Source organism: Seriola lalandi, unplaced genomic scaffold, assembly GCF_002814215.2.
Source record: "Seriola lalandi dorsalis isolate HSWRI2012SDOR001 ecotype SW California unplaced genomic scaffold, Sedor1 jcf7180002054566, whole genome shotgun sequence".
Lineage (NCBI taxonomy): Eukaryota > Metazoa > Chordata > Actinopteri > Carangiformes > Carangidae > Seriola > Seriola lalandi.
In genome coordinates, this window is record NW_019525119.1 from 985,841 (window position 1) to 1,130,019 (window position 144,179).

A 144,179-nucleotide genomic window follows, 5' to 3' on the forward strand; every position below is an offset into this window, starting at 1 on the left:
CTCATAACTAATATGAAAGAGTGAGGAGAGATAATAGGTTTGATAAAAACTGTGAATCCAGGTATTTTGTCGACTGGGAATTAAACAGAGAATTAAAATCAAACTGACGAGTATCCAACCCCATGCAATCACAAGTTGTAATTAACGCTCCTTACAGCAGCTTGATTCCTTCTTTTATATTGTGTATTGTTTTTACAGTGAATGCATTTTTTGTGTTCTACAAGTCTCATGATGTAGGTCACCCACAAAGCCCTCACAATTTAAAGCCACATCTCCTGCAGGCGACAATAAATATTTCAGGGAGGTTGTATTAGTTAAGTGACATGGTCACAATGAGAGAAGCTTGCAGTCTGAATTAAAGATGTACTCTGTACAAATGCTGTGGCTGCATTAGATTAGCCACAACCTGTAATCTGTCACTTAGCTGCAGCATGCCTTGCTGTTTGAACTGATGTAAACTGCTGCTGTCTGGGCACAGAGCTGGGGAGTGTAATGGGGATTCATTGATCCACTGGTCTTTAGCTGATTGAGTTAGATAATTAAAAAGCCTCTTGTATCAGTTCCATTAAGGATTGTTTGTGTTGCTTGTTTCTTCTTGCTTTTGTTCTTGAACAGCAGAACATAGAGCTCCAGAGAGCTGCAGGAAAACAAACCTGTCTTTTTTGGTAATTTATTGAATGCATTATTTATCTAAATTGATTGTAAGATCACTGATGATTTTGTGAGCTGGATGTAGCACAGACTGATTTGCAGTTCTAATCTAGATTACATGAATATATATTTCACAATATCATCATGCAGCATGTGGAAGAGTGAAAAAGTGGCTGTGTAAATCTGAATATTAAGCAGCATGTGTGATCCCAGCAAATCACACATGTCCCTCCAAACAGGAACTGGAGTGACTGTGCTGTCCTGAAGCGTGCAGGCCGAGGTCTGCTTTGTACCTCCTCCAACAGGCCAACTGTCCTCTGCTGTCACTGGAAGCCGCGCCAGGCTTCCTCAGAAATGGCTATGATGTCTGCGGCAATGCTGAAAATAGCCATGCTGAGCTCATTAGCAGATTAGGTGTTGCAATGAATCTGTGTGGTTAGAGCTCCACAGCCTGATATTGTTCCTCCAGGACGGCAATTACAGCTGATTGACGTGTTGGCACATGGGGATGGAGGGGTGGAGCTCACAGCTCGTGCCTCTGGAGGGACTCTGCGTGAAGGGCAAAGTAATCTTCTCTACATAACATACAGTCCCTAAACAACACTATCCATGTTGCTATCATGAAGTGAGGGATCTGTAGTTGTGATGTAAATCATACTTTACTTTGCATCAACAGAAATAAGTACTGACACGCTTATCCTGGGCTCTAGATGCTGCCTAAATTACATGTACACCACAGTTTGGTTGTTGACTCTGTGGCTTGATGTCAAGTTTAGATCCCTTGGCTCAAAGTCATCAGCACGTTCTGCATTTTCTTACATACCTGGACAAAGTGGCACCTCCCAGAGGGATTTATTTGTTGTGATTTCTCCCCTTTTGATGAAGGATGCTTTGCCCTCTATGGGCTTCTCATCATGGCTGCAAATCAAATAAGTGTGCCCTTATAAATAGATGCTGTATGTGATTCCAAATGGCACCCCCACACCTCCATTTGAAAGAGAATCATTGTGAGTTGCCAGTGACTGACTGACCCCCGTCTTTTAAATTATACAGCTTGATCTCTGCTTGTCTAAACTGCATATTTCGAAGGAAATGAACCTAATTTCACAACATCAATAGTACATCAGCAGTGGCAAGAGAATATTTGATTCTTTACAGAATGTAGCAAACTGGCAACTGGTATAGAGGCCTCTGATCAGACGCTTTTCATATGGGTCGAATCAGAAAATATAAGCACGGTTTGAAACATGCTGACAGTCATGAACTTTGTATGATGTGCGTGTTTTAAGATCAGGGCCCAGGACATGGTGAAAGCAGGGTGGGTGGTGGTGGGTTGGAAGGGCTGCCTATGTAAATAATAGAGTAAAAGCAAAAAAGAAGAAAAGAGTCAACGATATAATGATATTCACTCACTAGATATACCCATGCCAGACTTCTAGTAAAAACCCAGGATTTATAGTGTCATCTGCCACAAATCAGCTGATTGTCAACCTCTGTCCATAGTGTAAGAAATGAAAGTTCAAATATCACACAATACAACACAAAATCCAAATCCAAATGAAACACTCAGGATAAAGTTCCCCTTTGATTGACCTTTTTTTGTTGTTGTAGGGGTTTTAATCAACCATCCACAGAATTACTTCTCATCTTGACATTCAACAAATATTTAAACATAAGAGTGAAGGGCATGACCTTCACAAATATGAAAGACTACTCTACTAGTCCAACAAACCTAGTCCCTCTGGGCTCCAGTGACCATAAATGTCTGCTTTGGAGCCCAAATTGTACTTCTTAGTCCAAACAAAGGGTCTGTGAAAAGCAGCAGATGAAATGTCACTTAATGACCCATGAGAGAATGAAGGAGCGCGCATGGCCATTACTGACTGGTCTGCTGTTTATGTGTCCAAAGACACAAAATTATATGATAGAAACAGTAAATCACTTATACAAACAGCTACTTAAAACGTGTAAAAAGTAAATAAACATTTATTAAATGATTAATATCACACTATAATGTAGTTGTAGGCAGAATAGTGGTTTATTCATGTATTTATAAACAAGTGTAATGCCTCCTGTGGGCAGCCATATCTGTATGAACAGATAATGAATGACATTATAGTAAAAATACAGTAGGAATAATATAATGTGTCTTCATAGGAGAAATTAAAATAGAAATAATACTGTACATTAATAAGCACTTCAGATATTGAAACTACATTGTAGTGTGTTGTAAACCATTTGTGTAATGTCTATATACTGCTGATAAGTGCTAAATAGGGGGATTTAAAGTAAGTTGGCGTTTGGTCACAATAGATAAGCCATTGATGACAGAGAAAACAAAAGGATTTAGAATGAATTTGGAAAAAACTAGAAATGTGTCCAAATACTCGGTCAGGACGCAGAGGAAAAGTGTTGCCAAAAAAGAAATGCAAGAGCTTAAGAACAAAGGAATGTTGGGCTTTGACTAACAAGGTCCCAGGGCAAGAAATATTAACAAATGAAAAGATACTAATTGAAGGATTTGAGGAGAAAAATGTTACTGATGCACTAAAAAACTTCTTTGCCAAAGCATGATTTTTGGGGGAAAAAGTAAATGTTTTGCTGACTATAAATGATCAGTATTTTTTTTTTCTTTTTTTTTATATGTCAGCCCAGCACAGCAGCGACACTGGATCAAAAAAAAAAATGGTGTATCACCAAAATGAAATCGCACCAAAGTGCAATGGAAACATGCAGCAAATCACGTCTTCCACATAGTTTTTCATCATTTGAGTCTCAGTTGAGCCTCTTCTTCTACGATGGTTTAACGGCACTGGACTGAAAAACTAGCATCACCAACTATTTTGCCCAACTCCTATTATTCACATTCCAATGTATTCCATCAGTAGTGGATTGAAAAGTGCATTATTTCATTTATTTTCTTCCCATTATCTGGAAAGCCAGTTAAAAATAAGTTGTGATAAGTTGTGATAAACTTTATTCCATAGCCAAATATTGTAGAACAAATGACTGTAAAAATAAGAAATTGCTCTTTGAATAGCTTTAACGTGAAACATTTGGTCCAACACTTTGGGCAGCCATGTTGGATTCTGCATCCATTGTTGCAGTTAAAGCATACAAAGACTTCACGTCCTAACACTCCTGGCTCGACATGTTTTTAACTGATATAGTTAGTGAGAATATTGGTCTGTAATTTAACTATTTTATATATTTCTTAATGTTTTATTTTTGTGTCTTGTCAAATACATTTTAATTTTTCTTTTCTGTCTCGTCAAGCTATACTCTCTATGAAAGTCCTTGATTTAAAATTCTGCTTAGATTCAGTGCAGGGAGCCGGCATGAATGAATACATTTAAAGTCAGTTTTCTGATCTGGAGACTGCCATTTGAATATACTCTATACACCAATCTTAGAGTGGAGAGTGTTTGAATATGAATAAATAAAACCATGCATATATTTAGCATGATTGGAGATAACATTTATATGTTGCTAATGCTAAGTGCTGATTGGCTTATCACAGCCAGAGTGAGTCAGAGCAACATGCAGACAGTTGGTTTTACATTTACTGAACTGTGTGGATTGAAATTATTTCTACGCAAATTATACAACATTTGTGGAATCATTAGGATTTAAATACAACTTTGTTATAACACTGTTTATTAATTAGTGCATACAGTAACTCATCCAAAATGAGGATTTTAACATCATGTACTTTCTTCTCATATTATCTGACACAACAGTACAGCAGATGGATTCCTAGGCTTCTAAAATGCTGTTCTTTTTTGCTTCCAGACATATGGGACACCAGCAGGAACAAATGCTGCTTTCTTAGCTGAAAAAAAATAAAAAAGACCTCACTTTCTCTGTAAATTCAAGTTAGCCACAGATCCAATGACAGAGAAATGCTGCAGTAAAAGCTGGTGTGTGAAAATAAAAGGGCAGCAGGAAGTATATTTCAGGGTTTGGTATTTAACACTGCCAACCTACAGTATATTTTGCAGAATATTGTTTAAAAATCGGTTTGCTGATGCTGACATTATTATTTAATTTTAAATTATGAAAAAATGTTGGTTATACCAAATAGTGCATGTATGATAACTGAATTCTTCACTGCTCATTAGTGTTCCCATGCATATTGGAAAACTTGACACACCTTGATAATTGTACAATTGTACATCTTGAAAATGAGAGAACGGTTAAATGTCCTGCAAAATTATGTTATCCCTAAGGTTAAAAAGAACAAAAAAAAATCAGAATAATTTCCATGTTTCTTGTTTTATTTCTCTGAGAATGAACTGTACGTCTGTACTTGTAAAATACTCCAAAGACCCAAAGGTTCTGAGCTCCTGAGTGCACACCATTCATTGGTTGGCTGCTTGGTGAAGGTGTGAGACAGGAGAGTAGGCCTCTGTGTGTATGGGTGTGAAGTAGTGTGGAAAAGGTGAATATTATCCAAAAATAAAAGTAAAAATTTTCTCCTGTGATTGTTTGAAAAGTTTGTGTACTCTGCATTCAATTCCTCTTCATTATTATTTTGAAAGTCCATTCATCACTGTGCTGCAAAACTGTGTCAACTATGCTGCAGTGTATTCTAGAGAGTCAATGCTTTGCTTTTATCACACTGTTAGCACACCTTACACAAAGGCAGAGCATGTATGTGGGTGCAGAGCAGACGTACTTTTCAACTGATTTGATTACCGATTATTGCATATTTATATGATCAAGATTTATCTTCATGAGCGTGGATTAATAACAATTAACAACAATCTCTTCATATTAGTAACATTTATTACTTTCCTCTCTACATTACAACCTCTTCGTAGAATGAGAAAAACTATGAAACATTCAGGTCAAATCACCATGTAATTTACCTTTTGTATGTGATTATGTTTCATACTCATAAACTACCCTTATACCCCTCCCTCCTCTTACCTATCATAGCCGGCTATCATACCAGAGTTGCAGATTAAGGCTGACAATGTCACAACACATTTTTCTTTCAAAGGGCATTATTTGACCCCCTGTTGTCAAGGAGTGCAAAGGTTTCCACAGCAGCCATTAATAAAACATCAAGTCTTCCTTTTATACCACATTTCACCTTAAATGATCACAGCTCTATGAAAAATATAATAAGGTGAATAATAAAGACTCGTTAGTGGGTGGTAGTAACTTGTAGTCAGTGGGAACATGAATCTGGCCTCTTATGTAATGCCTGTGTAAAATAATACGTGCCATTGTCTTTGCTTTTCTTTTTATAGGTTGTCACTCGGTTACAAAGGGACGACGGAGAGTTAGGAAACGACATGTTCCGAATTAGGAACCAGCATCACAGCATAGTAAGTAGGCCTACATAAGTGCTGCAGCCCACTGACACATCGGGACAGCCTGTTGTACAACACACACACAGCAGCCAGGTCAGGGAGGGTTGTGTTATCTGACGTCACCAGCTCACATCAAACGTGTCATACAGACAGAAGAAGCAGTCAGGGTATGGTAACTGCGAGCTGGGGAGAGAATGTGGTGATATTGCTGCTTTTCTGGAGATCTATTGTTGTATAGAATATTATTCTTATTCTGCATTAAAATAATTAATGTTTGTTTAAAAAAAAGCCACATTTGATGTATTTCAGACAATCAATAGGTAGCAGAGGTCTGAGGCCACTTTCCCATTCAAGTGAATTGGAAAATAGATGTATACTGTAGGCTATATGTTTATAGATATAAACAAAGATACTGTATATATCTATAGTTATGGCTATAGATTAGGCAAGTATTTTGACAGATATTGCGATATGACTCACGATTTCAGTTGGAATTTTCATTTTTGAATTTCATTTTCACTGAAGAAAAAAAATATAGAAATGACGATGATGATGTGATTTCTCTTGGGTCTTGCACCAAACTAGCATGTTCCTTACATCTATTATTTGTAGGCTGGATCATCTCTGTAGCACCACAATGCTTCATTTATGGTCTGTTGTCACACATATTACCTTTATCAAAGAAACTGCAGCTCCTGCAATTTGGATATTGCCCTTGGCCATATAGCAATTAATTGCTAAGCCGTACTATAGATATAATATAGATAAATGTGTGTGTCTGTGTGTGTATTTGTGTAAATATACATATGATTATTCGGTATAATGAACTAAAATTGTCTGTTTCTGAAAACAAAATGGCCTCGCAGTGTATGAACATTTTCAATATAGTCAATACTAGATATTATATTTAGTGTATATTTTCATCGAGCTCCTTTTATTTACTCCTGTGGTTTAATTTAGCATTTTCCTAAAGGAGAGATACTCTATGTGAAGAGACTACATGCAAACCTCAATTTATTGAAAACATGATGAAATATCTTCAAATTGGAGTAAAATGGAGTTAAAGTGTTACATTATGTGTTGGCTACATTATGATAAATACGCTCTCACTTTGTTATGTTAAAAGCCTGGGCCTGACATGCAGAATAGCCATAATCCACTCTGCGCTGTTCCACATTTCTTTATTTGACTTTTATTGATGTACATTTTGTATGGCATCCTACTTAAGCTCGAATATGCCTTGGTCTTGGCCTTTATCATTTGATAAATGTTTTTCCTCTGAGTGCACGTCAAGTCCCCTTACAAGAATTCCATGGCTTTTACCAAAAGCCATTGCACCAGGAAGTAATCTAATAATGAATACAACAACAGTTTACACACTGCCTGCCTTTGTACCCGTAATATAAACAATGGAACTGCAAGCATCCAGACCTCCTCTAATGGAGTACCGGAGCAAACACATTCATTTAATCACAAGCCTTTCTTTCAAAGCAAACTGGCCAAGCAGCAGAGGATGAGAGGCTAATGACCCATGAGCAATAAGCAAGTGTTAGATTGAATGTACTCAAGAACGACGACTACAAAAGGAAAAAAAAAAAAAAAAAGCTTTTACGAAATAGCGTATCAATATTTTAAAGCATAACCTCTATGGCATCCCCCTCTAACTGGATTAGCTGTGTGATGTGTTCTGACAGTATGTTGTTAGTGATACTCCATTTGCTTTGTCTGTCATCTGATTTTCCCTTGGTAATCCACAGAGCACCGTTATATTTCATAATTTGTTTTGCTATCAGGGCTGATTTGTAAATGTGCAAATTCTAATTAGCTATAGCTACTGTTTCTAATTTATTAAATATTAAATGATTCCTGTGGTGGAGTCTTTCTTCACATCCCCCAGATGAAAGTTTGTGGTATGCAAATTCATTTGCCTTTTAGATGTCAGCAGTTTTATAAATGTCCCATTTTGCGAGTGAAACCATTTTCCCCCCTTGTTGTTTGTCTGTCCCTGGTCCTCCTTAAGTTGATATTTATTCATCTCCAGTTGTGTTTGGGTTTTCAACAGAAGTTTCAGGCTCCTGTAACACTGTTCTGTTTAACTTCATTACTGTTGTCTTAAGAATCTGCTTTGGTCAGTTACAAGAAAGGATGCTTTGCATACTTTCTGAAGTTAACTTGGAGGTTTGGACTCAGACATGTTTGTTGTCCTTGCATATTAATCCATATTGTTTTTCAGTCTACAAACCAGGGCTTTGTTTCATGATAATGATTGATGTTACAAGTTAGGAGCATTTCTAAGAACACACGTTTACACATGTTTTCTAAAACAGCATTTAACAGCAAACGCACAAGTATACCTTTAAAATCTTTTTAACATTGGATCTCTGTGGTGCTGGAGAGAATTCAAAATCCACTTAAACATGGTATATTTAACTGTCTGTAAGCCCTACCACAGTATTTATTAAAAATACATAAATTCCAGAGACTAAATGTTGTAAAAGACTTTAAGAACTGTTTTCTATTTGGAATAATTCAGTATAAAAATGAAGGTTTATGTGCAGTAAACACACAGATTTTACACTTAAGCAGAAATTAAAACTAAAATCAAGGCGTGGCAGTCACTGTATGTTTTATTTGCATGATATGGACCAATTTGGCGTGGACGTCACGATTTACGTCAGTGCAGTTGCGAGGGCGTTGTGGCGGCAGAAAAGATCAGAAGAGGTTCAATGCTCTTTGACGTTGATTCTCCAAGTCTCTGAACTCCACTGGAGGGATGAACACCATTCTTCCTGAAGATATTCCCCCGTTTGGTATTTTGATGATGATGGTGGAGATCGGTCCAAAATCCTCCATAGTTGTTAAACTGGGCTGAGATTCGGTGACTGCGAAGGCCATTACATATGATTCGCATCATTTTCCTGCTCATCAAACCATTCAGTGACCCCCTCGTACCCCTGCGGATGGGGGGTATTGTCGCCCTGTTTCCCTGCTCATTTATTCAGGTTTTCCCTTTAATTCGTCACCCGCGTGCACATGTCTTTGTATTCACTCCTCTCGCTTCGTTCATAACTGTTTTCCCGCCGCGCTCTCTCGGTTTTATGTGATCTGAAATGTTTTTGAATGCCACTTGTATTCAACTGCCAGACATTTATTGAACACCCACTTATCCCGAGAGAACTTCACACTAATTAAGTTTTAAGAAACACATCCATCAAGCTATTGAGGCAGTTAATTTACTATTGCAGTGTGAATCTGACTCTCTCCACAGGATGATGCACATGTTTTCACACCACATTGTGCTGGGCTCCACAAACGCTGGATTGAAGGTTACAAAAATAGGATATCCTTATTGTCCTTATGGTTTATAAGCAGTACACTCAGAATAATGTTAGATTATATAAAATGAGTAAACATTGAATATACTCTTCAGTGTAGCCTATAGCATATAGTGGATTTAATTCAAATAAAGAGAACAAACTCTCCTTGTCCGTTCCAACAAAAATACATGACATAGACCTAAAATATAGCCACAGTAGTTAGCAACCGAGCCAAAATTTTACAAGTCATTACCTCAATTTCTGCCATTCCTAACAACACCTCCCTTTATTTTAGCTCCTCTGTGTCTCTGTTCTGCCTTCCCCTTTGCATAATAAACCTCCACCCAATTTGTCATGAAATCCCTCATTTGCTGGATACTCAGAAAGGCAGATTATGCTTATTTTTCATTTGGACAGTGGGAGATGGAGCCAGGTGTTTGGCAGCAGCAGAGTGTTCAGGTGTAACTGTGCCGGTGACGGAACATGACGAGCAGCCGCAGATGAAGGATGAGGCGTGGAGGATTTTGGGAAGAGGGGCACCCACGACCTGCTCCCTCAAGAATACCCCCGCTGATTGAGAGGAGGTAAAAACTTTCTTTTTGAATCACTTCTTGCTAGAATCAGCTCCTATTTCTTAATTAGCCAGTTAAAGCCATATTGGACATACAGCTGTTATTCTGGAAGGAAGGAGGAATTATTCTGCTTTGCTCAACAAGATTAATTCACGCGTCTTCAGTCAGTAATGGTCTGATCCATAACAAGTCCATTAGATCAGTTGGTTTTGGCTGTAGTCATATTAATAGTGAATATTGGCATAAAAGCTGTTGGGTTCAGGGTTTTCATGAGCGTCATTTCTGTTATTAGGGCCTGATTACAGAGCGTACTTACGAAAACAGTATATAATAGACCTCCTCTTTCATAGTGATCTACTTTGTGTGTTACTATAATCAGGTGACCTAGTTCATCTACTCAAGCCACTGATTGGAAAACCAACTAAACCACTCACTTACACACATCTATAGAGCTAACCTTTTCTACCATGTACCAGTGATACAATACAATAAACACAATTAGTGTGAGTTTCATCCCACATCACATTTGCTATAATCAGTGGGCAGAGAAGTGATAATTTAATACATAACTTGAACTCATTGTCCTTCATTTGGCCAGAATAGGTCAGTTTTTGACCATTCGTGGAGGTGCAGAGCGAGGCTTAGACTAGTGAGTCACTGTATTGTTTGAATCTCACCGTCGACTAGCTTGTGCACCCGAATGAGGTGATGTCATGAGCAGTCGGTGGCGGTAATGAGCCATGAGGGGCGATGGGTAGCAATGCAGTCAAAGAGGAGAGGAAGGCCACAAGCTGTTATGGATGGTGGAGATTTCAAAACAAAGGCCCTTCAGGACACATGGAGTGCATTTTGGTGAGAAACTTATTTAGAATGAAAATTCCAAGTTGCCTGTAAGTTATTATTTCACTTATGTAAAATAATCCCCGTTAATACTTTGAAGACAACTAAAGAATATTTTAAAGCTAGAATCATTAAGCTTTCAGTAATTCTCGATTTAGCGACACCTGTGGTTACTGCTGGTAATGACAAACACATTTTAATAACACAGATCGTAAACCGGCTTTATACTCTGTCCGAAGTGCTTGTTTGTTGGCTAGTTTCAGAAACCCCCTCCCCCGACATCATTCCGAAGCTCATTATCCGACATTTGCACGCACTTCACGTTGTGATTGGTTGGCTGTGTGGAGGTGAGAGAGGTGCATTGTATTTCTCTCTAACTCTCTTTTTCACTGTTTGAGGCACTTTTCATGTGAACAACCAACTGCAACGCTAAGAATGATTTCCTGGAGAGACGTGTGTCGTTATCCCGAATTTATTAAGATACCCCCCTTCTCTACGAGGGCTAGCTTTTCACTCTGCCTCTGAGAGTGGCCATTCGGATGAATACAACAACTTGTCTTGTGCACCGGTTCTGACCATAAACGGTCTCTTAGTTCTGTTCAAAATGGGACATGTAGTGACCACAGAGGGCAGCAAACCCCTGGAGCAGCTACTCAGAAATGCAGCAGATGAGGAGCAATTAATGTATTTGTACAAAATACACCAAAGCCATAGGCAGAGAGGATTCATTGTGTCCTATTGTTTTTAATAAAGAAGACTAGAGAGTCAACAGTTTTATCCGTCTGCATCACCTCTGGTACGTGCGTGCACTCATTGTTTATCTGTGAATCCCTTGTGTGGGAGGACGCATTTTGAATCCTGCACAGGAAAGATAGACTACACCAGTAACAAGAAAAAACACTATACAGAGAGAGGCAGTTACAAAATTCGGATACACTGAATGGTATTGCTGTACAATATTTTCAAGAATGGTGTTTGATATCATGAAAATCAGAAAAGCATCTGTGTGTTGAGGCTGTTTATCTGATGAGATATGAGGTTGTTTTTGTGTTGGCTGACCTCTGATGAAGGTTCGACCTATTCCCTGTTTTAGGTTTGAATTAAACGTGCTGATTTTGCTCTCAGCTGTGGCGTTAAAGGGGCTATTTGTACGTTTTCTCTGCCGCTGAACCAGGATGTCCTCTGAGCAGCGCTACATCTTCCAGGCAGAGTGGAGGCTACAGTGAGACGATATCAGAAAGTGACGAAACTGGCCGGGGCTAGCTGGTTAGCATGCTAACTTCAGTAGAAAAGACATGATAGAGACGAGAGTTAACGTTGGCGTTGTTTTCCACTGCTTGAGACAGCATGTGGCGAGTAAAGGAATAAAGTTTGATGTTGAACTCAAGGTTTTTTCTAGACTGGTAAGTGAACAGCTGTTAATGCTAATACGAGCTATGTAGCAATTGCAAAACTTACAAATAGCTCCAAGATTGAAGCTCATTCTGCATGAGTGCTACTTATGCACACTTGGATTAAATTTACATTATCTATGTCCCAAAATATTACTTGTTTTTATCCGCTTTAAATATCAGAGCAACCTTTTTGGTTGACCATGTACCCCTGAAAGAACAACTGCGGTTTCTTGCTGTAACAGACACCCAAATGGGAGTAGTCTGAAGCATCTTTATATTTCCTGCTGTGTTTGACATCCAAATCCCTGAGTTTGACTTTTCTCACAAGTTAATTTTGTGGCAAAACTGTAGCCATGCCTGCAAGCCAGCTCATCTTAGCACACAGCCCCTATCATGTAAGCCCCTGAATTGAAATATCCTCTGCTTGAAATATTGACTTTAATATCTCATTTGAAAAATTCATGTAACCTTTTGATGTTAAATCCATACTCAATTTTGCAGAATGTCATAGGAATATGCAGAAAGGGGATAGGAGGCATTATTATGTTTTTTCCTGCAGAGAAATTACATTTTATGGTTGTAACACCAACCTCCCCTGTGTTCTTTTTAGTCCATGAGGGGAAAAGGACGGGGCCATTAAGGCAAAATGAAAAGAGCTATTGATTGGGCTCTTATGCCTTTTCTATTTGCCTCATTTCCTAAATGCATGATAATAAGGGCTCAGCCACTGAAACTAACAATACTCCTTAATGAATCGAACTCTAAAGAATTAGCCTAAGTTTGCATAATGATTCACAGATGTTTCCATCAATGGATGATATGCATTTGGTTTGTTGTTTTGTAGATTCATGTTCCATTTATCAAATACACACTCATCGCCTTATACCATCATGATGCAATCAAGACTTTATTTGATGATTTCTGTTTCGAGAATTGTTTGGTGTGCTATCAGAGATGTCTGGGGTGGCATTTTTAAAAGCTTTGACATTAGAATAATACTACAGTTGATGTATTGAGCTAATAATAGTTAAATAGGGAACAATGGGTTATAACGAGAGAAAAACATGCTTTTAGCTAATGGAGGTGCTCTTTTGATGGAGATATGGGCACAAAGAGGCAGAAATGGGAAAAAAAACCATTGTAAAATCTACTGTTTACCAATAGAGACGAGTGCCTTGAAAATGTGCAAATTGCTTACTCCATGTGGTCGAAAAAAGGTAGGTGTCATGTTGCCATGACAGCAGCCCATGGCATACAGACAGTTAAAGTGTTACTGCAGTTAAAATAAGTGTAATGACAGATGTTTTTTGCCTCACTTTCATCAATCATTTCCTGACTGCAAAGTTGCATGCAGACTCATAAGAACAATGCATTTCATACTATATGAAGGGATTTCCCATTTTTGGCCACAGTGGGTGTAGTTTTTGTGCTCATATTGTTTGCGTAATAACAGCTAAAATTTATATCACAAAGTGCAGTATTTTAAATATTGTACATCATTTTTGCCCTCATGAATTCAATAGAATGCAACTTGAAAGAAATTGACATTTTAGAACGGCCTCAGTTTTATTTCTATATTGTTTTTGCCATTATTCTTCTCAGTTATAGCTTCATATGCACATTTTAACTCACATTTTCTCTCACTTTTCATCCCAGCGCAGAAGAAATACTGGATGTAGACATTTTTTTTCCCTAAACTCCCAAGGCACAGCAAAACTTTTCAAGTACAGCACGTATGGCCATTTAGTGTTGAACCAGGAAGTTGGTCTCCAAAATTTAAAGGATGTTTTCAAAGGACAGATTGAGTAATTTGAACTTTTTGTTTTTTGTCATGCCTCTGGTTGAACTGATTAGATTTTGGTTGTCAAAGCAAAAAGGTCAAAAGGAAAAAAATGCCTTTTCATATAACATACTGTATCTCTATCGATGTGGCATTTCTACCACTTACACCGCCCACTCTTTTCTCGAGTTCACGCACATATGTGGATGCTACCCTGTCCCTGTGCCCCTGATGCCCATTTCTGCTGACCGTGGTATTGCATATTGACAGTGGTGGGAGTGCAGACGTAAGAACCAACAGAGGAGAAAGAAGCCAGTGAGTTGATGTAACAATATTAAAACATTGCACATTTGTTATGGCTTGTGAAATACATCAGGATTCCTTTAAGGCCGAAAGGATACACACAAACCATTTGGTGAGCGACGCTGAAATCAAACAAAACCCTGTTTGTTTACAATGAATAGTCCACAGGGTAACTTAAATTATCTCTCATAAGTTAATCCTGACCTAATTATAATTCTAGTTGTTTTATTTAAAGTATTTACCCAGTTACTTGGACAGATATTTGCACCTTATATTCTTTAGTATGATGAGCTTGCCCGTGTTTGTCCTACTTTATGTTGCTGATAAACTCGGCTGCAACAGAAGCATGTCAAATTGCCAAAAGTCTCCTTATCAGCGATGCTTGCTGATACACTGATGCTAGGTGAGTTATTTCCCTCTGGACAAATTATATATTGTGTCCAAGCAGCATATCTGAACATGAAAGCAAACAAGGTTGGCTCACAGCCCTCACTCCTTTGATCCAAAATACAGTAACACTGTTAAGTAAGATGTTAACTGTAGTATCTTTACTCCACAGAATTGTATCGTCTAATTTGCTTTGGCTGTTTGGTTTTGCATTACCTCAGGCTACGTATTTGCATAATGAGCATTTGCAGTTGGAGCAGCGCATTGTCGAGCCAAATGCACAGAGGTGAGGCTGAGATGGCTTCTTGAAATCGGTTTTGAAAATGTTTTTTGCAGGCACTTGCTCTTCCAGAAAGAGAACTACAATGCTTTCATGGCCTTTATAACCAAATGAAAGTCTTAAAACTGCAGTACTGGTCGATACAAGTATGGAAATGATACCCTTTTTTTTTTTTTTTTTTTTCCAGCATTAAATCTCTAGACAGTACATCACTGTAATCAGATACTCGTACACCAGCATACTAAAAACAAGAGTGTCGTTCATGACCATTCATGTCTCCCTAACCCCTCTTTTAGCTGCTATTATCACATGTTTGGTATTTTTTTTATTTTTTCTTCCAAGCAGCTTCATTGCCTCCTCATCATGAGTGAAAATGATAGTCCTTTGTGATGTTGTAATCTCTGCGTGTGGCACTCATAGTCTTTCTAAGCCAGTGACAAATCCATGGCCACCAGTGTCACCCCTGGTGAGACACCCAGAGGGAAGTCATTGAACTCTGAAAGCAGTGTGCCTGTGGTTAAGCACATGGTCCGTTATAAGTGAAATTGATCACTGTGATGGTCTAGAGACAACAGTAGTCATTTTGGGAGAACCAGTGCCAGCTGTATCGCGGGCCCATTACATTTCTTTGCCTGCTACAGCAGCTTCGTATCAGGACAGTTTACCCTGCTGCTCTCTTTCGCTGTCTCAGCTTAACTCCATCCTCTATCCGGGGACAGTCACCTGCAGAGGGGCAGATGGTCTCATTTCTCCCACTGGGACTGTCTCACTCACGTACAGAAGTGTTGCAGTGCTTTTACTTTGCAACGCTTTCCCTCGAAGTATAATGTTGTCAACTCTTGTTATAGAATTAATGTTGTTAACAACTTTAAGGCTATTTGCATTTTGAATTTAGATGTGTGTTGAGAACCTCTTTTATCATCGGTACATTTCAAATGAAAATGGACCAAGAGCTGGACCAATCAGTGAGATGGCTGACCTACTTTGTCAGGCCTGTAGAAAGTAGGTTGTTGGTCAACTCAGCTACTGTTGAAGATGTGTCGCATCTGTTACACCAACAACACAAGTTGCAAGTGCTACTCTTGCACCTTCCTCCCCAGAATTATCTGTCACTCTGGGGACTGAACCCACCTTCTGGTTAAAGGTGTTTTTCCCCAGCCTTATGTTTCCCAGCTACAAGGAAGCTCTCTTGTCTTTTAATTTCATGTCTGCACTGCAATTGGGAATATTTTAGCATATGCTTGTGGTCACCTTGATGAGCAAATGAGTTAAAGTGTTGAGGTTTGCAATGGCTGGAAGAGACTTTCTTCCACTGCGATCTTACAAATATTTATCACTATAAGCAGTAGTACTGGCCCTGATTACATAAGATAAGCTGATTATGTAGTTATAATTGATAGTCATGATGACTGGTCACTATGTGTTGGTGTTTGTGCTTTTTTAATGTGTATATACCATCAAGTGCACAGTGGAGACACATTAATTTTACACTCTTATGCAGGACTTTCATATCTACTTCTTATCGAGTATCAGAAATTTTTTATGATCCAGCAAAACCTTTCCCACTTTGACAGCTCGATTTTATTCCATCAGATGTCTTTTATGAGGTTCAATAAATCATGACAGATCAGTACAGTTTCTCATCATATGGATTTATTGTTCTGTAACAATCTTATAATCTCACATATAATTAATCAAATGTATAATATACATTTATAGGTGGGTGAAATGTTATGTTTTTAAATCAGCTTCCAGGCCGCCATAGTAAAAGTCTGCAAAGTTAGTGATCATTGCTGAAGAATGTAAATAATAACCTGCATTATTGTACATGAAGCTAATGCTACAGCTAGTCGAAGGCGGTCAGTGGTGTCAGTGGGTGTGTGTTCCTAGCTTTGAGAAATTTATAGTAAGCTTTGTAAATAGAGACTTTTGACTTGTGTTCACTGTAGCCAGCAACAGTAGCTGGACGTTAAGAGACAAAAACTGAAATGGAAGCAACAAATAATGGTCGATAGGACACTGCTTCCCCAACCAATTCAAATTTATACATACAATAGGTTCAATTACTTATCTGGATACTTAGAGTAAATGTTAAATATAGTCCTCACACCCACAATGACGCAATTTTTTTCCTTCGCTTATCTTATCGTGACAGTATTTGACTGGAAAGACAATAGCGTGTCCAGTTTCATGGAAACATCTCAAAGACTGTACGTGATTGGTCTAAAATGGCTTAACCGTCACTGCACTGGTTTTTGAATGAATATTTGGCTTTTCCTCTTCATACAGACTTATAAATAATAATAATGATAATAATAATAATAATAATAATATTATTATTATTATTATTATTATTATTATTATTATTATTATTACTAAAAATATGTTGTAGGATCCCAAAAAAAACCTATTCTCAGTTAATATACTTTCATACTCTGCTGCTGCCCTTCTCTCCTTGTAATCACTAATTACTCACTTTTACAAATGCAACTGCTCATGCTGATGTATGGTATTATTTTCCTGCATACACAGTGGCCGATTTGCCTTGCATGTCCTACATCTCAACTCCTCATTAATATTGCATGATCTTGTTAGTGTCTTCTACCTCTTCTTTACCCCTCAACACCCCGGCTGCAGGAGCTGGAGGGTATATCTGAAAGCCAACTTGCATCTCCTGCTTTTAGCAGACTTGCAGACATGGGATAGGCTCAAATCTATCCAAGGATTATCCTCCACTGTCTCCCTTCCAAAAAAATTATTATATGGAAGTGTCAAAAGAAATGAGATTAGTTGCCTCTTCTTTCCTCTCTGCAGTGGAAAATACGTTTTATGTGTGATTTTCACCCAAATAAGCCAAGGGTACAGATGAGTAGGACTGACTGTTATGAATGAGGACCGTTCAACATTAAGGCATTGACAGAAGGAGGAGCAAGTGCAGGTTTCAAAAAGTATTTGAATAAATCACTATCAACTGTGTTGCGGGCCTAACACTCCAATCACTTGACCCTGTGTTACCTCCATCACTCTAGATTGGAAGCATTTCTTTAAAAAAAAAAAAAAACATTTTCAGTGGCTGTTAATCTGCACGTCCATATGTGGAGCTTCGCCCCTCATTACAGTGGGCAGTCAGGGCAGCAGCATCTATATGCCGTGGTAATGAAGACCCCAAAGAGGCCAGGGGAAAAGGCTTCAGTGGAGTGGGAGGAGAGGAAAAACAGGTGCAGTGCTTGGGAAAGAAGGTCAATACTGGAAGTGGAATAATGAAAAGAAGCAATGTCAGGGTTATTAATTAAAAATGCATCTGCAGAACTTCACAACTTCCCCTTTTCAAAAAAAAAATTATTATTAAAAAAAAAAGCTGTAATTATGCCTCTTAGGTATATTGTAAATTCTCTGAACATTAGTATGCATCTGTGTGAGTGCGTATGTGTGTTGTGTCTAAGCTCGACTTGCATAACTCAGAAGGGTGCATTGGCTAAACAGCAATCAATGTATAGCCAGTAAACTGACATCATTTGTATTACTCAAAGTAAGACTAATCTGAAAACTATAATCTGAGTGTAGCTGTCAGCATTAGGTGCAGACTGACTACAGTTGGCAGTTGATAGTGTAGTAGCTCTAGATTGCTGTGCCTCTTATTTGACAAATTAGTTTCTAAAACATTGTACCACCAACAGCCAGGATATATTGGCCCAGCTGCTTCAGATATTAAGCAGCTGGGCCACTGTCGTCTTTTTTGAGTCACCTGAATTAAGAACTGTGCAATCCATTCAAATTTAAGGTTATTATATGTGCAATGGATTTATGTTAAAAGTCAGAAAATATAAAGCTAGTTTGAGGTGTATCAGCTGACTTTTGATTTCTCTGCAACATTTGTAAAAGGAATTTAATAGGAGTGCATCCTTTCACAATCATGGCCTGATGGCTGTATTCAGAGAAGCCGTGATCTAATTCACATTGGAAACCTAAAGAATCTATAGTAGTGCAGTTGTGGTTGTTGCAGCATAATGTGCCACACTGTATACAGGATAGAGGAAATATGGCAGGTTTAATAGTTATAATTGAGTGAGTGCACCTACAATGGAATATAATGAAATGTCATCAACCTAAGAAGAAAAATTTGGCAGAAAACAGAATGGCAAAATGGCAGCAAAACGTTATAGCAGAAAATGAATTTTAAAGAAATAACAGCAGTAATAACTGTAATATGTGACATTGCTTGCTAGTAGTTGCTGTAAATCAGTCCATCAGATTTAGTTTTCAGCCCAAATCTTCAGCTGAGCTTGTTTTAAATGTTAAAACTAAAACTGTGTCTGAGCTATGAGTGTTGAAACTGTAAACACCTGAACATTTTCCAGCATCAGCTGGCAGAAGTTGACTGGGTTGCAAAGTTTCAACTGTAAAGGAGCAATGGATGCCTTCATTTTCTGCCAAGTCCCATTAAACACAACACTATTACTCATATTCTTAAGCATTACAGCAATTGTGAAACTATTATCATCATATTGTTTATATATTCATTTAAATTGTGGACTTGGATTTTACAGTTCAATATTTGCTTTTCTGGATTAAATGTAACCGTAAGGAAAGTTAATAGGAGTGTAGTTTTGTAACAGTCACAGATGGTCAATAATTTATTTGTGGCAGAAAAATATTAATTTTGTTGAAAGCAGCTTTGTGCTCAGTAACTGCACCTGCTCCTGATGCAGCTAAAGGCAGCTATCACAGAGACAATGGAAGCTGTTGCCAGGAGCAGTTAACTTAATGTTTTCCTCAACAATTGGAAAAAATAAACTAATCTAAGAGTTCTTATCCATAAGTTGAATTACAAAAACACGTACAGCTACTTTGATATCTTGCCACCATTTTTCTGTCACTGTTTTTCATGGATATAAAGCTGTGACAAAAGCTGTCCGCAGACAGACGTTTTTCTGCCAAAGTCCTCAAAACCACCTCTGTGGCGGCTCCTGCTACAGTCGGTGTCACCCGGACCACATTTTGTCATGATGACAGACACAAATCCAAACAACACCGGCCACACGCTGTTGCTGCTGGTGATTTAACTGTATGTCACGGACGTATAACTGAGCCATTAGTATCAGCCACAACTTACTGTTTTTGTAAGGTGAGTGCGAGTCCAGACAGTGAGAGACCTGAACAGATGCAGAGGCCATCCGCATCTGAGGTTTCATTCTAGCAGGAAGCAGAACAAAGAGCTTTTGTTTCAGATTGAAGAACCATTCATCAGAAAAGCTGTTTTCATTGGATCAAGGTGTAAAATGTGAGACTGCCCCCATTAACTGCTGGTAATTGCAAGTGTAGGTCTGCACAAACATCTTTAAAACAACTCATTTGGTGACTGCGATGTGAGGTTAGCAATCAAATCTGTTCCGGATAATGTTTCAAAATGACTCTGAAAGCACAATAATTCCTCTTTAGCTTTGAGTGCATGATTCAAATGATATGGTAAATCCACTGAAGGACGGCACACCAAACAAGGTATTACCTTTTCTATGAGTGTGTGTTTAAATGTGTGTGTGTGTGGTGGGGGATTTCTGAGAACTCTTTGGAGATTGAATTTTGTTAATTGCCATCATCCATCAAGCATAACATTCATAAATGGAATAGCCATTGGACATTTAAGATAATGCTCAACCAGTATGATGGATCACAGCGTTCGTGCTCGTGTTCAATCTGGTTAATGTCTGAGATAATAATTTAGCTTTAATCAGTCTTATTTTGTATATTTGAAATCACCACTACCTCCTGAGGCACTCAAGAGGTTCTTGCCGTCCGCAACTAATAAAGAAACAATTTAAAGCACACATAACGTAACTGCTAAAATGCATTATCTCTACTTAGATATTTGTTGTAGCAGTTGCATTTACATATTTTATGGTGCAGTATTTAACAGTAGTTAAAAAAGAAGAAGATGTATTTATCTTTTAATATGAGGCTTTAACAGATCAGCTGGGATATCGGTCTGGTGTCATCTTAGGTATGATAATCTTAAAAAAAAAAATAAGATGGGAACAAAAATGCAGTACGGGTTCCACGAGTTAGTAAAAGTAACTAGTAGTATATTTACTCACATTTCTGAGGTACTTAATTTTATGCTATTTTATAGCACTTCACACTATAAAATGGTACATAAGCATATGGCATGGGTAAAATGAGCTCCTCCGCAGTCATCCCAGCCAGTTACATTAAAATATTGCTATGTTGCTTACGCCCGTATTTACAGCAATTACCATTCAAATTTACTACTTTATACTTTAAGAGGGTAATCAGCTTAATCAAGTGGGTATAATTAGCTCCACCACAGTCGGCTGCGTACATGTGAATGCATTTGTAATAACAATCTAATAGTAAATATGTAATGTAACATTTTGCCTGCATAGTGAGAACTTTTACTTTTGTAATTCTATTAAAAACAATCCCCTCCACACGTGTTTTAAGACATCGGAACTAGAAGTGTTAGATTTGTTGTATAAGTGTCACACTTTTTTCCTATGTATTTTTACTTTTTCTTTTTGTTTTGAGTTGTAATTTTTTATACTTGCAATTACATCCTGTGTCGGCAGGTACTGATTTGTGTTCTTGGTACACACCTGTGCGTACAGGCCTGTTAAGAACACTGAAGCTGGACATTATGCAGTGGAGAAGACGCGTCAGTGGTGTGACTCTCTGTGTTGTGCTGAACCGAAAGGAGACATGTTATTAACCCATGTTGTATTTGTTTTAAGATAACGTTCACACTTGTTGCATATTGGACCGTGATTGGCTGTAGTTTTGATGTCACAATGATTTTTACTTAAACGTCTTAAACCGAGAAACTTTCCTCCGTCAGCGAATTAATCTGAAAACAGTCATTTTAGTTTCAAAGCGGCAAGTAACAAACATTTAGTAAAAGGGGAAAAAAACAAAAGTTGATAACAAAAAAATAAGCTAACAATGGGTAATTGATCAAAAGTAAAATAAACAGTCTGAAATAAAATCCAGTATTCACTAAATAATGTTCGGTGTGTATTAAATGGACTTCCCACCATCATAGTCTTTGTTTTAGAGTTTGGTTTGTACGTTATATATTAAAACTTCAGTAATGGAATACACAATCCATCAAAGCTCACACGGCACAAAGATCTATCATTCTTATCTTTGCCTCTATTCTCATCTGTATCCTGATTGTCCAATTTACTGTTTTGTGATGGGGAACTTAACATACTGCACACGGTACATGTAACGGGAGAGGGGGAGGGGGGGTCAGAGGTTATATCATACGTACACCACCACTCATCTCTGACTTTCAGAAAACATAAGTGTCAATGTCGATAAATGACAAGCAGGTGGAGCTGTGAGCAAAGTTAAGCTCCATTAGCGTTACATTTTGATTTTTTTTTTTTTTTTCACAAAGAGACAGACATGTGTTGGTGCTTTCTTTCCTGAAAAGGTTCCTCATAGATAGATAGGGCTTATTATTACTGCAGCCTGCTTCCACACAGTTAGGTCTATGTAACATCAAGATAATGCCTCTCTGCACTTACTCCATATCTGGCATAACTAGAGGCTAGCAGTCTCATTTTAATTGATGTTACTTCCACATCTCTGCTTCTTCCTGTGCATTCTGACGTTACTGCTGGTTGGTGCTGTAAGTGACAGCGAGGAGAGGCGCTTCTAATCTGGAGGTGGCAAATAATCAGAATAATTTGGGCACTGTGTGTGTGTGTGTGTGTGTTTGTGTGGGGTGATGGCCTGTATGTACCACTTGTCATTTTTTCAATTACTCGAGCTGTGGTTAAATGTTCATTTTCAGCAGTCAGCCCGGAGCAAAAACTACTGAGCCCCATTAGGTTTTACCCACAGCCTCACACTCATTAGTTTTCTCCGGTCAGATGAGAGTGAGGATGGAGAAGCCTTGCCGGCCTTTCTAAAGAGGTCAGGGTGGAGTCTAGTGCTCTGTACAGCCACAGTAGAGATTGTTAAGGGGTTTACAGCCAGTGTCTTACAATAGGAAGATTGTTGTGAAGACCTGAGTGACCTTTTTAAGGCAAATCAGCACACGGTCCAAATTGACCTTATCTCTTTTTCCCTCTCTGAGTCTCTCTGCCTTCTTCTCACATGTGTAGGAACCTACTGACCCATGAGAGAAGTTGATAAACATGACAGCACAGAACTAGGCATTATGGGTGCGTTTACATCAAGATTCCAGGAAAAGTATCAGAACTGTACATTCTCCCCACCGCTTACATAGGTACAGCGACTCTTGTTTCTCTTGCATCTAGCGTGATGCTTTCGGAAGCAGTACAGGCATCATTACCCGACGTCCTCTGTTTCCATTGACCTGAGGGATCCCGTCTTGATTTTGTGCCGCTAAAGCTCTGCCAGCTAAATGGAGGTTACAGCGAGATGGCATCCATTATTGAGGTATTCAATTCAAATGTCACCCGTTTCCACTTGGCGCTGTTTTCTCTTCCCTAATGTTTGCTCGGGGCATGGGGGAGGGAGGGATGAGGAGGATGAGGAGGTGGGTGGGGGGGAGTGCGAGGGACACCAGTTTTTGTGCCTTGTTGTCTCAGCACTGGGAGGGACTTTTTCAGCAGACATTAGCAGGGACGGATGCAAGGTGACACCGTTGTAAGTCTCACCACTTCACCTTGCACTCTGACACGTGGACGTTCTCTCGCACTCTCTCTGCATGGTGAGTATCCTCCCGAGCACAAGCCTCTAAAACAAGGCTGATTGTAACTATTCATCATCCAGCCTCCACTTAATTGGACCAAAAGTAGATTGTGGTGGGGGGGGGGGGGCACAAGCCTCTCAGGTGGGTGTGGACAGAATACAGTTCAGACGAGAGCTGAAAATACTTCAGGTTCTCACATGGTATAAACCCACTTTCTCTCTAAGTGCAGGTTACTTATTTGGCCACTACAGACTGAGCTCTCATTACCCAGTTACCCTCCTGTCAATGTAATTCAGTCCTATCATCCCTCAACCCAGTTGAAATTAACAGGTAATTTGTAAATGTCACTTTGGGTTAGGCACCTCATTTTCTTCCTTTTCCAACAATCCAACACCCACCAGCTAATTTTTCTTGTCTTTTGAATAAGATTTTCATTCACAAATAGAGTTATGGTCCACTAAATAAATGAGAGTAATTGATTAGGGGAAAAAATGTGACTTACCGAAACCTATTAGAGTCAATCAGTGACACACTACCCAAGATTTCTTTAGTTACCGTAATGCTGCATGTCTGCTGAAATTCTAAAGATGTCCGTCTGACAAGTGAAACGATTTGTAACGAGGTGGTAAAAGTAATATATGAAGTATTGACATTTTTTCACACACAATCGCCCGCCCACACAAACACTTTCAGCATCTATGAGGTCAGGGACACGGACACTTAAAGGTTACAGTACTGTAGAAATCTGCTCTTGTGCTGTCAAAAGCCAGCCAATGACTTTGTGATGGGCAAGTTTATTTTAATAGCACAGTTCATACACAAATACAATTTAACATGCTTAAATAATGCATTCAAAACGTTACACATGGAAACACACCATAAACATTCAAAAGCAAATGAATATGTTGCATGTATGCAAATAAATAATTTACAAAAATTTTTCTTGGTTGGAAGCAGTAACTTAGTTAAGCATTTTTTGGTTGCCTGGCAACTGCTCAGAGCAGCAACTAGGTGATGAACATAGTGGAGCACTTAACAACTAAAGAGAAAGATATTTTTCCTCCATGACCAAAACAAAGCTAAAAGGACAAGACACACGACTCCTGATGAAAGGTAATGTTGCTCTGTATCTGCTGGATGCATCAATAAGCAACAAACAAGTGTGTGTGTGCACCGACAGTTCAGACTGACTGATGATCACATTCAGACAGTAACAGTTTGCAAACAGCTTCTTACACATTCTGAGCTATTGTGGGAGACACTGGGTAACGCAACTGAACAACAAATTTGAAGATTGTAGTGACAGTTTTCTACGCACTGTTGTCTTAGTCTTACTTAAACCTAATAAATTATAGGATTATTCTTTATTTTTAGTTTTCAACTCCTGAATGATAAGATTTTCAGTGTGGCTACTCAGTGTAGCTACGCTGCAGCGAGGCTACTGTAACTGGAAGATTGCTAGATTCTGTAGAGGATGAGCACATGGGGCACGTTTTTGGGTTTTTCACAAGATCTTCTACAGAAACATCAGTAAATGGTTTCTGCTCTGACACATTTATGTCTGTAGGTTTTTATGTCTGTGTGTTTTTACCATGTCGACGTTTCCAAACGGAGGCTCTCTGATCATTACAGTAACAATTTCACCTGTGGTGGCATTTGGGCTCCATGATATTGACAAAATCAGATATCGCCACCCTGATTCCATTAGCGTGACGATGTTTTTGGAGACGGCTATTAGTGCTTTCCTCAGATATTAAAGGTTTTGGAAATGATCATCAGGAACGTTGATATGATGACCAAGAAGGTAGAGGGATTCATGTTTCGTTTCACTCAGCTAGAGGAATCTAATAAGGAAAATTGTTCCATTAACTGTAATGCAGCCGTTAGGACCATGAAAACATAACATTTAGGCTACATCACAATATTGCAACAACCAAAATCCCAGATAATATCTACTCTCATTTGAGGATATTATATTATAGTGATACATCGCTCAGCTCCAGGTGGCACAAGCACAAAATTTGTTGTTAGCAATAACTCAATTCAGACAAAGCATCATTGTCTTTCATACATAATGTATTAGTTATCAAGGGATCCAAATTTCTTTTGAGGGAATTTGCATAGAAAAGCATGCAAATGGAGAATGAATGAGAATTACTTCAGTCTTATCTTTTTTATGTTTTTTAGTTTTTGGACTTCAAATGCGTTTCTCATATAGTTGCCTCTGAGCTGTTACATGACCATCACTCAAAATAGCAGTCAAGCTAATTCCCCAATCAGTCAGTGCACCGGCTAAGTGGAATTCAAGACTGATTTCACCATGTGATACCCGTGTGTCTCCAGCCTAAAAGCCTCTGTGTGATTGATAAATACGAGAATTGAGGAGACATTTCGACTGGGAAAAGGCCTCTCTCATTAAAAATATGGTGTTTGTAATGAAGAGGAAATAGAATTAGCACTGAGAGGGATGACGGGGAGCAAATTGCTGTAAATATTGTAAAGACTGATTGGCAGCCTCCTCCTCCAGCCAGAGCAGAAAGTCATTATGTGGGTTTTGGATATAGGTTCCCCATGACCGCATATTTATTATCTATCTAAATAGAATCACTTACCTCTGATGCTGCCTCTGATAGCCAGTCACCACAAATATCAGTTCCCTCGGTGCCTCTGCCGGCAATTTTACATAAGGCCAAATGATTATGCGCACAACCAGACAGAGCAGCATTTTGCTGTTAACTTGATTCTTGTTCTCCTATGAGAAATAAACCTTTGTGGGGAGATTTCTTTCCTTTTTAAGAGTGTAAATTCAACGCTTTTGGACATGCTCCATTGTGGAAAATGAAGTCCATAGTACAAAGTGAGAATGTTTTTTTAAAAAAAAAGAAAAAAAAAAAAAAGAAAATGCCTCCTTGTATTACCATGACTGCAATGTGGCTATAAGCTTTCTCTATGATCCCATATCTTTATTCACTGTAGCCTATTTGTCAGTATGGTGCAGTTCAGCTGTGTCTTTTCTGTGCAACCATTGTTCAAGCATTAAGAGTTATGGCAATAAATATATGTATTACAACTGGGGATGCGGCACAATGCCTATTCATGAAGGCAACATATGCAGCACTTAAAAGCATGTATGCACATAGGTATTGGCCCATTTGTCAAGCCAGGAGAGCTAATTATCTCATACTGTGCGATATTGTTTTCAAGCCATGCATTTCATTTCGCAACATTAAAACATACGTGGTGGAGGCAGCAGAAATGGTTTCCATGAGTATGAATGCATTAGAAAATTTTGGGAGGGGATGTTGTATTAGAACTCCACAGGGATATCAGCATGCTACACCTCTTTTGGTTTGTCATTCATCTTCCTCCGTGAGGGCGGAGAAAGAACCAGTGGGTAGTGACGCCTTCAGCCAACTTGGCAGGTTAATGGAGGTAATTTGATTTCATACATAATGGCTGCCCATGCCACGCAGGGCTTAATTGCGCTCGGTGTCTGGGCGTCATTTCGCGGTACCAGCCGAAGCCGTGCATTTCCTGAAGGTTGTGCGGAGGCAAACAAGTTCCTGATTCAAGTGAGATGGAACCGATAGCTCTGTTTCATCTGCTAATAGTTTATCTTATTTCCCAGGCAGCTGTGAGCTCTGCTGTCACAGTGTGGCGGCGGCAGCTCGGTTTTAGTGAATCAAGCAAGTTCATTACTCCATTGCAAACAAACACCATAGTAGGCCTTATAGTCCTGGGATGACTCTAAAGGAACATGCTGGTGTTAACACTGTCCTATTTGTTACACCTCGATTTGATTTTATCCATGTGGAATCAGCTTTTGTGTGTCTCTGCTGTTGTTGTTTGGAGCGTTCAGTCATCTGAGGCTGTGTCTCAGAGCAGTTTGACTTAACGCTGATGAATAATATACCGTTTAGACTTTCTGTTTATGTAGGCCTACATTATGTGGTGAGGTCATCTTAAAACTTTGCATGTGTCCGTCTCGGGAGATGTTCAGAATCTGCTACTGAGAAATGCTGAAGCTGCCAGTTTGTACCTGTTCAGACTGACCAAAAAAAAAAAAGTATGAAGGCGATTGTTAATTTTATATATCAGTCATTTACAGTTCAGTCTGCTGTAGTTTCAATTCATGACTTTATGTGGATATGGAAAACCACATTGGTCAATATTGGTTACTAGTATAAATACACACAGAATATAAAATACAACCACTAGAATGTGAAATAATACATACAATTTTTAAAACAGCTAATTTTTTCTGACATAATTAATCCTGTCAGTTTTTATTTCAGATTTTTGGTTGCCAAAGCATGTTTTATATACTATTTTACCAACTAATCTCAGCATAAAGACATGCTTGTGACATTGATGCTTTCTGGCACCTGGCTTTTATTAGGTTGTGTAAAAAGAGTAAAATGAAATAAAATAATAATAAAAAAAAAAATCTCATCAGAATCTAATTAAATCCCAAAATAATGATAAGTTGGATGGAGATGGAAAATTAATTTGAGGTTTTTTTTCCTCACCCGATTATTGGATCCTAATCAGCATTGGGGTTCAAGCCGGGTTTCGTAAGACCTCTTCATTTGATCATTATCTACAAAGCCGTTGTAGCTATTATAGGCCATATTCCTTTACTCTGCCATACAATCTAAATGGATCTAGTTTCAAAGCCTCAAGGACAGTCTGGGATGAACTCAGCGAGACTGCACTTTCCTGCTTATCTTCATCTACAGGGAAGTCTGTAAACATCATAATGCAAAGATCAAAATAACGTTGTGTTGCACAGGTTACAAATAAAACTGTAGCTGTTCATACTGAAGAAATTCAAAGTAACAAAATAAAAGTATTGGACAAAAAAAAAAAAAACTGTCAGACAGTCTCCTAAACTAGTGTTTGAGACATCCAGCTGTTAATATTACTGTTTTACTTTGACTGTGGAGGAAATCATCTTTTAATACTATCATTTCATTATTTGCAGCGTCTTCATGGATACACAGTAGTTAAGAACAGCCTTGTTAGTTTGAGGTTGTCAGAGCTGCTTTTCAATGACGCCAGGATTGTCTGGTTGGGGGTCAAATGTCAATGGGCCCATAAGTACTTCTCCACTGGGTCACTGCTCCATCCAAGGGCAACAATAAACTGTGAAGCTGTACAGCCTCTGAATGCTAGAAAATATTAAATTGATGTGGCAGGTTACATCCACCAGAACAGCGTCTCTGACGTTCAAACAACTTCAAAGACCTTGAAACTTCATCTGTGCCGAAATAAACAAACCAATTTACTGTAGCTCACGTTTAATGATGATAGCTACATTACTGGGGATAGCTTTGTAATCTTTGAACATCATTATATTCAAACGTGGAAATTATCTGTAGTGATGATTGCTTATCTAGTTTTCCACCCGTGTTAATAGTGACGTCTTCTCTTGTACAGGAAATAAGCTGAAATTGAGTATATCTATTACTGAAGTACAGATATTATGAACCACAGCTTTGTTGTTAGGAGCTTTATATAGTCTATTCTGAAACAGTTTAAAGAGCCCTCAGAGAGAGAGATTTTAAAGTGCTGTTGTTATTTTGGGTTAACAGTGAGACAATGTGTTTTGTTGGCAGTGGCAGAGTTGGTGCTGCATGAAGGTTTGTGCCAGCAAACAGAGTTTAGAGCCAAAGCCAGACGTATGTACAGATGCATGCAACCTTTGATCCTCATCAGCCAGGCTCACAATCACCTATCTGAGAGTTTGCATTGGCTCAGTGTCCTCTTAGTTTATAACAATGTTCACTGAATGCCAGGCATTAAATAGAAAGCCGCCGGACTGAGTGGATAGAGTGGATAAACACTGCTGCAGATTATCATAATATCTAAAAGCCTGGTTCTTCCTCACCTCACTACCTACCTTTACTAGTGGCTGCACAATTAGCAATCACAACCCCTCACTTAGTATGTCTGTGCCAGCCCCAAACAAAGCCATGTTTCTTTCTTGCACATTTGTTATATTTGTTTTTTGGCATTCATTCACATTATACATGTAGGTGTTAAGCTGTTGACTATATTCAGTCCAATCTACACTGAGCAAAATAGCAGAATAAACCTATATTTTTTAACCTTAGTTCCATGACATCAGGACTGTACCAATAAAACAAAACAATGGGTTAACCTTATTTTATTTTCAGGTATGGTATGTCACTGTCAGAAAAGGAAATAAGTTAAATAAAAAGAGAAGAGCTAAACATTAAGCGTCTCTTTATAAATTCATAATAATGAATTTCATACGATGCATTGAAGTCAATGGAACAAAAGTACAAACAATTAGCCCAGTTCACTTTTTCAACATCTAATGTTAAAATGATAAAGTGACAGGCAGGAAATAATAAATGAATGTGATCAAAAATAAATGTGACAGAGGCGTTGTAATGGGCTGCAGCACATCTCTGATGACAGCAGCAGCTAACACTGCCACGCTGCTGTTATTCCCTGTTTGCCGGAGCCAAGCAAAGTTGAAGTGTAATGGCACTGAGTGTTGAGTGGTTTGTTGGAATGAATACTTTCCTTTCAGTTGAATATCAACAACCTGAATGTAAGGCCTGATGGAAACGGCCACGTCCTTGACCCGTAATCAGCATAATATTCCTCATGTGTTTGAACGTTTCTTTTCTTTGTATATACAAAAATCTTTTATGGTCCTTCTTGATTCTTTTCCGCGCTGTGTTGGACTCTGACAGTATTTCCATCTTGTTTGCTGAATTTGGGACGATCCAGCTCAGCTTGGCATTACCTGTGAATATTTGTATCCAGCAGCAGGCCGCTGGCCCGTCTGGACTTCACGTCATGCTGGGTAGCATGTGGGAAATTTCTCTGCTCTTCTCTTCTGTTTAGATCTGTGTAATCAAAGACAACGTTAGAGCCAACGCAGATGGATGAATCAGACCAGTCAGCTCAGATCGGCTAATATTATTGTGAAGTGCTAGCATACGATGCATTCGTCTGTTTTGTTTGTACAGTACGTGTCTGTATAATGGACGACTTCCGTTAGTTAGTATATTCCAACTGTTCCTCCTGAATCTGAATTTGATTCCTTTGCCTTTGTGCCAGCGCACTGTGACTGGGTAATCACGTCAGGCCGACTGTTTTTCAAATATAGAAACTTTCCTTTTATAAGGTCAACATTCATGGTTGTTTGGCTCCATAATCTACCATAAAGCCAAAGCCAAAGTCCACTTCTGAAAATGGCTCATTAAGATTTTGATCAATCTTGTGCTTTCGGTGAGACAGACTTAGGAAATGCCATCAGAAAATTGCATTTCCCAATGACATTAGGCGCCCAGTTGACCATCCAATTCCATGTGTTTCTATTGAGATGTTAAGATCTGATATCATTTGGGTCAGAAAACCAGCTTTTTTCTCTAAGTGAGGCAATTAAATTTCCTTGATGGTCTCTGAGAGCACTTAGCTTAAGAGAATACACTTCTAAATCAAAAAGCTTTCAATCATCTAAAATCATATTTGGGAGAAATGTGCCCCCGAGTGTAGCGTCACATGTAATGCTGTTGAGCATGTGACAGACCCGTGCTGAGATAAGCGATGTTGGGAAAGGTTATTGTGCATGTCTCTGTGAGCTGTGCATTGGCTGAGACATGTTGTTTTGGCGGAGTTATTGTGTAACTTCATATCAATGACAGGACGGGGACAAGAGAGCTTAACCTGAACTGAGACAGGATGCATCAAACGACACAAATGAAAAGAAAAATATTAATGGACTGCTGAATTTATTACATTTTTTTTTTCTTCTCTCACATCAAATATGACAGTTGCTGTATTAGATTAACAATGAATAACTGCACGTTTTAAACAATCATCTAATCAGCAGTTCAAGACTCATCATGTAAGGAGGCAAATAATGGCCGTAAAGATTCGGGGTTTCATTCTAGCGACTCGAGCCAAACTTCTTACCCAAGAAAACTGAAATTGACCAACTAATCTGCACAAACAAATTCTTTAAACTGACTTGAATTTTTAAATGCTAGTTGAGCTTATTGAGAGCATAGATTTTGAGTCCATGTTTGGTCTTTTTCAGATGATAGATGCGTGTCACTTTTACATGAGAAAATGCTGTGAGGATGAGAAGTGACTGAGTTTGATTTGATTTTGATATAATGTTTGTGTGGAATATGTACACAGACACATTCCACACAAACATTATGGCGACCTTTTGGCAGCAAGAGCTCCTCTGTTTGTTGTATTTGCACAAACAGCATGAAAACGTCAAAACAGTGTGTGCTTAACAAGAACAGGACAAAGGATGCTTGTCTGGCTACGCATGAGCAGTTGGTCCAGAATAAAGGTTCTGGGCTGTGCACAGACGTCTGCACAGCGTCTGCATGACTCGGCCTTAATACAGCAACATGCAGTGACCACAGTGGGGGAAATATTACTCAGTTAATATGTTAGTCCTGTTTGTAACGTCAATTGCGTGGGTAGCTGATGATAAGCTCCTTGATCTTGGGAGGACTGCTGTAGATAGCAATCTAATGCTAATTAGCTAGGCATGCTAATGTTAGCAGTTTGCGTTAAAGCAGGCAACACACTACAGGTGCTTGGATCATATGACTGCACATCACTGGATAGGCCACCCATTCAGATGTCAATTCCATGTTCTGACTTTTAGTGTTTTAATTTAAGCAAGTTAATATGAACAACTTGAATTCTTTAGATCTTAATTAAACTTATTGAATTCTATTAATTTTAGTACATTTTATTAGCTATTAGATTGCTTAAAAGATTTATTTTTTTCTGGCCATTTTTTGCTTCCTTATCTCTATAGTCTTGGTCGTATTTATCTTTTTTGTGACAATGTTAAAATTTATATTTAATGAATATAACAGATAAACAGCTTTAGTCACTGAAGGTGAGAAAAAGCAAGGAGGCCATCTGGCAAGTCTGAAATAAATGACTTCATTCTCTAACTACCTGTTCACTGGTTTACCATCCTGCTCTATCTTACGACAGCTAATTAGGCAGGTTTTATACCCAGGTTTACTTAACTCTGTCATGCAAGGATAAATTACCATTTTGCACTTCTCACTTAATCATTCTAATTACCACAGGCAATTTATCAGGCTGTCTTCAGGGTAAGAATAATTGGAAAGATTATTAGATGAGAGTTTTTCTGTATATATCAGGATATACAGCTTTTATGTCAGAATATGTTCTAAATTTTGAGGAGATTCTGAGGGGAACATAAGAAAATGAATTTTTACAACCATATAATACACATTATAGTCAATGACTTCATAGTCAAATGTGTCAGATGCAACCATTTTACAGTCATTCACAGGGTCTATCCTCCTTTACAGAGATCACAGCAGTAGACAGAAGGCTCGCTGTTACGCAGGTTTACACATTTTAATGCTTGTGTGCATTGGGAATGTGTTTGGGGGGGGGGGGTGGCCCTTTGCTGACTTTGTCCTGACATTCATTCCCACACTATATCAGCAGTGAAAGAGGGATGCATCAGACACCCCCTCCACACAGATCAAAGAGGGGTGTGCCGTGCTGCTGTGGGCTTACTTGAGAGACTACCGACATGAAAATACCACATCCCAGTCCTCAGTGGGGGGCCAGTCTGTAATTGTGTCTTGTCAGACCTCCAAAGTCCCTCTCACAGCTTCGTACCTGACATTTTCCTCCAATGAATTTATTTTTCATTCTTTGGTATTTTGGCAGTGGTGCCACTTGTGACCAAATTTAGCTCTTTTTTCCCACCGTGTGCACTGCGAGCCAATGATAAAAGTGTGTGAATATTGCACTTTTGTATGAGAATGAATGTTAACCCCATCAGGAAAAAGGTCATATCCAGCAAATGATGAACAGCCAAGTGCACCAGTGTTGTAAGGGTTCATAATTCATTGGTTTATATGAAAACATTTACCATGAATAGAGGCTGCCGTGGAACTCTGAACACTTGAATATAAGAGAGAACAGCCATATCACTGATCCGTCTACATAATCAAATTTGCCATGAAGCCGTTTAATGTGATGAACCAAAACTAAGAGTGACATCTATGTGGCATTTCACAGTAAAAGTCACTACTGCAGATACTTGCTTCGATTGCATCATATAGGGTAAAATATGACACAATTATATAATCGCCCACATTAATGTAAGCGGCTAACTGCTTATGGTTTTACTGCATTTTTTACCAAACACGCCCGAAATGTTTAAGTAGTGAATTGGTTTAAACAGGTTTTCACCAGGATTTATTTATGTCCACCCACCCAGAAGTAAAACGACACCGTTGAGTTTGCAGTAAACAAGGTCCTCTGTCAGTAAATTGTAATTGTATTTTGGTATGATAAAGAACCATGTAAATCATTCCTGCATATTCCCTCCAGTCTTTCAAATTACAAGTAGTTTTTTTTTTTTTTTTGTTAAATGCCCAATTATTATTCAGTAATGCATTTTTAAAAGTCATGGTTGGGTTTTGACTTAAACAGCAAGGTAGCAGAATGCAAAGCAAATTTTTGCTGCTGTGTGATTGCATACAAAGGCAACATGAGTGTAAAAGCAGAAAAGAGTTTGCACATATCTCTTTCTAATTTTTAAAATTCTAATTAATGAAAGTTGCACAGAGACGGGGGAAAAAGTGACAGGGTCTGAAAGAAAATAACAGAACAAACTTTTCCTGGTAAGTTTTGAGATTAGCTGAGCTGCTCACTTACAGTAAACATCTATACAGTAGGTACATTGGAAAATGGCGCCGTGCAATGATTAGCTGCTTCTTTTCACCTTCCAGTCAGGAGCTCCACTAGGAGGGCGAGACAGACTCATGCCATCCCCCATTCAGTTCCACCCTTCACTTTTCTGGCACCCCGACCAGCCGAGGAGAGTGTTTGCAGGCTTCCCACCAGCAAACACTGCTGATTGTGTTTATTAGAACGAGTGCAGTGCCTGTTCAAAATGTACCTGTCGGTAGGGGCTGATTGCTTGGCCTGCGTTAATCCACCTTCCAGCTTCCTTGAGAGCATCATCCAAACCAACTTCACACTCGACACTGCTCTTCTTTGACTCCTGAGAAATACACCCGGCAGTGTGTTTGTGGTCAGTCAGTCTTGTTTGTTCCTGCTGGTGTAGGCAGCTCCACTCCACTCAGATAGTGTCTGGCTGGTGGCGTAGAAACTGCTGGTAGAATTGAAGCTTGCATTTCTTTAAACCCGGGCGTGTGTGCTCTCCCGTGCAGAGTAGTTCCGGCTTTTTCTTTATGTTAGTAAAAGTGATGTTGAAAGCTTTTTTTCAAGAACCAAAAAAAAAAACACTGGAGTGGACGAGTGTTTGTTGAGAAAGTGGAAGTCCAGACAGACAGAGATTCCTCCGTTAATCCTGTAGTTAGATGCACGATCAAGCTGAAAGTGCTGCAAAATGTGTGTTTTCAATTGAAACAGCTGTTGTGTTATATATATATTTTGAAGCTGTTTGCTCCCTGGCTGACACGTTCATGACACATCTGCACCAATTGATATTAACTTACTCATCAACAGACTATTTCATCATAATCACTCAGTCACAAAATAAACATGCGCGCTGTACCAGACTATACTAAACCTCATTCAACAGGATAGATGTTTCTCCAACATCCATCCTCTCCTGTTTCGACTTCTCCAGGATTCATCTGCCAAGAAAATTTGATTTTACTTGACCAGAAACTTTGCATTTCCACATCATTTTGTAGACCATTATCATTACAGTATTCATAAAGAAGACAACTTGTAGGTTGTTGTTTTCCACAGTACACTCAGACATTAGCAAGAGGGAAAGTGAAACAAACGTGCTAACTGATGAAGTGAGCGCTATGTCCTGAAGTAATCCTTGAAATCTTTGTGAGTGTTCGTACTGAGCACCATACAAAATAACACCAGTAAAACAAGGGTTATAGTGATTTTTTTTTTTTTTTTTTCATCTTCCAACTGACGTTTGACAATTTAACAACATCACTTCACTCTCATTCTTGTCTCAAAATAAAAACAGTTAGCATTGTTGTTGAGTTGTTTTTGAGCTCACAGTGTGAGACGGCTGTTATTCTTGGCCGTTTTGGCAGATTCTCTCCCTGGGTCACACTATATAAACTCGTTTTCACTTATTAATTTTTATTTCCTCTGTGGCAACAAAACGCATTACGTGAGTCTTCATGAAACTAGAACTGGGCTCACAACACACTTCTAGGGCTGACTAACTCTGAAAGACTGACTATATCCAGCCTTGAAAACACTTGCTAGCCCAGCAACATTAAGGATAAAGACAACCCATAATGCTTGTACTCTCTCCATTCATAAAGAATATCTGACATAATGAACACGTAATTGTCTCATCCTCAAATATAATTTCCAGAAGAAGTGTAGTCTTATATTCGAGCAAAACGGTATCCTTTCTCTCTTCCCTTTTGATCGTTCATTTGGCTAAGGCGGTGTGTACTGCACCAAAGTCTTGTAATGGAAGGGAAAATCCTGGCTTTGAAATAAGGCCCTACAAATTCAAGTAGTACGGAGTGCTCAATTTAGTCAGTCCAGTCTCATCTCTATCCATCTTTTACTGTGCAGCAATAAAAATAATAATATAAAAAGTAATAAAATAGCAGTAACTAAATACATAAATAGAAATTAATGTATCTAACTGTATAAACACAATGATAAGTTCAGCAAAAACACATACTGTGGGGTTGTTCCAGGCTGTTCAGTGCTGCGGCTCTTGCTTACTGTAGTGCTGCTCCTTGAAATCTCCCCGCGCTAACATGCAGTATGTTACTGAGAGGACTGAAGATTAGCATATGACATGACAGATTACATTAAATCATGTCTGCGCCGTACTTTATGACATTAGCCTCTTAGCCCAGGCACATAGATGCATGCAAATGCTCCCCCAAACCCTCTTATTTAAATCTGCTGCATGACATGGCACCTTTGATATGATTATTAGTCATCTAAGCGACTTGACTTCACCCTCATCAGATATGGGATGTCAGCGAAGGTGAGAAATGACGGCCACTTTGAACATGAACCTTGACAAGCTGCGGAGAAACACTGAAAAGCAGGCGTCTGACTGAAAATGTTATTTAACAAAGGATGTCCATGCAGGGAGGTTTATCTAGATGATTTCCTCGGAAAAAAAGGTTTGAAAGTATCACTGTCTCCTCAGATATGATAAAGGAGGAAGGTTGTTGAGAATGTGGTTGTTCTTTTCATGCTGTCCAACTCATTAGTAACAGAAGTCAGTCTGTCTCAGTCAGAACTGCTGCCCAGATGGCTCCCCAATCTGCCCCATGTAAGGAGTGAATCATCATAATCACACATAATCTGCTTTTTAACACATGCCTTTTGCTTCAATTTTAAAAAATTATACACTACAGTAATACATAAATCAAGCTCTTCCCTTTTTTAGATCCTGAAGTGACACCGAGATTGTGAGTTATCACGCAGTCTAAAAAGCAGTCAGCGTTCTTGATATTTAAACCACATTCCCATTGTCAGTCACATCCAGTGTTTGCATATTGTGATACCCAGTCTCCTGCTCTTTGGGGAGGTAGGGATTGTAGATACTTCTCTCCAATTATTCCCAGTGTCATTGGAGAAGCCCCCAACACCACTCGAGTGTCTTGTCTGTGCTCCGTGGTCTTTAATCTTAATTATAAAGCTATCATTACAGCATGAACCCTGGGCTGCCAACAGTGGAGCCCTGGGCTCATCTGCTCCGAATCAATCAAACTAAGTTCTGCACTGGAGGACTTTTTCTCTTTTTTCAATCAGGTCATTTTGATTCTCCCTTATCTCATTTTCATAATTATGCTTGTCCCTTCTCTAATGGAGTGAAAATGCTCTACCTTCAGAAGCTTTACATGGTCAAGTCTGAATATTTAAACCTTGAACATCTGACCTTCCTTTAGAACTTTGTGACAGTGAATAATCCAAAAGATCTGAATTTGTTCCCTGCGGTGCTTGTTAACAAAGGCTTGTTAATAGAAGAGGATGAGACAAGAACAAAATAACTTCAGCAGTTTATTGTTTATGAGAAGGTGTTAGATATGGAGTTATGTGTCTGCGAAACGCCCTCATTCGCACTCAAATTGTCAGCTTCTGCTGTAAATCAAAGCAGTAAAATTGGATGACAGAGAGAAAGTTGGCAGCAGTCAATGACAAATTCTCCCTATCTCAAACGCAGCTGACATCTTAAAGCTGTGATCAAGTGGAATAATCAAAGGCGTTCAGTATGTGAAGTACAGAATGTGTCTGTGATGGGTGATATTAGGTTTGTATAAAGTCAAACTGAAATTTAAAAAAATCAGCATATACTATATTCTTTAGACTTTATTTATTTAAATTTCATCTCTTTTTCTGCAGTGATAGCGCCCCCTACCTTCTAGTTCTCCGTGGGTCGTGAATTTGTGATTACGAATGACGGAATTTGTAACACGACAACAATCTCTACGACAACAAGACTGTCCTCCTGTTAAAAACGAGCCCACAGGTCGTTTGTGCAGCAGCTTATTAAGACCCACAGTTACGTTTGGTTGTGAGGCGACATCTAGTGGTCGTAGTCATTATTACAGGAGCAAAGGGAAAAGTCCTCGTCAGGAGGAGGTTGTGGTGGATGGATGCGTCAGCAAAATGCAGAAATATCACACCGGAGGGCAGTGTTCGATCTCCATGTGAACGTAGCAGTTTATGTTGTTTCTGTTATCCATGATTGTTCGACAAAGTGAACCACGTTGTTATTATCGTAACCATGACAACAAAGATTGTCTAATGTCTAGGAACTTTTTTAGCCCAAATCACGATTTTTCTTTCCTAAACCTAACCTGGTAGTTTTTGTGCCTAAATCTAACCAAGCCATGACTGATATTATAGTAACTATGGTGACAAAGGTAGGTACACCGCTCTCGGTACAGTCAGCGTGTTTATTATTGTAACCAGGACAACTGAGGTCTGATACGCCTGCCGCTGCAGGGGTGCTATTTCAGGAGGCACTCCTATGTGTCGTATCATGTCGTATGTGATGTAGGATGCTGAGCTCAGAGGATTATTCACTGCTGTTAACGATTGAGTGCAGGTAAAACTTTGAAAGCAATTTCAAATTCAAGCTAGCCTCTATCTTAAAACCAAGCTGTCTCCAGTAAGTTTGATGTTAACCTAGCTAGTTTAAATAACAGGCTTCCACTTTCTCTGTGCTGAGTTAAATATGCTACACTAAGTAGTTACCCAACCTCATTAGCTTCTACTTTGCAGGTTAGATACAAACTTAAGATCGTGGCTTGTTGAGAAAGGAGAAAAGGCATAGTGCATCAGTGTTTATACAGTATGACATGCTCCAGTTAAATGCACCGTGAAAGTCAAGAGTGTGTCTCTTAGAGAAATGCCAGCTCTCAAATGTCAGTCAGCTGCCGCCGAGAGAAACGTCCACGCAGAGGCCTGAAGCTTCAAAACCGTTTCCACAAACATGTTCAGAAACGCTTTGTCCTCTTTTGAAAAGCTGAAGTATCTACACAGTAGCTTCAGTGTCATGACATTTTCTGTTTCCTCTCACGGAAACTGAGTATGTTTATAAGTATGTTTCTCAGAGACTTAAAAGATAAACAATGGTTTATTCTGTTGTGAAAGTAGCGTCAGACTGCGTGAAATCTAGTACATTTTGAATTCATTGTAAACATTAAGAGTGGGATAATTTTTTCATTTTCAAAATGTAATGCACATAATTCTGTATCAGCAGCTTGCTTCAGCAAATTAATTTTGAAATAAAATCCTAAATTAAAGTGCCAAGTATTGGCTTCAATTTGAGCAGGTTTTCACCAATACAGAAAGAACTGTGAGAGGATTTTACATTTTAACACATAGTGTCCGAAGTTTAGGTTTTCAAAAGTAAGATACACATGAAGTTGAAATAAAATCATAATTTTTTTATATTTTTTTGTAAATTTCTTTGCGGTCAATGACTGCCTGAAGTCTTTGACCAAGAGACATCAGCAGGCACTTTGTATCTTCCCTGGTGATGAATTGATGAATTCTTAATTTTTTTTTTGTTAACTCATCGATATGATCCTTAAAATTTGTCTAAATATGTTGGTTTATTTTTTAAGTTTCTACCAGTTGAAGTACCTCTAACCTTATATTACTCCTTATTTGAGTCTCATATTACTGTAATATAATATGGTGCAATGCTTTTCCTACTCATATTGAGAAACTACAGATTTTACAGAAGAAAGTCATACGTGGTAAATCATGGTGCAAAGTAAATGCTCCCACTGACCCTCATTTCTGAATGTATTTGTACATGCAGTGTCTGGGCCCCTTTTTCAGCACCCTGATAAGCCTCTGGAGCTTATCATGGTGTCGCATATTCACCCATTCCTGTTACGTTTTTGATGATTTTACTTGTAAGTATAATAAATGATGCTCTCTCAGGTCTTAGCTGCAGCCACCTTCAGCTGTTGCTTGCTGTGGGGTCTCTCTGCCTTTAGTCTTGTCTACACCAAGTCGAAGATATTCCACCTGTTCGCATACCCAGGCCATACCAGCACCATGTTTGACAGATGAGGTGGTGGCTTTGGATCATGAGCTGTTCCCTTTTTCCTTCACCCTTTCTTCTCTCCTTCATTTTGTTTCATCAGCCCATGAGAACTCCAGAACTTTCTTTTTGTGTGTTTTTGTGCACTGCTACCAGGCCTTTCCGTTTTTGTGGTTTGCACCTTGTGGTGAAACCTCTGAGGTTTTCGATCGTGACGTCTTGATTGTTGACATAGGAAACGTGTACACCTACATCCTGGAAAGCATTGTTGACTTGCTGTGCGGTCATGCAAATCGTTTTTTTAGAAAGTACTCAACTGTTGATTTTGACAAACCAACAACTTTCGATATCTCTTGGATAGATTTTGACTTTTTTGTGCCTCATTATTATCTTCTTCCCTTACATGTTCACTTTGTTACTCCTCTTATTAACAGACAGCTCCCACTCAGTCAAAAAGCCAAATCTCAGTCCTCTATGAGCCACATGTGAGCTCATTTGTGCACAAACTAACGCTAAAACAACACACAGCGGCCCGAGAAACATCCAGTCGCCGAGCGTCCAATTACTTTTCAACCATAGCAATTTTGGCACTCTGTGGTAAAAGGTTGTATCTCCCTCATATTTCTGTCTATATTGATGTAAACCTTCTCAAGTTTAGGTTAAGACTCATCACTTTAAGGTAGTATTCATTATTAATTATTTTATTTGAGATAGAATATGTTAAAGCACAGAGTATGAGGAAGAAGAAATGTGGAACTGTACAAATACCTACAGTCTGGACTGTAGAGCTACAGTTTAATAGATAGTCTGTGAACTTGTGAACTTCGAGTGGAGGGACTCAAATGAAATCCTACACAAAGAAAACCTGTCAGTCACATCATTCATCATTAAAGGCGATGAAACAGATCAAAGAGCAATTTCAACTGAGCTTTTCAACTTTGAACAGGCGCTGCAGGTATGGTATTGCTTCCCACTGTCCATGCCACCTAGTCATAGCACAAAGGGAGAGAGGAGCCTGACAAGTGAGCGTATGACAGAAGATTATGTTGAGTTCAAAGGTCACATTTTTTCAATGCGTAAAACCTTCAAAATACCTTTTATTGCTGTCTGAGAGAAAGCGAACGCTCTAGTTTAATGCCGTAGATCGGAGGTCCTCATTGCTTTTAAAATATGCAAAGAAGTACATGCTAACATTAACCACTGCCTACATTATTTATCCTCCTGAAAAGTGTTTTATCAGCACTAAGCCTGCTTTACTTTATTTTTGAATATTCAAATTAGGGCGGAACTGAAATATCGACCGTGCAAAAAGGGCTCTTTTTTTTTTTTACATTTGGTTTTAAAATTAAGCTCACAATTCTCATATGTTTGGTTAAAGATGGTTTGTTTTATTGTAAATTCTGTAGAGCTGCAATTTTTAAAGGAATTGCCGAAGGCTTAGCTATCTACAATGATCAATATTTTTTCCATGTGGCTCGCATGCAGTCAGGAGGTGATGAGTGTTCAGCTTCTGCTCTGAATGAATCCAGTGACATGTTCAGTTTTGACTGAAGCTTTTGAACATAAGCTCAAACTAATGTCGACTGACAAAATAAAACGCATTTTATTTCTTGTTTTAGCATCATAATATAAAGATGGTAATATAATAATGTGAATTCCAAAATTACTGTGTGATGCAAGGGGCGCGTCACTGTATTTCTTAAGTTTAGTTCCACTTTGAGCAATTACTTCAGACTGTTTGTTAGACCTGTGAGTGAACTCGTAATAAATGTACTAACAGCAGTGTATCATGATGTTTGAAAAAAAACATGTTTATCACAGTAACACCATAAGGTCACAAACTAACAGATTAATCTCTCTCAAGTCACTTTGTGTCCATTTCTTAGTTTTTGCTGGTTGATACTTTCCCTGATGTGGACGTTATTTACATGGCAGGAGGTTTTAGAGGGAGAGGGAAAAGCTTTTACTGTGGTTTACATTGGCCATGTATCATTGGTCTTACTAAAAACCAAAGAGCTGTTCCTCGCTTTTTAGCACCCCCTCCCACCCCCAGCTCTTTATTCCCTAACACCCATCACAAATTTGGTCTGGTATGTGACTGCTAATTTATCCTTTCAATGTATGATATCCTGTCATCTCCTCATTTGTCCCTGAGTGTTTCTAATCTGAGATAATCCCAGTCAAATCCTTTGATTGTGTGTTTGGACCTGATCCATCTCTGAAGAAGCAATTTAATGGGCTTCATGGCACTTGGTGTAAAGTCATTTATCTAGTGGATTGGATGTGAATGCTTGTTTTAATAAGTGCTCTTCATGAATAGTAGGAGACGTGCCATTTAATTAGGCAGAGTATAGACCTATTCCATCCACACAACTTCTCCAAGATTTTTTTTTTTTTATTATTATTTGGAGCTGAGTGCTTTGATAGAGACGGTTTGGACCTTCAGATTTTACATCTGTATAAAGGAAAAACCTGCAAATTCACATGGTTTAAAAAGAGTAGTTATAGGACTATGTAACCAACACACACACTGACAATGATATAAACATTTCCCTCATACAAAAATCTGAAACTTTGATACATTTCATTTATTGATAACAAAGCAAAGCGGAGCAATTTTTGAACAAATTTATGACAGCCCTATAGAAAGAGACAAAAATAGACACAGCAGGGTCGGATTAGGCAGCTAAACAAACCAACTGCTATTGTTTTGGTACCAAATGCTAGATAGACAGGTACGTAGTTCACAGTGATAACTTGAAATTCATAGATATTTTTGAACCAGCAGGTTTCATTTCACCGAGAGATAAATAAAAGCTGGCTTCTCCTAGGACGCCAAGGACTGTCAATTTTACTGGCTGAAGTGACAGCTGTCGTGGGCAGATATGATGAGCTATAATTAGCTCGTGTTAGCTAATGACCTACAGCTAATATAAAAAAAAATTCAAAAAAGCATTTCACTGTAAAGTACATTGTAACTTTGCTCTTGAAAGTGCTGTGGTGTATAGACAAAGTACAGGATTGAGCACTGCTTATTTTTGGTTGATTTATTTATATAAATTGATTGATTGCAGGTCGTAAAAGTCGTTTTTTTTGCCCTAGTTGTGAGACAGAGGACAGGTCTGACAGAAACATAGACTAGTAGGGAATCAAATAAATGCCACAAGTGTTGCTGGGGAACTTTCAATCAATATTTGTGCTCGAATGATGTGCAGAAAGATGTGTGGGGGGAAATTCCAAAATCTGTTAGTCATTTCCCAGTAGTGAGCGAGCATGATGGTTTGTTGCAACACATCGTTGTTTTTAGGAAAGTAGTGTTTTCCGTCACATGCTACCTCTTCAGCTTTAAACCATTTTTCATGTTACTGAAATTTAAAAAACTCTTCCTCTGTGGTGTGTTGTGATAGTCACTTTCTCACCCACAACATCTATTTTTAGACAGTCTTGATGAAGTATACACGAAAGCTCACTGCCAAGCTTCTCTTGTTTTTTTTGTTTTTTTCACTGTTTGGCTTCCTGCTCTGACGTGCCCCAGAGTGCAGCTGTGATTGGCTGCTCACTTTCACAACTTCCGCACAAACAGAAACAGAGAGAGATCAGCTGACAGAGAATACAGTAATAGGAAACGCAGATAGAATACAGAAAGTTGTGCATTTCAGTTTTGACAGGTTAATTTGTCTCTAAATGTTTGTGTAACTCGTGCGAGAGAAAACAGAGGAATGTGAACAGGAAGTGAAGGAAACTGCTGGTATCTGGAAGCACTCAGTAGTGTGTGGAAGAAGTCGTCTCTCAGCCACAGCAAAAGAGTGAAACATGAGCAGTGAGTACCAACCACTGTCTTCAACAGAATCATGCAGAAGTTTATTCATAGGTAAGTATGTTGTCCTAGAGACTTGCTATTTCACGATGCTGTAAATCACACGTTGGAATCGATTTGTTCATATGTGAATAGTAGAAATTTTTTTCTTATCTGGACATGTTCACTGTCTCTGGCACCCAGATGTTACCGCACTGAGACCAGGGCCTGCAACTGCCAAACGTCTTCCACTCCCTCCAGGGAGTTGTGTTGAAAGTTACTGCGACTGAAACCATTCCTACCTCAGAGTAGACCTTTGAGAGTTGTTTACAAATCCTACACTGAGTCTCAGCAGGAGAAGGATTACTCCTGGGAGGGAGAGGATCGTTGCTGTTTTACAACATACTGTAAAAGTTTACCTGTCATAAAACAATCGAATCATATCACACTGCAGTTCAATGCAAAGGTTTGAAAAGAAGTAAATGCAACCATTGCAGAAAGCAGACATTAAAAAACAAAACAATTAGCCTTTATGCAAATAAATGAAAGAAAATAAACAGTAAATATTAACAGTAATTGTGGCATGTACAAAAGTTTACTAAATACCAAAGGTGGCATATCTTTGAATTTTAAATATGCTTAGTGTTATACCTATCCTGGTCTCTAATACACTCAGATACCTGTTAATTCTCAGTACCACGTTTTAACCATTTAATAAACTGCTCAGTAACTAGTTTGAATCTTGTAATCTTATATTTAACAATAAGCCATTTGCATTGTAAGCTGTAAGTAAACATGCACATACATTATAGTATGTACAATTTAAAACAGCAGGTAACTAAGCTCAGTCCTCACGTTGTTCTATAATATCTGTAATAGTGCTTCATGTAAGACATAATGTGCAGTATTGCATGCGCAGCAGTGATGTTGCAGACCCTCTGTGGGCTGTGGAGCCTCTCTCCGTGGAGTACACAGCGTCTTGTCTTCCAGTCCCGCTCTCACTGACACTTGTTAAAGGGCCACTCCACTGATTTTACCCATCGAGTTCAGTTGACTTGTCACAGAGAGCAATCCCCCGCCTGTGAAAACACTAAAGTCTATGTAATATCTTCTGTGGCTCCTGAGGGAGATCTGAAAAGGTCTGAATAAAATAACCCTGGTGATGTCATGATGATGTAATTTTTGAGTTATATTAAGGGAAATGAAAAGATCTTGTGTAATTGGAGCTTTACCCAAACCAGTTCCTAACAGTCTGGTTATCTCCGCCTCTGCTGCTTTGATTTTGACCATTGACGTTTTTTGAAATCTGTCTCCTGATGTCCCCCGACTGTATGGAGGCGAAATGCTAAATTGATGGACAGCTCCTTTAACTTATGTGCTGCCACAGCTGGGGGAAATATTAGTTATCTCCGTGTTGCCCCCATGTCTTGGGGAAATACACTGTAAAAATATGAACATGTCTCTCAAATATTACAGATAGTGGTTTTCAGTAAATAACCGATCATTTGCATGAATGTGGCTTGTGGAAATGAAGGAATCTGTGCATTATCTGATGCCCTATATGAGCTGTCAAAGTTTGATTCATGTCTGTTTTAACTGTGGTCGACACAAACCCAAATCATCACTGTTGCAAAGGGTATTGTCCCCTATCCATTACGGTTGCCAAGACCTCAGTTTTTGTGGAGAGAATGTTCTCTTCTAAGTCTTAGTCACAAAAACTGATGATTTCTTTTTGTTTTGTCTAAACTATCTTTTAATAACCTGCAGAGTTTTGGACACACAGGATCAGCCTGTGTTCTGTATTCTGAGACACTTGATAAATATGGGGCCAGACACAGGAGGTAAACCGTTGTCCTTTTATTTGTTTTTCCCTCTTTGTTTCATATCAGTTAAAAGATCAAGAGAAATGTTGTGGATGAAGAGAAACTTGTTTTTATGCTTTGAGAGAGTTTTGGGTCAGGGAAAAGGTGCGCCTCAGCACCGGGCAGATGTCTCTAATATCCAGTGATATCAGTCCTCATCATCTCTGTCATCTCATTTTGTGACTTGGTTATAAACAGAGAAATAAAAGGCGAATTATAGTGTACAACACTAATCCCTGCTTCCATCTAGAGGTGCTCTAGGCCTGTGCTTGGAAGTCGTGACGGCCGTGGTGTTAGTTTACCAGTCCCCCAACCCCCACCCAGCCCCACCCCCCATTGTAGCCAGATGGCTGTCACACAGGCGGTTCCTCGCCCAGACCATGGTTTCCCATCATTCTTTTGTTAATGAGGTCGTTAGCAATGCAACAGACAATTAAATTATCCCAATCTGGCATTTTCCCTCATTGGCATACTGTATAAAATACTGTACAGTGTTTCAAACTCATCAAATAGCATTGCTCAGTTTGACTGCTTCTGTTGAGATGATGGCTTCTACCCTTTTATCATTTTGTTCCTTATTATCTGCGGCAGTGGTACTGTGCAGCAGTGAAAGTGAAAGCCATTTTCAGACAGTCAAGTAGTATAAACAGAGCTCTTGACAGAGTTGGTGTTGGTATTCTCCTCTGTGATAGCGGGAGATCAGTGTCTCCAACTGACAAACTTTGTTTTAGTACATCGTCACCCTGTATGGAAACAACACAGCCCGGAGCTGCTGCTGCACAGAGGAAGTTTTGTTAGCTGTTAAATCGTGTAGAGAGGGTGACTTCAGCCAGTTAGTCGAGCGCTCACCTTCATGTGAAACGCTGCCGAACACTGACACCGCTGACAGTTAATTATGGGAGTCACAGATCATGCAGACTTGTCAGCTTGGCTACGATTGACATGCCGCATGTTTACATCTCTGTTGTAATGTTGTTTTCTAGTTATTTTCACAGCAGCGGTGCAGCCGTTATTTAGCTCCAGAAGTGCCTTGGGGCTTGCCATAATGACCGTAAAAGCAGTACAGATTCGGAGGAATGAAATGTTAAAAATGACTTTTGGGTATAATTGGTGAAGCTGCCATCACAGTGACTTTGGAAATATTTTCGGTCAGGCTGTTGAAACACACAGACAGCCTGTTAGCTAGACTGTCATAGTCTATAGGTATGTCTCCGCATGGCTTCATTATTTTCCTCAAACTCCTCCACACACACAAAGTTATTTTGACAATGAGTGAAAACCAACTAAATCTGATATATTGTTAGACAGGCAGACGGAAAAGCAAGCAAACATAGAAATTTTGACACACACTAGTATAAGGGGAGTGCCTCACTTGAATGATTTCCATTTCTAGGCCAGGTGGTTGGGGGCAGTAACAGGGTGGTAAAGCAAATGGCAGCCAGACAGCACACATTTATCTGAAAATTCCTGATTTTTAACTTCACCAAAATGAGTGTCGAGAAAAAAAAGTTCATCTGGTGTCTCTGTTTTACAGCTTGTCTCAGAGATATTAATGCAAGCAGAGATATATGCCTGGTCAGTAATAAAATCTGCTTACACAGATTCTGATGGGTTACATTAAAAACCAAACCCTCTGATTAAAAGATTTTTCAGCTCAAGATAGATTTACACCTGAAGCAATGCGTTTCAACGAGAACCCCCAAAGAGACGGGAGCTTCTGAGGCAGCAGTTTATCCCCCACTCAGGCGAGTGCACGCATGACAGCTAGCCCTCACTGTGTTTTTATGGGATGAAACCAACAGAATCTGGCTCCCAGCTACTGTCCAATATTTAGCGTCAAAGCTCCAGTTTGGGCATCATCACTGAGGATATTGGTGAAGTTTGCTGAGATGCTGGTTGCAGCACAGTGGAACACAATTAAAGGATCTCGTGGCTAACCCCAGCCTTCGGCTAGCAGCTAGCACATGATGTTTTCCACTGTTTAGCTTTTATGCCCACTCCTACTTGAACCAGGACAGATCATTTTTACTGTTTGACTGACTTAAGTTCAAAGCAGCTGTGGTAAGTTTTGATGCTACCATAACAATGGCCGAGTCCCATTCCACCCTCCCACTCCGTGATGGAGAGTAACTCTCTGCAGAGTCGCACTCGCAGCTGTGGAGGGTCTCTAAATTAAGGGGGCAGGTACAAATACACCAGCAAGCTTTCCGACGTCCTCACCGTTTTCCAACGGCAACAGGAAATTCACCGTTACCCAAAATATTTCAGAAAGGATATTATAAGTATAATTAAATATATATTTATCCAAAACAAGATCTTATACACAGCATCAACAGATATGTAGGTGTACGGGGAATGAAAATGAAAAACTACTCATATATACTAGTAATAAAAACTCTGACTGAATTTCTATTTTGTTAAACATTTTTGTTTGCCATCTTAATCTAATTATATCCTTGTTTTTTTTCCATAGTTCCTGAAATTATAATCAAGTCAAATAAATAAAAGAGAAACATACATCATATTCTTGGATAAACAATGGCATGTTTGTTCCAAATTAGAACGTAACCTCTAATTTCATCCAAAAAAAAAAAAATAGTCCATGAAATGTCTGTTTGAGGTGAGGCAACTAATGACTTATCCTTTGAAAGTAACTGCGTGGAACACTTGCATTTCCTGCGCCCCGGACTCTAAAGAGATGCTGCACTTCTCTACGAGTGTGGTTTGTAAGCCTGCATCGATGCGGACTCGTTGTTGGAGCGCTTTATAACCCACTCCCACTTAAGGGTAATTGGTTTGGAATGACACTTAATCTGGCGGAGCCTCCACACGAGCACGTGAACGGAGTGAGAGTGGGTGGGTGGGTTGGTGGAGGGGCCAGATTGGAATTGGGCCAATGTGTTGTCGTTAACAATTAACGACTCCTGATCCTTCTTTTCACCCTAGTGCCAAAACACAATTTTACATCAAGTTAGGCTTAACACATTTTACAAAATCCTGTTTGGATTGTATGTGCTAATTATAGAGAAATGTTGAAATATCCAACAAAAAAAAAATGGTGGAAAATGAAGACATTAAAATGGTCATGTTAGCGTGAGTAACATATCTACGTGTTAGACTGATGACATGCCAAGAAAGTATCCTGCCTGTGGCCCAATGCATACTGGGAAGGCATGATGGTATGTGGCACTTGAAGCTACACTATTTAATATTTTTGACAAAAACAGAGTTAAAGGCGAGTGAATATGGCGGATATTCTCCAGGTAGCCAACCGAATGCTAACATCGCTAATCGTGTTGACAGGCAACTGTTTGGTAATGTGTTACCTTAGCAACAGCCCGCTGTGCTGCCCTCATAGTGGTTGGAAAACAATCTATTAATGCAGCTTTAATGTTTTGTTGTTTTCTTACTACTACTACAAATTCTCACGTCACATATTATAGCTCGTCTTTATCATAATTCAAATTCTTTCTGTTTCATTTACGTGGTCACAGGTCTGTCATCAGAAAATGATGCCATCGGAGATCACTGGAGAGTAGTAGTAGTTTGTTACATGCCTTTTGGATATGAAACTACTCAATGGAAGTTGTAGTCCAGTATTGTATCTTTGTGCTGCTATCACTGAACAACTAAGCATCGTAGTAAAGTCAAACTTAAACCGCAGTCCACAAATGCACATTTAAATGACAGAGTCAGATGCTTTCCACTAAAATAGCCAAACGCTCCAGATTATAAAAGCCATAAAACAGATTGGCCCATTTATGATTGCTATGTGGATGACACAGGAGGACAGCGTTTACTTTATCACCTCTTTGAGTCATAATAGATGTATTTTTCTTTATTGCATTTATCTTACCAAGAACAATTCAAAATTACAATGTAAGCCATCAGGTGATTTGATAAAGGTTTGCCAATTTATTCTTCAGACAGTTCCTAATTGCTTCATTTCATGATTTCTGAGATCTCTGCTGAACAAAATACATAATTTTGCTCTGAAGTAACAAAATGACACACGACATTGGACACAACTCAAATAATGGCAGGGTTATCAACAGAAACATACCAAGTAATGAACATGATTCAGTCAGGCAATAATAATAACTGAATAGATCCTGAATTTTATTTCACATTATCAGTCTCACATCATCTGCACTGTTGTATTTATTGTCTTGTCAAGAATGTCAACCTGTGACAATTACATTTAAAGCCCAGATTCACTTTGCCACGCTCCCACTGGGAACAAAATAAAAGTCTAATGCTCGAGGGAGCTGTGCCGTGTGGGTTGAACGCTGTAATAGGAAATAACTTATATTCTTCCTCTAAAGAAAATACAATGATACTACAATAAATTCTGAGTCAGTTAACTATTACCTCACTGACAACAAATCTTAATGTGACTCTCTGGGCTTAGCCTTTGATGTGATGTGAAATCAGCACTAAACCATTTCTAACCTCTATCTTCTCCTCTTCTTCTGCAGAGACACCGGAGTGCTTTATATGCAGGGATGTTGAACTTAAAGCCAATGACCCACTGAGGAATTTCTGCGACTGCAAGAATTTACTTGCCCATCACGTGTGTCTATCCACATGGATCCAGAGGGTAAGAAAGACTTTCCATGTAGGGAACCTTGATATTTTGAATTTATAGCGTTTTGTTTCCTCATCAGCAATTTGTCAAAATGTGAAGGGGGGGGGGATGTCTGTGTTGGATTTCGAACGGTGAATAAATGTGTTTGCCATGTGATCGTTCCTTATTGAGACAAAACGTTGCTGTTTGCCTCAAGGTATTGAGCTACCTTTCAAATGGCAATACCAATTAGTCTTAATGAGGGTTGCTAGCAGTGATAACACGTCATCGTTACACAGTTGAAACACAGAGGCTGAAACTGTGAGAAGTGCCTCGTGGTGGACTGGCGGGAATCCAGAAAGCTATCATGCACCCGACACCTGTCAATGTACTGCAGAATAACTCATTAACATCTGTAAGATCACTAATACAGTTCTCTCAGTTCATGAAATGTATGTTTCAGTGGGAGTTATGGATTTCTGTATGTGCCGTCATGGTGCTTATTGCTGCTCATGCTAATTACTCTTCCACCATTAATTCACAGCAACTGCTGCTGCTGCCATAATAGTAAAAATATATAATCACTCCTGTATACACAAGTATTTTCCCCAGAAATAAAAAGCAGAAGCCAAAAGTAAAGGAGGAGGTGTGTTCATATGGAAATGTAAATTAAACTGCAGATTTTATTTGTCACATAACAAACTTCCTCCGTACGGACAGACGATACATGAATGCACTTTTCTTTTTTACATAATGTAATCACTGTTCAGCTGCCTTAAAGGGCATCATAACAGTCACATTATGATACTACAAGCAATGGCTGTAAGCACTGAGTATCATATCATATGATTTGCCAAAAGTTAAAGCTGCACTAACTAATTGTTGTCTACGAATGACGAATCAAACGACTGTGTGACGTGAAAAGAGTCACTACCTTTATACCTTTACTCTTTTCCTGTCGGCCTTGTTTAAGCCACAGCTAAGAGGTGTTTTGGAGGCTGACAGAGTTAATGACCAGCTGGTGAATATAGTGAAGTATTTAGCAGCTAAAGAGCAGGACATTTCCCTCAGGAGTTGGTTGAGACCAAAACAAAGTTAAAAGCAAAGTTAATATTTCACTGAGACTTGTCAGGTTGCCAGAAACATGACTCCACATTGATGCTCATGTGGCTTCATGTCTGCAGAAGCCATATCATATACAGTCAGTCAAACGTACAGAAGAAAAGAAAAGATTAATCTTTAATCTCTTCTGTGGTTCAACTTAACAAAAAAAAACTATTAAAGGCAAAGTTAACCAATTTTACACATAGTCAGTTTACTTGCCATGTGAGGTACTACTCAGCCTGAGAAAACAGTTGTATAATATCATCTGTGTCTTTAGAGGAGCTTTGTCAAACCTCAGAAAAAAAAAACCCACCCTGGTGATGTCATCAGTTTAATCTGGGTTTGGTCTTTGAGACAAATTAATTAACACAAAAGCCAGTGTTGCAAACTGGCAATCATGGAGTTTGAAAACAGGGGCCTTTACCAGACAAGGAGGGTCTAACAAAGAAACCGTCATGTTGCATTATGGGAAATGTAGGCTCTAGTGTTAGGGGAGCTTGATCCCTTCCAGAGACTTAAGGTCAGGATATCTCAGAACCTGCTGCAGCAGTTTTTACTAGTATATTTTAAATCTCTATCTTGCGAATATGCCAGCTTTATGGAAGTTCAATACTAAATCGCTGGAGAACCGCTCTGACTAGAGAGCCAAAGAGCAGATAAACTGAAAATTGCTTCAGGTTGTGTCACTTATGCACTTTTGGACTATACAATGTCTGCACTTATGGTTCTTCTGAATGCCAGCCTCTAACTGAAGTAAACATAGAGTGCAACTCTAAGTAATAACATCAGAATATACTTTATAGCAGCTGTACGTTTCCAATGAAACATGAATGAGTTATCATCACTGTATATTAATCCAAGATAAACGCGCATCTGCTGCTGAAAATATTGCTGTTGTGCCATCCACTCCTGTGAACGTGGATGCTCCACAAGTGGTAGACAACATGCTACAGCAGACCTTTCATCCGTACCACCCAGATGTCAGAGTGAAGAGCCACTTCCATTAAGTGTTTGTCTTCCCACTATACAATTATATACAGAGACAGACACACACACGCACACAGTGAACCTCGCTCTCTGCTGTGAGTGTGCGCTGATGCTACAAGACTACTTTAGTTTTTGTGTGCGAGAGAAGCAGATAGAGAGAAAGAGAGTGGGAGAGAGACAGCGTGCGACCTTTTAGAGTGCTCAGGGTAGGGAGCCCCTTTCCCTTTTACGGAACAGAAATCAGCAATTGACCTGTCACTTTTGCTCTGATAGCCATCTCTGGAAAGCAGGTCATGCACATATGTCTAAAGTGCCTCTTAACCGCATTTTATGAAGCCAGAAAATGTAATCCAATAATGATTTGACTTGTGAGAGAGAGCCAGCCAGCTGGGAGTGATAGCATGCACTGTTACCACCCATAAAAGCAGCTTGAACAAAAAAAAAAAAGGGCAAATTCCAAGTCCTTATTTAATTTCACCCACAACAGTATGACACAGATGTTGTCACTAAACAACAGGGCAGGCTGAATTCAAACACAACAAAACAGCGCTGGCATTAATTTCCATAACTGTTGATACGTACAGGACTTGAGTGTGTTTGCAGCAGAGGACTATCTGAATGATCATCATCTGCACTGAGACAAACCATACGCTATCTGTTCTTAGACCGCCTCATTTGTGCCCCCTCCCATCCCTCCCCATTCAGGTTCCCAAAGACAAATAGCATTGCAGAAAACTAATTAGTAACCAGGAACTAGTTAGGAGATGCCCTTTGAAAAACATGTCCTGAGGCAGGATTTAAATATAGGGACAGAGTCAGTGACTGAGTGTGCCTAGGAGATCCCAGCCTCAAGGCGCGGCAGCACTTTGACCCCTGACCCTCATTATAGGGAGTGCATTCCTAGAGGGGTGAAACCCCTCACAGCACAAAGTACAAGGGCATGGGAGGACTGTATGGCTCGTACCGCACCAGCCGAGTGTGGCCTGGTGTGTCTCACTGCCCGATCCAACAACAGGCTTGAGAAAATACAGAGCACGGGCGCAGGCTTTTGGAAAGTAATGGTATACAGTCACTAACTCAACAGATAAATACAATTTTTCATTTTTATACATCTGGTTTCACTCTATTGAAGTTAATGGGAGTGGTATTCTGCAAAAAAAAAAAATGCCCTTCAGGATTTGGGATCCCATCCATCTGAAATAGAATCCATTGTAGTTACAGGAAGGAAAAGAAGTTAGAAGAGGAGCACTGAAAATGCTAACAACATGCTAGTTGAACATAGCATATATTCAGTAGAGAGTGAAGCATTGACCGAGATGTGAACAGATGAAGAACATAATGAGAGGATGGGTTTATGTTTCTCTCGTGATATATATGTGTGTTTGTGTGTTTATATCAGCAAGCATGCCCTTGACTGTGTGTGCTTGCCTATACATCCCTTTAATTGCGCGCGCGCACACACACACACACAATTACCCTGTCTCTCTCTCATGGGTTGATAATTCTCATCATTGCAAACAGACTTGGTTTACATTCATTAGTTCAACACTCACAGCAATCAGGCCACAGTGCCAGGGGCAATGGTCCTCTTTATAAAATCACATTGCCTAATAGCGGTGTTCTATAATTATATGCCATTAACATCGATCAAAATGTGCTCCTACATGCCATGCATATTAGCAGCGGATTTGGCACTTAGTGTTTGTACAAATGCTTTTCTTGTTCTTCAGTTAGTTAGCACCAGCTTGAAGATTATTGCCAGCATGTTATTTTTATTTCAAGTGCTGTTCTGTCATGTGAAGTGGTGCAGTATATTTAGTGTATGCACTAAAACAACATCCAGTCATGTATGTTTACCATGCAGTACCTACGGTGGCCCAGAGGTGCAAAAGATAACAGCACTACACAGAACACACAAACAAAATTGAAAACGCGTGAAATGTGAAATGTTGTTGTGTTTCTGTTTTGTCGTGCCTTCTGAAATTTTGCGTCATCTGTTTTGTTGCGGATCCGTAAATGTTGTGTTATTGTGTTTTCTGAAATTAAATTTTACCCCCTGTTTTGTTTTGTTTTCAAAAATCTGGTTGTGTTTCTTATTTTTTAAATTGTGTTTTGTCCAGTGTTGTCATGCTTCGCACCACGGGGCCACTGTGTGTTTAACATGTTTGTAACACTGTAATTAAATTAGCATTATTATGCACAATGCACCTTTGTGTTAAAAAATTAAATTGTGTTTTTCCAATCTAAGAAACATAATTAGTTTATTGATCAAAACACAACCCCATAGTTATCATTTAGCACTAAGTTCAGCTTTAGATCAGTTGTTTTGATGGTTCACTGTCACTAAATTACTTTAAATGTAATTTCCTTACAGGGATGTGGGAGTGAAGACAGGCTGCGATGCATCATCTGCAAAGCCAAGGTAAGTGTATTCGTGTGTTTTGATAGGGGGTATTATAAAAATTCAATGAGATATTTGATGATGTCTCATTCTTTTAATCTTACTGTGTGAAATGTAGGTAGCGAGCATTTAAACAAACACCGTTTAAGTCATTAAACAGTGGCTGCATCTCACAAAGCAGATTTAAACAGAGCAGATCCATAATACTAATGAGCAATCAGGTCTTTGTTTTGCTCTGTGATTTAGCTGATTTGCCAGCAGTTGTGTTGCTTATGAGCTGTAAGCTGCCTTTTATTCCTTATTATTGCAGCAGAACACTCACTGTGAAAAAGGAGGGAGAAACATTACAATATTTGGCAAAGGATACAAGCCATGTAATGACAAAATCTGTATTCATTTCATGAGCAGAAATTAATCACGCTTTCCTGTGGTACATTCCTAATGCAAATTTTCCATCAACACATTGTGTCTGGTGTTTGTGAGTTTATTTGTATGAAGTGGTGGAGCTGATGTGTCATCACAGATGGGGTTGCATGCTGGATAAGGTGGCCGCATTACTAACCATCTCAGATTAGGAAGTATACTGTTGATGTGTTGTATGTATTCATGCTTGCGCTGTGGGTCAAAGCATCACAAGCTGTCTACTGAGTGTTTTATTCATTGTTTGCACGACAGCGATGAGTTGAAAATGTGATCTTTGCTGTGCTCTGCTCTTGGGTGTATGTATGTATAGGAGGGATCCACTCTGTGGAAGAAAATGTCACAGTAACTCTGACAACGACCTTTCAGGATTTTAAGATATTTTAAACATGAAACACCCCCCCCACACACACACACACACACACACACACACACACACACACACACACACACACACACATTTAGTCTGAGGGAAGTCTCCACTGATTGTTTTTATTCATCTAGGAATTTGTGTTTGTCTCCATTTGGGGTCAAAGAACAATTTATCTTGAGTGTGATGTTGTTTTCTTTTATACAAGACAGCATGTCTCTATATTATATAAAGCTAGAGTTTGTTACCAAAAGGGTGATGATGATGTTGTTTTAGGGGTTAAAGTCAATATGAAATTTGACTTCCTATCAGTTTTTGTACAAGGAAACATAAACAATAATTATTGTGAATATAATTTAATTTTTGTAAAGTAGATAAAACCATATTTGGACATATTTGTTGAAGCAGCCTTTAAGATTGGGGTGGGGGCTTCCCTTAGCAGCAGCTGACTGACATTTGAGAGCCAGGGTTGCTAGGAGACATGCTTTCGTTGTGTGCACTGACTGGAGAACATCAGAATCATATATCCTCTGACAGTTGATACAAACCCACATAGCATCGGTAATCTGTGGTTTTACATCATCCAGTATTTGGGAGGACCCATCATGCTGTTTAGTTTGCATTCTGCTCAGTCAGTGGTAGGTATTTACCCTCTATAATTAGCTTATTAGCTTGCTAGCTTACACTTTCTGACTAGTTAACCTAGCTTCCGCTAGTCAGCTAGGCTAGGCTAGTTAGCTTCCTCTTGGAAAGTGTACATTATTTAGCCTAGCTGTCTAGCATTAGCATTAAGTCATGTTAGCTTTCATTCATATTATTTCAACACCTGCTGCGTCATTGCCAGTTCCCACACTCTCAGTGTTGCCTTGGTCCTGCATTAGTATGGAGTTTAACTAGCATCAGCTGTTGCAACAAATTCACATCCTCTGGAGAACACTAATGTGGGCGTTGTGATTGCATAAAAAACACTCAAATTTCTCCTTTTTAGTAATTACTATTTTGATCCACAATTAAAAACAAAACTCTCTGGGTTCTATTCTCATTAGCAAAACGTAATTTTAATTTCAGTTCAGCATTAAAGGTCCCATAATGTACAAAGGTAGATTTCCATGTCTTTTATAAAACAGGTCAGGGTTCTATATTAATACTGTGAAAGTATGAAAGTGCTCAGTCCACAGAGAAATGCACACAGCCTGTATTCATAAACTGAGCCTTAAAACGAGCTGTCAGGACCTTTGATGATGATCAGGACTTTGTGATGTCACAACAAAGCAGTCACGGCTCGCGACTATGCCTGAAGCCCAGCCCATCCGGACCCAGTGTTCCTCCTTGCAGGATTTGGACACTCAGAACCTCCTCTCCTCTGATTGGCTCACTGAGCTGTTTCTAGAGCTCCAGAGAGAAACCTGAGAGAGGAGATATAAAACTAGACTGAGATGGTGTTTGGTTCTTAAAATCACAAATATATCTTCTTATGGATCAACATTTCAAATAAAACACTGGAAAAGTAAAATATGGGGCCTTTAGGTCCAAAACATCATGCATTGTTATAATGTATTAAATACACTGCATTGATTCAGAGCTTAGATAATCTTTAATGATTCTGTGCTGTAGTTTACTGATTTTCTATACAAAATGAGGTTGCCATGATATATCAAGAGAGGCTGCGGAAACACTACCAGAAGCTGTCATGCTAACCTGCAGACTCTCTCCTGACTGTAATAATGTAAGTCAGTGTTTTTTTTTTTTAAATGGAAGCCATTTTCATTTTTTTGTTTCCCTGCCAGTATTTGGCTGCAGGCAAACACATGTTTTAGGTGTTCCAACCATCCTTGCTCTTCTTGTACCTATGAGTGGTTATTTCTTGTACTTTTGCACTATCTCCAACTGACTGTTGCACTTGTCTTCACCCATTATACCGATGGCATCATCATCAATTATTAATGGCGAGCAGTAAATGTCTTGAGAGACATCCCACTGTGAGACCAAACAGCCATGAACAGGGGTTAGTGGCAGCACTGGTGATTGCTGCGAGTGGCAGCTGTGCCATTTAGAGAATGATTGTTGGGAAGCTTCCACTGTATTGATATGAACTCTTCTACAGTAAGTTAATGCATCAGTATAATAACATTTTAATGTCTGCAGTGGCACAGCCATTTAATATTTGTCCACAGAGAGATGTATATGTAGATCAGCAATGACTGTAATGATGATAGTGATAATCATTTGGTCCTGCACTGCTATCTCTCTGTAATGCATTACTGCAATCACCCTTGGTTAACATTAAGAGGCTTTAGCCATTAAGACTTTGAGCAAACAGTGCTCATCATACGGTCTCCAGTTCAATGTTCAAGTCATTTCATTTTCTAGCTTTTTGTTTTGTTCTTGTTGTTGATGCTGCTTTTTCTTGCATGTTGTTTTCCCTTTTTGCAACGGGGTCTCAAATGTGGGCCATTTGTATGAGTTATGCTAATTTGTTGGGGCAATGAATGCATTAATTTCATTAGCACATGGCCTCAAAGCAATAATTACCAGAGTAGGTGTGTCACAAGCAATCATGTTAAAATTTGCCAGTTAATTATTAAGATTTTGTTCTGAGGGACCTGGATTTGACATGAGTCGCCGAGGGAAAAAAAAAGAGAGGCGAAAGTTAATGCATTCCAGTGGCCAAGGCTAGGTGCTTGTTGTTGAACACTGTGGGGGCGGCTGTGGCATTGTGGGCCTACTGGCACGATTTTTGCATGTTGACAGCTCACATTCTGGACTAATTACCGCAAATAGCAAAGGGCTAGCTGGTGCTCGGTCAATCCAGGAGGGTGTAATTATAAAGAAAAGGAGGTCCAGAGCTGCCTAATGGCCTCTGCTCCCTTTGATTGGAGTCCGGTGGAGAAGATTTTGGTGGGGAGTGGTGAAGGAGGAAGAGATTCACAGCTGCCTTCCTTGGCCCTGATTAGCCCTTGTCCAACACAGAGCTGGGGTCAGGAGGACAGACCATGTGTCTAATGATGCACTCTTAATAAAAAATAGTGTTTCTTGGTACCAGGAGGGGTTTCTCACCTGATAACTGTAGGATCCATATTGGTATAATAGAGAACTGTTATTAAAAGAAATAGGTTGCCAGTGTTGTGCTACTTCACATCTACAGTAGTTGTCTGGTAGTACATTTTAATTGTAATTTCCTGAATTCCTGAATATTAATTAATGCTGCAAATTAGAAAATGAGCTTGATTAGCAGTATACGGTAGAACAAGGAAATGACAAGTTCTGCTAATGTGGGTGTCTTGGATCTGTAGTGATGGGTCAAGCTCACAGGTCAAGTTTTGTATGACAGCAAACATAATTTCAGTGACATTGTATGGCAAAAGGAGAGCACTCTTATGTGAATTGTTTCATTGCTTTAAATTATAATGCATATCTGAAATGTCAAATTGCAAGTGATATGTTGAAAATTAGGCTCAAGTTGAAAACTAAAAGCAAAGATGCAGAGCATGTCAACCCATTTTAAGTTAACTTTCTATGTGCAGTGACTTCTCTGGTAGTTTGTCATTTTCCATGGCAACCAAAAAGAGGTTGACGAGGACTGAACCATTTGGAGAAGTGGTTTTATCAGTGCATCTTCGATAAATACTGGAATTTCTGTTGCAAGCAAAAATGTTATTCTGAGTAGTCTCTGAGGTGGTGATGCAGTATAAAATTACCACACTGCAATTTCACAGTTTTAAAGTAAGGTATCATATAGGTGCCCCCAACTGCATGTACTCAGGGAATTTTTAAAGTGCAGACACGATACACACACAAATGTCTGTGTCTCCCAGATTTTCTTGTATAACCAAACCCTGGAGGGAGCACAGCCTCAAACTTTCATTATGCAGCAGGCATGATATTAAACACACTGTCTTTTGAAAAGGATTTTGAAAACTATATTGCATCTAATTTGTCCCTAACAACTGAGTCACTGCATCTTTGCTGGTGTTTAGACACAATGTAAAAGCAAAGTAATGTACGACCGAACATGGGTGTACCAAGCCGAGGAGAGGTGAAGGATGTGGATCATAATACGTCAGATTAAAAAAAAAAACTATACTACACCAAATGTACAGTAAAGGCTATTGGTATTTGTATGTTGCAGCCCTCTACAGCAGTGAGAGGATGTCTCCAGGATAGCTGTCACAGTTTGAATTTATTATATAATTCATACTTAAGGTGTCAAGGAAATTATAGTTTGGAAAGTAAATATGATTTTATGTTTTCTGAGCCATAATGGCTGGAATTTAGCAACAAAAAGCAAACACAACATGCAATTGGATATCACTATTTTTCACCATGTAACTGCTGTACAAAAATACACAAAATGTCACTGTATTTTATGCTCTTTTTTTGTGGTGGAAAATCCAATTTCTATATAATATTTTAGACATTGATTTACAAACAAACTTAAAACTGACCTTTAACATGTCTCTTCCAGTGTTTTGAGCATATTTTTTACTGTCATTATAAGTGACAGATTGTACTCCTTCAGGGGTAAATTAGTTGTTTTAAATCAAATGATAAATTAGTTACTCTATTGTTAAGAACAAAATAAGATTTGTTATTCTAGATATGGGATAGTTTTTGGTTTTGATTGACTGTAATTCTTGGCTTCAAATAAATTAACAGGATTTGAAAAAGATTTTAACAAAAAAAAAATCTGATGATTTGAGAACAGCGGACAGTTCAAATCATAAAAAAGAAGTCAGTCCAGACAGAGGAACACTGTAACCTGAAATCTTAGTTTCCACACATGTTCATGCAACTTAAAATCTCCTGACACCATTTCCCAACCCTCCCCGCCCCGTGTCTCTCAAGTGTCTCCTTAAAGGTGCAAGCATTTACACTCCCATCCCCCTCTTTGGAAAAAAAAAAAAATGTTAATCATCACATGATTTTATATGGAAAGCAGATTATCCGTTGATTTTGATGAATACAGCAGCTGCCAGACTCTTCATTTGACTAAAAGCAGGACATTCTGCCGAGGCCTCTCACATGTCACTAAGCCTCTGTCAGGACAGTACTGTGACAGGAGATGACACATGAAAGGAATTCCTCCTCATGGCTTTCCCAGGACAATGGAGCATGGCCTTGAGGTAGTACATGTGTTTGAATGTTTGAGTTTGCACAAGTGTGTATGTTGCTTAGTAGGGAACCATTTCGATTCAACAATGGACACACAACCTCAGAAAGTTGTTTTCTCTTCATACGTCTTCAAATATTGTTGATTTCTCTATTTTTTTTATCTATTTCTTAGAATTTTGGGCATTTTTTTTTTTTAAAGTGGAACTGGCGTAAACCTTTTGTTCGACGAAATATAAACTATTTATACTGCAGCTATTGTGAATAAGTTCCCCTTTTTAAAAGACGGTTTATGGAAACAGCGTCTTCAAGCCTCGGCGAGGATGTTTCCAGTGGCAATGGTTGACTAATGTTTAAGAGCCAGGTCTGCTAGGAGACATGTTTTCATGCTTTCATGGTGTGCTGCTGACACACTCGTAATTATATATCCTTCGACCACTGATACAAGCCCACATAGCGCTGATTGCCAACCGTTAGCGATTAAAGACATCTGTCTCTTTACAACTTTAAGAATTTGGAAGGACCCATCATGCTTTTAAGTTTTAGGGCTGTCACAAGTTCGACAACCCTTAACACAATAGGTGATGGCAGAGTGTGCCGAATGGTAGGCAGTCAAGCCTGACAGTCCTCCACTCGTCTGTAGTGTCTTTGCTGCCTCACTCTTTCTTTCATGGGTCCAGCATGGTGACTGAACAGACTGTCAAAACTCAAATGGGGCAGTGGTCTCAGAGTTTTGAACCTCACTGGACTGATTTCATAGAAAACATTACCTTTAATTTCAGTTTTCTTTTCAAACAGTACCCTGTTTTTCCCTACTGTAATAGCTCAGGTTAAATGCAGTGTTTGATCCAAATTCTAAACTAAATTTTGGCTGAAATTTCTGTCTGGTTTAGACTGAAGAGTAACAGCATCTGGTTTGGGTGGATAATGTTGCAAACAAGATTTAATTTCCATCATTGCGGGATCAGTATGCAACCTTTATTCCCAGCAAAGAATACCCCCTCAACCTTCAGTAGTAGCCCTTCAGAACAGAGCTACAAACAGTAGGAGAAATCTTTTCCTTGGACACGACTCATTACTCGTTTTGCAAACTATCCGGTGAATTTTCTTCTAATACTCCATTTGTATTCTGCACCTGAAAATGCTCCGTGTGCATGGCCATTTTGAGGGCATGATGACCATCACCCCTTCGATCCCCAGAAGAAACAGGACATCATATCCTATGTGCAAAATGGAGGGGTAGGGCCATGGGCGGGAACTGGGATTGAGCCTTGGACTCTTCGTAATTTTACCCTCTTTATTTAACCTCCATGGCCTCCTTTCCCTTCCAACCATCCATCCCCAAGCACAATTCATTTGAGTTCCTGTTCGGGAGGGTACTGAGGCTGATTCAATTAAGTTCTCCTTTAATTGGCTTTCAGGCAGCCAAACTGAAACTGATGGAGAATTAATAACAGCTCCAGTTGGTCTCCACACTGTTTGCAACCAAGGAAACGTCCCAAAAATTGGAGGCAAAGTCTGTCCCATTTTCCACATGTCTGTTTTGGTAGGTCGATAATACAGCTGTTAGGAAAACGTGGTCACAGTTACTGTGTGGTCCCTGCTCTTGGTATGCAATTCATCTCTTTGTCAACACCCTTAGACGTTTAGTGCAAACTTTGTACCCACAAAAACACAGCAGACGCCAAAGAGAGCTCTGCAGAAGGACAGTAGATCTTACTATTCCTACTTTTGCTAAAAGATGCTTATGGTTTTAAGATGTTTACTGCTGTAAAAACCATCAATTAGTGATGAAAGATTTAAACAGTCTATGCATTCCTGTACAGTATGTTCCCTCTTATTTGTTGTGCATTGAAGCGTGCTCTACAAATTAAGCATGAGCCTAAAAAAAAAGATCTATTTTTCTGTCTGACAAGTAGCTCTCTGTGGGTATGGCTCACTCTTTGTCCAGAGAGAGAGAAATCATTTGCAGATGCATTACTGTTTAGGTAGCTAACAAAAGACAAGTTGTGAGATGGCAGGAAATGATGGCTGCTAAAATTAAGGTTTGAAGTTCACATATCATTAACAGCCATGAAATCAACTTTTCCTCTGACTATACTTCCCCCCAGAGTCTGCCTTTGTCTTCAAACCGTGCCAAAGCAATCATTATGCTCAGACATAATGCACCATAATGACAGTAATTTCGGTATCAAATTTTCAAATGTTCGGCCTTAATTCATTGTGGTTAAGTAGCTTAGTTGTAATTCACATTTTCTACCCTTCTTAGCAGAGTGCTCCAGGAATGAGGCGTCTAAAGAAGTACGGGAGAGCACCACATGCAAGAACATTTGAAAGCCTGTGTTCATTTAACTTAACTTAATTTACCGCATCAAATACATGAGGTCTGTGTAACATTGGGGTTTATTAGCAGCGAAACAAAATAAAAATCTTTTTCTTTTTCTTTTCATACCACTTTCATAGTGGTATAGTGGCAAGAAACAGCTCTATAAATCCCTACGTGCAGGATCATTTCCATCCCAGGTTATCAGCATCACAATAGACGTACAGTTTTTACTTTCCATCAAGTATTGTAGAAATCCTGTGCATCATTTTATATACACTTGATATCTTTGGGTTTTTTATAATGTTTGGGGCACAGCATCAGTTTACAGTGACACAGTTTGTATTGACTGAGCTGTTTTTGTTTTGTCTTCTACTTACAGTTGGACAGTATGAGACAATATAATAGTGGCCTTATTGTAAAGATTTGTAGGCATTAGAAAAGTGTGTGACTACCTGCAGTTGATCCTTCAGCAGCAGGCCCAAAGCCTAGCTGTCTTATCAACGACGGTGAGTTAAAATAATACAAGAAAACTAACAGAAACTGCAGCAAATGGCTGATATTTCAATTTCAAGTTTTTGCTGCTTTTGACCACTGCTAACCTTTCACATATGTAGCTGTTCATTAATCAACATTGTCCTCAGAGCAGATCTTGCTAGTGAGGATCAGTATTTTCATTATAAGGGCCCCCACAGCCATTATGCACAGAATCTTTTGGTTCCAAACTAAGCTGTAAATTTTGACAGAATCTGACACCCCTGCCCGAGGGTTACAGCAGAATGCTAACGAGGCCACAGCGACATTTCCATCACCATACAGTCAGTCGCACCATACATCAGCTCCGTGCTGCACATCTCCTAGCGACGCATGAAGTCGGTGACAATTTCAGACGTAACGCTTTATTAGTATCCCTCCCATCTCTGCCATGTAATGAATAAGGCCATTTAAACAGGATTTACGATATCTTTAAAACTTGATTGCTTAGAATTTGAGAATTATTCATAAGACTAAAGCATCGTTTGTCATACAGCGACTGCTGTTTTGGTGGGAACAAATGGTTTTGTTGTAGTTTTTCAAATGAACTCCCTTTCATCCACTCTTCAAATAAGCCATTTGTATGCATATATGTCCATGCAAAGGCTGTAATTAAAGGCAATGTGGCTCTGGTGACAACTCACAATCAAGTTTTCTTCATAATGCATTGTGCCACTACCGAGCTGAAGTAATAGATATGGATGCAAATGATTAAGAATACACACACGTATCACATTACACTGCAACTTTTGCTGAGACAAAGAATACACTGTTCATATGCAGACATGACTGTGGCTCCGAGGTGTAATACACGTCAGATTTAGTTTGCTTATAGGTGACCTCTGTTTTTTTTTGTTATTGAACAATACACTTAAGGAATTATATTATCCCCCCCTTGAGTTACATTTTCTTACTTCCACCGTGAGAGGAAGAGGCATCCTCGCCTTGTTATAAAGATTATTGTGCTCACTTCCTGAGGCAGTGTGACCATGCTTTGTGTGCGATGCCCAGATCATCTCTCAATTACACAAGGATCCTGAGGCAGAGGGTGGGGACCCAAGTGAAGGACCAGTTATGTCCACACACACACAGAGACACACACACACACACACACACACACACACGCTGCTATAGCTTGGAGGCATGGCTTACTATAGCCACAGCCAAGAATGAGGCCTCTCAGGATAGATTTACACATAAATAAAACCAGTCTTATCTTGGCCCACATGTGAACGAGAACTGATTACACGGTCTACATTTCAATGCTGCAGATTAAATGGAGTCAATTTCCTATGGCCTATTTAAACCAATTTTAACCTGCAAACACAATGAAACCAAATCTGATATTACCGCACTAAGATCTCGAAAAAGTTCAACTCTCCACTGAGAAACTGTTTTAGTAGCTAGTTTTGGAGGTTGACAATGTGCAAAGACTTTTAATGTTTTAACATTAGCATTGGTAGGTAATACTATATAAAATGGCAATTGATGACATTAATCTCCTGTATTCCAGACTCTGCATTGTATTTTGCCACTTTCCTTTCTTCATTATTATCACATCACTTCAACTGTAAACTAAAACAACAGTAACACAAGTCGGAAATAGTCATGAAAGCAGTGAAACTGTCTCATTCATGTCAGTTTCACTGCAATTTCTATCTAAAGTTTACTAATTAGCTAATGTGAATTAATTATTAATATAAAACCCTCGAGTGTGATGAACTGATTACTTATGGATTCAGCTTTTTCACTTGTAAGAAGTAGAACATGTTCTTTCGTCTTTTAAATGATGCAGAATCTGAACAAACTCTCAACGCCACTTGGATAAATCTCACACCAACTTGACAAAATTAGATTTGTTTGTTACTAATAAAACCGTCGCAGGTATATTTTGTGGTGCATTGCGCAGCGCTACTGAGCAATGTTATAAAACTACTAGCACATGTTTACTGCTTCAAATAGCCTGTGGTCTTGTAATGTTTAAAAGAGTTTACTTCGTATATCTCTTCAACTGATTTTTCAGTTTATTTTGAAGGCCACAGACACACAACTCGCTCGACTCAATGATCATCATGAGGTCAGTCTAATTGTTGGAAAATTAATGAAACAACCTTCAGAGATGGAGAGAATGTACATTGCTTATTAGCTATCTTAATAATTGGACTTAATTAATTTAGTTGGAAACTAGAGAGGCAGACTACTAGTTTGTTTGTTTTTTTATTTAATTTCCCCCCATTATTTTATATTTAAAATAAATCCCTTGTACATTTAATTAACTGATTTGTGAGAAGTTATTCTGAAACAAAAACTATTTATTATCCATTAAGTCTCTTCAAACTAAATGTGTGTGTGTGTGTGTGTGTGTGTGTGTGTGTGTATGGGACGCATGGACGCTCACACATGCGTGGGTGTGTTTTTAAAATCCCACACATCCATACTGCAATGCCTCAGCAAAGCTCTTGATTAGTTGTGGTTTTATGTTTAGATGGTCCATTTAATTAGGTTATGTACGAGATAAAGGCCAGCTAAAAGTAATCACAAGGATTATTTACTCTTGTTAATTGAGGTTGCATCTTAACACCACAACTTAAGGTTAACGTTCTCTTGGTATATTATTTACCGTCCACACTCCAGAGGCTCGCTCACACCACACACAGTGGAGGCGGGAGAGGAAACTCCACAGGTACGGGGGGGAAATGGAAAATGATTTGTAGCATAATATTGACAGTTGTTGAACTTTGGATGTTTAACGACCCTGCTCTAAGCCTTCTGAAAAACTGTACAACCTTCATTTTAATAATCTTACTTCGGCTCAGGTGTGATGCTCAAGTTCCCTACAGCTTTAGGTGGGTGCAGCCCATCGCCACTCCTGATCTCTCCTTTAACGTACCACAGATAATTCCCCATGCACATGTAAATCTTAGAGCAAGCTTTAAAGTGAATTGAAAGGTAGATTTGAAGTGACATTGTGTGATTAATTCTGTCGCTCTCTAAATGACCCTTAGTTCTGTCTTCATAGGAAAGCTGTTCTAATAGTCTTTCAATAGTGATTAAAATTACAGAAATGTGAACCTGTAGGTTAATAAAAATGGTAATTTAACTAGTATCTGATTTAATTGACTCTGAAGAAGTACTTAAACGTGTTTGCACTCTGGAAAATCTACATGGCTCAGTGGCAAAGAAATTGGAATATCCAGCTGTCAAGATAATAAATTTGACTATTTCATCACTATAAACTTCATACAATCTCCCTTTGTGCTGGTCTCAACTGCTCGCCGCTAATGTAATAAATCACCTCCATATTTGAAATTATTTCATTTTAGTGTATAATATTTTAGTGTAATTGTAATATACTCAACAGAACCCAAGGTGCAGTGATCCACCACCTTTGTAGATTTAAGATTTGGAAAGTTTAACTCAACATTCCACTTAGCTCAAACTTCTTACCATAAGAATGGCACTTGGTTTATAAGATTTTTACAGTTAGACTTCACACTTCATTTTTAACTCCCCTTATACACCATTCGTAAACAGTAGATTAACAATAAATGGTTTATAACAGACTATACTGTCCTGGTCAAAATTTCAACTACGTAATTCAGAATAAAATGAGAAATAAATAAACGCAAATGAGGATCACCAGAATATTTTTAATAAAATAGTGGAAATACAAAAGGAGGTTAAGTGGTAAACTGAACCGAAGTAAAAAATCATAACAGGCCTTTTTTCAGGGGTTAAGAAACTGATGATTAGAGCTGGTTTGGGATGAACATGACAGACGGTCAACTGTTTACAATTAAGTGTGTTGTAGTGGTAATTTATTTATTGTTTATACACTGCTTATAAATGCTAAATAATAAGATAATAAATAAATAAAATAATAATAAATAATTAAATACTAATAGAAAATCAAATGTTACCAACATGGTTTGGTATCCTGGTTTGGTGCCTGTGATTGCAGATCCCTACATGGCTTGCAAACCAGATAATTCACTCGGGAGTATAATTTCTCTTTTTTTTTTTCCATTTCTTATTTATATGATGCCAAAAATATGCTCCCAGGGCTATCATTTTTCTGTGGCTGTTTGCAAAACCAGAGCGGTAAGAGGATTTATCTTCTTGACCCATCACACGAAGACAATGAGCTGCAGAATAGTGGTGTCCAACTGGGAGGACTAAGGGGTGGGTACACCCACCCATCCTCAGGCCTGCTTCTAAAGACAGAATCATGTTACAGGTGGAGAGACTCATTACTCTTGTCTGTATCAACTCTCTCCCCCTTTCTAAAAAAGCCAGTGCATGTGTGTTGGTTGCAGGGATTACTGTATGTCAGTGTTGTATCTCTGGCCTGTTTTGACCGGTCGTGGCTTCAGGTTTCCGACAGTACACAGCATTATATATCGGCAGATATCTCTCTCTCTCTCTCTCTCTCTCTCTCTCTCTCTCCAGTAAATATCAACACAGTATCAGTCTTTGCATGCAGACTTTAGGAATAAAAATTTTGTTGCAGAACTCTTCACTTTTTAGGAGCCGTTTGCCCCGGAGCTAGGGCTAATGGTTTACTCACTCCCCGACAGGCCCCCGGGCTCCAGGTAGTCTCACATTGTCAAGCTGCTCTCATTAACTCCTATAACTCCTGGAGAGATAAGCGTCAGACAGTCACATGCTTACAGGCCTCACAAGTGGAAGTGCAGTAGACTGACAAACACGTTTACAGGCTGAAGTACATTTGTTCGTCTTTAGGTTGGAAACAACTTTTTACACATAAATTGCTATTCAGACAGACATTTTGTAGCGTTTACTTGATCTGCACAGTGTTTCCTCAAGGACATTCTTTTCAGCGGGGGGTGGGTGTGGTTATACCTGGGTGGTGCTCACATGTAGTGCACTGGCAGTTGGATTGATTATCAGTAGGTAATTAAAAAATATGAACTTAAGTGACACTTGACTGCAAAACAAACTTTAGAACATATTTATTGACCTCAATTTGTTCATACATAATACCTCTCTGACCCACTGCTTACAGAGCATTGGTCATTGTTCAAATAATGTAATGCAATATAATACTGAAATACACTGAATTGCATGACTCGGTGTAGATGAATACTTACCATGACCAGTGTGGCAGAGCCATGGGTGGAGTTTATTTTACAGACGTTTAAGTTACCAGTATTATGATTCACTGAGTTTGCTAACGCTAGCATTACCTATCTAACATTAGCTGTACCATTATTTCAGGATATATTATTACTTATAATAAGTTGGCTATTAACATCAATAGAGAATACATTGCAGATGTTCATTTAAACTGTAAAATCTGACTTAATGTTTGCTAATTAAATCTGTCGTTTTCTTTCTTCTTTCTTTTCCTCTTCATTTCTCTCCCCGGCTGGGTGTCGGCCCGTGTCGCCACTTCCTGTGGAGTCATTTCATATTAAAAGCCCTTTGCAGAATCGTATAACTGCAACTTCATGACATTGCATTCTGTAGTAAACGGGGATGTAAATGTATATTAATGTAGATGTAAATCTGTATTTTTTTATTGGCATTTATGGAAGGAGTTTAAAAAATAAAAGTACTCATACAGAATGTCCCCTTTTTACTGTTTTAAATATAATTTCATTTAGTTATTATTATTGACGTGTTGTAGTAGTTATGTAAGTGTTACTGTTGGGTAGTTCAATCTATAATAATGTACGACATAATAGATCATATGTTTTATATGTTTCTGCAAATACAGTGTAAATGCAGTAAGTGTAATCCACTCCCTTTACGTGCGTTATCTGCATGATAAGATTACATGATAATTCAAACCTGTAGTGTTTTTATCAGCTGTGGTCAAGAGGGGGTGACAGGGGAATTGTGTCTTATGTAAACCCCCAACAAATCTGCTCTTTTGTATTTTTAACTTTTGTGTTTTGTGGTGGATCAGAGGCCTGAAAATGTGAGTGACTGGTCAGCATGAACGTTTACTCTACAGTGGTACAGTAGAAGCAGTAGCAGATATTGTGGCGTCAGGTTATATGTACAAAAAGAAATCATCCTTCTTTGTTGCGTTTTTTCTTAATTGATATGCCAAGACCTTTTTCACATGTATTTTCACATGTAGGACAGCCTTAATGAAGTCCGGGGGATGTTGCTGACAAACCCAGCCAAATACAGCCATTCATCTCAGTCATGTCTACACAGAAGCTTAGTTAAGACTAAATTTATAATTGGCGACAAAAAACAAAAAAAAAAAAGAAGTGACATGAACTTCGTGGACAAACATCTTTTGTTTCAACATACCCGCTATAAGACAGTTATTTAACATCAGTCTCATGAGTTCTGAATATATGTTTGACCTGTAAATGTCCTGGGTACTTTCACAGTCACCTGTTCCACCCTTTCTCTTTTCATCTTGATTAAATATGCCAGTCTCTCTGTTTGACAGTGTTTGAGCTGCCGGACTGTCGCTCAGAGAAATATGCACCCAGGCCTATAGGACTGTAGAGTAAATTATAGACTGCTAATCCAACATGAGTTCATAAGACACAGTCTCAGATAGAGGCAGTCACTTTGTTAATCTACTCATCTATTTATAAACCTTACAGCTGATTCACATTAAAATCTTCTGTTCTGATCTGGAAACTGGTGAGAGTAGACGTAGCTGTCCCAATTGTGTCACAGATAAAGACGAAAAAACCAAGAGGCAGACAGGAGATGAGAACACAAGAAACACAACACCTTTACCATCTAAATGAATTCAGTTGTAATTAAAAGAATTGTATCTGTGTGAAGCGTGTAAGCTTAAAGTCTTGTGGGGACAATCAGAGGTGTTGGCTGAACTGTGTAGCGGGTTAAGGTTTGTCAAGTTGTGTTATTGGTTTGAACTCAGAGCCACAGCTGCCATCGAGGTCGCTGAGGTCGTGTCCTCAGTGCTTTTTGTAAATCAGCTGCTTTAATGTGGAGAGTTTACATTCTTTAGATAAAACCTTACACATGTTGGGTGTAATTTGACTTTTAGACTCAATTTTTTCGAATCCGAGTACAAAATAATAATTAAATTTCCCCTTTAGCATTGACTCCCCAGAGTTATATACCTACCAACCGAATTTAGAGCTTCATATATGGAAAAAATCTAAATTAAGTGCTAAAAAATAATATAACATATGACAAAACCAAGCATTAAAAAAAGGGTTCATGTTGGTTTTCTGCGGATGGTTTGATCTGAGTTGAGGGCGCTCATGACCATTGTATTTCTAAAATCCTGGCCACTGCCTCTGTCCCATTTAGTGCACAGTACAGTATTTCCAGCTTGAGTTGGCAGCTATAGTCGGCAACAAGAGGTGTTTGTTCGTTTTTAGTAGTTTGATTAGTGATTTTGTTTCTTTGGATAAGGACTTACTTTGCTTACAGACTTTCATTTTTATTGATTTTAAAAAATATTTTTCAAATATGCAACAGAGCAGCAAAAGCGGTTAAATGTATTAATTATTATTATTCAAATTTCAGTAATCATTAGGATTTATTTTAGATCCATGCTAGCAACTGCAGCACCAGCAACATACTGTTCGCATTAGTCTGCCACATTTTCTGTGCTTCAAAATTTCGCCATGCAGACATATTTAAGAGTACAGATTAATGGAAAATGGGTAACTTGAATGACAATTGTGATTTATTTATTTATTTATTTTTAAGTGTAAGGGTGTCAAAAAAAAAACAAAAAACGTGACAACCCATTCACATACAGGGCATACCTAGTAATTTGTAGTCAAATAATTAGATTCACTTTACAATAGAATGCAGACATATAAATAAAGTATGTAGTAGGCTATATAAAAGTATATTCCTTAGTAAAGTAAATCAACTTTTTTACTCAAGATGACAGCAAATACTAAACGCTGACCAGAGCAGTAAAAACTCTCAGCTATATTTCTTTTTGTTAAGCAAATCAAATCCAAAATCAATTTTTAAAATTAATAAGAAAGAGGCAAATTTTGTTGTTAAATAAAACATTTTTTCTGTGTCGCCGCACTGGAACTTAACAACAGTAAACCCTCCCACCACCGTCACCTAGTCTGCAAGATTTTTTCTGGAAATAACATTGTGTTAAAACAGCATTAAAAAAAAAAAAGTAAGATTTTGCACCCATACAACACATTTTTCTCTGTTCTCTTCTTCCCTTTGCCCTGTACTTGTGCTTGTTGAGGTTGAAAAGATTAGAGGAAAATAGTGCATCATAAACTGGCTGCAGGCCTCAGGGCAACAGTGTCTGCTCTAAAGCTGGATAATCTCATATCAGTGTGGCATGTTCATTTAGCTTAAAAGATAGGACCGTTTTAGAAGCACCTCCTTAGGTTATTATGAAGCTTTTCATACTCAAGATGATAAACTCATTCTGGCACCTGTGTAATTTACTAATGACACATGATTTTAGCCTGCACTGACTGTGAGCCGGGGAGGAATTACAGTGCACTGCAGAGCCTCTGCAGATATGACAGCCACTGACACTGAGACAGAACCTGGTCGGGTTGTGTTTTAACTTCTTTAATTAGGTGTGTTTACTCTGTATTTTATTTGCAGAGATCATGGAAGAGCCCGGGGAAAGGTAGATTTAATTAAGGGACACTGATGAAAGCACACAGCTCGTACAATCTCCAAAGTGTTTCCTCTGATATTGCTGCAAAAAATCCTGATGACAGGTGGTGCTGGGGAGGAGTTGACACGGCTGTGAAATAGAACGATTTGGATTCATTCTCACCATGTGTAGGTGGGAAAGTGTTATAGGTCTTCTGTTATATATCACTGAACTCCATTTAACCGCTAAATAAAAATCCTTTTAAATACACAATCTAAGTTAAGCATCAGAGTCACATTTTAAGAGAGGAAACATAAAAAAAATGTGATTACACATAAAGGAATTCTGATGGTTGGTGAGATAGTGGAAATGTACGAGCAGCTTTGCAATTAGCAAGTGCAGGCCTGCCACATTGTCAAATGCCCTCACGCTCTGTCTCTGCGATAATTGTCACAGCCCCTCTCTTTTATTACAATCTGTCATAGAGTCAACCATATTCATTATGAATTCTTATCTGCTTGTGCTTTAACATTTGCCAGATGGCAGGTTGGTATCAAAAGCTAATAATGATGTAGTAAGGAAATTAAGACTTTATCAAAAGCTACTTAATGCCGGAAAAAAGGAAAATCAAAATACACTGATGCATCAGTTGATCCTTGATGATCCCATCTGTGAACGTGTAAAAGGTGAATCATCCAATCTTATACTCACAGAATATGCAAATGACTGTGGAGAGCAAAACTGAAATTAGATTGGGTTTAGCTTAACTAATCTCCTTTGGTCACAATTTAAGTTTGAATTCAGAAAGAAATCCCATTTTATACACACAGATCTAATCTGGTTTTCTAACCAACAGCACAGAATCTACTGGTAGGAAATGTAAAGGCCATAAAATGTGTAGAGTAAGATGTTAGGACATGGACAGCTACACAAAATACACACGGCTTTAAACCTATCATACATCTACCAATTCCCAACAAAGGGATTTACCTTTGCCACAAGCTGCAGGTGCGCCAGTCTAATTAATACATGCACAGAATACCGAACTCTTCTCATGAGAGAGCAAAAACAGAAAAGCCTGTATGTTATTCAACACATGAAACCATCTTATTTTAAAGGCACCAAAAGGTAGACGAGGTAAGAAGAAAGAGAAAATGGATTTAATTTGACTAATGTAGTGTTTGACTAGGAACCGGTAACTGACGTGCTTCACGTTGCTTTTAGCTCATTTTTAAATAACATAGTGAATCCAAATGGTTTGAGCACAGGATAGCTTTTACATCACTGAATAAAGGGAATGTGGGTTGGGCTTTTCAGAGGAAAGTCTCTGCTGTCCAATAACTTGTGGTAGAATGGATTCCTAAAGCATGTGTGCATCAGTGCACCCAGTTTTGGACCCCACAGCAACTACAGGGAGGTTGAGTGACACGGTATTACTGGATTACACATATGAACTATTTACCTAAATTCTGAAATGAAAACTGGCCGAGTTGGCCTCCAGTAATAGCAAAGTGTCAGCCATGGTCAGCAACTTGCTTGTTGTTACATGTTAAATTAACTAAAAGGGGGGGGGGGCATATAGGACTTGTGGGTGAACTGTTGTAGCTAGTTTCTTTTTGTTTTTCTCTGTGCTGCATCATTAAGTCCCTCCTGGCATTTTGTCCGCAGGAATGTACGTCATTTTATTCGACAAAGTTATTCAAGAGAACAACAATAGCATCCTTCATTTTGGACTCTGCAGCTCTTCCTTTCTTCATTGGTCAGTACTGTCAAGACAGTTTATTGGTCAAACTTGCCTGTCAAATTTTAGCTTGTGAGCTAACCGCTAATATGACAAGCTGGGAACATGCTCCTTCTTTATGCTGGCTAGCTTGCTAACTGTAAGCTAATATGACAATACACAGTACATTCATAAAATGTCTTAAAACTATGGCTCCTTTGTGGAGAAGTCAATACTCTAATAGGCTAGGTTAAATAAGATTGGAGGGTGTAACACATAAGTTCTTCTGTTTTGACTGCTCCAGCTTACAATTCCCTCAAAAGTCATTACTATAAGACGGCTTGTTATTGGTCAAACTTAAGCTTGTAAGCAAACCGCTAATAGCTGGGAACATGCTACTTGTTTGTGTTAGTTAGCTTGCTAACTGTAAGCTAATATAACAATTCACAGTGCACTCGTATCTCATAAATGTATAAAAACTATGGCTCTTCTGTGGAGAAGTTAATACTCTAGCAAAGGTTAAATTAAAGCAGAGGGTGTATCACATCTAGTAAGCTATGCTAGCTTCCTCTGTTTTGACTGCTCCAGCTTACCGTTCCCTCAAAGGTCACCAGCCGACCATAAAACATGCACTGTGTACAAAGATTGACGTAGCCTCTGTGACGTAACAGGTTTCTGACGAGCGGTTTTGAAGCTTAGAGTGAGCTGCTCCACCGTCACCATCTTGGCAGTGGCTGATTAGCTAAATTAGCTATAGAGACCAAAACTGTTTTTTGTACCAGGCTGTAAACATGTTTATTTCTGCTGTAAAGTTAACATGGTGGTCATTCGAGGAACTGCAGTTTTCGTCACGTCCGGTTGAACTCAACCCAGATCCTCTGATTGTGGCATTTTCATTACAATGAATTGATGTTGCCACAAAACTTTGCGGTTTTAAACGCGGATGTGAGCAAACCTTAATTAAAATTTTAAAGTCTAAAGGATGGAACGAGACACATTATGCCCTTTGAGCAGCTGCAAGTGTTTAGATTCTTTTACAGTAATTTATCCACAATTGGAAAAACTGCGAAATGGAAGTGGCTGGAAATAATTATAGAATAAAAACAGTGAGGGTGAGTAAGACATGAATCTGTGGTACTGATGAAATTAAAGCTGTGCAAATGTACATTGTACCGAATTAAGATAGCAGGTAAATATAGAGGAAGTTTGAGTTGGTATTGATAGAATGCACCAATGCTGTCAATACAGTGTGGAAATGTTGAGGTTTTTAATAATATATGTCAAAATAAAACAATGGAAATTAGAAATATTGGCCTCTCTTATACAAGTTTGTTTCAAGGCCTTCATATGTCTGTGATACTACCATTAATCTCATCTAAAATGCAAGTAAAGCCTGTTGTTAACATGTCTTTCCTCTTGAAAAGTAGGCCCAGAACAGAGGGAGAATTTCAGCAATGCACAATAAATAGCTGAGAAAATGAGGCTCATGGGACCAAGAGGTATGGTCCTAGATTTTCCTCCCTCAGTGACATCTTGAAGAGTTCAGGAGTTATGTGCCAAAGTTGTGGAAGATAATGTCTGGTGACATAGGCTCGTCACATTTTTCATCCACTACTATCCAGTCCCATTGCATTCTGATCACACCTCTTCGGGCAGATAACTATTTTCTCAGGATTAATGTCCCAATTTCTGCATCCTCCAACACATCACACTTAATGACCTTGATTTAAATCACAAGAAGGTATGTAGGAACTCATATAACTCCCAAACAAGAAAATAGATCAGCCTTTAGGTGTTGTTTTTGTCTAGCCCTGTGCTATGCAACTTTTGCCTTGCAGCTGTAAGTGAGATAGGCAATCACCTCCACTCTCACTTTGATTCATTCAGTGCTGGTTTACCAAGCTTATGCATATGATGTTTATTATATCTTCTTTTCTTTTCTTTTTTTTCTTTTTTTTTTTTTTACTTTTAAGTCAAATATTTTCAACATTTGCTGTTTGATTGCTGAAGCTTAAACAGTTTGACACAGTGAAAAATCGTGTAGGTTATGTGGCTTTACAAAAGTGAAAGGTATGATAAGCTCAGAGGATGAATTAGTGCTACTTTAAAGCTTGTCATATGTTTCTCAAAATTTCCAATAATTCCCAGCATCTAGGCTAAGCTGGTGACAACATCACAAAAGTGACAAAAGTCAAGGCAGCCTGGTTAGGCCTATAAATGATTTTAGGCTCAGAGGGGATGGGGGGGGAGTTGAAGCCTGAAAAGTGTGACATTCAAATTGCACAGACACCACCCCCTCAAAGAACTCTCTCTCTGTCTGTCTTTCTCTTTTTCATGATTTCATTCACATGAAATACACTCCCGCAGATTTCCATTTGATGGCACTTATTTTAACCCTAACACAGAGACACCACGTACCTGTTGTTTGAAAATAATATAATTTACACAATGTCAAAAAAATCCATTACAAGAGCAAGGAAATGGGAAATGACACTGTGCTGATTATAATTTAATTTATACTCTAGGTAGTGAATTACAAATTATTAAAATAATTATTTCTCACTGCATCGTGCTTGTCATAATCTGAGTCACTCCCTTGAGTTTGAAAAGGCTTTGGTATGCATTCATTTAAGTTTTCTTTAACATAGAAAAAATCTCTTAAACTATTTGTTTAAGATGGGGAAAACAAACACCTATTGTACCATTGCAGGTTATTTTATTAACATCAAATGAATAGCAGTGTCCAGAGTTTAATTTGACAAAAAAAAACAAAAAAACACTGGACATACACATTTAAAATGAACTTTAATGGTTTAATTGCGATAAATTGATTTACTTGTGGAGGCAAAATAATTCCACCATGGAAGTATAAAGAGGTGACGAAAAGGTTTTTCAGGCTACTTACAGCTTCTGCGTTTTTTAAGCGCAATCCACTTTTATTAAAAGGTCCATATTTTACACTTTTACAGTGTTTTATTTGAGGGTTTGATCCATAAGAAGATATATTTGTGGGTTTTAAGAACCAAAAACCATCTCAGCGTAGTTTTACTTCTCCTCTCTCAGGCTTCTCTCTGGAGCTCTAGTAACGACAGATCATTGAGCCAATCAGACGAGAGGAGGCTCTGAGCCGGTGACTGCTTTGTTGTGACATCACAAAGCTGCAGAATTCCTGACGGCTGGTTTTTAGGCTCAGTTTCTGAATACAGGATGTGTGCATTTCTCTGTGGACTGAGCGCTTTGATACTGTCACAGTATCAATATAGAAGCTAGACCTGCTTTATAATCAAAACAGACATGGAAGTCTCACTTTATACAACATGGGACCTTTAATTCTCCTCTGACAGAGTATTGATCTTTCACAAAATAGGCATGAGGTGTAGGCGGTTATGACACACAGTACAATGATATAGATGTGTCTCTAGAACAAGCCATGTATTGTTGTGTTAGCGACTGAGCTAACAGTTTGATATAGAAATATAGTAATAAAAAGCTATTTTGATCCTGTTTTTTGGTGCTAGGGTGTCAGAGGCTGGCTAGTATATTAGCATATTAACTCACAAGCTTCAGCAGTTCACCAGCTAGCCCTGTGAGTGGTCACTTCGTCACCAAGCTTCAATCACTCTCCATTTCTTAAAGGACATGCAGAGGCTAAATTGAGGCTATTAAGGCTAAATCAGCCCAAAAACCAGCTCCATGTTACATGTGAATGACTACATGATCATGTGTGTTTTGAAGGTAAAGGTTTGGCTGTGTAGAGTTGTCAAGGCGACAAGTGTCACGTAGTACTGCATTTATCACATTTTGAGCAATGTAACAAATTGAAGAGGTAATAAACACCTTTTTATTTTGAATGCCATCTGTCGGAGACATTTCTTTCAGTTAATCTACAGGCATATGCTGTTTGTGAACGCATCACACTGCTCCTGCAAGGGTATACCAGTCATATATGTGAAATTAGTTTCCATGGATTTTGGATGTCGCTCACTTGATCAATGAAAATAAAAGCATCTGTCTTTAAATGTTGAGCAGTGAAGAAGGAGAAAAGGCACTTACTCCACTCCACTTTTTTTCCAGGGAAGTGATTTTAAAGACATGACAAGGCCTTTTTTTTTGTGTGTGTGTTCAAGGTACTTCAGTTTAAAATCTCGAATAAATCAGATCTCCTGAAAATGATTTAAAAAAATCTTTGTATGAACTGAAATACTCCAAGGTTCAGCAGGTTGCAGTGACGCATGTGTGACGAAGTTGAACGCAGGCCTGCCCGGAGCCAATAGACAACAGCTATAGCTGTTATGAGAGCATGATTATGACATTTATTTCCATGAGACTAATGAGTAACAAACACGAATCACGTGTGGTGTAGAATGTGATACAGTATAAAAATCATCACCTATGGGCTGGCTAATATTACTTACAGTGCATTTAGAAAGTGTTCAGACCCCTTCAATTTTTTATGGAGCAACCTCATACTTAAATATTTTCCACAATCCTCTGCAGGCAGCTCCTTCCTCCCCATGGCTTAGTTTTTGTGAGACCTTATATAGACAGGTGTGTGCCTTTTGAAATCATGTCCAATCAGCTGAATTGACCACAGGTGGACTCCAATCAAGGTGTAGAAACATCTCAAAGATGTCACCTGAGCTAAATTTCAAGTGTCATAGCAAAGTGTCTGAATACTTAGGTCCATGCGATATTTCCGTTTTTCTTTCTGAATAATTCGCAAAACTTTCTACAATTCTGTTTCTACTTTCTCATTATGTAGTATTGAGTATAGATTGATGATGGAAATTTTTATTTTTTTATTTTAGTATAAGTATGAAACATAACAAAATGTGAAAAAAAGTGAGGGGGTCTGAGCATTTTCTGATTGCTTTCAGTGACCACCATACAGGTCATCTTAGTAGACAATTAGCTGTGTAAAATTATTCTCAATAATGGGAATCTTTTTTTGTGGTTTGCTTGATAGAGACACAGATATGTGTTTTTTTTCTGTTAAGCTCTCATAGCTGTAAACAAACACATCTGGATTTGATCACATAAGGCCTGAGGAGTCTGACTAATCAGTCTGAGTAACCCAAGTAAACTATTGCAGATGTGAGATAATTGCAGAGACAGGCTCCCCAAATAACTTCATTTAGATTTGCAGAAGTTACTCTGTCAATATGAGGGGAGACAGGCAGGTTGGTAGGCGACTGACCTATCTCATTTCCCTACTTCTCCGCAGTGCAATGTGACCTGCTGGAGTCTGTAAAGGGATATACTTTCACACTGCATGGATTTATGTTCAAACTTTTGTGTCTATGTACTAATTTAATTTAACACACCTAAAAACTAGGTCCTTGTTGTTAGGTGAAGAGTATGCAGGAGATTTTGGAAGGAAAACCTGACTTTGATATGCAAGCTGCAAAGTATCCTCATTAATTGTGTAAAATAGGTTTCTCTCCAAAGAAGTGACAGAAATAGTGTAATGCTGGGCTTCATGGGTAGATATGCTGGCTAATTGGCTCTTTAAAAAAAGGTTAAGGCATTTTAAAGGCCTCAAATTGGTCTTTTCTCCTTCAGAGCAAGTTTGGAGTGCCAGAAATAATTAGGGCGGTGCTGATTGTTATGGACCCTATATCACACTAAGGCAAAACAGACAGCAGGGAGGATGCCAAAGGAAGCTTTATGAGTCTCATTTGGCGTAAGCTAAACTGACGCTCATTATAAACTGTATAGGAGATAGTCAGCAGTACAGATTACATAACTATCTGGAGCTTTTATAACAAGCCTTTTGCTGTTTGTGAGTCATTATTAGTGGAATTGAATTTCTGTATGGAAACACTTACTATATGCATGATGATGTCTTAAGCCATGAAGACACTGTCTTTACCACAAATATGACATCATTGTTCATTTGTTGACATGTTTAAAACAGCAATACTTGATTGGTTTTGTTTTGTTTGTTTTTTTGTTGTTTTGTTTTGGTTTTCTTGCCATCTGGGGGCCACACAGCAGCAAGCTAAGAACAAAACACTGACATGAATATTTTATAAAGTTGCTGTTGCTAACATATCAGCAAATAGTTGCTTTACACATCCAGCAGACACAGAAGAACATATTTGGAGCGTCAAATATTCGGTCTCATTTTATTTGGTTTCCACCAAGTCCTGAGAGAAATATTTTGCTCTTCAACAGCTAAATGCAGGACAGGAAGCATACAGTGGGTTTATCAAAGCCCTTAAACTGAAATCCACAGCCCATGATGTTGCAATAGTGAGAACCAACTCTGTAAAGTTATAGTGAACCAAAACAATGAGCTGAAAGATGCTAAAACGCTCCATAGAGCTGAGGGGAACTCCAGAGTTGGATGCCTTCATTAATACGAGTGATCCCTCATATTAACACTTATACACTTAACACATATAGTTCATATAAAAATATCAATTAGAGCCCCTTTGAAACCTCTTGTGGTTCTTATCCTGTCTCACAGACTTTCCTCAACTTTAACCATAGAGTTGGCTACACATGCAAATCTTTTTATCTTTTTTTAATTTATTTCTTTTTTATCACATGGGTCATTTTGGAGGGCACTGACAAACTACGTGTTGTTGCCAACAGCGGCACCAGATGAGAAAATGCTATTATTCTTTTTGGAAAGCAATGACCATTAAGCTACTTTGTCATTGACGAATTATCTAACTATCTCTGACTAAGTCAGCTATGTGGTTGAAGATGCTGTTAGCTTACAGACTGTAAACATAGACGTTAATGTACGTATGTCGCAAAACAAAAAACGATGAGCGAAAAAAAAATTCTGTTCAGTTGAGGTGAAAGGAACTGCTGATTTGACTCTTTGGATTTGTCAATACAAACAAAACCTTCAATATTAGACATACTGTGGTTATTTGATCCAATGTTAATGTAAATATATAGATTGGTGCAGCTTTAAAAGGCTGGATTTGGATCAACACTGATATCTTTCATAGAAACGGGACCTTTAAATCACCACAAAGACACAAGTGAAAAAGTGAAATTCTCCATTTTTAAGGAAACCTATTGATTGATTTCATGTAATTCTATTCATTATAAAACAGACATTTGGTTTTTGTCTACACTAGAATGGTTCCAGAATATCTAAACATTTTAACCTACAGTACATGGCAGATTTGTAGACCTTTAGAAACTGTTTCAGTTTCAAGTGTCATCTCTATTCTTTGGCAATGACAAAGATCAAACATTAATCATCAAATACCCCTCCAAGCACTCATTCCTCTCTTGCAGCTGTTTGGGGACGTCCATATTGTGAGGTTTGGTAACGCTGACGTGGAAACATGGTGAGCAGTCGGATGTCCTAGTAGCCTCATTCTCCGTGCGAGCAGAACATCTCCCAACTGTTGTCAATTTATCAATGTATTGTGCACTAGTGGGCACAGTTTGAGCCACCATTAGGACAGGTGCCTCCATCCATCATGGCCAAGTCACTTATTCCACCTTGTCAGGGGAAACTAAATGGAGCTTTGGAGGAAATGTAAACAACCCTCAGTGGACAATCAGAGGAGCCATCTCAACACTCCAACTGGAGAGCCGAGTACAGAGAGAGAGTTCAGTCGAACATGCTCACGCTAATTGTTTCCCTTATGTCCATTAATTGTGCAGAGACACTGATATGCAGCATATGAGCTGCTGTTGAGACAGTAGTTTAAATGCTGCATGTTTTCTTCTGGCTGTAATTATCCTATTGTCTTGATTACCCAGAAAATCACTCTGCACAACAAGAACGTTGCATCTTAAAAAAGCAACAAATCTTAGTGAATTTATTGTTTGACATGGGGGGCTGGTTTGTTTTATCCAGACACTTCTAAATTATGGATTAAGAAGGAGGGAAAAATCTATGAAAAAAAATGTCTCATTCTTGTGGCAGTGGCATTTATGATTAATAGTCTGAATTAATAATACAACAATAACAAAATATTGTATGCATGTATTCACTGTACAAGGGGATGCACTATCTAATTCATGTTTGAAAATTTGTTTCGCTGAAGCTTGTTTAGGAGAGTTTCGTCTTGACAATTATAATCTTATGAGGAGTGCTTTTCCCTCAGGCTGCACTTCATTCATTTTGGTTGTACTGCTGCACAGTACAGCCAGAGGTGAAGAGAACTGGGTTTTAATTAAATGACAAAAAATAAATTTCGAAGTTGGGGGGAGATGCACACATCTGTTAATCAATCCCTACCAATCAGCCGAGGTGACGATGGCACAACAACAGTCGACAGAGAGCAGGCGGAGTGATAACTGTTTTCTAAATCAACATTTGCAGTCATGATGAATGAGTTTATGTCCACTAAATAAGCTTCATTTTGTAGGTTACACGGCACCCCCTTAGCAACCACGCCCCGCACACTAAGCGTTTTATTTTTAATTCACAGAGAGGAAAAATTAGAAATAAGAGAACATGGAAAGCATTTTGACATGTCACGGTATGAAAAGCACAGATGTAAATAATGAAATGAATGATGGCTGGTTTTTATTCAGCTGCTTCAGTACCAGGGTGTTGATGTTGTGCATGCTGCCTCACTGTCTTTGCTTCTTGGAACACTTGAATAGAACATCATTATTATTGTTATCAGTAACACGACAAGCCAATATGTGTGCTATGAAAAACGTCTGTTGTGAAAGGTTGATTGTTGCAGTGGCTGGTTATAGGTATAAAGGTCAGAGATATTGTATATTTTTCTTTTTGTGAACATTTAAAAGACCAAAACGCAAAAGTGGAGCAAAATGTTGCCAAAGCCTAATGTACATAGAGTGTTACAACTCTATGGTTGTCAAACACATCTCTGAGCCACACTGCTGCACACTGGGTTACAGGTTCCTTCATTACCCTGAATATGGACCCTAGGGCTGCCACTTTTTATTTGAAATTCAAACTGCCAATCAAACATGCGAAACAGTTAAATATTTGAGGTGTAATTGTTTAAATTCATATTCAGCATTTCAATTAAATAAGCGCAACAGGCCATGTCTTTGAGTTTGGTCTTTTAAAGGGATTCAACTGAATAATTAAAGGGACAGTTTTGGTTATTTGACGTGGGGTTGAGTGAGGTACTCAGAAATATTTGTTTAATTACCTACAGTAGATTGTGTTCAGCGCGCTCCCGGCTCACCGGCAGAGTGGCAGAGCGATGTGTTGCTGTGCACGGGGCCATGAGAAAATACGCCTTTTAGACACTTTTAAAAACGCCCACTGAAACAATCCAATATCTGTTTAAATGCACTCTTCATGTAGAATATTTTCGGTGTGTATCGTCCCGTGAAAACAGCACTTTCCTTTGGCACTACATTTTTTTCAACCGCTGAAGTACCGTATTCCTACACACAAGCACACCTAAGGAGTGCATTGTATTACGCCGCTTTCTGATTTACTCAGCTGACCTGCGGCATAATATAGTGCACTCCATAGGTGCGCTACAAGCACAAAATACTCCGGTTTTTGCCCTTATTCAGAAAAAGACAATATTCCTGCTCCTAAAACCTGAATAATGTCAGCCAAATATTGTCATATTCAGAATAATAGTGGAGTATTAGTGTGAATATAAACATACTGACTGAGAGAAAGAACCAAGGCAGCTGAAGAAAGAACTTTTTTGTCAAGCTGTTATTATTACTCGCTTGCCAATAATAGATAACAAGTCATTGTCTCATTGTTGAAAATAAAGACAAGAAATTGCTGTTATTTTATGTTATTTATGAACTCATTTGGCTTCAATCGCATGGTGAAACTATCCTTTAGGAAGTCAAAGCTGCAGCGCAGATGTAGCATGGATTAAAGAATCGAGATATAATGTCTGAATTTGGGAACTTTATAGCCCCTCCACCCTTCGTTTTCTCGTCTTTTTGCTAAGCTAACATGACCGTCTCCTGGCTCCAGCTTCACATTAAACACACAGACATGAGAAAGGTTTTCATCTTCTCATCTAACTTTCCTGGTAACTTTACATCCACTATAGTCCTTGTTCCAGGTTTATTCAGAAAAAAATGATTTTCCATGAATTAGCAGTTAGTTACTGATTTGTTGTGGACTCATTACTTGGTAGTTCCTCAGAATTTAGTTTGACTAGATTGTTACCTGAAATCTTACCTATAATATCCAGCAACCATTCTCACATATTTTACTTTAATACGTATTATTTTCTCAGGATAGTTTATTAAAGTTGGAAGCAATCATGTTATCATTCACTTATTATTACTCTCATTAATGTAACAGATGAGTTGGGCTTCATACAGTGTAGTTTGTCAAACCCAGGATGTACTGAGATGATATTCCTGACGGCCTTTGCATTTGTAAACCATCAGATTTTTTGGAAATGGCAGCTTCCTCATATTAAGACTTTGCTGCATTTCTTCAACCCAAACCAGTGCTTGAGGAGGGACAATATGTTAAAAAGCAGTGTAGCACACATTAGTTGGCTTATTTCCAAACACTGAACATATCTGAAGTGTTAACATTAAGTTAAAATAAAGCCACATGTGTTACTGAGAGAGGATCTCAGTATAATGAGAAGTATGAGGCAGCAGCAAATTTACCAAACTTTGTGAAGAGCACTCCTGTTGATAAGCTCAGAAGCTCTCATGAGGTCATTGGAAGCCATTAAACACATTCGTACATGTTCAATTCATACACACACATACATTCATAAACACACATGCATGATGAATGAACTATTAGAACCCAAGTGTTTTTTCCTCCGCCAATGTGGACATGTGTGTTGATGCAAGAGCAAAAAGAAAATTAATCTCATTATCATGCTTTTTAAAGACTTTTCTGTGGTTCTCTAAAAGTAATAACAATAACAACACAGTGCAATATGGTTCGCATTCACTCTGAACATAGACATGGAACAAAAAAATATCACACTTTTAATCCAGACATATTTCACCTCATTCTGAGATATTGTTGTGAAATGAATTCAATTCAACGTGAAAGTAATTATATCTATTATATTCAAACAAAATGTCGTAAACCTTTGGCCATGCTAATCTCATCTTCTTTTATTCCGAGTGAAGACTCTAGTTGGCTGTTTCTTTCCTTTCATATTTTATATGCTTATTATCTAATTTTCTTTTGAAGGCCTTGATTATTCCCAGTCTGAAAATGAGCAATAATTGCTGCCCTACTGCTTACAAAGTCTGCTGAACAGAAGAATAAAAGGGTAGTCTTTTCAATGGTCAATCAACAATGAAGTACATTAATCATTATCTTACATTAACAGTTTCTTGTTTTGTGCATGAAATATGGTTCTGGAAGAATTAAAATGTTTTTTACCCTCCCAATTATGCATGGGATTGGTATGGTTAGTCTGAGACATACTATGGACAACAAGCATAAAATAGAATTTACAAAGAGGAGAGTGCTTTGATCACATACTGTATGCCTTCAGGAGTCTTGCCTGAGAGTCTTTGATGTGAATCAGTGCATGAAAGACAGGTCCAATTGGCCTGGGGTGACCCTCAAATTTGCACTCTTTAATCATGTGTTCCATGTCAGGTGTATAAAAAATGATCCCTTGTGGTTTCTAATTTTTTTTTTTTTTTTTTTACCATTATTGTATGAGGCACAACATTTCCTGACAGAAGAGTGTGAAACAATTTGCTGCTCTTAAATATAGTTTTAGTTATCGCACAAAAACAGTACGGCTTGCTGTGAAAGACTTTGTAGAGGACACAGACAGGATGGGAGGAAAAGCCCTAACAGTTGTTGTCTTAATACCTTCATAAACACTGGGATTGTAGCACCTAATTACCATCAGATGGATGGAACTGAAAGGTCAGTCATAGCCTTTTTTAACCACGCTACCAACATGGCTTTAGGGATATTGATGCCGGTCTGCCCGTCCCTCAGTCCAACATTTTTAGTCCACGGTGAAATATCTGAACAATAGGGATGGACTGAATGGATTTCCTTTTATATTTGGTTAAGCCATACTGAGTCCCCAGAGGATGAATCCTAATGAGTTTTTTGCCTGACATTTCAACTAGCGCTATCAGCCGATTGAAATTTCCACCTGTCCAACATTTTATTTCTTAATACAATACCGCAAAAATGTATGGTTCATTTCCCATCATCCTCATCTGGATATTGATATTAATACTAATATAGCTTAGTGACACTGGAATGTTACCGACATGCTAATGTGCTAAATGTTAACATGTAACTATAAGCATCAAGTTTAAAGGAGCTATTTATAAGTTTTGCTGATGCTACATAGTCAATGCTAGCATTAACAGCTGTTTACTTACCGGTCTAGAAAAAACGTTGTGAGTTCAACATCAAACTTTGTTCCTTTACTCAGCAAGAACTGTCTCTAGCAGTGGAAAGCAACACCAATGTTAACTCTTGTTTCTATCTTGTCTTTTCTTATACTGAAGTTAGCATGCTAACCAGCTGACACTGGAATAGAGTATTACCACCCTATAAAGTTGATATGGGAAACATTTAAGCAAATATCTGGCTCTTTAACTGCTGAATGTTCCACTCTCCAGCTAGCCAAATCAATGAAACACAAGATACGAAAATGCTAATGTTAAGATTAGGATAACTGCAGAATCAGGTTATACACGTTATGGATTTGCCATTACAAGTCACAAATTTCATGCTATACACAGTCATTTGATCCGTTGTTAATGAAAAATATTTATTAATACAGCTTTAATCTCTCCAGTGCTACTTCCAGTCTTTCTGGCCTTCCAGTACCTCTCTGCTGAGACCAGATTCATTCAGTCCAACCATGCGCACAAGAAGTTCTTCAGGCATCTCGCTACTAGTGTCCATCAGCAGGTTTTTGGATTTCTGCCACGTTGAGCACCAACCACAGTTTGTCAGTAACCCTTATTGGAGGTTCAATTAAACTTCCTGTCTCAAACCCCCACCCACATAAAAGAAAAGGTTTGATCTTAGTGTAGTTGTTCCAGGCACTCGTCCACCAGACTTTATAAACAATGTCTCATTGGACTTGGTAGCTCCAGGGTATCTCACCACCATGGTGATCAGTTAACAGTATTTTCCAACCCGCAGTAATGAAACAACTACAGTACATACTCAGGTTTTACTGCTACTGGTGTTGAAGCATGGTTTATTGTAATGGATAATCACCGGCTAGCAATAGAGTCCAACTATGACACTAAAGTCAGGTTCAGATCATTCACCAGTAAGCTGCCTGGCAAATTATTGTTCAACAATACCACTATGACTGTTTCGTCGTCTCACAGAACAGGAACACAAGGGGCCCCTAAGAATGATGCTGTCTGGGGATATTCAGGTGGCTAATTAACCCTTAGCCTGAGCTTAAGCAACACCAGGCAACGACCCATGGGCCAGCAGCAGGAAGTAGATTTAAAGTAGATTTATGCATCTTATTCTCATAACTGTGGCCTGTCTTTCTATGGGTCACGCTAACTCTGCACTCACCACCTCCAGTGAGAGGGCAAAAAATGTATATGAGGACAAGCAGTGCAAGACTCCTAAAGCTTCTTAAATTGTACATAAATCATTTCACATGTCTGTTTCTGAGTCTGAAAGTAAACAGAAATTAACACCCTGGATTAGCTGATTTAGCTAACTGCATAACAATCTACCTCTAGGGCAACTTGCTGGCTATCCAAACTAGCTGCTCTTTGCTGCTACTGTGTATAAACGCTAAATTGATAACAACTCACACCCTCACACATGTAAACAAACCAGTGTTGCAGATGAATATGGAGCTAGCCTAGTTAGCCTCCCTAGTCATGGGAAAGAATGTGGTTTTGGTTATGTCCAGGCACTCACAGCACTTGCTTAATGTTAGGGAAAGATTGCGGTGCGGTTTAATACAGAGCAGGTTCACTGTGACTTCAAAACCATAGTGCAGTCTCGCCCCATATACATCGGCTAACAACAGGCTGCGGTCTGCTTGATTCATGCATCAACTTTAAACCGTCCTGCACGTTGAAAAATGACATTTAAGGGATACCAAGAGCATTAAAAAGTGACGCCAAGAGGTCCTGATCTGGCGGCCAACATCAGATTTAATTCCTTTGGTCTATGTACGTTTCCTTCATCTTCATTTAAACTTGCTCTGTAAGTCATTCCTCTGACATATTTTTACTCAGCGTTAGCACTGTTACCAATACCCAAACTTTGCACACCATCTATAGGGGACAAATCTTTTATGACCAGAGAAAGAAAATCATTGAATTGAATGAGACAGTGAATAAATGTATCAGAAGTTTACTCTTCCCATATCCTTTGACCATTTTAGAATATTTTTGGCTGGTTTATGATGAAAAACTTACATATGGTGCCTTAATTTTGACATGGCAAATGCAAATTGTTATCTGTCCATGAACTGAATTCCATTGCTCCTGCCGTATAGACATTCCTGTGTGATTTAATAGGGTCTTCTTATTTCTATATGGAGATAGAATTTGAAGACAAATAGGATTTAAGGAAGCATATTACCTCTTGTCCCTCTCTGAATACAAAGGGCACACCTTAGTGCTATCACAAAGAAAACAGCTTAGCAGCAGTGCATTTGTTTTCCATTCAGAGAGAGAAGCACTTTGTCTTTCCAATCGTTACCTGTCTGTGAATCAGTTGCTCCATTAAGGAGGGCCTAAAGAGGGAGGTGCTGTCTAGGGCTAAATTGCAATTAGTCGGCCTGCAAGTGAGGCTGGCACCAGTTAACTTGGGATATTGGAGTGCAAGGGCCCCGTAATCAGGCTTTGGTCATGTAGAACAATGCATAAAATTAAATTGACATTAATGAATAATTGTGTAATGAAAATGGAGGAGTAGAGTTAATTGCATGTTACAGTGAGTGTAATGCCCAGATAACCTTGTGTCTAATGCTATTCTTAGTCTGACTGCCAAGGCTCTCACCGTGGCTCCTCTCGGCAGGAAGTCATTAAAGCTAGGGAGTAGATAATGCCAGTGTGCCGAAACCCAGAGTAGCTACAATCTTGCAGACTTTCTTTCACTGGCTTTTTTTCTTAAGTGGGCTATGCTGAAGTCATTTGTACACAGTCTGAATGAAATTAAAGGTCACCAGTGCTACACATCTATGTCTGGATGGGCTTTTAGAGTGGGGCCCACTCACTTACCGGGGCTGTCACACGGTAGAAGAACGACAGAAAACTGAAGCAGACTGAGGGGTGGGCTACTCGCCACAGATGAAGAAGACCTGAGTGACAGGTGGTCTGACTAATTAATAAATGAAGCACGCCTTTCATTTAAAAATGATTCCAACAATTGGATGCTTTGTTCAGAATTTCAATTTAAGTTTCACTTCCATTATCAGCGTTATAATACCCTGCGTTTTTCAAAATGTCACTGACCTTTCAGGCTTTGGTCATGTAGAACAAAGGGAGAGACGGACATACAGTATATTTTGACATTACATACTGTTTGTCAACCTATAAGAGTCAGGACCCCCTCAAGGGGTTCAGATACTAATGTTAAGGATGAGATAAGTATAGTATGTTACACAAAATTATATAATTTTTCAGATATTTGTCTAATCATTTTGTGAATCCCATTAGTACTTCATGCCTCTAAAAGCATTTCAAATAAAACAAAGGGGGGGAAATAATGACACTTAATTTTAGGGGCCCATAATTTCTAGTAAAGACAGATTTCAGTTGTTACACCTCCAATCAATTCATTTCAGCTATCTTAAACCAGTGTGACTTAAAGTCTTTAGTCAATGCACTACAGGTCAGCTGAACATGCAAAAACAGGTAATTTGTCTTTAGTCAGTCAACAATTTAACACGTATGGAAAATAAGATTTACAATAGGAAATTAATAATCAGATAATATTAAAGAAGAGCAGTCCTCCTTTTCTTTTTCAACAACAGCTTTTAAACTCAACACAATTAAACTAATTAAAATAACTTCAGAACTTCAGGTTCCCTTAAAAATATTTGTATCAAATTACTTAATCCTGTTCAGGAAATCATAAGGAAATAACAGGCCAATGAAATAAAGCTTTCCAAAAATCACTCTTTTGTTCACCTGGTCATAATCCATCCACATAAGGACACAGTAATGATGGGTAACAGGTAGACTTCATTTCATTTTAAGACTTTACAACCTAAAAATGTTGGGAACTACTGTTCATACTGTATATAATATCACAATTTCCACATTTAATCCATATCCATATGTTTTGCACTCATGTGACACAAAAAAAAGGCAGGAAAAAAAGGAAAAAAAACTAATTATTGACTCACAGTACGGGACCATCATCAGCAGCTTCCCAAAGGGAACATCAGTAAGAACAGTAATGTATCAATTCACTAAGTGCTAATTTACCATTGTCTCAGCTCATTAAGTTGAGATGCACCAGTAACATCATATTATCACAATAACATGCAATAAATAAAGCTAAGAAAGCACTATAAGTAATTTACCTGATTCTTTCTGGTAATTCTGATTTGTGTATTGCTTTTTGCTTTTAATGTACTGACTGACTAACTGGATGGGTGTTGCTAAACCAAGGTGGTGAAGACGGTAAATAGCCTATTACATAAATTAGCATGTTAGCATCGTCGTTGCAATTATGTTAGCATGCTAATACAGTAGCATACAATAGTAGTTAGTCCACAATACAAAGACAAATAATGTTAAAATATAATGTGTCATCCATATTTTATAAATATGTAGAAAATACATTTTTTGGATTCTTCTTTTGTTAACATAGGACAGCAGCAGTGATTAAAATGAAAGCATTTACCTTCTAAGAAGCAGATGACTTTAACATGTGGCTAAAACAAGCCATTCGTTTTGTAATCATCCTCATTGTCCAGATGTGAACTCCACGAGTGCTGGAGTGAAAAAGCATGTATGTAGCTAAAGACGCATCGTTTTAGACAAAGAGAAAATAAGAGCCTCTGCTGAAGTATCATCAATAAGAAAGATGTCCCTGTATTTAGTGTCACATCTCCATGCTCTTCAGGGCTTCCTAAAGTTCTAGCCTAAATCCCTCCTCCTCCTTTGTAGCTACATGCTAAATGGCACGAGTAAGCTTTTGTCTGTGACAGCTAAACTGGTAAGTTTCATGGGTCAATTCATATCAGCTACCGTTATCACAGAATACCACCTAACCCAATTTACCTAAACATCTGTCATATGTATTTTAGATGAATGTAGTGATGTTTCACATAAGGGACGAAAGCTGTCAGGGCATATCCACAGTTTTTGTCTCACCTGGAATTTACACTGAATACATCATATTAGCAACACATAAATGTGTTAACATTACTTACTTCACACATCTAAGGCAAGGCGAGGTTTAGTGGGCTCAAAAGCAGAATATTTATGCGTGTCCTTGCTCCTTTAGATAATTCAGATTTGACTTGGGTTAGGGACACTGGGCTGTTAAGAAAGACCCTTACATCCGTCACAAGTGACAGTCAGTGAACAGATTATTCGTAAATTGAAGAAGTTTACACATTCTGTATTTTAAACACCCTTATTGTCTCATGGTTGAATTTTATGATAGATTTATGATAGATACCACTAAAACACAATATCAACTGACATGAGGATTAATAGGTGGAAACCTACTTTATAACCTGCCCTTGAAGTCCTGTTTTTGATGAGAGGTCCTAAATCAAAATCTAGTTATTCCTTTATTCATTCAGTTTTGTAAATACATGTTGTATATTTGTAAATGTTGTGTTTAATCAAATTATCTAAGTCCTAGGCGCCGCAGTGTTCCAGCAGAGAAAAACACATTGTAAACACTGCTCAGAGGTTATAAGTGCAGGGGCAGCTAACAGCCCCGCTAACAGGTTCATTTGTAGCCTATATTTGTGATAAGCTAATATCAGCTGGCAGATTTATTAGTCAGGCGTTTCCTTTTGAGTGTCCCAGTTGTGTTTCCCACTGGAGTATAAAAGACAGTAAATCATACTGATTGACAGCTCATGGTATCACCTTTTGTTTGACAGCTGCAAATGAACATCTGATACATTTTCAAACCATAAATCAATATTTATTTAAGATTGAAATAAAAATGAACCTGTTTTCTGACATGAAGTGAAGATTTTTCTCAATAACCAGGGTGCACACACTGGACATCAAGGATGGTCTTGTGGTCGTTCTGTCTGATACGATATTTCATCCATTTTCGAAATTGTTATCAGGCAGCTACTGTACGTCAAAGGGGCCCACTAGTGGTCTTTAGATCGACTGCCTGCTGGCATCTACATTGTTTTTGAAAGGGTCTTCACAGCAGGCAGCAATACAACCATTTGTGTTGCTCAGCCCCTTTCTGTAGACTCCCATGATCCTCGCTGTTTTCCCTTTCCATAACTAAACTTTAAACAATACAGGGGTTTTCCTTCAGGGTTCTGTGTTGGTCTGATTGGGACACACGTCACAGCTAAACTAAACAAACTGCATAATGGTGGATTTTGAAGTAAGATTGACTTATTCTATCATCATTGGAGTTTTTTCTGATGGCTGCATGTGCTTACGAGTCCTTGACAGTAGCGTGATTGAGTGACTGTGTTGAAATTTTAAAAAGATTTCATCAGACTGACAGAATCATGTGTGAGCTGTATGAAATATTAGGGCTGAGAAAAGAGCAGCAGTTGTTCGTCGGTTGCTTCACCTTTTGTAAAAGCTACAGGCTTCACTCTCGATATAAACAGCACTTTTCTGTGAGTTCTTAACGTGCACTTTGATTCAGTTCACCGCATACTTTCTATTGCCTCAAGCCGATTTTGTTAATGTCTCAACTACTTCTGATCTACATAAACAGATAAATCCAAACTGATCAGGTGGTTAAATTGTTGGTGTCAACTTATTATTTCTGTGTATATCAAATAAATTAAAAAGTCGGGGCTTAAAGTCTTCTTAAGCTTTCATAAACTTTTGCGGCACATTGACACTCGGGGCTACGCTGACTTACCTGTCTGAAAGGGAGCAATGAATAATTTGATCACATTTTTCATTTCACTCGAGTGCTGAACAAACAGGAATCTGTGATTAACAGTTTTAATTAGGATTCTAACTTGACAAATTCTTACAGCCTCGCAACGTGCCTAAGATGAATAAATCACTGGCCTGGGATCATCAAGCTGCCTCCTAAGTGAATGTGCCTCAAGATTACTTTGTGATTCCACAAACTGTGAGTCAGCCAAGGCTGAGTGTGTTTAACTAATCCTCTTCCCACCACATGTCAGGTGGAGGAAGTTTATGTCCACTCAACGTGCTGACTACCCTGCTCAGGTATGGGACCCCCATGCTTTTCACTGTTTCTTCTTTGACTCTTGAGAGCTGGATGTCAAAACTGAGTGGACCCAGTGTTAGTTATCCTCACAGTGTGTAACATGTCTGCACACCTGGGTTATGAGGGTTCTGCTGGAAAAATAACAGTACAACATTTGGGTGGAAAATGTTTAGATGTCAAGGTAAGGTTCATGTGCAGGTGATGCTGGCAGCTAGTCGGAGGAAAAAGAAGAACATTTTTCATTTTCATGTGATTATTTGTCAAAGAACGTGGTTTTTGTTAATTGCGCTTAAACTTGTGTAATTACTGTGTAATTTTACCAAGAAATCCATGAATCCTTTGTGTTTGTTTTGACTCATGTACTTATTTAGCTGCAACAGTAATTTTTTTAAAATTTTCACAGTGCCAGTACTGTCATTTGATAGTGTAATTTTTGTGTTGGTGGCCACTAAAGTAGTTATAGCTTTTAAATTCCATTAGCCACATTTAAATTTGAACCATGACATGCTGTGTTTACAGGGCTCCTTGTTGCTAGGAGTTTTCAGTCCGGCCGTTTGCCATCACACTGATTGTGCCAAAGCTGCTGATGACTCAGCACATGTTGAACTAAAGCAAAGGTAACATATACATTAGTGGGAATCAACGCTTATACTAGCTGGCTAGGCTAACTAGCTTCCACTCGTCAAGGGGAAAAGCTTGCTAGATCCCAGTTTGTGTGTGAAATACAAACTTTAAAGCATGATGGATCCTTCCAGACAGACATATGGTCAACCCAGTGAAGTTACATCGAAGCCAAACACAGACCTGCCTAGTTTTATCACTGGATACAATGTAAAGATTTTATTTTTGAATACAGGTGTTTTATAAATTATTTTCTACACAAAGTTAACAGCGCACACCTTAACCTGGTTTCCAATTTGAGACTTGTATGACCAGCATGCACCTCAGCCATACTTGCTCATGGCGAGCAGTGGAGTGCTAGTCTTGCTGGTTTATTCTGCACTAACTGAACCTTATCCAGCACTTTTTTGTAACACCGGGTTACTCAGCAGTAATTGAGGAGAGACAATACAACAACATCTTGTTTATGTATTTATATGTAACATTGTTAAATTGCCTTTAAGAAAAGAGAAGAGCAGTGCTCCTCAAACAGCCTCCCTGGAAGACACCTTAATTTACAGTCCTTCATTTTAAAAAGACCTTTTGTGATTGAGATGAGTAGTGGCCAATCCATGTAACTACAGAAATATTAAAACAAGAAACACCAAGTTTTGGTAAAAGTGTCTCATGTACTATTAAATCAAATACAGCACAAAAACTAAAATAAAAACTACATAGAACTGCACCAACCAGTTACAGTCTGTATCAATCAACATTAAGTTTGTTTGTAACTTGCTGATAGGACAACTACTGGCACCTTAAATTGTGTTTCTCAATTGTAAAAGTTTCCAATCAAGGTTATTGCATTAAGCTAGTTTAAGCCCTAAACATAATGTGCTTATACTAACGGAATGTGTTGCATGAGAAGCTTCATAAAGCACCTTATTTATACTTTTTTCCTTGACTCACCAGTCAAGCCTCTTCTTACTGTGCATCGACTGTAAATTTATAGCTACAAAAAGTGCTGCACTGTAATTTTTGTAATAGCAGTTTGGTTAGAGTTGTAAATGGAGATACACACCATCCCTCAACCGCCATGACCCGCCCCAATGCCAAATTTAAACATCAGTAATGTGCACTGGTGTCTGAAATTCCATTGTGAAAAGTTAAATTTAAATATTGATGATATGCATCATAACTATTGTAATCAGACATCCCAAGCTTCACCTCCATTATTAATTGTCCAAAGCATAATGATTTATTGTAGTGCTGCAGAATGATTATTAATTTTCTGGTTGATTATACCTGTGGGCGGCAACAACACTGTTCTGCATATAAGCATCTGCTAAATGAAAAAGTATTCTTCACATAAAAAGATGTCCTTGGAGAAACAACAGTTCATTTTTACTTTAATCAAACATATGTAAAAGTGCTGTTGATTAAGGTACTGTGGCATGCATTCACAGGGGAAATATGTAATAAACATTATCAGATGATTTTCTTTGTTCAGACCTGTAAGGGAAAAGAAAACTTTATTGTGTATGCAGTTAAGTCCAGGATTCTTTTGAATCATTTGCACGCTGTAACTTGGCAAAGCACTTAAGAGCTGCACCCCCCAAACTGCACCTGCACTGCAACAAAAACGTGCAGCCCCAGTATATCACACTGGCTGTGACACTGGTGGTTTACATTCCAAAGGAACAGCGGAGAGTGACAGGAGTGTGTGTACAATACAAGCTGCTCTCAGCCAGGCATGTCTGGGTACGCCTGAGCCGCAAACAGCAGGCCAAGTTCAAACTTCACGTCAAGATTCGCTGGGATCTCAACACTTGGGAGGAATGCACAGGTGCGGACACTCTGCAGGAGACAATCCCTGCTAACACTTGATCAATTTGACAGTTCACAGGGCTGAGGCCAATGGCAAGTTCCTGTGGGATTGCGAAGGGCCTCGCGCAACAAAAGAAAGAAGTCCGCTGAGCTGTTTGTCCCTGCATCCAGTTTTGTAGTGTCCTAGCCGAGTAGATCAGTGTCCTCCTGCTCATTCACAGCATCACAGCTGATGGTTGTGTAATAACACTTTTACTCTGATAAGCTTGGCATGGGTATCCAGCGGCATATTAATCTATCCATGTCAAATTAATCAATGCTGGTCCTCTTAACCAACAGGCTTCCACTTACCTTTACTAACATCAGCTGGCATGTTTTATCAGGGATCACCTTCCTATAGAGCACTGCATATATTTCTATAATGATAAATAAAGATAAAGTCGTCGTTTTGCAGCTCTTTTATTTATATTCTGCACTAAGCAGTTTCACTGTCAGAGAGGAGCATGATCTCAGAAGCGAGTATCTGAAGAGCTCTATTTGCAGCTTCATTGATCACAAGAGATATCAGTGTCCCTCAAACAACATTTCCCAGGACTTTCATTAACTAAATTAAATTACATATCCAATTAAAGTGCTTCACTCATAAAATTGGAGACGAAAGGCATGATGTAGTATTTTAATGATACTGATTAGAGATGTTGCTTAACATCACAGTCGTCTCATCCTAAATTAGATGTATATTTATTTGGAATAGTACATTTGACACACCAGTGCTGTGGAGGGAACGCCGCGCTCTGTTCACCCCCATCCTCTCCGGCCACTGAGAAGGAGAGGCAGATTCATTAACAGACCTTTGCAGCCAATGAAGACAGGTGGCAATAATCCTGACAAGAGACAGATATGAAGCCTCTCATACAAAACCAATTTCAACTGCACTCCATTTTTCAAAAGCTCATCAGGGTGAAGAACGACGGAGTTGAACCCGTGTGGCTGCAGAATTTGTTTCTCTCTGATTGCCTTGTCAGGATATCTTATCCGATGGCAGATGACCAAAACCCCACCCGTCACAGACAAACTCTTCCTCTTTTTCCGTCTCTGACACACAAACTGTCTCACACAATGCATTCTCTGTCTTACCCACTCACATACACTTAAGCACATCCTCTCATACTGTCTTACACTTCCCCACAAGGACCCGCTCAGCCACAATTGACCATCCGCCAAGTGTCTATCGGTGCGCCTGTCAAGCTTTCTGTTCTCACACAGCACATGTGCAGTTAGCAGTAACAGGGAAAGATTTACCACTTGAAATCCGTAATAATTAATATTTGAAATAGAGGTAGACAAAAACAAGTTTCTCATCTTTGCTCAGCAGCCTTTTCTTTTTTCGCTGACTGAAATGACAGCTATCACGGGCAGATTTTATCAACCACAACCAGCTAGCTATTTAAGATAATGTTAGTTACATGAGTGGTTTATTTTCAAATGACCTAGCAATATGGTATCAAATATGCATTTGATGGCTACATGATGTCATGCTATAAGACTTTAGCTGAAGCTGAATGTCAAAAGGTGAATAAGTTTTAACCTTCACTAGTTGATGATCCATGTAGAAAACTTGGAAATAAAGGCACAGCATTCTCCTTGTGTTGAAATGTTGACCCGGTTAGTCCATTTCAAATCAAACAGTTATCAAGTTAAGATCTTAGTTAACAACTTTGGGTGGTGTTGCTGGAAGGTAAGATTGGCTAAGTCCGCTAAAAAGCTGGATAGAGCTGCTGACTGAACCCAAACTCATATGTGATACTATCCAGGAATGAATCCCTTGGATTTATTAAGGGGAACTGGATATCACTTTCCAGGATGGTGCCCTATTCATTCCTGTGAAAGTTGTTCACTGGGCACATGAACCAAAAAAGCCTCTGTGGGCTTTCGGACACTTCTGTGTTTTTTGGCCCATAAAGCATGCACTCTAGGGTTCAACTAAGCTGGATGAGAACATGCATGTGTGTGCATCACCTGATGCTGCCGAGAGTCGCAATACCGAGCGGCAATTGCGCCAAAATCACCTCACAGCCCAGCATTGTACCTGAGGGCCTGTGGTTCCCAAACAGTGGATGTGGTAGTCCTGAATTGGGCTTTTATTTAACATAGTCTAAAACTTCACAAAATAATGTAGATAGCTAAAGATACACAAACCTTTGGCATTGCAACAACACTGGTTACAGGTTGGGTAGTATGCAAATTCAGTGTGGACATGGCAATAAACAAACAGCTTAATCCGTTCCTCACAGTTCTTTGTTTTAAAAAGACAAAAAAAAAAAAAAAGACTCCAGCCTCCAAACTCTTTAGATACCTCGTACCAGAGCCCCATGCTTCACAATCTACACAGAGGGTGTGGTTAACAAATTTATAATTCTAATGTCAAACAATTGACATTGATTATTGCTTATTTACACTGCATAGTTTTGCTGATCTAATTCATCAAAAGTGTTGCCTCTAAAACTTTTCAGTTGACTCAAAAAACCTGCAACATAAAAGTTAACAGGAATCAGCTGCAGCACAAACTAAATTGTTTCCATACAGGGCATTGATTCTGACTGTTGATCTTTGTTATCGTTTTAGGTACAGTGAGCTTATTCATCTGAAGAGAATGGACCCTATTCTGTTTGAAGTGATACAATCAGCAGTACATTACAGTAATGCTACTTTACATTAGCAATTAGTATATAATCTCCACTTCCATTATTGTGATTGAGCATGACCGTGTTAGGGATATGCATATGTAACATCCTCTCTCTTCCTTTTCACCACTCCAGCTAACCCTGCTCAAGAGAGCCTATGTGGTCGATGATAGGATCTACCCTGACTGTCCAAACACCGCTCCCTCAGGAACATTAATTTCCAAGCAGTCCCAAGAGTGAATCAAAAGAGAGAAAGCTCACTGAGCATGAAGAGTAGGGAGTGGAAACCACACTTCTTGATTAAAATAGTCAATTTTTTTTCTCCGGGACAATGTATAATGGCAAATTAATTTCCGAGAGATTAATGTACAAGGTAAATATTTTAGTGCGAGTACTTATCTTCTAAAAAGTCAGCGGATGGACACCTCTTCACTCCCTTCCCCCTGCCTTAGTTTTCCCAGTGTGTGTTGAAACAGCTTCGACGCATAAGGAGTCTAATGAGAGAAGAGATTCCAAGCTGCCTGATGGCTCTCATCAATCACCTTTCTCCTTTGGAGGTGTGATGCCGGCCGGGGGAAGGGGCCATGGAGGGACGTTTGGGAGGGAAGGCATCAGGCTTTTAATCTCAATAGGTTAATAGACTTTCTTGTCTGGTCCTTCTAAGTAGAACTTCATCCCTGTTGTTAGCAAACAAGCAGCATGTACACAGGAGACTGTCTCAGGAGCTGCTTGGCATTTCCACAGTTAATTTGTGTTGCACTTGAAATTAGGAGATCTAACTAAAGTTAGTCGATACACCGATTACCATTTAAAGCGTACTACTGCGCCAGTTTACGAAAAAAAAATCCAGATCTCTACCGCAGCAGGCATACATGATAAATTCATTTATAATCGTAAACTTCTAAACTACACAGGACACAATACTACGATTAATGACTCAAGCATGTAACAAGTGTAACGTTGTGTTGAAACTGAATTGCATGTTAGCTAAACCTCTTCCCTGAGCAGTGAATGTCTAACCTAAAGTGAGAGGATGTCCCACATTGTCCTGGATTCAAGCTGGGTGTCCCGAGTCCCCAACAGATATCTTTAAAAAACTCAAACGTCCCGGTTTTCAACATTCACTACCAGTTTGTCCCAGTTTTCACCACAATTAAAATAATAATTCTAATATTATACTTGTTTTGCACTTACTTAAGACATTTATCATGTTCTGTCCCACTCATTATTACCTAACCCAATATAAAAAGATAAAACGATGCACCATGCGTCTGAATTCAACATATTCTGGCCAGTATGTGTGTCGTTGTCAAGGCTGTTGCTAACCTATCAGTCATAGGCAAGCGTCATAGGCTATGACAGTGGCGGCTCTTCCTGACAGAACCTGTCATTGTGCTAACTGTTAGCTGTCATTCCGAAGTCGTCTTTTCGGGAAGAGTTCATGGCTTCCATAGTGTTAAAAAGATGCCCATGGTATAAAAGAGCCATGTGGTGCATTTTTCCAACCCAGTTTAGATGAAACCACGCCCACTTCCGTAAGACAAAAGCCTCGACAGAAGTTGGTGTGTTTTAATCTAAACTAGGTTGGAAAGAAAATAGTGTCCTGGTTTGGGAGTTTGAAAATATGGTCACTCTTTTTCTAATCATACCTTAGAAAACATCACAAACTGTGGCTAGTCTGTCAAGCTTTAGAGAGTCATTCTTTTCATCTTTCAAGTTTGTGAAAAAAAATGTAAAGAAAACTGTGTTTGCTCTTAGTAAAGTTGTTAATGTTTTCATGCCTTGCTAACTAGTTTATGATATAAAGCGTTAAGATAGTGGTATTTCCAAGCACAGGGGCGAGTGCAGAGGATGGATGATAGTATAGCACAGTTTGAACTAACGTTAGTGGCTTCGTCATGCAATTTCCAACTTTGCCTGTAAAAGCAAAACATGTTCAAATATACAAAAGCATAAAGCAAACCTAGCTAGCTAGCTGATATAATCTAACATCTATAATTTCAGCTATCAAAAGTGACACTAACTAGCTAAAGATGAAGCCTGCTAGCATACTTCTGTCTGAAATCAAGGGATCATTGTTTCCAAAATGTCTTTTGAATTTCAAGTGGCATCTGCGACTGTCATCACTGTAAACACACATGAAGTCCTAGAATTCAAAGTCTAACAGGCGTAACAAAAATGTGTGTCTGTCTACCACGGTATGCTGTATCATTACTTATATTTGTTAGTAGTTTGTTCTACGCTGAACATTACATCTGAGAAGATTACACTAAACCTTTTTTTTTTGTTTTATTCATTGGTGTTTGATTTTGTATCAGAGAGTGTTACAGTCATTTAAATAGCAGGTCAAACACGTCTGACCATGAGGATAATATTGCATTTGTCCCTTTATCCCCTTTGCGGTACTAATGTGGCAGCTCAGCTTAATTAATTATCACCATGCTGGACAATGTGTATGTGGTTGTACTTCTAAAGGGAGAGAGGGTAATGTGGAAAATATGCAGAAAATGTATTTGGGTTGACCGTCTGGCTATTAATAATGATTGTGTTTGGATAAATAGTGCCCTACTTTCAGAATCTGTGGATCTAAATATTCCCAATAGGCTGCCTCCCTCTTGTATTGATTGATTGGTATAGTGTTTAAAGGTCATAGTCATAAAACATCAGGTTGTAATTAACACACTGTGATTTTTAACCAGTGGTTAATGTATGGAGTGTTGACTTTTATAGCTTGTTTCTCAGTGCAGTGTTTGGATTACCACGTGTTATTTGAATTTAAGATTAGGTTCAGAGCAAAGGTAACTTCTGACAAGACAGTGTTCCCTCACCAAACAGGGTCAGGTAAGTCTGCCAGGCCTGTGATACATATCCTCATATAGTGTGTATTTAATCCTGGTTTCCTAGGAATAGATGGACCATTGTGTCTCCGTTTTCCAAACCACTCGCCTCCAAAATACTAAAAACCTGCTTACATTCCATGCAGGGTCACGTGGAGACAAGACAGATGTGATGGTCTGTCTCCTTATGGTTACTTCACTCAGCTTCTTCGCAGATAATTAATTTGGCTGAGGGAATACAATAAACATTTTGAGCTGCTTTTAACCTGATTCAAACTGTCTTGACCTTGAAATGACTAAAAGCCGAGATCCCACTGATGGATGTGACGCTAAGTGCTTCATTTAAATGTGCCTTTTCAGGGTTGTCACCAAATTGTGTTCAATTGCTTTTAGTCATCAAAAACCTTAAAGACTGACCACCACATTTAGTCCCAATTTTCAAAGCTTGTGTTGTCAGGTTCCACTCCCTAAATTTCAAAGAAGGCATTCATTGTGTGGCAACACATTCGCTCTGTTATTACCTTGGGAGTTGAGTCTATTCATATTTCCTCTAAGATTGAAAACACGTGTTTTGGTTTGAGAGGACATTTATCTGAATATCTGGGCTTTCTTTGGCAAAAAGGATGGAATAAACTCACAATTTGTCTCTCTGTGTGCACCAGAAAAAACTCAGAAGAAACTAGTTTGTGTTATGAAGCCAAATACAAAAAAGATTCATAAATTCAACATTAATTTTTAATTTATATACGATTCATTTAATAATCATTTGATACAAATTGAATTTCAGATGTAATAATTTCTGAATTATTAGCTGCCATAGATATTTAATATTATGACCTGACTGTGATCTACAGTCGTAGATGGTCAAGAGTAATGTTAAAAATGAACCAGCAATTTAAAATGTTTCATGATTCATTTGAAAAATTACCACTTTTACTGACTTGCATGGCTCCAATGGCTCAAACCAATTGATCCAGTAGGACAGGATGCGTGACATTAACACCAGATTTACAAATTAGTTGGCTGTAATGTTTATCTGATAATTCTTGGTGTCCTATTCATAAAGATAATTTGTAATCACAAAAACACAAAAAGGTTGTTTTTTATCTGGCTGCACCACCGCTCCACCTTGAGAAGGAAAAATCAACACAAAAGAACCCGATATGAATTGGAAACCACAAACTCAGTAATTAAATCAGAGCGACTAAAATCAAAGGAGGCAAAAGTTCAGGATCTGAATGCAATGAAATGGACCAGTTCCTTAGAACCTACTGACATAGCTCACTTGTGGAGGAGCAAGCCCAGACAGAAAGGGCTGAGTAATGAAGATGGATGCATTCTGTTATCAGGCAGCCACTTACTGGGGCCTGATGTAACCTTAAACACTGAGGATAGCTCAGTTGCACAAAGAAGCTAATTAATGAATAGCAGCCATGAAAGAGGACAAGGCAAGTGTGCATTTGCAGATGAATTCCAGACGCTAATCAAACACTGTTCAAGTGGTTTGGTTTGTCTCCAGAGCAAGGCGATATTTGGCGAGGATTTAAGGCAGTGTTTGCATGCTGGCTTGATGACTGCATGCGTGCTTCAGTGTTTTAATGCATGGGTATAGGCCTGTGTGTGTATTTATATGTTATGTGTGTATATATATTGTGTGGTGTGTGTGTTTATATGGGGGTTTTTTGTACAGTTTTTGTTTTAGTATGATTCAAACAGGTCTGGCATTGTGCTAATTAACAACTGTTTCAGCCAGTTGACGATACAGTCGGCCAATGAGAGATTTGTAAGTGGGATTAAACAATGGTCATCTTCCTCATTACTAGGTACCTAGAGCTTCATCCATAAAAAAAAACTAACATCAGAAAATAACTGCCACAAGCCTGGACACTACCTGCTCAGCACCAAACAGCAGAGAGACACAGTTAGCGACAAGCTGGTGGACATTTAGCAGCAGATATTTCCTTTAGGAATTGGTAGAGACCAAAAACAACAAAAACAAAAACAAAACAGTCGCCAATCAACTTAACAGGTGATAATGGCAGTGTGGTGTTACTAACTTGTTTCCCAACCCAGGTTTAAATGAACCATTTCTAGCAACTGCTCCTGCTGCTGAAAATGCTGTCAGCAGGGCAGATGTGTCACGGTGCCGATTGTTTGGTGCAAAACAAAAACCCTCTCAGAAAGACCTTCAGCTCAGGTTTCAGACTGACTTCAGATTACTTTGTAAAATGAATGTCGTGTGTCTTTTATTAACTCATGACCTTCATGATGAAAGGTAAACTAATTGCTCTGATAACTTTTCAGAGTTGTAAAATCCTGTCTCGGGGAATGACAAACTGTCAATACTTCGGACTCTGATGTTACCCGAACTGGACTTCCTAGCTTTTGGTCTAAACGCCTGCTGAGAGTCTATGATCATGTTGTACCTATGTGTTTTGAGCTGAATGCTGATGTCATCAGGCTAACATGCTCACAATAACAGTTTTAACATGTTGATGTTTTGCCAATATAATGATTGCCATGGTTACCATCTACGTTTAAGAAATTAGAATGCTAACGTGTGCTAATTTAAATTCATTCTTAAATTAATTTAATGTAAAGTTTTTGGTCATAAACCAAAGTTTGGAGAAAGGGAAATGTTGACTTGGTGACGGCGCTGGATGAACAGTCTGGGGATCGACTCAATGACCAACATTGTCTTTCCTAGAACCACAATGCTAACGTAGCTTCGACCTCCCGTTGTGTTCCTGGCTTTACATCCTTGTTTATGCATCTTAAACTAGAACCATGTTATATGTGGCTGAACAGTACGACCGTGTTACACCATGAGTGCTCACGCTTGCTTATCGTCTCTGTCTCTGTCGTTATCCAGTACCAGCTCCAGTGGAGCTCTCCATGGAGGTCGGTGAGCTTCCAGTGGCAGACGTGGCTTGTGCTGATCACAGTGTTTGTTTTGCTGGGTCTGGTGCCTTACGTCGTTCACTGCATGATGACCGCGTTCACCAGCCCTCCTCCTCCCAGCACCTTTAAAGTGGCGGCGGCCTCCTTTGGTCTGCTAACAGAGATCCTGCTGATCAAGTGAGTGTTTACATTTTTAACTCTGTATTTCTTAAGCTTCATATATGTACTTGTTAGAATTGAAGTACCCTTGGTCTGATCGTTGTATAACACGCCGAACACAGTCTGAATAACGAGTGATTAAAATTATGATTGTATTCCGGGCCTAGCCGTGTTTTCATCTGTCAAGTGCAAACAGTATTTTCCAGTAATATTTCATCCTTTTGTGAGTTTCAAAACAAGAAGCGGTGAGCATCCGTGTCACCCAAATAATCATCTCTGAAAACATTCTGTTGTCCAACCCCCAACACCCCTCCTCACCCCCACCCCTCTTGTTTTCACTTAGTCTTCTTTCCCATTTTGATATTGCTAATTGGAACAATGCCTGCGGTTCTGTAAACCATTAGTAAATGAACAGTCTGTTTTTATTAACATCTAACTTGTAAATAATGAATTAGATTGCTGGCATGGACAATATCTACTATATCTCTGTGATTAGAAAGCAACATGTGAAGAATACTGTAATCAGATTACAAATACAGATTACGTAATCTGTAATTGCCTAACTCATTCAAACTGCACATTACAGAAAAATACTCACCGGATTACCAACGATTATGTTTGAAAAAAGATAATGATGGTCACAACAGCATTTTTGAAAATAAAACCACACTCTTAATGTGATTTTAGTGACGGACCTTTGTCACTCAGTCAATCAGATGAATGCTGGGATGCAGAAGCTCCTCTGCTTTATAAAATTCATTCTAAAATATGATGGTAGTAGTAGAGGTGAAGTAGAAGCAACCCTCCGACCCTTAACTCCTCTTCAGGCCATAGCAAAAGTATCCCTCCATCCTCCAGTATTTGTCTTAACTAAAATAAGAGGCTGTTTGTAATTAACTCAACAAGGCTCGTAACATTTTTTTTTCCCCCCTTTAACTGCTTTTGCGAGGAATGTGGCCAGTGAGCTGGTAATTAATAAATATGGTTGCACTGGTAATGTGCTTCTGCATCATTATGCTATTGAAGCCCTTATCCGCCCTAACAACGAGCTGTAATTTTATGACAGGAAATTGGTTTGTTTACAACACGTTCAGCAGCTTCAGACGAGCTCCATTCTTGGCTGATCTCAGCTGCAGGTATTTGCTCATTGTTTGAGCTGAAAGAGGTTCAACTATGTTGTCATGCTAACACTTATACTGCTAGAATACAGACACTTTGTTAATGTCTATGAATCATTCACAATGATAAACAATAAACAGAAAAATTAATGAATTATTCGTACATACTTGTGTTGTTTTGAAGCCTAACTCGGCCGAACTTTGAGGGTATCTGACTGCACTGAACAGGTTTGCTGTCAGCTGATGTTTACATTATTACTGGTACAGTGGGAAGGTTGGTGGGTGCCCTTATTAGGATCGGTGGGCCTCACAGACTCATGCCCCATGGTGCCTGTGCTGCCTGGGATGTGCCAGCCTCCTGCTGCCCCCTGTCAGGGTGCATCTTAGTCACTCCTCAGCCCCAGGGGGGAAGTCCTTGTAAGACGCAACCCCCCTCATCTCTCACCCACCACACACACCCTGTTCATCTCTGAAACAGGGCTTTAAGACAAAGATAAACAAGTAAACAGTTGGGGCTGACCTTTTTTATTGGGTTGCACCTGTGCTGTGTACTCATGATCATTTACGCTGTCTCTTGATGAAATGGTAACATGCAGTAATGCCTGTCTAATGGAAAGGGGGGGGGGGTTAAAACATTTTGCTACCCTCTCAGTGATTGAGCCTCTGTGTCTCTGTTACCTGTTGTAAGTTACCATGGCTACATCACCTCAGAGACAGGTTTGGTTTGCTGTAAAGCAATTAAACACTGTAGACAGATATTTTTGTCACCAAAATTAGTGATTGCAGGACAGGTCTGAAAAAATATAATGTAATATTGTGGTTGCAAAAGTGTATTTCCAACATAATGAGAATGTATGGTCATTTTGTGAACCAGTGCAATGCTTTTTACCTCTTCTGTTTATTTTAATCCGAACATCAATTTTATACGTTTAAATCACAGGTGTTACAGGTGCTGTGATGGCGACCACTGCATTAGTGAAAAAAGTTGTAGAAATTTTATTTTTGTCTTCAGAAGGAGCTCCGCAAAAGCTGATAAATTACCTCAAGTGATGTCACTAGAGTCAGCGTCGGTTGCGGCTGAAGGAGGCCTCTGTTGCCTCCTCATCTTTGCTGGAGTCTAGAGGCTCTATGCTACATTAGCCGCTACTAGCGTAACACACCCAAATCCCAGACTGTCAGCGATCAAATTGTATTGTGGGTAATGCAGTCATCACGTTTGGACAAGAAAGTGTAGAATAAAAAAGACAATATTCCTGCTGCATTCATTTTGATTAGATTTTTTTTTTTCTACATAGTTAGTCTGACAATGTTACAGGGGAGCAATGCTAAAGAAGAGGAGTGATCTTTTAAAAGGATAAGGTCACCAGTATTCTATAATGTCAAATCTTATTTAAAGACCAAAACCAAATCTGGATTGATCTTACTAATAGAGCACCAGTTCAAAATCTTTTAAAACACATCAGCCACACCATTACACGGGCTGACAGGTGACTTTATTACCATGGACATACAACAAATGCACTATTTCCTCCTGCTTGAGAAATGTTTACTGAAAACTACAGCTACCAAAACTATTTTAAGAAATTATTTTAATGAAACTAAATTAGGTTTTAAATGAAACTATATATTTGTGACTTGTTTTCAAAGATTTACATCTTCAGTAGGAACCAATGGGCTCGGGGCTGAGTGTCAGACAGAATAGAGGAGTTGTAAAGTACTGAGAGACGGACTATCACAATAAGGAACATATAGAATAATTTCAGATTAACACTGCATGATAATCACTTGTGTTTAGTTTGTCCTGCTATTATAAAGACGTTTTATCATTACATATTGGATGCAGGAATAGAAAAGGGTGCAGTGTAGCTTTAGATTGAAGTGCTAAAAGCCACAAAATGACATAATAGGAGACCCTCTGAATTGTGTTCAGGCTCAACACTGTGTCCTTTGTTCTTCCTCGAGGTCTCCTTACAAACTTCCTTCACATTCATCTTTCTCATTTCCATCTAAGTCTATGCAACTCTTGACTTCCTTTCACAAAAATTTTGAACCCCCAAAAACAATCTGTTTAGCCCTCATCCTCTTTCTGCAGGTCTGTTATTGGACAGATTCACAAAGTCACATGACATTTGTCAGGCTTGAACTGCCTTTCAGAAGGCTGTCACACAATATGCGCCCTCTCCTTCCTTTACTGTCATGGCAAGGAGTCGCGGCGCTGAGACAGTGCCCTGACCATGCAGCTCCGCACTGTGAATTTTTATATGCCATTGCCTGGAGGTTAGAAACTCTCATTATGCCGTGTTAGATTTATTAAAATAGATTATGGAAATGTTAATTAAGTCATTAATTACATTATTTAAGCAGCATTGACAGATAAGGGAGTGTGTATGTGTATGTGTGTGTGTGTGCAAGGGGGGTGTCAAGCTCCCTGGGTGGTTTAAAAGGATGTGATTGGTGACAAGGGACACTGTGGAGATGGCGTCTAACCGCTAGCGCTGACATGATACAAAGTGGCCTACACTGCTCTCTCACCTCACGCTACTGTCTGCAGCAGTTTGCAGAGCTGCCTGAGGACGAGTAGCTCATCGCCCTTTTGCATATATAAGTCTACACAAGGGTACAAATGTGATTTTTTTTTTTTTTTTTTTTTTTTTTGAAGGAACAACTACACAAACATACGGGTCACAAATTAAAGGAAAAACCTGAAAAATGAGCGGAGAAACAGGATGAGAATGCCCCCATGCATAGGGTACGAGCGGTCAGTGAGTGGTTTAATGGGTATGGAAATGATGTGAATCATATGTTGCGTTCTCTCACAGTCACCAGATCTCAACTTAATGGAACGCTTATGGCAGATTTTTGGACCCACAATCATCTAAACACATAATGAGGGGAAGTAGACCTTCAGAAACTTGTCGAATCAATGCCAAGGAGCAGTGAAGTTGTTCTCGTAGCACGTGCTGCCCAACACCTGACTAAGACACTTGATGCTGGTTTTTCCTTTAATTTGTCAGCCGTCTGTAAGTTGGGAGAATTTGAGGAAAGAGAGAGAACGATAAACACAGTTTGCATTCAGCTTTCCATTTTCCTTTTGTGTGAACATTTGAACAAAGTATTTGCTGTGACATTTGAGCAAAGGCCTCAAACCATATTTCCAGGCGGTTCCAAATGAAAACACAACGGCACAATTGTAAGATGAATTACCCACAAGTTGATACTATGGACTCTCTTATCTGTTGACAGTTTAGTTACCACAAAGCACAAGAAATGTGTTTTCCAATTCTCTGAGAATTGAGCTTTTCTCTTTCCCATCAAACCTATATTAAGGGAGGGAAAATTGCTCTGATCACACTTGATAAGAACAAATGATAGATGTTGTAAACAAGCAGAATGCTTCAATTCTGATCTGAGGCATTGATTTGCCTCAGTAGACAATTACTATGTGGACTGAGGTTACGCATCCAGTCAATCTGGAAGGAGAGGGATTTTTTGTTTGTTTGTTTGCTGTCCAGTGTATTACTTTGTTCCAAACAACGGTTCCCAAAAATGTCAAATTGTTGAATTACAATTTATTATTGAATGTTATAGATGGAAAAGCACATGTGGAAATAATGAGCATCAGCCTGGATTCCTCTGCTCCTCCCTCAGGTTGCCAGGCAGTACTGAAAGGTGTCTGTCTTGATATTAAGTGGCTGCTGATTGAAGAAAATGATACAGTGTGAGAACGTCCGACCACCTCAGAGTCAAGTTATCATGATTAACTCCTACATCAGTCATATGAACCTCATGATGAACTAACTCGAGATTGTTGGTGTGCACCAACATGAAGAATCCCATGATTGCAATTAGACGTCTCCACAGACTAAATATGCACATTTTTATTTCCTATAGCAACTGAGCACATCGTCAGAGAAGCCGTAATGTACCTTCTGTAATTTCTCTATGTTTTTTTTTAATATATATATATATATATAGTTTTATGATATTGTTTAGTATTTGGTTGTGTTTGGGGTCGATAAAACTTTAAGAGCCTTTGAAACACAATGTATGCACATGCACATTCCCATTAGTTCTTAAACATCGCCCACGACATTATATTAGGTGGAAATTATTAGAGGTTCTTGTAACAGTAATGTACAGCAACAACCTTGTCTCCCATGAATACATTCATATACAGCTAACGTGCATTGAAAAATGGAATGGATTCCACTTTTAGCAATATAACATGAAAATATTTAAATAGAATCCATTTGCAACTTTCCAATACAGAGTGTCTTTCATTATAAATGTTTTTCATTTGTTTTCCGCTCCTACCAACTAAAGCATGGTTAGCAACTAAAATCTGCTCTAACTCAATGCTTTTATATCAACAATGGATGAAGTAAGTGTGTGTAATGTGAGAGATCGTATAGTCACAAAACAGAGAATTATCCCTGAGCTCTGATGTTGCCTCATGGAGCTTTTTAGCGTTTTTCAGCAACTTTTATTTCTTTTTATCCCACCACTCTCATCAGTGTTGTTGAAAAGCTCTTAAAAAAACAAAACAAAAACAAAACCCTCTGTACAGCACCTGTTCATCACAATGAAGCACAAAGACAAAATTAGAGAAAAAAATTAGACAAAAATTAGATCTAGTGAACATAGTGGAGCATTTAGCAGCGAAAGCCAGCTCCAGATACAAAATAGAGCTAAATGGACTTATATTCACCCGGCGGCCAAAAAACATGACTCCAAACAATGCTAATGTTCATCCAGCTACATTTTATTAATTAATGTTGTAGTTTAAAAATGTCACAGTAGTAGAATATGCCCATCAAATGTTCCTTCAGCCCAGTGTGACGCCCTTAAATAGCCCTCCAATACAAATAAAAACATTAAAATTGGATATAAAACAGAGAAAGGTATCTGATCCTCACATTTTAGCACCTTTCAGCTCATTGTTTTGATTTTATGTTTTCAGTGAAAAAGCTCTGCACACATTACTTCATACAGAGTGGAGCATGTAGCAGCTACAGAGCCAGATGTATTTTCATGGTTGGTGGAGACCAAATGGAGTTAAAAGGAGAGTGAATATTGGACTTACATTTGTTGGCAGACCAGAAACTTGACTGTCTAACTTTTTCACCGTATCAGCTCAGTAGGTTTTTATAATATGTTAGGGGTTGTGTTAAACCTTGCTGTGCTGTCCCCAAGCGTCCAAAAATGGTCAATTACTGCAGGTTCAATAGGGGAAGATCATGCTCTTGGTTAAATATTAAAAAAGTCAATGCAGTCCTGAAGCACAAAATTGGATGATTTTACTTTTTTCCAGACAATAGACATGCTTGTGGTTTGTGCTTGTAGTTATGGGCAGATGGACTCTCTCTATGCAGATACCAGTGCAGATTTATTTTTATTTTTTTTAGACCCAACCATCAACGCTGACCACCCAAAGGAGAGCCTCACCTCCTCAGATGGACAGGTTGCCAGTGAACTTAATCCAAGCACCAATGATGTTTCTTCTAAAAATGTATCTGGCAAAGCCAATAAGTAATATGTAAATGTTTTTGGTAGGAGACAGTTTTGAATCTAACACATCATTTTATTCTATTGTTGCAGGTCCACATGTAGATAGTGTTTTGAAGTCGACACGAGACTCATTGAGACACACGAAATATGTCCACGTCCTAAATATTTGGAGAGAATTACTAGACTTTACTGGCACATCATATCAGGAGGCTAAGCAGCGCTCCGAATCCAACAGGAGTTTCCCCACATACACTAAAGACTCAGTTAATGGGAGGAGAGGGATTTAATAATGAGATTAGGATTATGTTATTATACTAACAAAGTTATTTGGGATGAAGTGTGAATGTACCTAATTGAACTTGCATGACAGACATATGTGGGATGACGCAGTCAGACTCTGAGTCCCTGAGTCTGTTCTCCCCCAACATTTGTTCTGTGCTGGTGTTTTCTCAGGTGTCTGGCGAGCTACCTCAGCGGACGTTACCGGCGGGCTGAGCAGAGCTCATTCACCGTCCGGCCCAGGGGCTCTGAGGAGGACAGAACGAGCCCGGGCCGCTGGGAGCGGTCTGAGGCCACTTCAGCGGCAGCAGGTCATGCTTCATCAGCGGCCTCACCCACTCAAGTGGACGCAAGGAACGTGGATGTGTTGAAGAGTGGATTTCTCACCCTTTTCTAAACCACTAGCACAGGGAGTTTACAGAAAAGAGGGCCAGAGAAAATCCTTTGGGTATTAGATGTGTCTAACAGCCATTCAAGACATCACATCAGTTTATCAGTGTGGCATTTATGAGATCTTACACTTTAAAACCTGTTTTTGAGGTGTCAAATATTCTTGTTTTCTTCTCTGTCACACCCTTACACTTTATTCAGTGGATGTATTCTCACATATTGCAAATTGATGATAAGGAAGAGAATGCACGCAGCTTGCATGAGTGTGTTCAGGCTCAGAGAGAGAGAGGAAAAAAAGCCTGAAATCACTCTCTATCCTTAATGATGCCCACACAGAGACAATGGGGCGCCGCTCTGATTAGTGTCACCTGTCCTTGTGCATCTCATCAGCTCCATTATGGCTCCATCTCCCATGCTTCTTCTGCTAATTGAATAGCCTGTGAAGTGGTGACGAGGACGGGGGCGAGAGCAACGTCTGTCCCACTGCTGCTTCAGAAATGAGAGTAAAGCTTCCCAGTGAGACATTAGTTCTTAAAACATAAACCATTATCATACAAATAGAAAAAGTGCCAACAAGTAGCCTTCGTGTTGCATTACCATCATATCATCTATGGGTTATTTTCATATGTAGCATCTTTCAGTTTGCATCTACTGTATGTATTCAGAGAGATGCGATGCCGCACTACACATTTCTTCAGTATATCAGACAGGACGTTCATGTTGGATGTGGCCACAAGACGCTTACTAACATATTTCAGGTATATACTCATATAGTAGCTGCACATAAGAAGTATTGGAAATGATATCGCTAAGGGTTGGAAATGGGAACGTTTGGTTAAAGGATCTGTATTTTTCTGAGTGTCAACAAAATCCATGAGTAGATCAAAATCAACAGTGCGTTAGTCTACCTTCAACACCACCGACTTACCGAACCAGACTGTGGCTCTCAGCCCTCTGGTACTGAGGATGTAAATCTTTAAAAACAATATCGTTTTTTTTTTTTTTATTGTTCAAAGGCTCAGTAATTTCCCAGAACAGCTCATTTTTACTAAACACTACTCAAAATAGCATTAAACTGTTTTTTTTCTTGGGGGACTATTTTCAGCTGCGGATTAACACACATTTGGTGCACCAGTGAGTTTTTATATGCAGCAGCAGCATGATGATTGTGGGACTGAGTCAAAATAAACTACTGTGTGAATGTTAATGGTAATGTCAGAAGATAAAGGAACATGTCACCCAGTGGAACATGAATAAGAAACATCAGGCACCGAGCTTGTTAGTAGGAGAACTTTATTGCTTGTTTTGGTCTTTTCATAGAATTTTTTGATCATATAAAAATTGCTCCTGTAAGTAATAATAACATTTTACTTACCAGGTTAATGGCAGAGATAACTCACTGGATTATAGAGTCTATGTAGGGCTTCAGCCTGTTGTTGAAAAGTTTTTGTACTATATGTGAAAACAAATAAAAAGTGAGGCAGGCCTCAATCTGATGTTTACATTGAACCATTTTCAGGTCTCTCTGTATTAAGTCAAAATAAAATAGATATTTTTCATTTCTGCAAAGAAAACCCTGAAATAAAAAAAGCAGTCTTTTATTTTGATTGGATAAACATTGCCAGCTGTGATGCAGGGCTATAGTGTTGGTGCCTCTCCTGCCAGGCAGCAGCTTTGCTGTTATCTGCATGTGCCTGAGGCACAGCTAATGTAAAAAGATCCTCCTCACTCTGCTCTGTTCTGCTAGCAGTGAGATCTGCAGGCTTATCCTGCCCAGTCCCTCTCCGTTTCACCTCTCGGTCACAGCCAAGTGACTCTCAGCTGTGCACCACCTCAGCTTGGGCTTTCTATGGACAGAATAGAAGACGTACAGCAGTATCTCACTGCTGTATCTGGTAAATGCCACAATAACAGGCCTGCAGAGGCTTCCAGTGTCCCCATGTCTGTATGGTTCCGGGGCTTAATGTGTGCGCGAGGGGCCAGATGGACACTTTCATGAGTGTGGATTATTCTGCCGGCAACATCTGGGGCTCCACATGGTACAGCAGACTGCAGTAAGAGAGGCAGGTGGGCAAGTGGGGAGGGCGCCCCTCCAGTGGGTTCTCTTATATCTATACCCACCGACAGGACATCGCCACAAATGGCAAACCGAAAGGTTACAAGACCATCCTGCAAGACAAATGCTCCTCTGAATCCTGGCAAGCTCAACGTCTTCCTCTGTCCTTACCGTCCTGACAGCAATAGCCCACTGTTTCCAGGTGTACAATTTGGAAGAGAGCGTCCTTTACATTGCATCTATTTGAGAGATGCATTTTTCCCATATCTGCACATTTGGAACAATTTGGGGTGCCAAGGATGAGCCAAGAGGAGCCAAGGATTGGACTGCCACTCCTATGATTAATAGCCTACCTACTCTACCACCTGAGCTACAGCTGCCCATGATATGAGCATGTCACCACCATCAGCATATTATCACATTATGCTCTGATTGATTGTTGTCGGTGTTCATCACTGGGTCAGGCAAGCAGATCATATGACAACGTAGCACGAAGACAACAGAACGTAAAACTGTACGGCACTAGTGCTGAAACAATTAGTCAATTAAATTTTAAGCAACAGAAAATGAATCAAAGCAATGACAACAACAAGAGCTATATACAATTACTCTATTGCAAGTAAATTCTGCATTGAAAATGTTAGCACAGTGCACTTAAAGTGATAGTTCGGGTTGTTTGGCGTGGGGTTGTGTGAGGTACTTATCAACAGTCAGTGTATTACCTGCAGTATAGACTCAGATCAGCGTGCTCCCAGTTTAGAGTAGCAGCAGCAGCACTGGAACAGAAGCAGAGCGATGCACTGCTGTGAAGGGGCCATCCACAAAAATGTGTTTTAGCCACTTTAAAAAAGAAAAAATTCCCACAGAAAAAAAAGCTAATCTCAGTTGAAGTGCACATTTTATTTTGAATATTTCCACCACTTCATCTTGCCGTCAAAAAGCCCTTTTCTTTGGAACTACAGCTTGTGAACTATTGAACTGCTGTATTACTTCGCACAAGCGCATTTGCGGCACGCTTTGTATTACTCCGCAGATCATCTGTTTGAGTCAAACAGAGATAAACGTAGTTGCGCTTCAGTGCTGAATTTGACTTTTATACTATTATATTGGCCAATCATAATTATTAATGTGAACACAGAACTTTGCTGTTGTAGTTTGTCGAGTTGGCCCTGGTTTAAATAGTTGATAAACTGTTGGACAGTGGAATGTAGAGCAGTGCGTCATGTTTTATCAGCTCATCTTTTTTCTTTTTCTTTTTCTTTTTTACATGTAAAATGTTACACTGAAGAATAATACTAACTAAAGCTGTCATATAAATATAGTGGAGCACCAGTACTATTTCCCTCCGCACTGTTGTGTAGCAGGGATATAAAGTTGGCAAAATTAAGTACTTTTGATCTATACTTAAGTACAGCACTACAGGTCCCATATTGTATAAATCCACGTGTTGTTTGATTATAAAGCAGGTCCAGGTTCTGTATTAATACTGTGAAAGTATCAAAGCGCTCAGTCCACAGAGAAATGCACACGGCCTGTATTCAGAAACTGAGCCTTTAAAAAAAAAAAAAAAAAGTCGTCCGGACTTCCTGTAACTACAGCCACAAAGATGTACCTTCAAATTGCTAATTATATATGTAAGACTGGTGTAACACTACACAGTGTATAGCATCAAATTGATTCCGTTTCAAAAATGGAAAAACTCAACCCAAACTTAATAATTCCCCACACTCATGCTAGATTGAAGTCAAGCCAAGGCCTTTGTGAAATCAGAGCTCATTAGACGAGTCCACCTCATAATGAGCGGCCATGAGAGATAAATCTCCCACTCTGCGCTGACTGAGATCCAGTTTAACGCACCCGCAGTGCCTCAGACCACATGTGAACAAGATATTTGCTTTGAAGCACCAACACACAGATCTGAATCAGCGTGTCAGAGTGCCAAATGTCCTAGGTTGTGAGTGACAGGAGATCCGCTTTAGAGTTGGCTACCTGTTGAGGAGGATTAAACAAAATACAGATGGTGTTTACATATTAAACAAACAAAGGCGGTCTCTGTTGTGATGGTGGACAAAAATGCTTTCATCAAGTGAAGACTTAGTTTAAAGTACAAAAAAAAAAGACACGTTGATTAGCTGTAATACATCAATTCTATAGTTTTTCACAAACCATCAAAGTTGGGCTGGGGACTTTTCTTTCCTCCATGTGTTCCCACATTCGTTCTTCCATGAAAGCAGCAGATAGAAAGTCCCCGGCTGCAGATAACAAGTCGTAAATGATGGTTTTTCTGGCCTGCGATAGCATCACATATGACCCTGAGATCACCTCTGAAGGACGATGGCTGTTGTGTGTCCGGCCATGTATTCTGGCCGTCAACACAACACGAGCGCGGCGCGGTCTGATCCATCCGCGGGTCGAGTTGAATAAATTAAACGAATTACCAGCTGCCTTGTGCAAGCTCGCAGGATGCAGGGTGGCATGAGCACGCCATTACAACAATGATAAGGATATCTGCATGGCCTTGTGTTAAAGGAATTACACATAGCATCCAGAGCCTTTAAGGGAGTCTGACAGTTCTGCGCACACTGGCAAGTTAGTATGACATGAAAATGTGTGCGGCTGCAGAATGGCTCGGCTGCTGCTTGGCCTGAGTCAGGGGCACTGCTCGGTTGGCTTGCTGAGAAGTAAAAAAAAAAATCTTATTGTAATGCAAATGGACACAGTATTGTGCTTAAACAATGCATTAATACGTCTCTTTTGAGAAGATAACATCACAAGATGCACAATAACACAAAATGATGTCCTCCGAGGTTATTTGAAGCGATATGACATCAAATCCTGACATTGCAAGAAGTGCTTACTGCCTGTCCAACTGCTTTTGTCTCCAGCTTTGATAAAAGCAGATGAAGGATAGAAGGCTGCTTTTGAATTCCTGCTACTATATGGCAAAAAGTCCAATTTACATAATATTATGTATATTGTATTCCACTCCCATTCTAATGTTTGAATGTAAACTGAATTTAAGTCTTTATGCGCGCACACAGGAAGAAGTGTTGTAGCTTAAACACAAGACACGTGGCAAGGTGTCCGATAACTTTGTCTTCTACCTGTAATCTGATGCTGCGCGGAGAGGAGGGATTGGCCTCACTTCCCCGAGGTGATTTATGATTGAGGACATGCTAATAAAAATATCAAAACAATCTGAGCTCTGGTGGGGAAGATACCGGTCCACTACGTACATCATGCTCGACAGGCCTGTGCGGGGATCCGCCTGCTCGGTGATATTATGCTCGTATGGATGCCCCGTTGCCTTGCGCTTGAATAGAATATGCAGCTGTTGTTTGTTTTTTGTTTTTTTTTGGAGGGTCAGTGGAGGTAGCACTCCTCACACAAGGTGACATTTACGTGAACATGTGCTCTTCCTAGCTTGATAGCTGAACCATCTTGAAACCGTCGTCCAAAAGTAAGAGTGGTTTTTCCGTCTTTAAAATCCGATGGCAAAGCTCTTATGAGTTATATGTAATTATTTGGAGCTACGTGGGTCACCTGCCCTTTAAAAAAGAGCGCAGTGGGCTATCGTATTACACCCAGTGGCACAGGATTGAGCAACATGCTGCTTCAGAATCTGCTCTTACTAAAGGATGCATATCCAAACTCACTAGAGAGACACATTTCAAATAGTTCATTAAATGCCTAGAATGACTGGATGAAAAGATATAGCACTGTGTTAACTTCTCACACATGCCCCCCCCATACACACACACACACACACACACTCTTGCCTTTGATGGATTTATATCGAGCATGGGCGTGGATGCAGAGTAATTTAGTATGTGTTAAAAGCTCCTGCAGGGATGTAGCCTGTAATACTCACTCAATTCCACTTCCAATATCACTGTTCCTGAAATCTCAATGATTTTCTGTCTCTGTGTCTTTCCCGAGCACAAAATCATCACAAAGTACACTGTCAAAAAGAAAATGTTCTGAAACATGGAATCCACTCCAAACATCCACTTATGCTGTTGCCAGAAAGCACACAGAGTACTGATGTTGTCAAAGTGGTACACTGATGCATTATTAACTCTCAGGTTATTTTGTGTGAAAAACTCCTTTACATTTTCTGAAAGCTTCTACAAGTGAATCAAACAAAATGCTGCGACAATTTGCTTCTTGTCAGATGCTTTTAATACGGCAGATTGTTCGTTACAGTGACCTCGACATGCAGCTCCTGTATGTATGAAAGGGAAACATATATGTTGTGTTCTTCGCTGTCTTACACAAACAACTCTGGTGCTTGGAAACAGCCATTTATAATTCTTATCTTTGTAAGTGGAGACATTCATCCGTCTTAAAGGTCTATGTAGTGTTAAGTGTTACCTTGTAATCATGCAATCATTTTTTTTCCCTTATGGGCAATCAGGAAGTGGATGTCAGAAGAGGATCGTCAAACAGGAAAGCAGATGTAGACATTTGCCACAAAGGCCACGTTTAATTAAGCGAAGAGTAAGATTTAGTGAGGGGAGGCGCTCTGCTGGAGCAACTTCACAACCTCTGAGTGTGAGATCCGCCCCTCCCAACACTGCTACAGAAAGTTACGTGTGTTTGTGTGAGGCAAAAGTTCCATTTCCACTTGTAAAAGCTTTTTCAAATTGTCACTTTCCTTTTTAAATTGGAGTCAATGGGTTGATGCTTGAGGATAAACATTTATTTTTCTACATCATTCCCGTTGTTTGTATCTGTCGATACACAGGTTGTAGACAAGCAAGATAATACAGAGAGCTTAAGAGACAAGCTAACAACCAACTTTGCATTTCTTATCATGGTTACGTTAATGCTAGAAAAGACAGTAAAAAGCATTATATCCACAATTTTTGTTTATTTATTTTTTTTACTGTGGGTCAAAACAAGTGAACTGAAGTGACAATAACTGCAATTCTTCAAATGGCCACTTGAGGCTGGCTCCAAGAGTGAGTCAATCCCCATAGACTCCCATGTTAAAATGTCCAACATTACAGCAAAAATAAACATGTTTACAGCCTGGTACAAAAAACGGTTTTGGTCTCTAGAGTTAATTTCGCTGAATTTTGGTGAATCTTTATACAACTCACCTGGTAATGAAAGCTTAAAGTTATGCGTAATTGAGGGTGTGGCCTGTTTGAGTGACAGATGGGTGAGCGTATGCTTGCAATCGAAGTCTCGGCTCCACACATGCACATCCACCTCTTTTCCACTTTGGGAAGTTGGGAGTTAAGGTGGAGTCAGGTACTGCCAAGATGGCGGCAGCAGAGCAGCTCACTCTTTAAAACCGCTCTTCAGAAACCTACAGGTGACGTCACGGAGGCTACGTCCATCTTTTTATACAGTCTATGAGTCGAATCCAAAATACCCCCTGACATTAATACGGATGGTCTCGTGTCACTGATATATCTGTTCGGCACGACTTGCTAGTTAACAAAGAGAATAATAACAATATCTTATTTTAAAGGGTTACTGGGCAATAATCCATTATCTGCAAGTTCTCACATTTTCACGATTCGCTTGATATTTTTATTACCAAAAGAAATGACGACCAAAATGACCAAATACTGTATATTGCTCACGAATCGAAAATCTTCCTGGAATTATGTAACCAGCTGGTAACTGCTGACTTCTTAGACCTAAGGTGATGACATGGATTGTTTCTTCACAACAGTGAGCAGCTGATAATTTACAATAATCAACAAGAGTGCAATTTTAAAATGACATCAACGCCCCTGTAACATGTCTCACCTTCAGCTACCAAGAAAACACCAGTTCTCAGGTTGTTATTGATTTGAAACACAGTTGTGGTGTGGAGTCACTGCCTCCTTACAGCACAGGAAAACACTCCTTCAAGACAAATTTCACCCAATATGAGCTGTTGCACCCTGACACAGGCAAAGTTAGACTTGTATAAATGTCAAGAGAGATGTGTCCTCCTTTTGTTCGCTGCAGACTTTGCCAGCAGCTCATTTCCTCCAGGAACGCATTAACAAAGCAGTAATTCTATCATTAATTAAAAGGAATCACAATTCAGTGAACACTTCAAATTAATCTATTGAGATTTGCTCTCACACAGTGCTCATATTCTATGTTCTTTGTCTCATCAAAGAAATTGCAGCTCGAGAGGCATGTTTTTTTTTTTTTTTCTGTGTCGTTTACGTCAGTCTGTTCCTGTGTAGCTCCGTTAGCAAAGCATGTCACTGACGCTGCCAGGTTTACCGCTCTGACTCCAAAGGGATCCATCCATGCAATAAATGAATACACTCGTAGCAGTGGCAGGGGTCTAACACAGGAGAGGTTTGTCTGATTAAAAAAAAAAAAAAAAAACATCTTAAAGACATATTATGATGATGTGACTACTCATAAAGTGATGTTGTGTTTCCTCTGGAGCGGTGAGTTCATGTGAAATTGATCTAAAGGGCAACGTTTTCTTCATGGATCCCACATTTTGTCGAGAATCGTGCAGCTCAGTAGCAAAATGTTTAATCTGGCCATTGGCCACACGGAGCTGTTTATCTCCTCAGTCACTGGAGTTGGGTTATAAATACTTTGTGCTTGGCGTCTCCACAGTATGGAGCTACTTGGAGGGTGATGAGGTGCTAATTAGCAACTGTTAGCAGGAGTAAAAAACTACATCCACAGAATGAAGCGCATCTCGCTGTTGCCACTGAATGTTCCTCCGCCGATGATCCTTTCTCCGCTGCTCGCAGACACCGAGGCTTGAGAGATGTCCCCCCCCCCCCCCCCCTTTCCTTCCAGGCAAGCCAGGTCTGACAAATTAAGGCTGTGGAGTCATTAGATTAAGATAAGAACTTATCTTTTACTCTGAGACAGACTTTTATCTATTGTATTTTCCTTCTCTCCCATCTCTTTGCCCCACCCCACCCCAATTCACTGTGAGATTGTTAAAGTAATTGGGATGTTATGTGACCAGAAAGGCCAGATAGGTTTTTAACCCTGTCATGGATTAACCTTTCATGTCTGAGGTAGGTCAAAAAAGGTTGCAGTTGGAGACATGTTAAGACTCATTTAAGGGAATCTTGATGTATTATTGTCCAAAGACGGCTTGTTTTTTCTGCAGGTACATGTGCTGGGAGGTCTGGAGATGACTCCTGTACGCTGTCAGGGGTTATTAAAGCATAAAGTGTATTTTTGGGGTCGCTGAGCAGGATTGGTGTAGTGTCTTCATCTCCGAGTACATCACTTAGAAACGTTCAACCAAGTTTCATCCGATGCTTCCTGAAAGCTATTTTAAATGACCTTTTAAAGTTAATCACAGTCATGCTCTGTTGAACTAGTTTAAAGAGAATCTGCATCAAAAAAAAAAAAGGAGGAAATAGCTGAATCTCTCTTATAATATAATCCACAGCAGGGTAATTAGGAACGTGGCTCTCTCAACATCAAATAAACAATCACCATCAGATGCTTCGTATTTGTCTAAAAGCTGTGTATGCATTTGACCCAATCTGACAGTTCTTTCTTTTTCCCTGTGTTATTAATATCTAAAGGAAGAATCACAGCCCGGAGCGGCATGATTAGAGCTTTGAGATTTATTATTCTTCAAAGCACAACATATGAAAACCACCTGAAATAAATGAGTTAGACCCTTATGGTAGCAGCCAGTGCATTTCTATGATCCCAGTGTTTAGAATCCTTTGTTTTAAAGGTCAATGCACCACCTCGTTGATATCTAGACATTTCTTTGTAGCGCTAATTGTGTCTACATTCTTGACCACTTTGTCAGACAACTCCACACTAGAGCTGAGAACTCAGAGGAGTATATGCTGCTTGTTTACTGCGATCAAGATAACAAGGACAAGTCTGTGAAATAACGAAGGCCGGGGCTGATGCAGAAAACACTATATTTTCCATTTTAATGGTGTTTAAGCGTGGAAGCTGGAGGAGAGATAGCTTGAAAAATGTAACTAAAGGATCGGATTCAGTGGGATCCAAATGGCAAGGGTAGCTGTTGGGCATGATGACGTTCCTTTGATGTGAGCTATAACTAGCTTTAAACTCAGCCCGGGCGCATCATGGCTGCATCCTGACTGATGTGAGTATTCCACTTAGATGAGGGCCACTTTGTCGTGTGAGCCAACTGTACCTTTAATTTGAAATTCTCTAATGTCTCAGATGGGATGACTTTAAAGGCCCGGGTCATTAGTGTATTGTAATGTTTGCCCACAACTGTGTGAGCTGGACTGTCATCTCTTGGAATTTTGTCATATTCATCAATGCTCTGCATAATGGGATGAGAAACTATTTACATATTGGATCAAAATTGCCAGAGGAGAGCATTAATTATTGAAAAACTGACAGAATCAAAAGAGCAGCTTTTTCCTCTTCATAGTTTGTTGTCTGCACAGACTGAAAGCCACTCTGTGCCCAGTAAACACAATTATCTCAATTTTAAAGGCATTGCAGGCACTTTTTATTTATTTTATTTATTTTTTTGAGAGAACATGCTCGACACAAAGGCCAGAGCATCTTCTGTCACCATAGTAAAATGACATGTTTGCCCTTCATGCTGCACTCCTCCAATAGGCTGTAACAAGCATGTGAGCGTGGACGTGGTACAGCCTCTGGAGAGCCACCTACTGTACACGCCGCATCTCTGTTTGTGTGTCAGGCCGCTGATGTGCTTAGTGGGTCCTGAATAATAGAGTGCATCATATTGATCAGTGTCATTGAGCCTGAGACTTGTCCTGACTTAATTATTGAAAATAAAGCAGTGTGCTAACAAGGAAGTGGACACAACTGCGCACGTGGGTGTGCACATTCTTTCCACGTTAGTGTAGCCTGTTCTTTACAGTATACCTGCACATTATCTCTCAGTTGAGATAAATGCGTTTAACGGCACCTTAAATGACATTTGTCCTCCTGTGTGATGAGAAACATAAGAGAGAGTATGTCTATGAATTATTTGTGTAAATTGAATTATGCCTTTAAGGTGACCTAAACTGTCATTTTACTGCAGTAGTTGTAGTACATTATGTACTTGTGATATATTTTACCGCTAGAAAAAGTATTGTACCTGACTCATTGTCATGGCGCTGCACACTAGAACTTTTGGATTTAGCTGTAATTATTTTATTTTTATGCATTTTCCCTATGGGGATCATTAAAATTTCATCTTGATCTTATCTTCATAATCATAATCTTAAAATCTGTTTGAATATGTTGTAACCTGCTTTTCCACCGATGCAGTAATCTGTGTCTATTTTATGCTCAATGCTAAAAATCAATCTTAAGGTCTTCAAAAAAATATATCAGAATATAAAGCCAGATCACACCAACTGCTGATTTTATAAGGTGTCTCGCACACCAGACACGTGTTTAAACAGAGCCATAATGGTGGATGATGGAGTTTGTTTTACATCACTGCCCCAGTATATACAGTAAATTATATGCATAGGCAATGGAGACAGTAAGGACTTGAAAATGCAGACGGATACATTTTACTGCATTTTTTCCCCCATCCACAGTGTTGTCCCTTTAAGCTGCCAAGAGAGTGTAGGGGGGTGAATTCATGAGGGTCTTCTGTAATAGGCTGGCATACGCACAGGCACAGCCTGTGGAACCTTACAGGCTGCTGAAGCTGGTCTTGGCATTGCTTTTGGCAGCTATGTGGTTATGTGCTCTCTCGCACTACACATTCTTCTGAAAAAAAAGAAAGTTTTAACTAGCTGGTCTTACCACTCCTTTATAAATGAGGGAGCCCTTGGCATAAATAGATCTACATGTTCATTTGGTGTATTAAGAGAGACACACAGTTAAAGAGTGTTCATTACAATTGTAAATTTCTGCCCTCGGGCCCTTAGCCCAGCGCTAGATTACATGAGGTCTATGCTCACGGACAGCGCCTGGCATCTGATTGAGGGTCCAGTGCAGCTAATTAATTTCATTAGAAAGTGAAGTCATCTTCTAGCAGGAATTAATATTTGGAGCGTCATGTTGCTAATTTATTTCCAGATTTAATTAGCTCAGAGAAGAAATGTTGCTTGGGCAAGAGGACTTTTTAATTATCAGCTTGGATAAATTTGAAAATGTTGATGCCTAAGGGTTGAGTTAATTAAAACCTGCATTATTTTAACTTTAATTAGCTCCCATCTTTGTTTTTCTTCACCATATGGCCATGTCCTGTAGTCAAATTTAGTTAATTAAGCTAATTAAGCTAATCATTTTAATTACTCAAGACAATGTGATTGGATAGAGGATGACTACAAGTTTATAGCAAAGTACTTGTTTTTCATTAAGTTGAAGGGGCAGAGTTATTTCTGATTGCAGTTGGCAAGCATAGCAGAGTAGTTTGAGAATGTGACAGCCTCTGAGATATTAAGGCTGAAGTCTAATTGCATTCCTTCATAAAAAAAAAAAAAAAAAAAAAAAAAAAATCTTGTCACCAGCACAACTCTTTTAGAGGAGAAATGGTTTACTACAACATCTTTAAGCTTTCTGCTCGTATGCTGATGTCGGCCCGTTGTACTCCATCAGATTAAATAATGTCTGCGCTTACTCACATTTAAGAGGTTCCGCGTCGGAGTAGATCCTCTGTTCCCTCGCAGGAGCATGTGGGAGACACAATAACAGATAACATGATCTGGAGATAAAGTCGTTGTTGGTTCTGATAGCGCAGTAAACATGTGAAACCTCCATATCCAACTTGTTTCTTCTGACCACAGAGGGCTATGAAATCCAATTGTAATTGGGGGGGAAAGAGGCCTGAGTCTGTGGTGGCTGGTGGGATAGGACGCTGCCCTTCCCCTCCATAACCCTGGAGTGTGGGGTGGCCAGGGCGTGGGTCTATGCGAGCTGCTAGCAGCTGTGCGTCAGTCTGGACACAAGCTGGGCCCATCCAGAAGCCAGGCCTAGCTGACAGATGCAGAGGCTAAACCCAATAATGAAATAATACTGGGAGACATCATGTCCGTGGTTTCCATCATTGTTAAAAGATTTTGGTAGTGAGTACCCCCACTTAGGTAATTTGTTTCCATGTATAATCCTATTGCTCACTATTAAATTAAACCAACTGGTCATTTCAGTTTGGAGCCTATAAATAAACTGGTTGCTATGTGCACAGGCAGCATGTGGGACGTCTCATCTGATTAGAGGGGAAGCACTTAATAATTTGAACTGAAAAAGGTGACCTTCGGTGTCAGGTGACCTCAGTGGTCTGCCACACATATGGCCCGGCAATATTACTAATGTCTGTTCCTAATGTATTTTTACAATCCCAATCCAGGACCACTCTCCACAAATTGTTTTGGACAAATGTTGATGTGCGGTGAGATGGCAAAGTGTACTACACCAGAGCTGTTTACATGGTCAACAGCAGTGATGCTCTGGTCAGGAGAGATGATTGGCCTCTCTCTGCTTTCATCAGAGCGAGGCTGGTTAGTCATCAGTGTGTGTGTGTGTGTGTGTGTGTGTGTGTGTGTGTGTGTGTGTGTGTGTGTGTGTGTGTTCGTTCAGGTTTTGGTCAGGGGGAGCCCCCAGGCCTCTCATAGCTTCACTGTAACTTAGAATGCAACATGAGAGCAGAGTTAGTCACCAGGTCTCCAAAAGGCCTTCGCCCACTTCAGTCATGTTTCTGTCTCCACCTGCGTACTGTACATGGTCCTGTCCCTCGCCACAGCTGCCCACTGAGATCCTCACCTCACGTCTGGTCCTCCACTTGACGCCAATGAATCAAACCTCAATCTGTAATTTGTATTTAAGAATCTTTCTATCCGACGTTACAGACAGTTTTATAAAGCAGGGTGTAGTATTTAGTTCTGGAAACTTGAATAGGAGCCGTCAAACCTAAAGGAGTTTTCCCTGACGCCGAACGTGGTTTTTGTTGTCAGGACCGGGTGGTTATGATTGTCGCTTGACAAAGAGCTTCAGCCATCATTGAATTTACAATACAAGAGGTTATAATAGGCTCTCTGAGCAGCACTATGTCTTCAGGGCAGATTGGAGGTTATATTGAGTCGCTATCGGAGAGTGAGTAGACGTGCCAGGGCTAGCTGGTTTTGCTTTCCACAGCTGGAAACAGCTCTTGGTGAGTAAAGGAATGAAGTTTGACGTTGAACTTTCCTCTAACAGTAAACAGCTGTGGTTGATGCTAACATTTGCTAGCAATAGCTATGTAGCAACAGCAAAACTTACAAATGGCTCCTTGCTCGTGATTGCAACCGAAAACTGAAAGACCTCTGTCCAGAGCTGAGTATATGACGCTGAGAGTCCTGATGTTTACTCTCATACTAACTCGTTAGTAGATACTTGTCACTTTAAGAAGAAAAGGCTGTTCCCTCAGGTAGTTTAAAATGGCTGGCATATTAGCATCGTTAGCATTTGTGGAGGCTGCCATGCTATCTTTTGGCTAGGATTATAACAATGCCTCTTTTTGTCAGCTGTGACACCAATGTAAAATATTTCCCCCTTAAACTGTGATTTTACTTTTTTATGTAAAAAGAACAAAGAAAAAGACAAAAACTAAATACACCAACTTTTCTTTCTACATAAATGACACCTAACTTGATTGTAGTCACAAGATAAACAGCTAACACTGTTAGAATCAACCAGCTGATGTTGAAGGAAAGTAAAAAAAATGTAGACGTTTGGTTTATTATAAATTTTAACTGTTGTTATTGTGGATTGTGTTCATATTTTATTTACCAGCTTATTATTAAGACATAAAAATGTGATGACAGCCACACACGCAGCTTTAAAATGAAGAATAGACACTGTATGAGCAGAGAGGTGCAGACACTCATCCACGCATTGTTAGCCTCAGCTGCAACATGGAAACATCAAATTAACTATCTTTGCTGTTATATTTGAAGAAGTTGGTTAACAAGTGAAACCACTGTCCAGACAGTCATTTTGCTCATCGTCATTGACGTGTGTAGTGTTATATTTGTAATTTTCACATATATCAAGAGGAAAGTATTGCACCATTTGATTTTAAGTAGAAACTAGTGCATGTGTTGTGAACACTTCTTTTCAGTCCATTGTGGGAATTTTTGAGATAAGAAATAAAATGTTAGAATTGAGCATAAGTAAAAGAAAATAGGGAGTAAAAACTAAGGCAGTTTATTTTTTGTTTGTGTACAATATGGTAGATCAAAAGTTAACCCAAAATGAGCTCTGTAGAAGACACAATGAGTACAAAACATATGAAAAATTATTTATTAAAATATTTTTGTTTTCCTTTTCTTTCACTTTCATCGCAAAATAAGATATGCATTAAAAGAAAAAGTTAAATTTTAGCTGAATTTCATGATTGTGACCTAATCACCTTTATAAAAAAAAAAAAAAAAAGCAAAATTTGGCCCAGGTTTGGTCCACTGTCCGACATAAGCCCCTCCACTAGCCAAGGAGAGCTCGGTGCGAAGCAGCTTAATAGATTTAGATGAAAGGAGGGAGTCGTGGAAGCCTCAACCAGCAGACAGTGAGGAGAGCATCTGCTCAAAGGCCACCTCCCCATGCCCGGATCACCATCTCCAGAAGAACTCGGGCATGGAGCCTCCATCTCCACAGCTCCACACTAATTCCAGTGCCCCCGCCACACGCAGGCTAATTAAGGCCATGCATTTATTTATGACTGAGCTCATTAAACAGGGAAAAAGATGGTCGTCGCTCTGAAAACACATTAGTCCCCGAGGAAACTGCCTGTGAAGTCGCTCTCCTCAGGCTGTTTCAGGTTGCAGATTCTGAATCTTTGTGACATATGAAGAAACAACGAGCTGTAATGCCAAAAAAAAAAAAAAAAACAACAAAGAAAAAAAAAAACATCAGTTCTGAGGCGATGAAGTGATGGTACAGGACATTCTTCAGGGAAGCTGCTTGAACTGGTCCCATAATTACATTTATAGGTCATTGACTGGGGGATGAATAGAAATCCCACTTTCAGGTTTTGAGCTTTGCATTTTTTGTCTTTGTGTATTTATGAAATCTGTTGTGCGTTACATTCATGATGTACTTCCTTTGATATAATGTGACAACTGCGGTAAAAGGATATGACACATTGGGAAAAAAGAGCCATGATTAACAGACATAACTCAACTTAGATGAACACGCCCTCAAACATACCGCACCACCCCCACTCTCTTTTTTTTTTTTTTTTTTTTTTACACCACTATGGTATTTAAGTTAATTTAGGACTTTGGCAGTGTAGCGCTATGAAATCAAAGACACAGGATATCCCTCAGGTATATTTTCTCTCCCTGGAGTGCTTGTCTTTCTCACTCTCTCTCTCTTTCTGTGTGTCTGTGTGTGTGTGTGTGTGCGTGTGTGTGTGTGTGTGTGTGTGTGTGTGTGTGTGTGTGTGTGTGTAAAGGGCATAGACAGAGAAATCTAACGTAGATCGTACTCCCTTCCTTGTAATTGCAAAGATAATGCCAAATCACACAATCCTTTGCTGAGGCAACTGGAAACTTGATTTAGTGCTCTTTAATGGCTCCAATTTTGAAGACGCTGAAATATTCCTTGTTTCTACTTGTGCTGTTCAGCTGCTCGTCTGAACTGGAAACATAACTGAAATATAATGCAGTTTTATGCTTTCATTTAAAAAAAAAAAAAGGGGGCTTAGCTGTAAGCATGTGTTATCCCATCATCATCAGAAAGTTGAAAGAGTCACAAAAAAAACACGATGAATCCCACCAAGTTTTTTTGTCTGCTGGCTCCACAGTTCAGCTAGCTATCCACAAATCAAGAACAACTCCCCTGCTTGGTTAAAATTCACAGTTGTATAAAGCCTTTTGTGGTCTGATAAATTGCAGTATACAGGAGATGTACACATGAAAGTGCTGCAGAAGAAGTAGCCATCTAGCTAACAAGCTAGGTGCTAACGCTAGCTACCGGCTAATGTGATTTTATTACCGTTGAGAGTTCCTGGTGAGCAAATACTCCTCAGACGTCTCGACAGAGCAGTGGCTCGTCTCCTCCACTGTTGAGCAGCAGGATTTCAAAAATAATTATCAATAATTAAAATAAATAAATAATTAATTAATTAAACTGACAAAATACTAAAAGCAGTAAAGATTGCTCTATAGACACAAATGAAAATATACATAATACATCAAAGATGCATGTACATATTCATACATATACATATATAAAGAGGCTTTGGCAGTAATGCGACCAACATATGAACGACGGATATCTGGCACATAATTATGCAGAAATTTAGCATCAACTGTTTACATGTATCATGTAGTGAGTCTTCTATGTAGCAAACACATAGTAAGTGGACAATCCGAACACAGCCTAACATTTCAAGGCTACATTAGCCGCTATTAGCATATATATATGTATATATTCATTTATGACATATGTTATTATGTCCTACTAACCTAATGGTTTAGACACATGCCACAAAACTGCAATGTCTATGGTTTGATTCCAGCTGACGACCTGTGTTACACGTTTCCTGTCCTCCTCTACACCATCAGTGATAAAGTAATAAGATTTGACTACACAGTTATTAAGGAAAAACATGTGCTTTCTGTTCATTATTTATTTTTATTTTTTTACCAATTAACCAACAATTGAATGTTAATGTATTGGATAGTCAATTAAGGAAATTCCTTGAAATTTACACCCCTGCTTCTTTTTTCTTCTTCTTTTTTTTAGGTAGTGTTTGTCTAAAAAAGGAGCATTGGGATAAACATTATGGTGCATTTGCGATGCTGCTGGCACAGAGGGGCTGAAATCAATCCACAGGATACCCACTCAGCGCTTCATTTTAGGATGTCTGATAAACAACAGCATTTGGTGACCTTTTGGTGTTCTTATGGGGGATTTAACCCCCTGCTCAGAGCTGCGCCATGCTGGTGGCTCCAGCAGACAGGAGCACAATTTGCGCTGGAACTCAGATGGGACTATTTCTGCAGGCATCACAGGACGCCTGCACAAAAACGATGATATCACACATTGAGGTCCTCTGATTCACCGGACAGCGCAAGACTCTGAGTCTGACAGCGTTTTCGTTTCATCATCCAGAGTCGCACACAGTGTGTAGGAGTCTGTTGTGTGTGTTTGTGTGAGTATGAGACAGAGAGAGAGGGGTGGGGGGGGTGTAGGGGCGAACTCTCCACTCTCTGTAGGACTCTGTGTAAGATCCTTTCAACAGCAGGCAAACTGGTTCTGCACTTATTGTGAGAGGAAGCTCTGAGTGTTTAGAGTACTCAGCCCACTTAATGCATTATTATTGTTACTACATTCTTGAGGAGAATGGGAGAAAATGGAACAAGGAATGCTTTTTAAGAGTCAAACCAGTAAAAGGAGAGGAGAACTGTGTGTGTGTGTGTGTGTGTGTGTGTGTGTGTGTGTGTGTGTGTGTGTGTGTGTGTGTGTGTGTGGGAGGGTAAACATAACTCATAACATAGATCCCACTCTTTTTGTGTATTTTATTTTTTTCTGTGAAATAGATGATGAAGTAACTTGTTTATAAAATGATTAAATGTCCTAATCTTATAACAGTTGTCATTATGATATCGAAGTTCTGTTTAGAAACAATGGGAATTGATAGTTTGGATGTATTTTTAGGAAATCTAAGATAAGTTTTCATATGATTTATTCAGGAATTTATCGTTTATTTTTTTAAAGAAACTACTGCACTACAATTTCCACAGAAGATCAGCGACCTGAGGGCAGGAGGTGCTTAGTTTTTCTCTCGCTGCATTATGAGTGCATTTCCACTACGAAGGTTATCTGAGCGTAAAGTGAGCCTCTTTTCGTCAGGAGGTAAGAAGCCTTTTAACAGTAAAAAGCGAAGCCTTAACAGTGCTCCTTGCACCAGAGTTCATAGCCTACATAATGGAGAGGATAGAGTTACCTGCTACTTTAGGCCAAACATGACTGCCAATAATTGCCTTACTAATATTTGCATGTCCCTCTCTGTGTTATTGAACACCCTCCTAAGTAACTGAGCACCCCAACCAAGGAACTATTTTAAGGTGTTTGCTGATTCCACGGTGGGCTGAGACAAGACAATTATGAACCACATTTCACACCATTATGGTGTTTTAAGGGGTTTCAGGTTTCATTGAAAGCTTGGATCCTGGCCTGCTGAATACCATGCACATGTACTGACTTTATGGATGTTGGTCTAGACTTGGCAGATGTTAACTTTTTCAGAAATAAGATTTTTTTTTAAACACATTTAGACTATTTAAAACTTTGTGTGTAACTAGGCTTTTACTTTTGACTTAGAAAATACCCTTGAATCATTATTTTGACCTGTAATCAATATAAATTCAAAAAAAATGGAGTTCAGCCTAAGATGCATAATGTGCCCAAGTTTTGTCAAAACGTGATAAATGGTTTATGAGATACAAAGGAACAGACAAAACCCCTTGGACCTAATCAGTGTAATTACAGAAATGCTGGAACGCGATGGTGAGATGCATAATTTTCACAGGTTTTGGCAAAATCTGATTAAGACTGGCCAAGAAAACAGATGGATGGATGAACTAATGAAGGAACAAATGAAGAAATGAAAGTTGAGTGATGATTTGGACGAAGTTCCATATAGGAAATACAGGAAATGGTTAATTACAAGACAGGCTATTTATGAGATATACTAGGAAACATGAGCGGACATGAATTCACCTTGTAAAGCTGCCATGTTGTAATAATGTATGTTTTGTAGTACAGAGTCAGTACAGAGCTAAGAGGAACTCAGCTACATTAGCTTTGAGCTAAGTTTGTCAAGGTGGCTTAAGTTAGCCACAGCTCAAAGAGGCAGCCATGTTAAATGTACCAACTACTCTCTTTTAATCTTTATGGGAAAAGTTTTTCAACATTTTGGAATCTATCCTTATTAACTTCCTGGCAGAGTTAGATTAGCACAACTCTGATTTCTGACTGTTAGCTGTAATGGAGCTGGTTAGCTTAGCTTAGCTTAGCTTAGCTTAGCACAAAGACGGAAATGCTTTCATCGTTTTTTGAACGGATTAAACAAAGAAAATATACAGTGTTCATTTTTGAGCTTTATAGGTGAAGGTAGTTGGAGTTTTTATTAGAGGCTAGCCGTTTTCTCCTGTTTCCAGTCGCTATGCTAAGCTAAGCTAACAGCTGCAACATCCAACTGTCATTCATCACCTTTTTTTTGTTTTTGTCTTTTTGTCTGCTTCAAATTTTGATGAAAAATGAAAAATCTTCGTCTCACAGACCTGTGTGTGTGTGTGTGTGTGTGTGTGTGTGTGTGTGTATGTGTGTGTGCATCTCAAGCCCAACATTTTCTTTTTTTTGCTATTTCTTACAAATGTTTTGTAGATTCCTTTGTAGATGGAAAAATGGCAATATGTGTGTCTTGCTGTTTTCCTTCAGATCTGACCATCAAAACAACATTAGGTGTGTTTGCTCTGAAACTTTTACCAAAATAAAATACCAAGTATTGAGCACAGTTGCAGGGCTGTGATTGCAGTTAGCTTCAACTTGATGTTGTTCCAGCTAATTTATAGCTACAGTGCTACAAGTGTCTCAGAATGACAAACACCACTGATTTGAATTTAATAATAAAATCATCATTTGTTTTTTTTTTTTAAGAGGATAGTGCCTCCTGTGGTGCCGAGCTGCTGTTCCACTGTGAGATTTGTTTTTTGTTTGTAAACAGTTTTTCAAATGGGAGGAGCTTGTGATAGAAGGCAGCTACAGCATGATGGATTCAGTAGAGGCTTTCAGTTCGGTTCATGAATGTGGAAGTGCTGACATCTGTTACACGACTAAAGAAAGGCATGACCAAGCCATAAACGCTGATATGTTGTCTATAACTAAATCTACAAAATCTATAAAATGAGTTGAAGTTATTATCATAAAACATCTGGAAGCTGTTTTTGTATATTATTTCTAATACGGTAAACAAAAAGAGAGAAAACTAGTTTGGCAGAAACTGATATTTCTAAATAAAATTCATAAAGAAAACAACATCTACTCTGCCATAAAAATCTCCCAATCACACTGAGGTAAATGATAATCAAAAGCGTGCGGCAGAATGAAGACATAAACTAATTACAAATAAATACAAGGTGACTAATCATAAGTAATCCAGTTGTGGTGCATCAGCAGACTCCCCAGTGAGAGCAGGAAGGAGCTGGAGTTGAAGCAAAGTGATTTCCCTCAGGCAGACATGCCATTTAAGTGTGCTCCATTGTTGTGTGTGAGATCCATTAGCCCTCACTCTGGTTTGCCACATCAAAGCAAATTCTCACATATGGATTATGTGTAAAATGTGTGTTTTTTAATAATTTGAGTCTTGAAGTGAGCAATTTGGATCTGTGTGCACACACGTATACAGCTTATGTATATTTATGTGTGCGTGTGTGTGTGTTTATGTGTGCATGGATGTGTGTGTGTGAGTAAACAGCTTAATGGAACCAAGCGGATTTCATAATGGAAAAGGCCAACGTTAGTGTAGCACGACACAGTGCTGTTCTGATGTGGATTACTGAGGTCACTTTAAAGCAAAATCAAACCCAAAATCAACTTAAAGGATAATTCTTTTTTTTTTTTTTTTTTAAATCTGATACTCAGAGGCTCCTTTGGCCTGACAGTCATTTAGTAAGCAAGTGAAAGCAGAACACATGTTCTGCTTCTCTGGTTATCACCTCCAAAACATCAACCATGGATGACATCTGTAACATGTTTCATAATTCATACTGAAATCATCCTAAAACTCCTTAAATCAGATGCAACAGTTAAGCTAAATGAGGATGATGGTTTTGAAGCGTTTTGCAGTCATCTGAGTATTAACGCTGACTATATTTTGATGATGTTTCAATAGCCATTCCCCTAAATTTCCGGTTTTAAGTAGTTCATAGACCCTCCAGCCAAAGCTCCATTTGAATGTCACGTGAAAGAGTAGGAATGATCCCTCGAGATTGTTTTATCTGTTTATTTATTTATAATAAATCTGACCACATTGTTTTTGTGCATTTGCAGTGAGATTCAGCTGCAAGAGGGAGGTCCTGAAGTTCACTTTACCACCACTAATGTTTCCCAGTCAAATGTAGGGTAAGTCTGGGGTTGGGTGTCAGAGCAAAACAATAGTTTTTTTGTTTATTAGTTTATTATTTCGTTGCATCTATCCTCCAAACTAAATTAAATTAGCAAAATTACAATTGTTGCTTTCTTCATGTTGCTGAACCGATGCTTTTGCACATCTTAACTCCGCATTTGTATCGACTGTGCGTCACACCACAAATCTGGGTGTTGTCTTGAACTTGGATCTAAATTTTAGCCATCATATCAGTCAGTAACAGCACCAGCCTTTCATCATCTAAACAAACAGCGAGACTAAGGGAACTCCACCACGACAACTAATTGGCAACTACAACTTGATCAAAATACAGCCACTGGAACTCTAACAAAAATATGAACTTATTACACCCACTTTAAAGTCTCTGCTTTAGTCAATTATATTTCAAAATAGTGCTACCAATCTAAGCATCACTTGCTGTGCGAGCTCAAATTATATTTTTCCATCAAGAAAACGCCACAAAATATGTAGAATCTGTAATTTTTTAGTCTGCTGCAACATCCCCACTGATGTCAGACACTGTCCAAATGTTACCATGTTTAAATCTCAACCTAAAACCGACCTGTTCATTGTGGCCTGTGATTGAACTTTTGCCCTCAAATCATTTTAATGTTTAATGAGTTTCATTTTTAATTTAAATATGTTTATTATTATTATTATTATTATTATTATTATGCTGTTTGTGAAGCATAATATAACTGGCACTGTGTCTGAAAGATGCAATATAAACAAATAAATTGATAAAATATTTGCTTTTTTCACAGCAGAACATTTTGACTTGTCAGAGCAGGAAAAGCTCAGGTGTCGCTAATAACACGAAACGAAACGAAACCTGTGACAACAGGTTGTTTCTATCCACCTATTTTTACACCTGAGTGAAAAAGGCTGAAATTAGATAAAAAAAATAAAAAAAAATATCACAAGAAACGTTTTTATGATTAGTTGAGAGAAATCCGTGCATCCATATAAACAATATGCGACAAAGTTCAATGGTAACAGACTTAGGGAATAAATCGTGACACACATAAAGCATGTGACTTAAACATCACTGAAGCTTATGCTCCACTGGAGAGACGAAAAATAAAAACATCAGAATAATGACACTGTAACTCTTCCTCAAATGAAAAGATAAAACATCACATCTTACATAGTTTTCATTTGATGGAGGTTTGACTGTTTTTAATGGCGTCACCTTGTTGTTGCCTCTTCTGCAGTGGTTTAACGGTTTCGTTTTCTTTTTCCAACTATCTGGAAATTGGATTAAAATTGGCACTGAATTTGTTTGGAAATTTGACTATTGTGACAGTATGAGCCAGCACACACGATACCAGGAGCCTGAAACTGAGGCAGCTAAATATATTTTCAGTTATTAACTCTATTATATACACCTGTGCTTTTCCTACTTTTCCTACGATGTCAAAATATCTGTTTACACTATTCAGATATAAATACATATGAAGCTGCTGTGTGTAGGCGCACATGTAACCTACTCAAACACTGAAACTGAAATTGTGTATTTTGCTCAAATAATCGTGTTGTAATTCACCACAGGTCCAGTGTGCTCCAACATTCACAAAAGATAAAATTACGTGTCAGACTCATGTTTAAACGCTTATGAATAAAAAGGTTGAGGGTTATGCTTTGGGAGACATAGATATCAGAGACATTGGGATTCAAGAGATCAGCTTCTCCAGCTTTGTGAGATTTTTTCTAGCAGTTAAAATTCTGATTTAAAACACAAACGTCTGTTTACACTTGGAACTGTTTTTTTGTTTTTGTTTTTTTGTTTTTTGCATGAAAGTCTTATCCTGTACAGCAGCATTGTTTCAGCGACAGCAGCGGGCTCACGAGAGGCCCAGACTCTGCAGATAAGCGCATCAGCCATTACCGGGTCCCTCCTTCAGACCTATTAGGTCTTGCAAGGACTTCAAACACCAATTTGTTCTGCAAATAGCCCATTCAATTTGTGCCTGCCAAAGAGAGACACCTCTCTCCCTCTCTGCAGTAATTGAATCTTCAAAGGGGACATTTTCCTATATTTCTGTCAGGTATTAGAGTGATGAATAGCAAACGGTCATTTGAAAAGAAAGAGAGGATACATGTTTATCCATTTTCAGTTAGACACTCATCATGCGCCTTGATGATTGCTGGGCTGGAAGCTGAATGGCAGCGCTGCAGTCTTCAATTGAGGATTTTCAATGCTAAGGCAAGTCATGCACTGATCACGCCTTCCTCGTGAAAGCTAAATTCTCGGGCACTCGGCTAAATGGGATCCTGCAGTAATTATGTAATTCAGACATAAAGATGTCACTGAAATGATTCAGTGGTAAAAACAAGGGTCTCAAGACAACATTGCTATAGAGAAGTGCGTCAACTAGAATTCACATATTACAAAATATAAACCCAGATTTAGAAAACCGTAACCGCGAGCACCGATTCTGAAGCTTCACAATGAATTTACAGAGGCTTTCAAATCTTCAATATTTTTATTAATTAAATACACCATACTGGAGCAAATGTCTCGGAAAATATCACAAATAAATTTCTCTTTCATTCAGCATTTATATGTTGATGATGATTTCTACATTACCGACTATGAGCAAATTTCTTGTTTGCCATGGGTTCAGGTTTTTCGGGGGGGGGGGGGGGGACTGGAGCTGAGTGCGGAGAGGTTGAATGTACTGTAGCCACGCCTGGACAACGACATTTACATGCATACTGTACATACATGGTAGTTTTACAAATACACCGAGTGTTCATGATTTGTTTTCCACAAAGAGCCACAGATTTTTTTTAAAATCCCATCTTTTTATATATATATACCACCAAAGAAAAAAAAACAAAAGAAAAAACACATTCCCCGTTGACAACATTTAAAATATAGAAAGTGGAAACACCATGTTGTTGGGAAATAAGGATAGAAAAGAGAGAGAGGAAAAATGAAAAGGTCCCGGTTTTCCCCAAAATGTCTTTAAACAAATATGCAGAGTTGAAAAGCCTGCATCTCTTTAACCTCATTAGTCTTTTTCTCGTTCCCTCACTTCAGTCACAACATCCTCTTGTGTGTTATTTAATTTTCTCTTCCTGAAGAGTCCCCTTGGATTCTGAACGGTCTCTGGTCTTTTTTTAATTCCAAGGTCACGGAGTCCTCAGCGTCCTGATTCAGGTGCGGTTAAGTGCAAGTATCCACCCATATTTGGGGAAAAGCCAAGGTTGAAGGCTGAGCGTTGGGTATGGGTTGCAGAAATAAAAGTCAGGTTACTGGTAAGATGGGTAGAGGATTCCTTTAGGGCAAAGGGCCTGGGAGCACAGCTAAAAGGCTGGGGTGTTGCTGATCCACGCTGTCTCGGGTGACAATGAGTAAGGGCTAAAATGAAGGCACACATCCTGCTTCCTGCACAGCTCCCGCTTAACACACCTGAATAGTGAGAGATAAAAAAAAAAAAATATAAAACATTTTTTTTGGGGGGGAAATTCGGGGTGTCATTAAGGGCATCAGTTCACAGAATGACATTAATGCTTCATCCTGATAAATCAACTTTCCACCAGCTTCACCAGTGTTTAATTTATTGATCAGCCAGGCTTTGAAAACCATCTGGTGTCCTATTTACTTTGCATTAACTTAAAAGTGCATTCATGAAGCGATTCTCTTTGGTATAATTAGAACCACGCTCGAACATAACTGCAGGAGGTGTTCAGTCCGGTGAAACAGAAAAATGCAGGGGAGTAAAGACAATTATCTGTCTTGGTTCCACCGGCATCCAACTTTTTCATCTTTTTTTTTTTTTTCATGATTCTAAGGGGCGATTTACTTTTCCCTTCATCCCTCAAATCACTAGGAGGGCTTCAGTCTATTAGTAATTGCAAACTCCTACTTGGGGGCTAATTAAAGTGACTGACGCTGGGAGGGTCTCACTCCCCTGGGTCAAAGCAGCTCTGTATGAGAGAGGTAATTTGTCTGTTCTGAACAAAGATATTAGGAAGAAGCTGGGAAGAAAGCTTAATAAATGAGCATCAAATATCCTATGCCATGAACGTAGACACCAGTTATGTCACAGCAAAATCACACATAATCAAACAATGGTCAGTAGATAACCCTGTGTTTCTGGGACTGCTTCATTTTCTCCTCTGCTACACCAGCCCGTGCTTCTATACTCAATTTATGTTGTGCTGTTCAGGATACATGAGGTGTATTGATTTTGGGGGCTGTTATCCTACTGTTGGTCTGTGTTGTTTGAGGCCGTCCCAACTTCTGCTTTAGCAAAAGAAATGAGACTGTTTGTGTGATGAAGAGCTCCAGCAGCAGGTTAATTCTCCTTATTTCACTCACCGAGATAACAAAAGCATCCTGAGACTGTTCCCACTGAGCGATGTGTCTCTGTTTATTTAATAATTCTCTCTGCTATAATTAAAGCACCAGGGCCAATATTCAGATTGCATTTTAGCATCAATAATTCAGCAGTTTTCACTACAATTGATGTTAGCACATAAATAAACAATGAGGCCTCATATTTACTATGCCAGCCATGCTACGAGAGACATTGGGGGTGGGAGTAAGGACTTAAACAAGACATTTAAAATTAAGTTAGATAATGCAACAGCTTTCAATTTAAATGTGAGGAGCTCTAAGAGCTCTAAGAGCTGATTTGTAAAAGTGACAAGCCCTTAAAAGGCCTGTGACGTGGAGGGAGGGAGGGAGGGAGGGAGGGGTGCTGGAGTGGGGGCTTAATGGAGTTCTACCTCTCCTCTACTCACAAAACCACTCAAGGTGAAATGCATGCTCCCAACAATATAATTCCTCTTTCAGTCAGACTCTGACACACTCCAAACACCTCCCATATCTCTCTCTGTGCTGTGTGTGCAGACAAGGTATCAATAAAGCTCCTTGTTGTGAGGCAAAAATGATTATATCTCCTGCGGGCAGAATGAAGCTATCCTGAAGAATGAAGTTATCCTTCATATATGATTAGGCCTTCTGTTTTGCTTTCACTGGAGGCATCAAGATCAAATCAGGGAAAGCCATGATGACAGCTTCCATGATATACTAGCTGCTGCAGCTTGCTGTCTGTGTTCAACCTCGGGTCCTGGATACATATTTTTGGCCTCGGAGCAATAACTTAGCCCAGGTGATCCCAGTCTTGTTGATAGAGAAGTCAAATACTGTCTTAAACACTCGGTATTAATGGCAACGTGTCATTTTTCAGCACAATTGGGAGTCTGGCTCGGGACAGCAAATAAATTCAAGATGAGTCAAAATATGTATCTGCTCATAACAAACTGAGGGTGAGGACAGTGGTACGAAAAAAATCATTTTCACATGTTTTGTGCTGACGGTTAATACAGATTTTCTGAGTGCGTTGTCGTCCAACAAGAATGATGGAAAAATCCATTGGCTGTCTAAAAATAAAATTCATCTCTGCTCTGTAAGATTTAATATCTGCTGCATGCCTTGCAGTGGAGTTGAATCGACGACATCGATATAAACAGAGTGAAAAATGTTGGCTTGAAAATTACAGATGTTTTTCTTTTCCTGCTAATGACTCCAACTGACTGATGACAACCTTTCACTGACTTGTCCATTACTTTGAAGTCATCAAACTTCGGCCCATTCTAATAGAAACGAGACCACAAAGAACTCAGACAGACGCCGTCACATGAGGATGGTGGGAGTCTTACCTTCTGGTCGGGCAGTAGTGGGTTCGTCTGCAGTGAACTCAAATGGCCGTTGATGAGCGCTGTGGGTCTGTCGTGTTCACAGAACAGGCTGCCGTTGATGTAGTGGAACCGGTCTCCGGGGACGAGCCGGTTCCGGCAGGTGGAACATGTGAAACACTGGAAAGGGGGGGAGGGCAGAGAGAGAAGCGATGACGACCACGCCTGACGACCATGAGGCAGAGCTCAAGCCTAATACGTAATAACACCTTGGAGCAAACACACACATGCTGATACACACAGACACGTACGCATTTCTGCACAAACTGTGAGTGCAGGTGCTTGTGGAGGTTAAAGCTGTCAAATACACATTAAACCAGTTAACCGCAACTTAAGGCTTTTTGTGATCAACCGCATAATGTTTTGATCTAAAAACTATCGAGAAATCATGAAAAATGCCTCTCACAATCTATTATAGTACAAAGTGATGTCATCAAATAGAGCTACTTTTCTGGTAATGTTTAGCATTTCTGCTTGAAAAAAAGACAGTAATAATTAACTGTATATAAAAATAGTTGTTCATTTCTATTGATCAACTGATGATAAATCAACTCATTGTTTCCCACCTGCAAACAATTTAATTATTTCCATACCTGTTTTAGCTGCCATGTACAATGATTTAGATAAAAAAAAAAACTTTTTTCTTTAATGATTTGTTTATTATTTGAAAAACAATCAATAGCCGTACTTAGATTTTGTAAATCTTACATTTCCAAGAAAACAAAGCTCAAAGTTAAGACAATTCAAAACAACTTTATTTATCCCTGTAAGTGCCATTGTGCACAGCAGCTTGTCACCCAAATCAACAGATACACACATACTAGATGAAAAAAACGCACAAAACTAAGAAAATCAAGTTTAAACTTGAGTTTACCTTGAGATGGTACACGTTGCCCTGTGCCCTCATCACCAGTTCACTGGCTGGAATGGACTGGCCACAAGCGCTGCAAGCTCCACTGTTTCCAAATAATCTGAGAAAAAGGGAAGAAGAAGGGAAAAAGAGCCAGTGTTACTACGGAACCTCTGCGCGCATCTGCATAGATTTGGCCTTGTGTAATGGACTGTGGCATCCGTACTTTTGTCTGCCGAGTGTGTGACTGAATGAAAACTATATTTAGTGCTAAGTTCGCTATTCCCCCTGCTCCATTCCTAACGTGCAGGGAAAACACACAGGAGACGAGAGAGGGGAGAGAAACAGAAAATCATCACAGTATCAACAGAAAAAATGGATCCTCCGGTACTCTGCTCTCCACAAGCATCTAGCACTGAAACTGCATATTACTTATGGTGCACATTTTTTGCAACCTAATAATAACCTGGAACATAAGCAATCAGGACCTAAGAGGATTTGATTGTACATCCAGGCGGAGACATAGTGCTTTTGCCATTAGGACTCCTGTGAATGCTCTGTCAGTGCCGTGTTTCCATTAGAAACCCGTAGCTACTCGGGTTGATATATAATGTGCATGGGTTAACCTTTTCAATCATGGTGTCAACACTTTAGATTTGCTTCTGCTCATCTCTTTCGTCCCTAACCTTCTCTCTCTCTCTCTCCCTCTGCCTCTTGATAATGAAATGCTTGCTCCAGCTTCCCTTCTATCTTCCTTCTGAGTCCACAATTTAGATTACTTCATCTCGGTGAGCAGCAAACTGAATGAAATTTCGATTTGAGCAGAAAGTAATTTACTGGGATCTGGACCCATTTGTCATCATATCTCACCGGGTGTTTGCTCTATCACTGCACTTTTCCTAAGCAATCAAATAAGACCACGGCATCTGACATGCTCCGCAGAGAAGGGGAGAGAGGAAGAGAGGGATGGAGAAAGAAAGGGATAGGGGGGAGTGGTTAACACTGGTGTGTGTGCATCAGATAAAGTTGTTTTGGCAAAAGAAAAAGAATTAACAAGAAAAAGAAACAACAAGAGGAGAGTGTTTTAAGATTTTCATTTTTTTTCTGTTAAAACATTCTTGAGGACGATTTTATGAAAAGTATTTAACAAATTCACGCTGAGACAGAGCTGGGGAATTAATGCTTCCACCATTCCCACCATAACCCAAGCATTTGTTAGATATATTGACGGACAAACAAGCCCGAGCTCTTTGCAAAGGGACACAGAAATGGCTTTCAATAAGACAGCCTAGGCAGAAGCAAATTTTGTCTTGGCATCATTTGGAAAGGCTCCATCAAAACTCAATTTCAGAAACTAATTAACTGGAGACTGTCGTCACAACACTGCCAATTCTCTGCTTTCACTGGGACAAGCATGATAGTGGAAATGAACATATAGGCCTTGCTTTAAGAGAAGCAGAACTACACTTCTCTTGCAACGACATTTCTGCATATCAAAGTCGCCTCATTCTAAAACTCAAACTTTGCCTCAAATTGAAAACATGTTCCTCGTGTTCGTGTTGAATTCATTCCTCGAGGAGTTTCCTCTGCGTGAATGCTTTTGAGAGGTGTCCAACGAAGACTACAGGACGGTTTCACCACAGCCATTTTTTTTTTTTTTTCATTTCACCATAGTGTTAACCTAAAGTAGGTTGATTAAATTTTTTATTTTTTTTTAACCAGGGGTTAGCTCTTGATGGTATTTGATTTAAGGAGCCAAAGCCTTTAGGTGCTCAATTAAGCTGCTATATCAGTTTGAACTTGGGCTCTAATGGCCTCTTCTGCCAGTGAACTACAGCGCAGAGGTGAAGTACACACCCCAGGTCAGTATAATTAAAGCCAAGGGACTCTTTAATTGCAATGACACATCTGGTTTCTGCTTTTTTTCCTCCGAAAAAAAAGCACAGCAGTTCTCACTATCTTCCTGCAGGATGGATTTATCTTGATTTATCTGTTGTCTTCCCCCCCTGGATCTGATTTTGCTACAACCAACGCGTTTGATTAAATTAAATAACAAACAAAAAAACACATTTAGAGCCGTCTGTCGTCTATATAGGCAATGACTATTGGATTTCATTTCAGCACTGACTGCCAGGTGAAATATAGCGTGGCTTGCTGCTAGATGTCTGGTAAATGCAGACCTCATTCACCAAGGCCTTTGAGTAGGGTAAAATTACCCCACAACAATGATTCCTGCAACACAGTCCATTAAAAATGCCTCTCTACATCAGCAGCCAAAGCACCTTAAAAGCACTAGGCCATATTGATACTGAAGCGGGGCTTTGCATAATGGCAAGAGCTGCATTAGAGAAAAGGGTGGAGGGGCTGGGGACAGGGTGGGGAGGGGTGGGGAGATTGCAAGATGAGGGAGGGTGCGTGTTGATCTGTGTTGTGTATGTGCATGTGTTTTGGGAGGAGGGGGATGGGGAGGTGTGGAGGGTGGAGGGTGGTGGTGGTGGTGGTGGTGGTGGTGGTGGGGGATCAGCCAAATTACACTTGGTTAATTCAGAGTAACAGATCTGGCCCCAAGTGAATTGAAGGCCTTGAATTAATTCTGTTATGACAAATCAAGATAAACGTTTCCCCTAAATTGCATGCGATTTAATTAATTTCTGAGATCCCAGTTTTTTCCTGGCCTAATAGTTCACATTCTCTTGTGCTGTCATAGTGCTTGAGTGGGCAGACTTCAAAGTGATATTAAATAACCAACTATTAGATTTACCTCACACGTTCTATTGGAAAAGTGCCATTTAATTACCTAGGCTTATTCAATTAAGGGGACAGCATTCTCCCTGAATCCAGCAGCCACAAGTAAATTAATTCTCCCTCTACTAGCAGCCCACAGAAATAATATCACCTCCAGCTTAAAGCGACATGATCCCCACAGCAAACGCAACTTTGGCTTCAAGTTTGACATTAAAGCTTTTGGTGGCAGCGCTGCATGAAAAACAGAGATGGTGTTGGTCCTGTGATGTTTGTGAATATTCCTACTTGATGGGAGATGGGTATCATCCCAGGCCAGGCATACATCCCTTTACAGCCCTGATGTGATGCGTTAGGACTTCATGCTAAATCAGATGAGCATTTTTACATCAACTCTATGAACATAAGTTTGGAGCTACAGCTGAAAATGTATGTCATATGGGCAGTTCAGCAATCCATTACAAAAATGAGTCTGCCCCTTTAAGATGAGGGGAAAAAAACAGCGGCAAATGGCCTTCGCAATAATCCCTCTTCTCTATCTGTCTTTCTCTCTTGCTCTCTCTCAAAAGCCAATTTGGTTAATTAAATGTTTTGTTTGCAGTGTGGCTCTCATTCATTTCGGACACGTCATTGGGAGCGGATACAAGCCAGGGACCAGATCTCATTAGATAAAACCCATCAGGACTAAAGGAAATGGAGGGGGACTATAATTAAAGCATTTAATTGTGTAGACTCACTGTCAGATGTTTTTTTCCCCCCGCTCCTATCTTTATCTCTACAGAGATCTCATGGTTCCATAATATGCGTTTTAGCTCTTCCACCAAGCATGCTCTCATTACAAGTGGAAAGGTGTATCCACATTTCCCCCCCTTCCAATTTTAATTACGTTATAGTCCCATTATGAATGAAGTAGCCCATTGACTTCCTCATCCTTTTTATGAGGTGGGTGTGAGAGCGCACAGGCACACTTTAGATTTCGAATTATCCGTGCAGATTTAATGGCAGTGTTGCATGTTGACTGTAGTGTGGGTCCATCTTGTAGATTATTAATGCAAAAGAAATTAACTGTGCCCAATCTCAGATACGTGAATTTATATGTATTTTAACTCATAAAAACAAAAACCTTCAACTGACAAACATAAATATTAAGGCGAACTGAAACTGTTAATTAATAGGTTTAAAAACAATACCATTCTTGCACCCTAGCAACAAAGTATTTGAACTTGAAGTAAACTGTACCTTGTCCCGTCACTGCTATACATTACCAGAATAAGGGTGTCATCAACAACCTTTGGTTGGGTGTCTAGCACACCTACTAGAATATTAAAAAAGGCTCTCTTTGCTAATTAAATGGTGCTTTTCTGTTATGTAACTGAAAAATAAA

General features: G+C 39.1%; 2 protein-coding genes across 2 annotated transcripts in view; one reads left to right on the forward strand and one right to left on the reverse strand.

The window, feature by feature from the left end:
- The first annotated feature begins 43,645 nt into the window (after window positions 1–43,645).
- Window positions 43,646–112,900, forward strand: LOC111662585 (uncharacterized). Its single transcript, XM_023416486.2, has 5 exons — window positions 43,646–43,948; window positions 50,214–50,335; window positions 54,768–54,815; window positions 103,909–104,114; window positions 111,176–112,900. The coding sequence occupies exons 1-5, from the start codon at window positions 43,891–43,893 to the stop codon at window positions 111,396–111,398; spliced, it is 657 nt and encodes a 218-aa protein (XP_023272254.1). The 5' UTR covers window positions 43,646–43,890; the 3' UTR covers window positions 111,399–112,900.
- Window positions 112,901–135,958: 23,058 nt separating this feature from the next.
- lmo4b (LIM domain only 4b) overlaps window positions 135,959–144,179 on the reverse strand; it is an 11,178-nt gene continuing 2,957 nt past the window's right edge. Inside the window, exons 3-5 of the mRNA XM_023416528.2 lie at window positions 140,078–140,174; window positions 139,168–139,323; window positions 135,959–136,909 (exon numbers count right to left, since the gene is read on the reverse strand). Of these exons, the coding sequence (XP_023272296.1) occupies window positions 136,901–136,909; window positions 139,168–139,323; window positions 140,078–140,174 (262 nt within the window). The 3' untranslated portion in view covers window positions 135,959–136,900. The remainder of the gene's footprint in view (window positions 136,910–139,167; window positions 139,324–140,077; window positions 140,175–144,179) is intronic.

What these genes read in the sequence shown, in the direction of transcription:
- LOC111662585 (XM_023416486.2), top strand. Translation starts at nt 43,891, where the DNA reads ATGAGCAGTGAGTACCAACCACTGTCTTCAACAGAATCATGCAGAAGT. An exon ending in TATCCACATGGATCCAGAGG is followed by an intron (nt 50,336 to 54,767) that starts GTAAGAAAGACT and finishes ATTTCCTTACAG; the next exon opens with GGATGTGGGAGTGAAGACAG. An exon ending in GCATCATCTGCAAAGCCAAG is followed by an intron (nt 54,816 to 103,908) that starts GTAAGTGTATTC and finishes GTCGTTATCCAG; the next exon opens with TACCAGCTCCAGTGGAGCTC.